General features: G+C 45.2%; 1 protein-coding gene across 5 annotated transcripts; it reads right to left on the bottom strand.

Annotated features, from left to right (window-relative positions):
- Positions 1–6,292: 6,292 nt before the first annotated feature.
- LOC138786003 (hematopoietic SH2 domain-containing protein-like) lies at positions 6,293–63,929 on the bottom strand. 5 transcript variants are annotated; one of them, XM_069962594.1, is made up of 8 exons: positions 63,827–63,925; positions 45,344–45,486; positions 28,684–28,769; positions 26,104–26,231; positions 9,927–10,016; positions 9,665–9,830; positions 8,197–8,463; positions 6,293–7,534 (listed from the first exon to the last, which is right to left on the bottom strand). In XM_069962594.1, exons 4-8 carry the CDS (start codon positions 26,217–26,219, stop codon positions 7,154–7,156), a joined length of 1,020 nt encoding a protein of 339 aa, XP_069818695.1. In that variant the 5' UTR covers positions 26,220–26,231; positions 28,684–28,769; positions 45,344–45,486; positions 63,827–63,925; the 3' UTR covers positions 6,293–7,153. The 5 variants fall into 5 exon arrangements, with proteins under 5 accessions (XP_069818695.1, XP_069818694.1, XP_069818693.1 ...); XM_069962593.1 differs by having other exon boundaries at positions 45,222–45,486; XM_069962592.1 differs by lacking the exon at positions 45,344–45,486.
- Between the last annotated feature and the right edge of the window lie 80,250 nt (positions 63,930–144,179).

Below are 144,179 nucleotides of genomic sequence, written 5' to 3' on the forward strand. Positions count from 1 at the left end.
TCTTTTGTTGGGGGAAAATGAAAGAAGCTACTGGCCGCAAGGCACAAACTTTCAGTGACAATCTTAAGGGTTGGCGTCACCCAGCAAAGTAGCAATGTACAGGTAATCACAAACGAACAAACAAACAACCTTTTTTCTTTTGTTTTTTAGGGGGTTTTTTTAACAACTTTGTGGGTTGCAGCTATACGGGGTTGACAGCACCCAACAAAGCAGCAATGTACAGGTTATCACAAACAAACAAACAACCTTTTTTTAAAAAAGTTTTTTAGGTTTTTTTTTAACAACTTTGTGGGTTGCAGCTATACGGGGTTGAAAGCACCCAACAAAGCAGCAATGTACAGGTTATCACAAACGAACAAACAAACAACCTTTTTTTTTAAAGTTTTTTAGTTTTTTTTAAACAACTTTGTGGGTTGCAGCTATACGGGGTTGAAAGCACCCAACAAAGCAGCAATGTACAGGTTATCACAAACGAACAAACAAACAACCTTTTTTTTAAGTTTTTTAGGGTTTTTTTTAACAACTTTGTGGGTTGCAGCTATACAGGGTTGACAGCACCCAACAAAGCAGCAATGTACAGGGTATCACAAACAAACAAACAAACTTTTTTTTTTTTTTTTTTTTTTTACTTATTTATTTTTTATGAAGTTTTTTGGTTGCAGCTATACGGGGGTTGACAGCACCCACCACAGCAGCAACAACTAGCGTCTCCTCTCAGTCACAGAACGGTAGCTGGTTCTGACTCTTCTCAATTTTCTCTGTCTTTTTTTTTATATCCCTATCTCTGCCTGGATATCACAAGTTTTTTACTTCCTGTCTCTGCCTATCTCTCCCTCTCTCTACCTCCCTGTAGCTATTTACTTGTTTGCCTATCTATGTATGTGCTTTCCCTCCCTAACTGGCACAGAGCTCCTCTCTTTCTACAGTCTAGACACTGGCCGCAAGGCACAAACTTTCAGTGACAATCTTAAGGGTTGGCGGCACCCAGCAAAGTAGCAATGTACAGGTAATCACAAACGAACAAACAAACAACCCTTTTTTTTTTGTTTTTTAGGGGTTTTTTTAACAACCTTTGTGGGTTGCAGCTATACGGGGTTGAAAGCACCCAACAAAGCAGCAATGTACAGGTTATCACAAATGAACAAACAAACAACCTTTTTTTTTTTTTAGTTTTTTAGGTTTTTTTTAACAACTTTGTGGGTTGCAGCTATACGGGGTTGACAGCACCCAACAAAGCAGCAATGTACAGGTTATCACAAACGAACAAACAAACAACCCTTTTTTTTGTTTTTTAGGGGTTTTTTTTTACAACTTTGTGGGTTGCAGCTATATGGGGTTGACAGCACCCAACAAAGCAGCAATGTACAGGTTATATCAAACCAAAAGAGATTCACAAACGAACAAACAAACAACCTTTTTTTTTTTAAAGTTTTTTAGTTTTTTTTTAAACAACTTTGTGGGTTGCAGCTATACGGGGTTGAAAGCACCCAACAAAGCAGCAATGTACAGGTTATCACAAACGAACAAACAAACAACCTTTTTTTTTTTAGTTTTTTAGGGTTTTTTTTAACAACTTTGTGGGTTGCAGCTATACGGGGTTGACAGCACCCAACAAAGCAGCAATGTACAAGTTATCACAAACAAACAAACAACTTTTTTTTTTGTTTTTAGGGCTTTTTTAACAACTTTGTGGGTTGCAGCTATACGGGGTTGACAGCACCCAACAAAGCAGCAATGTACAGGGTATCACAAACAAACAAACAAACTTTTTTTTTCTTTTTTTTTTTTTGAGTTTTTTTTAGTTTTTTTATTTATTTATTTATTTTTTTTATGAAGTTTTTTGGTTGCAGCTATACGGGGGTTGACGGCACCCACCACAGCAGCAACAACTAGAGTCTCCTCTCAGTCACAGAACGGTAGCTGGTTCTGACTCTTCTCACTTTTCTCTGTCTTTTTTTTTATATCCCTATCTCTGCCTGGATATCACAAGTTTTTTACTTCCTGTCTCTGCCTATCTCTCCCTCTCTCTACCTCCCTGTAGCTATTTACTTGTTTGCCTATCTATGTATGTGCTTTCCCTCCCTAACTAGCACAGAGCTCCTCTCTCTCTGCAGTCTAGACACACAATGAGAAAGAGCATGGACGCTCAGGCATTTCCTGTTCCTGCAGTGACGTCACACACCTTGATATTCACATAATAACAGGATAAAAGGGATTATAGGAGTAATAATTCCTTATATCCTCTTCCATTCTGTGAAAACAATACAGTTTTGCAACGCCGTTGCGGTTTTAACGAACTTCGTAACAAACTTTTTGAAAGTTCGGTACCAAACTTTTTGCAAAGTTTGTAACGAATCTGGTTCGTAACGGTTCGGTTCGCTCATCCCTAGTTACAGCTATAAAAAGATTACCTCCACAGTCCTGTCCCCTGATGTAAGCCCCAGCCTGAAGTGGATCTGCTATGATTTGGAAGGTGAGTGAGACTTCCTGGGTCAGAGTACGGTGCTGTAGACCCCGCTATGCAGACCATGCCCCTCCTCCACTCGCGCTCCCACCAAGTACAGGGAGCTCTTAAACCAAAGCAATGCTCTTAAACCAAGTCACAATTTTGAAAAACTGTGAGCTCTTAAACCAAAACGCTCTTAAACCAAGTTACTCTTAAACCAAGGTACCACTGTACATGTATTTTATTATTGTTGATTTTAAAAAAATAATTTTCTTATATTTGGTCTTGCATCTGTCTTTTGGATGGGGGATTCTTTTTATCATCTTTCCCCCCCATACCATTTTTGGTTTCGTTTAAAAAGTGAAGTGTGCATATAGACCTTGCACATTGGAGCCCTTTATAGGACTAAAAAAATAAATAAATCAACAGATCTACCCACTCTCAATAAATCCGCGTACACAAATCAGATGTACAATTAATTACTGGGTATAACAGATGTGAAGTATTCCGTATTTTTCCTGACTGATAAAGAACGTATGTCAGCTGATAGGAATACAGCTGTAATAACTAAACAAATGCACGTACACAAACTAGGTGTACAACTGTATAACTGTATAACAGATGGCTACTATTTTGTTTTTTTCCTGATGGACAGAGGACGTTTTTCAGCTTATAGGAATACAGCTGTAATAACTCAAGAAATGCACATACACAAACGAGATGTACGTTTAATCACTGTATAACAGAGGTTTACTATTTAGTATTTTTCCTGGCGAACAGAGGTCGTTCTTTAGCTTATAGAAATACAGCTGTAATAACTCAAGAAATACATGTAAACAAACGAGATGTACGTTTAATCACTGTATAACAGATGTCTACTATTTCGTATTTTTCCTGAGGGACTGAGGAAGTTTTTTAGTTTATAGGAATACAGCTGTAATAACTAATCAAATGCACGTACACAAATATAGGGTCTAATCGAAATGGCTGCATGCAGGAAAATGATACACTGCGATAGCAGTCTGTACAGCACAGTGAGTGAGTGAGTGAGGCAGTAAGTGAGGAGACAATGGCGTCCAGAAAACAGCATAGGGACTAATCGAAATGGCTGCATGCAGGAAAATGATACACTGCGATAGCAGTCTGTACAGCACAGTGAGTGAGTGAGTGAGGCAGTAAGTGAGGAGACAATGGCGTCCAGAAAACAGCATAGGGACTAATCGAAATGGCTGCGTGTAGGGAAATGATACACTGCGATAGCAGTCTGTACAGTACAGTGAGTGAGTGAGGAGACAATGGCATCCAGAACACAGCACAGCAACTAATTGAACTGGCAGCATGAAGGCAGACGATGGTACACTGAGATTGCCATCCATACACCACGCTGAATGAGGAGAAAATGGCGCCCAGAACGCGGCACAGTGACTTTTATGTGACATGGTCATGTGATGTTAGCAGCCAATGATACCCCTACACCTCAGCAATGATGTTTCTGCTCTGCACTGATTGGCTGGCAAAAAAGGCGCTCAAACGCTAACTTAAACTCGAACGCTAACTCGAACGCTAAACAGTAAAATGTTCGGTTCGAGTTCAAGAAAATCGAGATGTTCAACTCCAACGTAACTTTTCTCAAACAGTTCGACCAACACTAGCAATGACTTGATGGTAAGGAAATACCTATACTCAAGGAATAGATGAGAGAGTCCAACAATGCTGGAAGAGAATGCAGAGTGGAACATTCTAGGAGTACAGATCCCAGGGTTGGACGACTGGGTGCAGCTAGCCCTTCAACTTATTCCAAAGAAGTCAAGCAACTGCAGCAGGGCACACAGATGAAAAGCATTTTTTTCAATCTGCTGGCTAGAAAGATTACTTGAATAACCCCCTCAGCATGGACAGATCTTAGTCCCTCATTAGTAATAGTCACACACTTTGTGGTTTAGCCAGCCATGGCTAGGAATACAGGAACTCAGGATACTCAGTGGACATTTAGCAGAAAGTGATCTGTACTGAGAGCTAAAACTAATCTGAGCATATGGCTCCCTCAACCTTAAAGGGGTAGTGTGGTCTAAAACATTTTTTCACTAACACACATTACAAAGTTATACAACATTGTAATGTTTGTTATTTAAGTGAATGGCCTCCTTCCCCATGTTTCCCCCCCAGACCATGGACCCGGAAGTGTGATACAGTATACTTACGGAATCACTATCGACCCTGGCCGGCACGCCATCTTGGGACGATCAGCTGAGCAGCTGATGACGCGCTGGAGTGGGGCTGGCATGAGGGAGGCCTGGAGCAGTCAGGCTGGCCTCCTGAAGATGATGTGATCGGCCCAAGATGGCGGCCAGGTTCGACAGTGATTTCGTAAGTATACTGCATCACACTTCCGGGTACGCGGTCGGGGAGGGTGGGGGAAATGGGGCATTGACTTAAATAACACACATTACAATGTTGTATAACACTTTGTAATGTGTCTTATTTAGTGAAAAAATGTTTTAGAATGCACTACTGCACTACCCCTTTAATTCATAGACCTTTTGGTAGCTCCCCAATGGTGAGGGAAAAAACATCAAGCATTAAAAAAGAATAAAAAAATGGCCATTGCACTCTGGCGCTGCTCACATGCAATAAAAAAAAACTTATTATAACCAGCACAGTACAACAAAAAAAAATTGTTTCAAAGTCAGAATGACTTCATTCTAAGGTGAGTACTAATCAGGTTTTGTGTATAGCCTCCCTGGAACTAGGATAGAGATGACATCAGCAATGGGCATTCACATAGCTTTGTATATACCTTATTTAAAACATTATTTAAAACTCACAATAACTTATAGAAAATACAATACAATGCATACACCACTATCAATATAGACCAGTACACCATATTAATATTGACAACATACGGCCAGCATTATGGTTAGCAAATGATAGTGTCAGATATCTCAGTGTCAGAGTCCCTCAGGCACAAGAGTATACAGGCGATACATCCAGTATACCTCCCTCTTCTTAAGAAGTTCAAACCTATTGAAGGTCCCTTCTGGAATGAAATCTGTCATAATTATCAGGGAACTGGGATCTTTATTATGTTGGACACTGAATGATCTGATAATCCCTAGTTCACAACATCCTTTTTGATGTTATATCTATGGCCATTAGGCCGATTATGAAGGGGTTGGATAGTACGCCCTACATATTGCATTGGGTAAATATTTACCATGATGGCATTGGCATGTTAAATGAAAATGCATGGTAAATACTTACTGTGTGAATTGTAACTGATTAGCCCCTTGATTTATCTTCTTGTGTTACAATGAAATTAACCTGGAGAGTGCAACTTCTGATTTAATTGTATGCAGTTTTTTTTGGCTAGGGCCCAAAATATTTTTTTTTGTAGGGGCTCAACGGTTTTGAAATATGTTGTAGAAATAAACATATTCTCAGTATGACTGACATTTCTGGATTTCATTGTGAGTCACAATGAGAATAAAGTGTTATCTGGCACTTTTATTTGCTAACAATCGGAAACTGGAGGCTTTGTAGATCACTCTAAACACAAGTAATAACAACAGAGGAGGATAATATTACAGAAGGATTTGTGGAGGCTGAAGGCTTGGGCACAGTAATGGTAATTGAAGTTTTGTGTGGATAAATGTCAAGTTATGCACCTAGGTCATATAAATATTATGTATATATAAAAATAAGAACATAGGGGGAGATTTATCAAACATAGTGTTAAGTGAAACTGGCTCAGTTGCCCCCTAGCAACCAATCAGATTCCACCTTTCATTTCTCACAGACTCTTTGAAAAATGAAAGGTAGAATCTGATTGGTTGCTAGGGGCAACTAAGTCTGTTTCATTTTACACCATGTTTGACAAATCTCCCCCATAGTTTTTTGCACAAATCGTTAGTCAGACCAAACATGGAATATTATGTACAGCTTTGGGCATGGCTGAAGAAGGACATGAGACAGCAGAACTGAAGTGGGTGCAGAGGAGGACAACCAAGGTCATTAGGGTAAAGGTGTGGACGACAATTAGGGTAGACATCTTAGAGGCGATCTGATCACATTTTACAAATATTTCAGAGATTTTTCTAGTGATCATTTTACACCTAGGCCGATTACCATGTCAAGTGGGCATCCTCTAAGTCTAGAGGAAATAGGGTTTCACCATCATCACAGATGGAGATTCTTTACTGTAAGAGCAGTGAGGCTTTCAAAGTCTCTGCAACATGATGCTGTGCTGTAATGGCTGTAATAGGTTCAAGGGAAGCCTGGATGCTTTTACTGAAAAATATAAATTATGGGCTATAGATTTCATGTTATAAGACTTTGATCTAGAGATTTACTCTGATTGCCACTTTTGAAAAATTGTTTTCCTTCCTGTAAAGGGCCAATTGCTGGATCTACACAGTAGGGTTATAGGTTCAACTCTTGTCTTTTTTCAAATTTATTAACTTTGTAAATATATAACTATGAATTATTACAGAGATTTTACCTTATGGGTGCTTTTATATAAAGTTTAATGATAAAGTGCCTAGACTTCTATAATATGGAAATGTAATGACTTCTCATGTTGCAGAAAAGGGTTAAACATAAGGTGTTTTCTGTGTGCATGAGGGCTTATTTTAAGATTATTAATACCCACATGTATATAGCATTACAGTACAGAGTAGGCTTTTCAGCTTTAGTCCATGTTCTTATTTAGGAAAATCCTGGTGCAAACGGGGGAGGTGCTCTATATTCTTCTGGGACACTTGGATGGTGGTATTTCTGCTCTGCTGTTGGAGATGATTTTTTCTGTCCTGTGTGTCCAAAACGTCCAAAACTATCTCTGACATTTTTCACATGTGCTGCCATTGTGTTTTCCATTTTCTTCAAATCCTGAACTAATTCTCCTTCTTTCATGTAAGACACTGTTTTATTCATTGCAGATTTACAAGCTTTTAATGGTTTCTTTGCTGAATTGCCCAGTTTTTCTCCATTCTTATTGGGCCAGTTTGTGTTGTGAACAGTGTTTGGATGCGATAAATCTAGGCTTTGTGACTTTTTTATAGATGTATGCTCACTTAGAACCACAGGTACCTGCAACCAGAGAGTGTAAGTTGATTAAATATTTAAATAGACCTTTCATTATATATTTCAGAAACTGAACTTTCAATTATTTCTAGTGAATGGGAACTGAGCTACAGTAATTAGGCCTGACCACTACACAACAAACAGAGCCAACTGCTTCAGGCTCCATTTACCACATAGCTCTGTCAATGGCAGCCCCACTATACAGCTGATTGGCAGGGGTGCTGGGTATTGACACCCTGCGAATCATAAATTGATTGTTTATACCGAGGATAGGTATCAATCATTTTAGCTCAGAAAACCACTTAGGGGTTATCCAGTGTTAAAAAACCATGGTCACTTACTTCCAGAGACAACACGAGTGAGCTGCAAAACCCCACCCAAACTGGAAACTATTGTCTCTGCAGAAAGCGGCCATTTTTTTCTAATGCTGGATAACCACTTTAATACCAATGTTCTCCATTTCCCCTCTGTCCACTTAAAGCAGGGATGGGGAACCTTCCAGCTGTTGCCAAACTACAATTCCCATCATGCCTGGACAGCCAAAGCTTTAGCTTTGGCTGCTAATGGGAGGCAAGCTGATTGAAATTGTAGTTTTGCAACAGCTGGAGGGCCGATGGTTCCCTATCCCAGTCTTAATGACACGAACATGCTACGATATATTTACTTACCGTGTTTCTTTCCACCTGCGGTTCTGAAGGTAGTAATGGATAGAGCTTGTTTACTGTAGTTTCATTGCATGTTTGTGTCATTTTTTGGGAACTGAAAGATTTAGAAGTCTGCAGTCTCCTTGGTGGAACAGGTGGGATGCATATTTCCCCAGGTATTGGGGGAGGCAAGCCAATGCCTATAGAACCGTGCTTTAGACTGTGAAATGGTGTTTCCATTGTTAATCTTTTTTCAAAAAGTTCTTCATAATCAGCACTGCATGTTGTTTTCTTAAAAACAAACAAACAGATATTACCTTGATCACTGTGTTACTGGGCTATTCTTTCCTTATTTTCAATAAAACAAATATTACAGTTTAAAAATAAAAAAGTAAATTGTTTTGCTGTTATGTTAACAAATTTGCATTTTATTTTGCGTTAAAGCTGGGTTCACACTGCTTTAAAATCTGAGAAAATGGCAGCAACTGGTCCAGCAACTATGTCACATGATGGCAAAGGAAATGGAAGTTCAGCCATCTTGGTGCCCACAAAAACACCTAAACCACAAAAAAGAACAAAAATGCAAAAAAAACAAAACAAAAACACAAACTCTGTATTATTTTGAGGCCAGAAAATCACCCTAAGATCACCCTAAGGCTATGTTCACACTACGTTTTTCAGCTCAGTTTAAAATTATGTCCATCATTTTGAGGCTAAAATAACAGACGTAATTTTGCTTTCTTGCCTCCCCTTAGTGCAATAACGGCTGTTGGTACAATATTTTAGTTTGTGTTACTAATAGGGCTTTGGGTGTGGCTTAATTGAAAAGTCTAAATCTTATTTGATGCACTAAACTTCTTTAGGCTATGTTCACACAACGTTCTTACATAGTGCTGCCTTCTGAGGGAATCCCGGCCGGAGTGTATACACATAGTATACACTCCGGTCGGGATCCCTAGCAGCTCCGTAAAAAACGGACATGTCAGTTTTCTGCAGGTACTATTCAGTGAATAGTGGTCGCAGAAAACCTTGTCAGTGCACAATATGGAGCGAGCGGCTCTGGCCGAATGCTCCATAGTGTGCTGTGGGGAGTTCTGATGCGGGGGGCGCACGCATGCGCCCGCATTAGGACTAAGCAGCACTAAAGATCATCCGGCCGAAAAGATCTTTTCAGAGACCAGCTGGTCTCTTACAGCTGATGATCCCCTTTACTGGGGTGGGGGGGGGGGGGATTTAACAGGATTCCATTTTTTCGAATAGCTTAAAGTGTCACTGTCATTATAACTTTCAAAATCAATAGCTAAGAGTCCCACAGGTCAAAGAAACATTTACAAGTCTAAAATGGATAGACATAAATATTACATAGATACTGTATTTTATTATGGAATCTATGCAATATATGGTATATAACATCAGCAAATTGTACAGTACTTGTAAAATGAGTTTTATATTTTTATATTGAACTATAGAACAAGTTTGAAGTTCCACACACCTGTCCACATGGCTGAGTTAAAATTTCATTGTAGGGGTTTAGAGGGTGCCGTGAGTGAAAGTTCACTAGATCTTCTAATGTATTGTGGATTCTTGTATCTCCAGCAATAATGCATTGTTGGTCTTTTAAAACATCAATCATGAAATGTCTGAAGCGGTCCAGAGTCCTATAAATATGGTAAAAACATAAAATTATTGGTCTTATCTGTCTTATTATATATTTTAAAGACTTTTACAACTTTACATTTAAAATGCAACATTACCTGTAGGATAAGCTGTACCCAATTCTGCTTTCACTAACTCTGATGAGAAAACATCCTGTACTCTGGTCCTTTAGTAAATCTTCTGCATCTCTATAATTGAATGAGGACAAGATTTTCATGTAATCAAGTAGAACTAAAATCTCAATACATTTTTGGTCTTATTTGTAAGGGCTTGCAGTATTTCCTTAAAGGGAAACTATCAGACAAATCTAACCTGCTGATAGCTCCCTATTGTGCAGAGGGTGCTGAGGATGACCTTCATCCTCTGTGCCATTCCCATGCAGTTAGTAATCCAGCAGGGGACGGGACCACCACCCGAAAAACACAATCCCAGCCTGCCCCCTTCAGGCCCATTACATTGATTTTTATTATGAGAGGTAGGCCAAAAAGTGGCAGATTTGATGCTTTTGGAGTAGTAGCCCCGTCCATAGTGCTCTAAACCGCCCAATTGGCAAAAGGATTGAACTACTAACTGCATAGGAATGGCACAGAGGATGAAGGTAAGATATTTACCTTCATCCTCAACACCCTGTGCACAATAAGGAGCTATCAGCTATGTGCACACTGCGTAAGAGATCGGTCTCTGAAAAGATCATTCCGGCTTGTACTGCAGTACAGGCCGCATGATCTTTTGGGCCACAGAGTTCTGATACGGGCGCATCCGTGCGCGCCTGCATCAGAACTCACCACTGAACACTATGGAGCATGCAGCTGCTCGCTCCATAGTGTGCACTGACAGGGTTTTCTGCGGCCGCTATTCAATAAATAGCGGCTGCAGAAAACTGACATGCCAGTTGTTTGCAGCGCCGCTAGGAATCCCGGCCGGAGCGTATACTATGTGTATATGCTCCAGACAGGATCCCATAGGCTGCAAAGGTACGCATATTTTTGTAATAACCACGGCCGTTGTACAACAACCATGGTTTTACGAAAATATAGATTGTGTGAACATAGCCTAAATTAGTTACTAATACACCACTCAATAGTATGTTAATAAAAATGAATTTAAAAGGCATGTGTAACCTACATTTTATTTTACGGATTAGAGTTTTAGATTAAAGTTAAAGTTTTTTCACTTTTTGTACATTGTTATGGGGGCTGCCATACTGCCTGGGTTGTTTTTACAGAAAGACTCATAGACATAGATGACAATAGACAGTCGGTCTTCTTGAGATAAATGTTTACCATCACTGAGTGTGCTGCTATTGTCCCCTCTATCTACTGGTGTTACATGTCGCTGCAATGCTGTACAGATCACTTTACAGCAGCCCCCTCTGATCACCACAGACAGAACAGGAAGTCTCAGCTTAGTTTTAGCCCCCGTGTGGTGAGAATAAAAACTGCAAGATTTCAGGATTATTTTCGAATATACATAACAAAAGAAAAAAGTAATCAAAAACAATAAGTCATTTTCTGATGACATATTCCTTTTAAGTATTATGAATAGAGATGAATGAACTGAGATTCGTTACAGACTTTGAAAAAAATTAGGTTAATTAACAAACCAAATTTTTTGCAAAGTTCATGACCAGTTCATAAAGATATAGTCAAAAGAGAAGGAGACAGCGCTCCATGGCGGGGATCAACCAGATAAAATGAAGGGGAGGAAAAACAAGGTAACCCTCACCTGGTAAGGTTGTGCTAGCTAGGAGGCACAACACTCAGAAGCACATGTGAGACAGACCGCAGCCACTCCCAATATCCTCCAGGGATCAATAGAGCAACGATTCCTCCAACCACAAACACACGGGTGTGAGGGCGCAGGTCCAACAAAAAAATAATAAAACTAAAAAATATATGTATAAAATTTATTAAAAGACTCTCTTGTTGGACCTGTGCCCTCACACCTGTGTGTTTGTGGTTGGAGGAATTGTTGCTCAGTTCATAAAGATGGCAGTCACACAATTTAATACATATAAAAAGCAAAAAAAGCCTATACTTACCTGTCAGCAGTCCCTGTGTCCTCCTGTGAGTCTCTGGTGTCCCTCGCCAGCTTGATTTGTTTATATTTAATTATCAGAGCATGTTTTCATTCCTTAGTTGCTATTGAAAATGAAAAACAGCAACATTGGAACGAAAAGTAAGTATACACAAAACAAGCTCAACATTCAACATTCCAGAACAGGAGATGCGCATTCGCCCTCAATGTCTCTGGCGCTGAACTACAAGGTTGAACATGTGGGCCAGGCATGGCATCTGTGCTGAGCTGAAGACCCCCCCCCCCCCACACACACACACCAGGTTACACCTATTATCACACACGATTATGCCTGGTCTGAGAGAGCCACAGATAAGTCTGCTGCTTAATACCACTCTAACAGCTCTGTGGCAGTGTGCTGTTTGTCACCTAAGCTGAGCAGTTTGAGCACAGCCTGTCGGTCCTTCCCCACTGCAGCACTTCCAGTTAGAGGCCTTCAATCCTCTGCATTGGTGGCATCTGTGTTGACCCAGGGTCCGATTTGTTCCTGGCCTCCACCACGTTCACCCAGTGTGTCGTCAGGGAAATGTAGCGTTTCTGGCAACACCACTTATCCATGTGTTGATGGCTTAGTGTACTTTTCCATGGTAAGGGCACGAGTCATGTTCTGTGAAACGTTCTGGTGTAAGGCCAGGAAAGCAAAGCGGGAAAAATAGGGGGCTGAGTACCAAGGGACGGCTGTCACCAAGAGGTTGTTCTTGCCTTTGTTGTATGTAATGACTAGATTATAAACACTCAATTTGAAAGAGACAGTGTCAGCAGGTTGAAGGTTTCCAGGAAGGCAGGTGATTGCAGTGTTCCAGTCTTGCCATCATGGCGGACATGGAGCACAATAAGGAATACCCAATGGTATAGTATGTTTCTTGTTTGCAGAATGTAAAGCAGCAGTCTGAGGGCTGCTTGTAGTCGCAGGGTGCATCTTGAGAGGTCAGGAAACAATTTCAACTTTTCTTCATCAAAGACAATGTCAGTTGCAAGGTGGGATTTTTATTAATTATTTGCTCCTTCACTGAGTAGTAGTGAACACACCACTTCCCGTCTCTCAGGGTCTGTGCTTGGAGGCCTTAGCACACAGTGGATGTGATCAATTTCAATGTGTATTTGTGGAATGTATGGCAAAGGGAAACTTCAGCTCACCCTATTGGCAATTGGTGGTCGTAGTATAGTGCAGATCCCCGGGAAGCAGGAGCACAGGAAAAAAGTTGCGGGCCGTCACCCGTGTGAATTGTATCAAAAACAAGGGGTATCCACAGCTCCTTAAAAAGTATATGCGTTTTTATTGGTACAACTTAAAAAGTAACAAAAAACATTAGAACCGCGCCTACGCGTTGCGGAGGCAACCCTCCTTAATCATGGCTGGTGTGTGTTTGAACATTCAATACCTTTATACATGACAGAAGTGTACCTCCTCCATCCGGGCCCCACGGGAGAAAAAGAGCAAAGGGGCCAAAATGGAGGAACCACGTGTTACACATTAAGAATAAACAAATAATACTGAACCAGACAAAAAACAAGGCAAGTAAATAAGTAAATTAGTAAATAAACATTAGGTCTGTTTTGTGGTTCATACCCTTCGGAAAACGGGTTGCAAGATGTAAGATCCAATATGCCTCCCTCTTGCGTAGCATTTGGACCCAATCTCCACCCCTTTTGGGTTTGTCCACCCTTTCAATGGCCTGTATAGTAAGTGAACTAGTGTCTCCCTCATGACACTGATGAAAATGTCTGGACAACCCTGACATGGCTCTGGAACCTCCAAAGGGAGGATCGGCAGAGCGAATGTCACGTAGGTGTTCAGAAAATCGGATTTTAAGTTTCCTTTTGGACGAGCCTACATACTGTAATCTACAGGTAGTACAGTGTGCTAAATACACAGTGTATGTAGTATCACAATTCCGTATCTTGAAGCCACATCCCGTGGTGTAGGAAGTAAAAGTGGATTGTTTTGTTGTGAAAAAACACATTGGACACCTCGTAGCGGCACACTTACGGAATCCTATGGTTCTCAACCACGCTGAACCGCTATGTGTGGCCAGTGTCTGGGGTAATGCAGAGGGGGACAGAATGTTGCCTAGGGTTAATCCCCTCTTAGCAACATATCTGACGCCTTGTGACAGGATTTTATCGCATAAGTCATCCTGAAATAGTATGGGTAGATATTTGCATATTGTTGCCGTGATAGTCTCAAACTGTGGACTGTATGCAGTTGAAAAAGTCAGGTGACTAATATGTTCTTTAGGATCAGTGTGGAAATCACTAGAGCTACCAGTACGTAAGTGCCGATCAGTTAAATGGTACTGCCTATTATGGCTCTCAGCAATTTTTCGAGCCCTAGCAATGCAGTGTTTGCTATATCCTCGTGTAAGCAGTCTGTTAGTCAGGTCTAGTGCGGTTTTAGAGTAACCCTGTTCAGACGAACAATTGCGTCGGGCACGTATAAATTCCCCTATTGGCAAATTTCTAACTACATGTGGTGGGTGGCTACTGTCAGCATGGAGGATACCATTGCCAGCTGATGATTTTCTGTATAAAGTACTAGTCACTTTACCTTCAGAGAAGGATAGAGTGACGTCCAGGAAAGAAATGGAAAAAAGTTCGTACTGAGATGTGAATTTTAAGTTTAAAGTGTTCCCATTAATGTAGTTAACAAAATTTTGGGCTATGTCATTGTCACCCGCCCATATTAGGAGGAGGTCGTCTATAAACCTACCGTACCACAATATATAACCCCGGTACGGATTGTGGACGGTGTACAAGACGACCTCCTCCCAATAAGCCATGTAGATGGGGGCCCGGATGGAGGAGGTACACTTCTGTCATGTATAAAGGTATTGAATGTTCAAACACACACCAGCCATGATTAAGGAGGGTTGCCTCCGCAACGCGTCGGCGCGGTTTTAATGTTTTTTGTTACTTTTTAAGTTGTACCAATAAAAACGCATATACTTTTTAAGGAGCTGTGGATACCCCTTGTTTTTGTATTTGTGGAATGTTAGCCAATAAAGACCTGAATATGCTCGTCAGAATGGCTGCAGGAAGGCCTCTAATTCTGATGTTGTTCCACCTGTTGAGTTTTTTTATATATTGCCATCTGAGATTGCAAAAAGAGGGTTTGGTTTTCCTGATTGGTTAGTTAAGTCTTTCCACTAAGGCAATTGAGGTAGATGCTTTGAAAAACTAGGTCTGAGACAAGTTGCTAATAAACTCACTGTGATGAAGCCTCCCAGCATTACAGAACTGCTACAAAGTTGCATATAGGGACTTGTTTACATCAGCCATCTCAGAAGGTGGGAGGAGGGGGTTGAGAGCAGAGATTGAGTAAACATCTCAGATACTGTTTTCTATGTCTTTAGCAGAAAGCAGCATGCTCAAAAGTGAAGGAAGGAGACAGAAAGGCTATGTTCACACAACGCCAAAAATAGAGAAAAGGCGGCCACTTTTGCAATTTAAAATAACGTCCGTTTTTATCGTGATTTAACCCTGGCAGGGCATACACCACTCAGGCCCTGTGACAAGAGCTGAAGAGGTACACCACCTAGCTACCTTGGGTTAGCTAGCACAGACAAGGCCTGAGGACACCGAGGAAGGTGATGAGGTAAGTAATACAGTGGTTTTCAATAAATTAGAATATCAACATAAAGTTGTTTTTTTTTTCAGTAATTAAATTCAGAAAGTGACTTCATATATTCTATAGAGTCATTACATACAGAGTGAACTTTTTGAAGCGTTTTTTTTCTGTTAAAGTTTATGATTATGGATTACAGCCAAGAAAAACCCAAAAGTCAGTATTTCATAAAATTTGAATAATTAACCCAAAACACCTGCAGTGGCTTCCTAAGTGTTATAAAAGGTCCCTTAGTCTGGTTCAGTATGCAACACAATCATGGCAAAGACTGCTGACAGATGTCCAGAAGGCAGTCATTCACACACTCCACAAGGAGGGTAAGCCACAAAAGTTCATTACTAAAGAAGCTGGCTGTTCTCAGAGTGCTGTATCAAAGCATATTAATGGAAAGTTAAGTAGAAGGAAAAAGTGTGGTAGAAAAAGGTGCATAAGCAACCGGGAGAACCGCAGTCTTAACAGGATTGTAAAGAAAATGCTATTCAAAAATTTGGAAGAGATTCACAAAGAGTGAACTGCTGCCGGAGTCAGTGCTTCAAAAGCCAGCACATACAGACATCTGCAGGACATGGGCTACAAGTGTAGCATTCCATGTGTCAAGCCACTCCTGACCAATAAACAACGCCAGAAGCGTCTTATCTGGGCCAAGGAGAAGAAGAACTGGACTGTTGATCAGTGGTCCAAGGTGCTAATTTTAGATGAAAGTAAATTTTCCATTTCATTTGAAAATCAAGGTCCCAGAGTCTGGAGGAAGAGTGGGGAGGCACACAATCCAAGCTGCTTGAGGTCTAGTGTGAAGTTTCCTTAATCAGTGATTGTTTGGGGAGCCAGGTCATCTGCTGGTGTAGGTTCACTGTGTTTCATCAACACCAAAGTCAACGCTGCCATCTACCAGGAAATTTTAGAGCACTTCATGCTTCCCTGTAGTGAAAAGCTTTTTGGAGATGGAATTTTCATCTTCCAGCAGGATTTGGCACCTGTCCACACTGCCAAAAGTACCAATACCTGGTTTACTAACCACAGCATCACTGTGCTTCATTGGCCAGCAAATTCGCCAGACCTTAACTTCATAGAGAATTTATGGGGTATTGTCAAGAGGAAGATGAAAGACACCAGACCCAACAATGCAGACGAGCTGAAGGCCGCTATCAAAGCGACCTAGGCTTCAAGTACACCTCTGCAGTGCCATCAGCTGATCGCCTCCATGCCACATTGCCGCATTGATGCCGTCATTCATGCAAAAGGTGCCCCGACCAAGTATTGAGGGCATTTACTGTACAGACTTTTCATTTGGTCGACATTTCTGTGTTAAAAACTTTTTTTTTTCAGTTGGTTTTATATAATATTCTAATTTTCTGAAATACTGACTGTTTCTTGGCTGTAATCCATAATCATTAACTTTAACAGAAATAAACACTTGAAAAAGTTTACTCTTTATGTAATGACTCTATAGAATATATTAGGTCACTTTTTGAATTGAACTACTGAAAAAAAAATAACTTTGTTGATATTCTATAATTTATTGCAAACCACTGTAGCTTTATTATTTACTATATGAATGCACAGACATAACCAAGCTGTCTAATAGGTTCTGTAAGCAAGATGGGCTAGATTGGCACTAACTTATCCAGAATATCTGGCCGTGTAATACTACCCGAACCCGCCACAAGCAGCAGGCACCGCTGACAAAAGTGTATGGGGACCTTAAATTGTTTCTAAAATATTTGAAGCATATGAGGCCCCATCTTTAGCTTTACCCAGGGCCACATTTAGTCTAGAACCGGCCCTGCTGGCAGGAGGCGGTATCTTTACTTGCCTTTTTATCAACATTATCTACAAACCCAAGTCACTCTAAGACTTCTGCTACTAATTAGGCAAGGCCCCTCAATATCCCCCATATCCTACAAGTCAAGATCAAACCGAACCCTAAGCTACAGTACCTATATACTGTGGGGATCTTTAGTAGGGGGTAGCGTGAAATGAAGCAGTCCTTATGCCAAGTTAACAAAAAACTCTAACTTGGCTTAATTGTGGCATATAAAAGTTTAGGCAAACACCAAACATGGCAACACTATGCAAAACAGAATACAAAATAAACACCAGCTGGACTGGGCTCTAACTATACACAGGTCTCACCTTACTAAACAAAACAGGAATAGATAACAGCAGTGTCTGAACAGGTCAGTGGTTTCCAGGCTCTCAGCAAACTCCAGCCTTCTTAGCTGGCTCTGCAAGGTGTGGACTGGCATGGGGGTCCCACTACCAAACCTACCTGCCATTCCAGTAAAATCCAGGCCCAGAAATACTAAACAACAGCTCAACAGCATAGCTCTGCTGAACTACACAGCTTTCGAAGAGCTTACCTTCTCAACCCAGCTTACAGCTTGGGTGAGATGTTCTCCTCCTCCAGTACCAGGCAATGCACCCTTGACAGTGCGTGCACATTTCCCTGTAATTTCCCTGGCCTATGTTCCAATGAGAAATTAAATTTTTGCAGGAATGTAAACCACCTGGTCACTCTCACATTTCTCTCCTTGTTTTACTTCATCCAGGTGAGAGGGGTATGGCCAGTGACTAGCCTAAATTTTCTGCCAAGTAAGTAATATTTTAGGGATTCTAGTGCCCACTTGAATGCTAAACACTTGTTTGAACCAACAAAACACAGTAATCACTGAACTCAAGGAGAACAGTGAAAAAAACACCAATGAAGTACTCAATCAAGAGTCTCCACTGATGCCCCCAAAAATTTAAATATGAAAAACAAGAGTCCGTGGAGTCTCGGTTGCGAGTCTCAAAACACGGGATAGGCAGATATCTCTAGCCTGTTGCCACGGGGTGCCTCCATGATGGGGAGAGCACCACACCACCCTGATAAATAGCCCCTTAAGTCCCACTCGGTTGCAAGTATAGGAACATAAATAATGAAATACTAGGGTGGCCCCTTTTTGTCAAAGTCTAACTCAAAATACGAGTATTGCGATCATGACAAGGGCTTGCCAGGGCAGGCATCCATCCACAGACAGCCGTTTCGGGGTATTTGCCCCTCGTCAGTGTGGAGTAGGATTCTGGCTAGTTGGGGCAATGACAAATCAACCAACAAAACACAGTAATCACTGAACTCAAGGAGAACAGTGAAAAAAAATATATATATCTGGCTATCCCGTGTTTTGAGACTCGCAACCGAGACTCCACGGACTCTTGTTTTGCATACTTAAACACTCGTTTGGCATAGTTTTTCTCGGCAGGAGTTAGTTTTCTGCTCAAATACATGACAGGATGTTACTCACCATTTACTATTTGTAACAGTACTGCCCCCAACCCTGAATCAGAAGCGCCTGTCTGCACCAGAAATTCACATTTAAAGTCAGGGGTAACCAACACAGGCTGTTGGCATAGAGCTGACTTTACCTCTGGGGCAGCTGACTCTGCTCTCTGGGGTTCATGTTACCATTGCTGACTTCTCCCCTTTTTTTAATGGGAATCTGTCAGCTCCTGGGCTCTACCAAAGGTGCTGACAGTGTGCTGTAGCTGGCATTCCCCTATTGTGCATGGTGCCTTTTGGTAATTTTCCGTGCAGTGGATTATGCACAATCTCACGTCTCCTACTGTACTGAAGAGGCAAAGAGGAGTTGTTTGTGCCACACTCTGGCACACTTCTCCACTCCTTCCTCCTCCCTTTTCTTCATAAATAATCAATGCTGCCCGGCCTCCTGCTCGCTCAGCTGTCAGCCAGTGTCTCTGATTGTAGATCAGTCCTCTGTAGGCAGGTTATGTCTAAAAGAAACACTCAGCTAAAGTTGAGTGTCTGAAGAGCAGAATGGTTATAGATTTAGCTCTGGGTCTCTTGCGACCTCTGCAGGTGTTCTCTCACTACAGGCATTACAGTAGCTATACGGTCCTGCATTTGTGCCACATGCAAAATCACACTCTTATATGGGGTCTTATATGGGATTCTGTTTCCAACGATTCCTTGGTGATATCTAATAAACCACTGCTAATGCAAATAGCAACCCCAGGTTACTGCACATGAATTGAATCAGGATGTCCTGAAAATCCCACTGATGCCTCAGTTCGTGTAGCACCTCTTGCAAAATCTATGGCTTAAACATACTGTAACAGGCAGAAGGAGTGAACCCAATGCACTACTAAACTGGTTTGATCACTCAATAGCCTATGTTTCAATATATCAGGCAATAAAATCTAAAATGAGGAAGAGGGGATTTAGGAAAATCACTTTAAGAACTCCTGAATGTAAGCACAGTCCCAGAGAAGATAATAATTATTGGCATTACTCATTTTACATTTAGGACATTTATTATGTGTGCAAATTCCCATCTTACATATTAAGGCCATGTTCATACATGGCAAAACAGTGGCCGTTCCGTGGCACTGTTTTGTAACACAACGGCCGCTGTCTGAGATGTTCAACCTGGCCAATACTACAGTATCGGTAGGGTGAACATCACCTCAACATAATTGGAATGCAAGCATGTTAGGGTGTGCCCGCACTCCAATTAGCCATAGTACACAATGTAAAGTATGTCTGGGAGCTGTACTTTACATTGTGTGCACAGTCTATTTTGTACGGCCGCTGTTCACTAAATAGCAGCCGCACAAAATAAACATGGCAGTTTTCTGTGCGGTCGCATGGAATCTTGGCCATAGTGTATACAGTGTGTATACAATGCAGTGGGGATTCCATAGGGGTTAATGCGATCTGCCATTGTGAATAAACAACAGTCGTTTTTGCAAACCTGCAAATGGCCGTTGCTTAATAAAAAAAAAAACATTGTGTGAGGTTGACCTAAATATGGTGTACATAGTAAATATGGTAAATATAGCCTGTAAATTATTTTGAACTGCTTTATCCTGTGATTCATGATAAATGTTGTGGATTTAATTGTTTGTAGAATACTTCTCCAGTCATTATCATCAATAATACCAAACATTTTTGTGTCAAAAATAGAAATTCTACCAAACTGCAACTACGAAACACTACCTCCAAAGCACTAATTAAAACCTTTTTGACCCTTACCATAATACCAGGGGCGTAGCTAGGGGTTCAGCCTAGGGGGGCGAGTGAGTCTAAGTGGGCCCCCAACTGACATGACCCAGCAGGTGACAAGGATTTCTGAATAATAAACGGTATATTCTTCAACATTATTCATAGTGAATAAGGATAAAGAGCAGTGTAAGAGGCTTCTACATTTCACACATAGAACCACAAAAAAATTAAAAGTGCTTAAGATTAGAAAAATATAGCTGCCTTCTTCCACAGACAGTACCACTTTTGTCCTCAGTTTGTGTGTGGTATTCGACTGAAGTGAATGGAGTCAAGTTGTAATACCACACACAACCTAAGAGCAGGGTGGCACTGTTTTAGAAGAAAGCAACTATGTTTTTTGTTCTTAATCATCGTACTGAGTACAAGATGCTGCAAAGCTGGGTAACCTTCATTATACTTAGTACTAGATTCTGGGAAAGCTGGGTGACCTCCATCATACTGAGTATAAGATGCTGGGAAAGGTAGGTGACCTCCATCATACTGACTACAGGATGCCAGAAAGCTGGGTGACCTCCATCATACTGACTACAGGATGCCAGAAAGCTGGGTGACCTCCATCATACTGACTACTGGATGCCAGAAAGCTGGATGACCTCCGTCATACTGACTACAGCATGCCAGAAAGCTGGGTGACCTCCGTCATACTGACTACAAGATGCCAGAAAGCTGGGTGACCTCCATCATACTGACTACTGGATGCCAGAAAGCTGGGTGACCTCCATCATACTGACTACAGGATGCCAGAAAGCTGGGTGACCTCCATCATACTGACTACAGGATGCCAGAAAGCTGGGTGACCTCCGTCATACTGACTACAGGATGCCAGAAAGCTGGGTGACCTCTGTCATACTGACTACAGGATGCCAGAAAGCTGGGTGACCTCCGTCATACTGACTACAGGATGCCAGAAAGCTGGGTGTCCTCCATCATACTGACTACAGGATGCCAGAAAGCTGGGTGACCTCCATCATACTGACTACAGGATGCCAGAAAGCTGGGTTACCTCCATCATACTGACTACAGGATGCCAGAAAGCTGGGTTACCTCCATCATACTGACTACAGGATGCCAGAAAGCTGGGTGTCCTCCATCATACTGACTACAGGATGCCTGAAAGCTGGGTGACCTCCATTATACTGACTACAGGATGCCAGAAAGCTGGGTGACCTCCATCATACTGACTACAGCAAGGGTGTCACACTGAGGCCCTCCAGCAGAGCTGTATATATATATATATATATATATATATATATATATATATATATGGCTCCTGCAGGTCAATGCTGTATATATCTTCAAAAAGGCTGCGGCACTCCAATGATATTGATAAACTGTGCAAAAATTTATTTACATCCCAAACACAAAAGCAGCGGCGTTTCTGACCGGAACTGTGGTCTTTTTTTCAAGCTATTTCAAGCAGTTGCGATCAGAAACATCGCTGCTTTTGTATTTGGGATGTAAATACATTTTTGCACAGTTTATCACTATCATTGGAGTGCTGCAGCCTTTTTGAAGATATATACGGACAGCCTGGTGGACCCCTGGCTTGCTAGATGGCACACAGTTGCTCTCCTCTTTTCCTGAGTGCCGCATAAATTTTTTGTGTTTATATATATATATATATATATATATATATATATAGCTACTCCTGGTCATTTGGCCACTGCTATATCTATAAATGGCTGCTGTGTGTGTGTGTGTGTGTGTGCTGTGTGGTGTGTGTCCTCTCACACAGTCCTCACTCTGTACCTGACAACTTCCAGCACCACAGACACTGATAATGATCACTTACAACTGCTGCTGCACTTCTTCTCAGTCCCTGGCAGCCATAGACGACAGGATCCCTCCAGCTCTCTCCTCCTCATACCATGCTCTGTCGGACAGTGGGGGAGGGGCCAGCAGCAGAGCAGGAAGCAGCGTGGAGGAGGAAGTGAAGAGAACACGGAGAAGATCCAGCCCTGGCCGGGCACTGCATCCGATGGCTGAGTGGGCCCCTGATGAGCAGGGGGCCCGCTATTACCAGGTGCTTTTGCCGTGTTAGGGGCCCACTACACAGGTGCTAAGGCTGTCTGCAAAAGAAATAGCTTTTGCAGACAGCATTAAGCGTCTGAGACCTCAGTGGGCCCCTGCCTGAGTGGGCCCGGGAGCGACCGCCCCCTTTGCACCCCTCTATTTTCGCCACTGCATAATACCAATAGGTGTAGACTGGTTCCTTTGAATATTTTGTACCTGTAAAGAGTAAAAATAGTATCTAAAATCTGGGGTGCAAAATCCCCATCTCTATCCTGTAATGTAAATACCATAAAGGCAGGGTAGGCAGTTGCTATGGGGCCCAAGCAGGAGGGGGGCCCGGGGGAGAAGGTAAGAGCGTGTCTCCTTCTGTTTAACCCCTTATGTACTGCAGTGTGTAAGTGACCCAGTGTTTAATTACATGCTGCAACACAAAAAAAGGGTTAACAAGCAGAAGACAAAGATCTCTGCTTCACTGCATTGATAACCTCTGATCTCTGTTCTCCAGCTGGCAATCACATAGGAAAGGAAAATGTGCAGAGCTGCTTGCAGAGGTCAGGGGTTATCAGTGCACCAGCAGTAAAGCAGATATATACATACAGCAGTGCTTGGTGTTGTGCTTAGTGGAGGGGGCCCCTTAAAATTTTTTGCTATGGGGCCCCGTGAATCCTTGCTATGCCCCTGGCTCCATATACTTTCCTGCATCCAATGTAAGCTCTATCCTGAGATACCTACAACTGTGATCCTCCTTCTGAATTGTTACCCCGTAATCATGGGGAGTCTCTTCCTGGTCTATAAGCATAAAAAAATGATATTTTTTTCTCGTTTACCTGCAGCCCAAAGAGCCTCCCAAATTGTCTGAGAATATCTATAACTATAGGTGTGGCATTGTTGGGGTCCTGTACCAACAATAGCATGTCATCCGCATAAAGGATCAATTTCTCTTAGTCCTCTTTTAGTTTGAAGCCTTTTATCTCCTGATTCTGCTTAACCCCTTTCCGCACAAGGGTGTAACTGTACATCCTCGCGCGGGTGGGGGAGTTCAAAGCGGGACCGCGGCTATTATCGGGCATGGTCCGATCGCCGTGCCCGCTAATAAAGTCTTCAGATGCAGCTGACAAAGTTGACAGCTGCATCTGAAGACTTACTGCAGCCCATACCTGGTGGTCTAGTGGGCAGCAGCCAAAAGCAATAGAACACTCATCTCATGGATCTATGCTGTATAACTATACAGCATAGATCTCAATGAGAGATCAGTGTGCATATACTACAAGTACCCCAGGGGGACTTCTAGTATATGTGTAAAAAATAAAAAAAATAAAAAAAAAGAGAGAGAGAGAGTTGTATTATTAATAAATAATCCCCTCCCCTAATAAAAGTTTGAATCCCCCCTTTTCCCATTTTATAAATAAAAATAAATAAATAAACATGTTTGTTATCGCCCAAAATATAAATTTATCACATTCTTGATCTTCCAAAGTGCAAAATTGCGCATTTTTGGTCGCATTAAATCCAGAAAAATTGTAAGAAAAAGCAATCAAAAAGTCGCATATGCGCAATCAAGGTACTGAGAGAAAGAACACATCATGGCACCAAAAATGACACATCACACAGCCCTATGGACCAAAGGATAAAAGTGCTATAAGCCTGGGAATGGAGCGATTTTAAGGAACATATAATTGTTAACAATGGTTTGTATTTTTTACAAGCCATCAGATAAAATAAGTTATACATGTTACATATCATTGTAATCGTAACGACTTGAGGAACATATATAACATGTCAGTTTTTCCATAGGACACATGGCATAAAAATTCAGTCTGTCATTGCAAAGTACAATTAGTGACGCAAAAAATAAGGGCTCATGTGGGTCTGTAGGTGTAAAATTGCAACTGCTATGGCCTTTTAAGCACAAGGGAAAAGGGGAAAAAACAAAAACGTAAAAACGAAAATTAGCCCGGTCCAGAAGGAGTTAAGGAGTGTTTCCAAAGGCTCCACACATAAAGCGTACCATAATGAAGGCAGAGGGCATCCCTACTTGGTCTAACGGGTCAAAGCAAACCAGTTTGTCATACATTAATTGATCCCAATCCTTGCCCTGGGAGCTGCGTACATCTGTTGAATCCGATTAATCATTTACTTTATGATGCAAAAAAATGTTTTTACTTATGGTGCAAAAAAGTTAAACCTCATACAGCCCCATAGATGGGGAAATTTAAAAAGTTATAAGGGTCAAAATAGAGTGATAGTAAATAAATTCAGTTTTGAGGAAGGTTTTAACTTTTTAAAAGTAGTAAAATAAAACAAATGGAAACAAGGATAGGTGTGAGATCTACTGAACTGGAGTCTAACGAGGTGAACCTGTAAGGCTCCTATACCCTAGGATGTGAAAAATGAATGAAAGACAGGGGTAACCGGTCCTCAAGAAAGACTAATGGTAGGAGTGGTGTATAGATAAAGATATATGATGAATAGGCTATTGGTACTCAACTAACACCAACGCGAGCGCCCGGAACCAAGCAACATCACCTGTCGGAAGACTCCACCAAACGGCCTGACCACACAGAGTATCCAATACGACTGGACTGGTGAGCGGTGCTACCAGCACCTTTCATGCACTAACGATTGGCCAAAGCCCTACCAAGCCATAACTTATGGGCTACTCACACAGACACGCCAGTTTGTGACTTATCTGCACAACATAGCTACTCTTGTCTTGCTGCAACAACGGGCCATCCACATATTTATGTATACAAAACTTAACAGCGCACGTCAGTCCCCACCCACGGCTATACTCATATACAAGGTTATAGTAACCTTTTATATTTTTATTCATATTTTACTTTTTTCATGTTTTATATTTTTTATCTGTGATTATTCTTTCTTCTGACCTTCCCCTGGGGCTGATCACCCCGTACCGGTAGATTCAGAGACTTTATTATACCATTTCAGAGACTATCATCCAGTAGCCATCAGAGACATTCCTTACACACGCACATTGTGTGCTTATCGTTTTTTAACCCTGTGTATTTACTGTTCTTCACCTTGGCATCTTTATATTTATTTGTATGTTTGTTTGATATTCTCTTAGCTAGAAAATTAATTTGTAACTCACTTATATTATTATTACTACTCGATTCCAATCACGGTTTACATGTTCAATAAATGTCTGTATTTTAAATCGTACCAATACCCTATTCATCATATATCTTTATCTATACACCACTCCTACCATTAGTCTTTCTTGAGGACCTGTTACCCCTATCTTTCATGCAGTAAAATAAAACAGAAGTTATATAAATTGGGCATCGTTGTCATCATACTGATTGCAGAATACAGATAACCTGTCATTTTTACCATACAGTGCACTTCATAAAAATTATAGGGTACAAAATTATTTTTTTCAATTTTAACTATATTTTTTCTGCAAAAGAAAACCTCATGTTGGTCTGTAGATGAAAAATGAAAAGAGTTAATGCTTGGATAGAGTTTAGCCACTTACAGTCTTGTGATAATGCCATGAAACCATTCTGGGATGCCATGCTGTAGAAACCATTCTGATTGTGTTTCAATAAACCATTTTACAGATTTTTTGTTTTCTTCCATTTCTTTTTCCATTTCTAGTGCCAGCTGGAAATAAATCATTGTCATTGTCGTTATTAAAATGATTTTATATAGGTTTTTTTTTTTTTTTTTTTTACAATATCCATATATTTTTCTCATAAATGTATCCCTATTATATCTATTGATATAATACTGCAAAATGGGTCTCAACTTTCGACAACTTTTCTTATTTCATGACCACATTTAAAGAGAATTTTTTTCTTAGCAGGTATAGTGCTTCATATAAGGGTAGAGCAGCTAAAAAGCAATTGTATACTATATAAAGATTTGTGTGGTTTTATCAATTAAATAATTAGCACAGTGAATCTCTATTTATAGTGTAGCATATAGTGAAGTGTAGTATATAGGAACTTGAGACAGTCATCCTGGATTAAGTGTGAATTCATTCAATTCACTATTGTTCTTGGCCTAATGTTTATGGAGACTCCTTATCTGAGCTCCCTGTCAGCTGAATGTTTTATAACTGTGTTTGTGAGTGTCTTCACATTCTCCCCCAAATGAAAACATGCCCAAAGTACAGGGGGTTAAGGCTTTGCTGGAGTGTTGGTCATCCTTGTGTATAGATGCATGACACTCAGGGGATTATATAAGCTGATGCACACAAGCAGAGGGGGGGGGGGGGGCAATTTGGTGGAACAGCAGAAGAAGATGGTGTCTAAGGTCATCTCTCCCGGGTGCCCAGAACGGGCCGGGGCCCTCACCTGGGATAGCTAAGTATATTGTGCTGTATTTGACTTAGCTTTGTATTTGTATCTCCTGTATCTGACTTAGCTTTGTGTTTGTATCTTTAGCTTTGTATCTTCTGTATCTGACTTAGCTTTGTATCTTGTATTATATTTTTCTTGCTTTTATCACTTAAGTAAACTTTTTGGCACTTCCTATTGTGTGTGGACATATTTATTCCTGCATCTTAGAACCTACTATAAAACAGCAAAATAGTAGAGGAGCCAAAAACATTTCTTTTAGTTTCATTATACTTAAAGGGCAACTTCGGTTAAGCAAGGTTTAAACCTGCTCAATTTTCCTAGAGATCAGCACACCAAACTCCCTGAACCGAGATTTTTTGTGAACTGCAAAAATAAAATTGTATTGGGAACAAACCAATTTCTTTCGAAAGTCTGAATTAAAGTTTGTCAGAAATGGCAGTTGCACATAGTACATTACAGCAAAAGCACAAGTGCAAGGGGCTATCCATAATCCCTTGCAGCCAGGCAATGGGCTGCAAGTCACAACCTCTGTGACGTCACACTTTTTCCTTTATTATATATATAGTAGCAAGTCAGCTCCTGTGCAGTGAACTGAATACTGAACTGAATTTATACTAGCAAAAGACAGATATGTAGAGGCAGGCTTATATAGGGTCATAGAAGGTTGATTAGGTATCACGAATAGATGGAGAAAAAAAGTGTGAGGGTAGTGTAAGTGGTGTAGCTGTAAAATGGCTCCTGTACTGTCAATTTTTGTGCCAGAACATATCTCTCCTGTGTGTAGTTAATCCAGTGAGTATCCTTACAGGTTACCTCAGGTGGTCTGTTCCAAAACCGTGTCTGACAGCAGAATAACTGTCACTGACAATGACACTTATCCTGCCAGATACGGGTTTACAACAGGCGACATGAAATAACCAATCAGGTGGCTGGCAAATTTAACTTCACCAAGGAGTGCTGTGGACGTTGGTGGATCACTGGCATACAATGAGTTATTGTACGCCAGTAATCCACCACCATCCACAGCTCTTCTGGCTGAAGTTAGCTCAGTTATCACCCTGTTGGTGTTGCTGTTGCTGTTGGTGAGGTGCAGTAGATATCAGCCAACAGAGAGAGGAGGTATTACTGTTCAACAGTAACTTTACTCAAACATCAAGTATACTGAGTATAGGTCTTTTATCTGTTGAGTACCTTCATACTCGCCGATCACAGAAAAGTCAATAAGTCCAAATTTCTCTCTCAAATACAATACATATATCTCATATATAAGATAATAGCAACTTAGGTGAATATTCACAAATATGGTGCAATAGGCATAAGTATCACAATAAATAGTAACTTAAGTTATAATATGGGATTTCCTCTGCCCAATGGGAAAAACTCAAATTCATTAATAAGGTACTTGTAAACAGCACTTGTAATCAGCGATCATTATGGAAAAGAGTACCCTTCAACTTTTAAGAGTCACTTGACACAGTGTCCATTTTAAAGTTATCCTATAAACACCTGAAAACAAGAGAGTTTGGTGACTGTTGTGGTGGTGACGAGATTACATAAGATTTCTGGCACTGTGAATCTGTATAGTGTACTTTGTAAGCCCCTTTTTGTAGATAAAGGTCCTCTAGCAGACAGAAAGTAGTGCCTATTAGAGTCTTTGCATAAAACAGGGATTTTTCAATAAACTAGCATTGCATTGACCTCTGTGGGTGCATATTCTACATACACTTCTATTTTTTATTTAGAGCGCTTACTGTGTTCTCAGGCTCAGTCACATGACCACTCTGCCTGTGTTTTCTTTACTTCCTGTGAAATTCTGTTCCCTTTCTGTTTCCTTTTCCTGCCAGTGAAGGAACAGTGAGTTATCAGGTGGGTGGGGTTATGCATATATTTCTTTAGCCACACCCCTAACATGTAACTGCGCTGGGCACTCCGCTGAGAGTAGTGGTAGATGGTAGTACCGGGTAGGATCCCGGGCAGCTGCCTGCCAGATGTTAGGTCACGGTTATGGCACGAGGGGATGCAGCTAACCAGCAGGAACCTGACCATGCGGAGCCCTAGCAATTCTTCGTTGTCCTTAGTCAGGGCACCAATAATTACACCAATGCCAAGGTTCAGAAAGAATGGTAGCTTTGTATTTATTATAACGGTGGTAACTAGTAGCAACAGTCTCTCCGGATGCAACCGGTATAAGGCAGACTTGATTAAGGCAGAGTAATGGGTGATGCTGCAATAGGCTGTGATGATAGTGTACTGAATGATGGGAGTAGTAGTGATACTGAGAATAAGATGCTGGGCGGAATGGAACTGAGATGAATACTTGCTGTTGATGATTAGAGAAGATGATGAGAGGAATGACTGAAGAACGGCACCCGGATCTTGTGGTTAGGATGGGAATCTTGAGGACTTGAGAATAGAACACAGCCAGGAACACTTCTTGTGGAACTGGAGCAGCAGAGCACACATACCTTTCTCTTGACAGGGGAGAGAGGACACACACAACTTGTCCCCCTGAAGGTGGAAGACAGGACTGAGGCAGACAGGAAGTCACATGGTATCCTCAGCCAAAGCTCGATGGCCATTGGGGTTACCATGGAAGCAGGGGCATTCACGTGACATCAAGCCATTGCATCATCACACCATTAGGACATATAGGACCAAATATACATGAGAAGTACCATACTTGAACACTGGGGGGCGACATATTACCCTTAGGCACTGATAACTGAATATGCATACAAGAAATAAATGGAATAGCAGACCTGAATACTGAGAGGGGTGACACAATACACACAGTTTGCAGTAGACCATAGCTTTCCAGAACAGAACTGGCTATAATAAAGGTGTAGAGATAAAGTGACAAATAAATACTTTGTTCTGGGACACTGCATAACTAAAATCTGAGCCCAGAAGAAATTGCATCAGTAAGGACAGCATGACAGACTACAATCTCTGTACAGCACTGCAGCATAGGTTGGAGCTATAAACAGTAAATAATGGAACTATGTCGGTGATTTATCAAAACTTGTGCAGAGGAACAGGGAAGCAGTTGCCCAGAGCAACCAGTCAGATTCTAGGTTTCATTTTCCAAGGCCTCTTTCAAAAATAAAAGAAGCAATCTGATTGGTTTCTATTGGTAACTGCTCCCCTGCACAGGCTTTGCTAAATCTTCCCCTATATTGTTACTATTGTAGTGTAAAGATGTACAGTGTTAGGGCAGTGCTGCTGCTGTGTGTAATATGGAGAGGAGAGAGGCTGCTGCTGTGTGTAATATGGAGAGGAGAGAGGAGACTTCACCTCATGGTAGTCACCATGTCATCTATTAATCTATTGCTGAGCTAAACTTGTAACAGAATCCTGCCTCATTGAGACCCCGCCCACCAGTAGGATGGCTACTGTAGTGTATATGTAATCCAGGACTACAACTCTTATCATGTACATGTGTGCTGGGGTTTGTAGTCCTACAACAGATAAAAGTGTGAAAAAACTAGTTGATTTGATAACATAACTAATTGGCAGACACTGAGCCACCATGCTGCTCAAAAGGACACTTTTAATACACTTAGTAATACAGACATTACCTGCCTATGGGTAGAGTGGGTGGAGCTACAGGCTTGCAGAGATGTGATGTCACTGCTGACCTGGAAGTTCTTCATGTAAACAAACACAAATACAAAAAGTAGCAACAGAGGAGGAGGCCCAGGGACACAGAGGAGAAAAAAGGTGAGAGAAAACCACTCAGGGAAAGGGACAGATTACAAATTATTCACATTTCCAATAAGAAAAAAATGTTGGACAACCTCTTTAACCCTTTGAGGACCAGGCCCAAAATGACCCAGTGGACCGCGCAAATTTTAATCTTAGTGCTTTCGTTTTTCCCTCCTCCCCTTCTAAGAGCTCTAGCACTCTCAGTTTTCTATCTACAAGCCATGTAAGTGCTTGTTTTTTACAGGAATAGTTGTACTTTGTAATGGCGTCTTTCATTTTACCATAACATGTATGATGGAATTCCAAATATATTATTTATGAAGATATAAATAGGTGAAATCGTAAATAAGAATGCAATATGGTAACGTTTGGGGGGTTCCTGTGTCTACGTAATGCACTATATGGTAACAGCGACATGACACTATTATTCTATAGGTCAGTCCGAACACAACCATATGCAGGTTACACAGATTCTCTAATGTTATATATGTATTTTTTTTATGAAATCCTTTTTTTTGGCAATTAAATATTAATAAAATGGGCCTATTGTGACGCTTATAACGGTTTTATTTTTTCACCTACGGGGCTGTATGGGGTGTCATTTTTTTCCGCCATGATCCCTAGTTTTTATTAATACCATATTTGTGAAAATCGGATGTTTTGATCACTTTTTATTGATTTTTTTTAATATATAATGTAACATAAAATCGGTAATCCGCGCACTTTTTTCCCTCTTTTTGTGTACGCCGTTCGCCGTTCGCAATGACGCTTGTTATATTTTAATAGATCGGACAATTACGCACGCTACGGTATATTATATGTTTATCTATTTATTTATTTTTATATGTTTTATTTATATAATGGGAAAGGGGGGTGATTTAGACTTTTATTGGGGGAGGGGTTTTGGGGTAGTGTGTTAGTGTTTTGAACTTTTTTTTTTTTTTACACTTTTGAAGTCCCTTTGGGGGACTTCTACATACAGTACTTTGATTTCTACACTGATGAATGCTATGCCATAGGCATAGCATTGATCAGTGTTATCGGCGATCTGCTCATTGAGCCTGCCTGTGCAGGCTCAGTGTAGCAGATCGCCGATCGGACCGCACGGAGGCAGGTAAGAGACCTCCGGCGGCCCGTTTTACCGATCGGGACCCCCGCAGTCACACTGCAGGGGTCCCGATCGGTAAGTGACAGGGGACTCCCCCTGTCACTTACACTTAAACGCCGCGGTCGCGGCGTTTAAGGGGTTAATGACACGCGGCAGTGCGATCGCTGCAGCGTGTCATTACCGGTGAGGTCCCGGCTGCTGATTGCAGCCGGCCCCCACCTGCTATGAAGCGCGCTCCGCTCCAGAGCACGCTTCATAGCGGGAGAAACACCCAGGACGTAAGGTTACGTCATGGGTCGTCTGGGGACAGACTTCCATGACGTAACCCTACGTCCAGGGTCGTCTAGGGGTTAATAAAAGACGTCAGTAGCAATCACTGTAGTAGGGTGTTTTTAGAACACACTAAATCCTATCAAAACTAACCCCCCGCCATAACAATAAGCAGTTTTCCTGCCATATACATTGCTCAAACGCAGTGGAGAGCTGCCTGCAACATCCTTCAGCATGACCGGTTTGGCACTGGGTCAGTAATGGTCTAGGGTGGCATTTCTTTGGAAGGCCGCACAGCCCTCCATGTGCTCGCCAGAGGTAGCCTGACTGCAGGACAATGCTGGCCCTCATGTGGCTGGAGTGTGTCAGCAGTTCCTGCAAGATCAAGGCATTGAAGCTATGGACTGGCTTGTTTTAAGGACATTACATCAAAGTTGGATCAGCCTGTAGTGTGTTTTTCCACTTTTATTTTGTGTGTGACTCCAAATCCAGGCCTCCAATTGTTAATAAATCTAATTTTTATTGATGATTTTTGTGTCATTTTGTTGTCAGCACATTCAACTTTGCACCGAACAAAGTATTCAGTGAGAATATTTCATTCATTTCCTTCATTCATTCATTAAGATCTAGGATATGTTATTTAAGTGTTCCCTTTAATTTTTGAGAAATGTACATGGTGGAATGACCAGGCACTTTTCTTAAACGTTACAGGTGGCCAACATGACACAACTTAAACACTGTCCAATGGGATATAGATAATCCAAACCATAACTGTCAAAAGGGTGCAAATTATATGAGACTCTATAACTGTCCCTACTTGCCAAGATACTCTTGCAGGGCCAAGAGATAACCTCAACCTGTGGCCCATAAGACATGTGGGCAACCTGTGGCCCTCCCTTAGGGGTGTACTTTACCTCCTCGCCAGGTTATGTATAGAGTCCAGAAGGTAGTCCCTTTTAACAGAGGTTCTGTAAACAAACAGACTACAGCCCTCTACTAGGTCTTTTACAAAGTCATACCTTTGCAGTTTGTTGAACTCCTGCACGATTGACTTGTGGGAGCGACATGTATATCTTCATGCGTTTTCCATGTGTTTTTGGTGTTTTTAAGTGTTTGTCTATTTTGCTGTTTTTTTTATGTATTTGTGACAATAAAGATGTTATTGAGAACTTACTTAATATACTTGTTATAGGTTTGTGGGTGCTCCATTTATTGTTTCTCTGTTTCTATTCATGGTATGTTCTGTGGTTAGAACATGGGCAGCATCCCGTATGTACTTATATAGCAGCTCCCACCGGGTCTTGACAGTTGACAGTTGGTGGTCTGGCTTGGCCAGAGTAACATCTAACCTCCCTGCATCACCTCAGTAATCCTGTCAGGCTTGAGGTTCAGTCTCCTAACCTGTTTCCAGGCAGCTATAAGTACTACTACGTGTCCTCAAAGTCTCAGTAGGACATTCTCTGTATTTATTAGTGCTAGCTGTCAGATTGGTGAAGTGTTAGAGACTCCCCCCCCCCCCCCCCCCCCTGAAGCTAAGGACTCTGGTCAAGCCAGCAGATATTCATCATCAAATGCTGCTGTATTGGATTGTACAAAGTTATTCTTCAAGTAAAGTTTCCATACACTTGCACCGCTACTGTGTAAAGACTTTTACTAAAGACATTCCCCTGTGTATATGCTGAGAGGCAGGGGCGTAGCTAGGGGTTCAGTCTAGGGGGGCGAGTGAGTCTGAGTGGGCCCCCAACCATAGTTACCCATAGGAAACCCCAGCAGGTGACAACGATTTCTGAATAATAAAGGGTCATTTCTACTACATTTCTTATAGTGAATAAGGATAAAGAGCAGTGTAAGAGGCTTTTACATCTGGAATATAGAACCACAAAAAAAGGAAAAAGGGCTTAACATTAGAAAACTATAGCTGCCTTCTTCCACAGACAGCACCACTCTTGTCCTCAGTTTGTGTGTGGTATTCGACTAAAGTGAATAGAGCCAAGTTGTAATACCACACACAACCTAAGAGCAGGGGTGGCGCTGTTTTTGGAAGAAAACAATTATTATTTTTTTAATTCTGTAAAACCCTTTTAACCAGATTATCTTTGCCTAAAAATCTGTAATAACCTGTAACATGCAGTACATAAACATGCCTAGAGATCAGTAATAACCAGTAACAGGATGTATATTGTAATAACACCCTGTATATTGTAAACTGTACACATCAAGGGCATTGTAATAACCAATAATACACTGTATATTGTATACACCTAGAGATCAGTAATAATAATCAGCTGCTGCCATAGGACTAGTGCATTGGCATCTTTGTAGAGTAGTGGCACAGCACAGGTTAGGGTTACTGTATATTATACTGCACATACTGAGCAGTTACACTACAGTGCGGAGTGACAGAGGATGGCGGCTTTACTACAGTGCAGAGTGACAGAGGATGGCAGTTATACTACAGTGCAGAGTGACAGTGGATGGCGGTTACAGTACAGTGTGGAGTGACAGGATGGCGGTTACACTACAGTGCGGAGTGACAGTGGATGGCGGTTACACTACAGTGCACAGTGATAGTGGATGGCGGTTACACTACAGTGCAGAGAGACAGTGGATGGCGGTTACACTACAGTGCGGAGTGACAGTGGATGGCAGTTACACTACAGTGCGGAGTGACAGTGGATGGCGGTTACACTACAGTGCGGAGTGACAGTGGATGGCGGTTACACTACAGTGCGGAGTGACAGTGGAAGGCGGTTACACTACAGTGCGGAGAGACAGTGGATGGCGGTTACACTACAGTGCTTATTGACAGTGGATGGCGGTTACACTACAGTGCTGAGTGACAGTGGATGGCGGTTACACTACAGTGTGGAGTGACAGTGGATGGCGGTTACACTACAGTGTGGAGTGACAGTGGATGGCGGTTACACTACAGTGTGGAGTGACAGTGGATGGTGGTTACACTACAGTGTGGAGTGACAGAGGATGGCGGTTACACTACAGTGCGGAGAGACAGTGGATGGCGGTTACATTACAGTGCTTATTGACAGTGGATGGCGGTTACACTACAGTGCTGAGTGACAGTGGATGGCGGTTACACTACAGTGCGGAGTGACAGTGGATGGCGGTTACACTACAGTGCGGAGTGACAGTGGATGGCGGTTACACTACAGTGTGGAGTGACAGTGGATGGCGGTTACACTACAGTGTGGAGTGACAGTGGATGGCGGTTACACTACAGTGTGGAGTGACAGTGGATGGCGGTTACACTACAGTGCGGAGTGACAGTGGATGGCGGTTACACTACAGTGTGGAGTGACAGAGGATGGCGGTTACACTACAGTGTAGAGTGACAGTGGATGGCGGTTACACTACAGTGCGGAGTGACAGTGGATGGTGGTTACACTACAGTGCGGAGTGACCGAGGATGGCGGTTACACTACAGTGCGGAGTGACAGAGGATGGCGGTTACACTACAGTGTGGAGTGACAGTGGATGGTGGTTACACTACAGTGCGGAGTGACTTTTTACATAAGGAGGAAAGAAAGGATGTCTACAGTGCTGGGGGTGTATATAATGCAACAGGGAGGGGGTTTATACAGCATATAAAGTACTGGGGGAGAGGGAGATCTCTGATGTGCTGGGGGGGGGGGGCATCCCTACAGTGTTTGTTAAAGGGATTCTCTAATATACCCTGGGAGGGAGAGCATTGCTGTGTTGATACAAACAGCTGGGCAGCATGAGATGACAGCAAGCAGAGATACTGAGTTTGGTCCTCACCTACTCAGTGTGCTTGCTGTCACCTCATGAGCTCAGCCATCCTGTGCAGCTTCAGAGGTCTGTGCAGATAAGGTAGTCACTGCTTGGGGGAGGGGGTCTCTGAAATGCGGGGGATGAGGGGATCTCTGATATACTTGGGGAGTTTTTTCTTTACAGCACTGGGGGATGGGGGTCTCTGATATGCTTGTGGAGGTTATTGTGGTACTAGTGTTAGAGGGAGAATCACTGTGCTTACATACAAACAGCTGGGCAGCATGAGATGACAGCAAGCAGAGATACAGAGTTTGGTCCTCACCTGCTCAGTGTTCCTGCTGTCACCTCATGAGCCTGGCCATCCTGTGCAGCTTCAGAGGTCTCTGCTGGGGGGAAGGGAGATCTCTGAGGTGCTGGAGAGCCCTATTACACACTGCTGGGGGGAGGGGGAGGGGGAGGGGGAGGATTGCTGTACCCACAGCTGAGCAGTATGAGACCACAGCTAACTGAGTTTGCTGCTCACCTGCTTAGTCTGCCTGCTGTCACCTCATGCCGCTGCCAAGCCATCCTGTGGGGTTGCAGGGAGCTTGTGTAGATAACGGTCCTCCTAGCTCCTGCTCCCACACTTGCACTGGGCACTTCCTCTCCCCTGCCATCGGGGGGCGGGGCTTCCCAACACATACCCACATGGCTTTGCCGGGGCTGTCTCCTCAGAATCAGGACAGTCCCGGCAGCTATGCATTAACATCTGAGACCTTAGTAGGCCCCTGCCTGAGTGGGCCCGGGAGCGACGGCCCCCCCTGCCCTACCCTAATTTCGCTTCTGCTGAGAGGAGAAGGGCCCTGGCACCCCCGGACCCCACTGTGACAGGAAGGTTACAGAAGGTGAGCCCTAAGGTTGCACTACACCACCCAGCAACAACCCCTCAGTATATTAAAGTACACCGCATATATATACCGTATTTTCCAGCGTATAAGACGACTTTTTAACCCTGAAAAATTGGGGTTAAAGTTGGGGGTCGTCTTATAAACCGGTTACAGTCATCACATATGGTGGGGATGGGGCCATTTTTGAGCCACCACTACTATATTGAGCTACCCGGCTACCACTAAAAAAGAAAAAAAACATTTAACTCACCTAGGGCCCGTTCCCGGCCTCCCGTATCATTCCAGGCGCAGGCACTGTGACGTACACCTGCGCCGGAGACGGAGATCGCCTAACCTCTCTCCGGCACAGCTTGTGTACACCAGGACACGCCAGGAACAGTACATGAGGCGCGTGCGTGAGTTAAATGTGTTTTTTTTTATTTAGCTGTAGTTAACCCCTGCCTGACCACAGCAGGGCTGCGGTCAGGAAGGGTTGAACAGTTTCCGGTATATCAGACGAACCCCTGACAATCTGCTTAAAAGTCAGGGGTCGTCTTATACGCCCAGTCGCCTTATATGCTGGAAAATACGGTATATTTATATATATATATATATATATATATTGAGGGCCGTCTTAACAGCTGCAGCTGCCCTAGGCACTAAACCTGAAGATGCTCCATCTTCACTCACCCATTAGCATCATGATTTTCTAGTATCTGAACATCATATTGATATCTGAGTATTAGGCCGTGCAGTGTCCCAGAACAGGCCCTTTGGTCTGCTGTTCTATCCTCACACTTTTATTATAACCATTCCTGTTCTGGAAAGCTATGGTTCACTGCAAACTGTGTGTGTTGTGTCACCCCTCTCAGTGTTCAGGTCTGCTATTCCATTCATTTCTTGTATGCATATTTAGTTATCAGTGCCTAAGGGTATTATGTCACCCTCCAGTGTTCAAGTATGGTACTTCTCATGTATATTTCACTGTATTACACTGTAGATTTGGGGAGTTTTAGAGGAAAACAAATTGTTTATTTACTTTTGAACACATTGTTTGCTTTTGTTGCTTGTTTGTTTTTTCTTTCTTTATACATAATATCCCCATATAAATGAGCGCCATGTTTGACAATGCGGCCCAATGTACATCTTGTGCGATGTATGCAATCCTTGATCAACCGATCGAGGGTGCATACCATTGTGGGAGATGTGTGCATGTTGCTGATTTGGAAGCCCAGATCCTGGATCTAAATGAGCGGCTGCAACGATTGAGATGCATTAGCAAACTGGAAAGGGGTCTGGTGCTCACTGAGCAAGCACTCCAAGGGGTAGATGGGGGAGAGAGTGATAGCATGGAGGTACAGGAGGAAGAGGCAGCTAGTTGGGTCACAGTTAGAAAAAGGGGTAGAGGGAAGAGTGTGAGGGAGGCCAGTCCTGATCTGGCACACCCCAACAAGTTTGCCAAATTGGCGGATGAGGGGGATGTTGATTCAGGGGTGGCATTGCTGCAGCAGGACACTGCCTCTGAAAGCCAGGGGGGTGTCTGCTCCTGTGGGAAACAGGAGTTCAGGGCAGGACAGGCAGGTACTGGTAGTGGGGGACTCAATTATTAGGGGGACAGACAGGGCAATCTATCACAAAGACCGGGATCGTCGAACAGTGTGTTGCCTTCCTGGCGCTCGAGTTCGTCACATCGCGGATTGGGCTGACAGATTACTGGGAGGGGCTGGCGATGACCCAGCAGTCATGGTGCACATTGGCACCAATGATAAAGTTAGAGGTAGGTGGCGGGTCCTTAAAAACGATTTCAGGGACTTAGGCAGGAAGCTAAAAACTAGGACCTCCAAGGTGATATTTTCCGAAATATTACCTGTACCACGAGCCACACCTGAGAGACAGTGGGAGATTAGGGAGGTAAATAAGTGGCTCAAGAGCTGGTGTAGGATAGAGGGGTTTGGGTTCATGGGGAACTGGGCCGACTTCTCGGTCGGTTACAGGCTGTACAGTAGGGATGGGCTGCATCTCAATGGGGAGGGTGCAGCCGTGCTGGGGGAGAAGATGGCTAAGAGGTTGGAGGAGTGTTTAAACTAGGGACCGGGGGGGAGGGCAACTACAATATAGTAAGTGAAGACAGAGTAGATGGAGAGCTGGGCCTAGATTATGGAACTGGGGGTGGAGCGGCGGGAGGGGTTAGAATAGTCACTAGTGATAAAAGGAAAGGGAATATGGACAAATATATTAAATGTATGTATACTAATGCTCGAAGCCTCACTAATAAAGCTGAGGAATTAGAACTCATAATGGTGGAAGAGAAATATGATATAGTGGGGATAAGCGAGACATGGCTGGATGAGACCTATGACTGGGCCGTTAATATCCAGGGTTATAGTCTATTCAGAAATGACCGTAAAAATAAGAAAGGGGGAGGGGTCTGTCTATATGTTAAATCATGCCTTAAGCCTATTCTGCGGGAGGATATAAGTGATGATAATGTGGAGTCTCTTTGGGTAGAAATAAGGGGAGGGACGAAGAATAATAAAATTCTTATAGGAGTGAGTTATAAACCTCCAAGTATAGTGGAAGAATCAGAAAATCTTCTTATAAGACAAATAGATGTGGCAGCGAAGCAGGGGGAAGTCATTATTATGGGGGACTTTAACTACCCAAATATAAACTGGAAAGCAGAAACCTGCAGCTCCAGGAAGGGAAGCGTGTTTTTGGAAATAGTAAAAGATAATTACCTTTCCCAACTAGTAGAGGAACCAACAAGAGGGGGGGCCCTTCTGGACCTGATCTTAACCAATAGGCCCGACAGAATATCAAAAATAGAGGTGGGGGGTCACCTAGGTAATAGTGACCATAACATAGTAAGTTTTCAATTATCCTTCAATAAAATTATTAGTAGAGGGGCTACAAAAACATTACATTTCAGGAAGGCTAATTTCCAAAAACTAAGAGAGGACCTTGGGAACATAGACTGGGACAATGCCTTCAGAAATAAAAGTACACAAGAGAAATGGGACATATTTAAGAGCATCCTGGGTAAATCGTGTGAACGACACATACCATATGGGAATAAACGTAGTAGAAATAAGAGAAATCCAATGTGGTTAACTTCAGCTGTAAGGGGTGCAATAAATGATAAGAAACAAGCATTCAGAGAACTAAAACAAGAAGGTAGTGGGGAAGCATTGAGCAACTATAGACAGAAGAATAGAATGTGTAAAACGCAAATAAAAGAAGCAAAAATAGCAACAGAAAGAAGGATAGCCACAGAAAGTAAAACAAATCCCAAAATGTTCTTCACCTATATAAATAACAAAAGACTTAAAACCGAAAATGTTGGTCCCCTCAAAAATAATCTGGGTGAAATGGTGGAGGGGGAAGAGGAAAAGGCCAATCTACTAAATACATTCTTCTCTACTGTATTCACAGAGGAGAATCCCATAACAGACGACATGACTAGGGATAATGTTAATCCTCCCATAAATCTCACCTGCCTAACACAACAAGAAGTGGGGAAACGCCTTAAAAACATTAAAATCCATAAGTCACCGGGCCCAGAAGGTATCCATCCTAGAGTTTTGCAAGAATTAAATACTGTGTTGGACAGACCGTTATTCCTAATATTTAAAGATTCTATTACGACAGGGATTGTTCCACAGGACTGGCGCATAGCTAATGTGGTACCAATATTCAAGAAGGGGTCAAGGAGTGATCCTGGAAACTACAGGCCCGTAAGTCTAACATCTATAGTAGGTAAAGTATTTGAGGGGATTGTAAGAGATGCTATACTGGAGTATCTTAATGAAAATAATCTTATGACGCAGCACCAGCATGGATTTATGAGGGATCGGTCCTGTCAGACTAATCTGATCGGCTTCTATGAAGAGGTAAGTTATAGAGTGGACCTGGGGGAGGCTGTGGATGTTGTGTATCTGGACTTTTCAAAGGCATTTGATACTGTGCCGCATGAAAGGTTGGTCTACAAAATGAGGATGCTGGGACTGGGGGAAAACGTATGCAAATGGGTAAGTAACTGGTTGTGTGATAGAAAACAGAGGGTGGTCATTGATGGAAAATATTCAGATTGGGTATAGGGTAAAACTACTTCCGAAAAGGACCTGGGGGTATTGGTGGACAGTAAACTCAACTTTAGTGATCAGTGCCAGGCAGCAGCTGCCAAGGCTAATAAAATAATGGGGTGCATCAAAAGAGGTATAGATGCTAAAGATGAGAACATAGTTTTGCCTCTTTATAAATCACTAGTCAGACCACATATGGAATATTGTGTACAGTTTTGGGCACCGGTATATAAGAAGGACATAGGTGAACTGGAGCGGGTGCAGAGGAGGGCAACAAAGGTCATTAAGGGAATGGGTGGGTTACAGTACCAAGACAGGTTATCAAGCTTGGGGTTATTTACGCTAGAAAAAAGACGTCTTAGGGGCGATCTGATCACAATGTACAAATATATGAATGGACAGTACAGAGATCTTTGTAGTGGTCTTTTTACTCCTAGGTCTGTAACAATGACAAGGGGGCATCCTCTACGTCTAGAGGAAAGAAGATTTCATCATCAGCATCGACGCGGGTTCTTTACTGTACGAGCGGTAAGACTGTGGAACTCTCTGCCACATGAGGTTGTCATGGCCGATTCATTAAATAAGTTCAAGGGAGGCCTTGATACTTTTCTTGAACAATAAAATATTACAAGTTATGGGCATTAGATTTCTGGTGATACGCTGATCCGGGGATTGTTCTGGTTGCCATTGCAGTCGGGGGGGGGGGGGGGGGGGGAGTTTCTCCAGGTGGTGGGGCGGTTGTCTTCTGCCCCATAGGGGTTTTTTGCCTCCCTAGATCAACACAGTAGGATTCTCCTAGGTTGAACCTGATGGACTCTTGTCTTCTTTCAACCTTATTTACTATGTTACTATGTTACTATGTATATGCCTAATGGTGTGATGATGCAATGGCTGGATGTCACGTGACTGCCCCTGCTTCCATGGTAACTCCAATGGCCATCGAGCTTTGGCTGGGGAATACCATGTGACTTCCTGCTGTACCTCAGTCTTGTCCTCCACCATCAGGGGGATAGGTTCTGTGTGTGTCCTCTCTCCCCTGTCAGGAGAGAGACGTGTGCTCTGCTGCTCCAGTTTCACAAGAAGTATTTCTGGCTGTGTTCTATTCTCAAGTTCTCAAGATTCGCATCTATTCTCAAGATCTGGGTGCCGTTCTTCAGTCATTCCTTTCATCGTCTTCTCTAATCATCAACAGCAAGTATTCATCTCAGTTTCATTCCGCCCAGGATCTCAACTTCAGTACCAGTACTACTCCCATCATTCAGTACGCTATCACCACAGCCTATTGCAGTCTCACCCATTACTCTGCTTTATTTAAGATTGCCTTATTCCCGGTTGCATCCGGAGAGACTGTTGCTACTAGTTACCACCGTTACAATAAATATACAACTACCATTGTTTCTGAACCTTGGCATTGGTGTGATAATTGGTGCCCTGACTAAGGACAACGAAGAATTGCATGCCCAGCCTCCGCATGGTCAGGAGCCCGGTTCTCAACTGTGGCCAAAACCGTGACAATCCTCTGCTCAGCAGCTGCCCCGGTTCCTGCCAGTAACTACACCTATTAGCGGAGTGGCCCCTAGGGGCCCGGGCATCGCAGCCGCATTTCCATATTTACTGTACGTCACCACATGCTGCCAAAACCAGACCCTCATGCATTAACCAATAGGCGTATGGCCACTAATCCTGGTAACAGCATATGACTACAGAGGAAGAAATGGGAGCGTGGTTTCAGCCACATGCATTTCTCTACATGTTGAAACATTGTCTGAATCACATTTTTTATGGTTTTTAACTGCTTAAAACATAAACAAATTTCCACATTGAATCAATGATTAGAGCAGTCTGCATATTATCTGAAGGAATTCCCAGCACACGATTGGTAGCTTGGTAGGTAATAGCTCGAGGCCTCACATTTAACACAGCCACACCAGACCTGACCAATACCTCAATACTGTGACTGGATAACACCGCCATAACAGACTTGAACAATACCACCATCCCCCCTCCCCCCTCGAAAAGACACCAGATTTAGGCTGTGTTCACACTACGTATATTTCAGTCAATATTGTGGTCCGCATATTGAAACCAAAACCAGGAGTGGATTGAAAACACAGAAAAGCTCTGTTCATACAATGTTGAAATTGAGTGGATGGCCGCCATATAACAGTAATAACGGCCATTTCAATACAACAGCCGTTGTTTCAAAATACCAGCAAATATTTGCCATTAAATGACGGCCATCCACTCAATTTCAACATTGTATGAACAGAGCCTTTCTGTGTATTCAATCCACTCCTGGTTTTGGTTGCAATATGAGGACCACAATACTGACTGAAATATACGTAGTGTGAACGCAGCCTAACTGGATGGGAGGTGAGAGACAACGTTTTTTTTCTGCAGTTGCATGGTGTATCCATGGGCTCATCAGTAGCACCTAGTCTTGTAAATATTTTTATGCATGATTTGAGGAAAAATTAATTGGTGAATGTGGCATGCCCATGTCGTCCACATGGGTTTGCTATGTGGACGACATGTGCTTGTTTTGGACAGAAAGTGAAGAAACCTTGTTGGAATTTGTTTCTAGATTGAATTCATGTCATTCGTCTATCCAGTTCACATTGGAGTACCATCCTAGCGTTATTAATTTTTTTGATGCCACTCTGTACTCGAAGCCCATGGATAGGAGTAACACATTATTATGGAGCAGTCACCATGCCCCACATGTGTTTAAAAGTTTACTAAAATCCCAATTTATTAGAGCAAAGAGGATCTCGAGTACAGAGGTGGAGTATCAAAAAAACGGAAAGAAAATCCTGACTAAATTTGTACAAAGGGGATATAAAGATCATGATTTAAGGAGAGTAGAGAAGGAAGTTAGGAGGATGAAAAGAAGTGAAGTGAGGAGATACAAAAAGAAAGAAAAAAGAAAAGAAAATAGATTACTATTTAGTATGACATATCATAGACATGCAAATTTGATCAAAAAGGCATATTAAAACATTGGGGTTTGCTGGCTAGCAATCCTCAATATGGAAAAAATGTTTAAAGAACATCCAATTTTGGAATATAGGAAAAACAAAGCAGTGGGAAACACGCTAGCAAAAAGTGACATACAAAAAAAGAAAAAAAGCAGGCAGACTTTCCTTGCGACAATATCATTAAAGGTAATGTGATGTGATCACCCAATGGAAGGAACTAAAGTTAAAGTACGAGGGTTTCACACATGTAATGGCAAAAATCTCATTTATCTTCTGAAGTGCCCGTGCGGGCTAGGTTATGTGGGCCAGACCAGCAGACAAATTAAAATACGTCAGCAATCAGGAACTATAACAATAAGGATAATAAGGATAAAAAAGAATTTGGGAAGACCATAGCAGCGTATAATTTTTTTGAAAACCAACATAGTGTTTGTGATCTTAGGTGGCAAGTGTTGGAGCAGCTTGAGTTAAGAAAAGATATGGAGGAGAATCGCAAGCGCTTGCTCCATACAGAAAAATGGTGGATTATCAAGTACAAATGGGCTGAACGAAATATGCAGCTTCAAAGCCTTTTTGTATGTATATATGTATGATATAAGGGTTACATTCTCTTCCGTTCTAGATCATGTGTCTGATCTTTTTTGCTATATAACTATGTAAATATGTTTGGTGTGTTTAACCACTGATAATCCGGGTCATGAACTACAGCAGATATTTAAGACGTTCCTTACCTGTACGTTCTCGCGCATGAGGAAGGAGGAGTTTATCCTCCGAAACGTCCACCGTGGGGGTGGATGGTTTGGACTGAGGGGAGAGCACACATCAGTCTGTGAGCATGTCTTTGTGTCCTGTATGAGAAGCCTAATAAACAGCTAATTTTTCATTCAAGGTCTACACCTTCCTGAGTATTAATTCTTGTTGCGACAAGAGTTCAAGCGTCACAGTACAAGGTATTTCTCATACATTATACACATCTTATTGCATGAATTTATATGCTATCGACTGCATGATAGACAGTAAGATTATTAAAATAACTTAGGTGTTTGGGGATTATAAATTTATAATAAAAATTTTTTCCTTAGCAAATATATACATATAGTTGGTCAGCAATAAATATTCAGGGGGAAAAAAACACAAGAGCAAGAAAAGATGGATAGAATATATAGTAATAGAATTAATTTCAACCATCAAATGATCCAGTTTAATTGTGTATATCAACTGCATTATACACCTGAATTTTTAAATAAAATTTGTCCAAATGGCAGACAAACGTAAAAAATGTGGAGAACAGAATGCGAACTATCTGCATTTACTCTGGGTATTTCCAAGACTCACAGAGTAATGGAAAATGTCTTCAAGGTGATCTCCTTTCAATATAAATTAAAAATAGCTGTTACACGACAGCTAGTATTTATGGGAGACAACACAAATATCACATGACCAAAGAATAATGTGTTTAGGGTTAAAGAGGAACTCCAGGTAGAGGTTAAAAAAAATGAAACTTCTGCAGAAGCATAAGGCATTACTTACCTGTCTATCCCAGTTTTGAAACTACCAAAAATCAATTTGTTTGGGGGTTTTTTGCTCTGTATTGTGTTTGTCTTTTCTGGTTTAGCCCCCACCCATCACAACCAGTAAAATTAGTGCTACACCTGCTTCTGGCTGGTCTGAGATGGTGAATCAGTCAGGGGATTGGATTATCCAGCCAAGCCTCCAGTGACATCACGCTCTGCCACCTGTCTGTATCATCAGCAAACACACACTATGTGAGACAGAGGCATGTAAGATTTGTCTCCTAAGGGGGGAAAGCAGAAGGAGCAGGAGACAATGTGAGTTGGCACAGGGGCCATTTTTCTTCACTTCCTGCATTTCTATCAGCTACCTGTGTGGCAGAACCGTACAGGTAAAGTAATTCATTGTATAGACACATCTATATAACTGGTGCGTTCACACCTACAGGATCTGCAGCAGATCTGCAGCAGATTTGATGCTGTGTTCAGTTATTTAAATGAAATCTGCTGCAGAAAATCAGCTGCAGATCCTGTAGGTGTGAACGCACCATTAATGTACTTTTAATAGAAAACAAGTTTTTCTTATCCGGAATTCCCCTTTAATTAAAACATTGTGCCAAAATATCACATATGGTTATTGGAGTTTTTAACAGAGATGAGCAAACCGGGTTCGGGTTCGAGTCAATCCGAACCCGAACGTTCAGTATTTGATTAGCTGGGGATGCTGAACTTGGATAAAGCTCTAAGGTTGTCTGGAAAACATGGATACAGCCAATGACTATATCCATGTTTTCCACATATATATCCTAGTTCACCAGCCACTGCTAATCAAATGCCGAAAGTTCGGGTTCTGATGGACTCGAGCATGCTTGAGCTTCGCTCATCTCTAGTGTTTAAGTGGAGGACACAGATCAAGACTAATGGAGTATGAGAAGACACATTATAATATAATGAATTTTAAGGGAATGACACATTGGGGTAAATGGAGTTAGGAGATAGGATACGTTTGAATATCACTGAAAATATTTTTGTTCAGTAATTTGGATATACAGTGGTACCTTGGTTTAAGAGTAACTTAAATTAAGAGCATTTTGCAAGAAGAGCTCACAGGTTTTAAAAATTGTAACTTTGTTTAGGAGCATTGATTTGGTTTAAGAGCTCCCTGTACTGGGTGGGAGGGCTAGTGGGAGAGGGGCAAGGTCTGCATAGCGTGGTCTACAGCAGTGACCCAGGAAGTCTCCCTCACCTTACGAACCATGGCAGATCCACTTCAGGCTGGGGCTTGCATCAGGGGGCAGGACTGTGAAGGTAATCTCTCCATAGCTGTAACCCCTCTCTCCCCGGACAGAGAGTGCTGCTATACTGTGCCCACATCTGCCCTACTCATTCCTTCATACTACCTGCAGTCTCTGTCAGCCCTTGTTTCATATCCTCTCCATTCCTGCTATAATGTGCCTGCACTCACACTCGGCTATACACACTGCTGCTATAATGTAACTGCACTCACACTCAACCTTTCACACTGCTGTAAATAAAGTTTTTGTCTCTGTCCCCCTGCACAGCTCTGTGATTCTTAATTCCTTGTCCATGCTGAACACACACCCCTTCCCAGGGGCGTAGCTAGGGGTTCAGCCTAGGGGGGGCGAGTGAGTCTGAGTGGGCCCCCAACCATTGTTACCCATAGGGAACATCAGCAGGTGACAAGGATTTCTGAATAATAATAATATAATAATAATAATAATATAGGGAATATTCTTTTACATTTCTTATAGTGAATAAGGATACAGAGCCGTGTAAGAGGTTTCTACATCTGGAATATAGAACCACAAAAAAAGTAAAAGGGCTTAACATTAGAAAAATATAGCTGCCTTCTTCCACAGACAGCACCACTCTTGTCCTCAGTTTGTGTGTGGTATTCGACTAAAGTGAATAGAGCCAAGTTGTGATACCACACACAACCTAAGAGCAGGGGTGGCGCTGTTTTTGGAACAAAACAATTATGTTTTTTTTTAATTCTGGAGAACCCTTTTAACCAGATTATCTTTGCCTAAAAATAATAGTGGTATAGGTAATAGGCTTTTAGACATTAAAAGGGGTGAGCTGGTATGTACAATCCAAGATATGTGATGAGCTGCTAGATATCCATCTCCTATCTATCTATCTCCTATCTATCTATCTCCTATCTATCTCCTATCTATCTATCTATCTATCTATCTATCTATCTATCTATTTTTTATATCTATATAGACTACCTCTTCATAGATGACCACCACTCTATACAGACCATTCCTCTATATATATATGGATATATATATCTGGCTGCTGTGTCTGGTCAGTGGTGTGGGTGGTTGTGTGTGTGTGTGTGTGTGTTGTCACTCCTCTCACAGTCCTCACTGTCCTCACCCCTCTCACTCCTCACTCCTCACTCCCCTCACTCCTCTCACAGTCCTCACTCCCCTCACTGTCCTCACCCCTCTCACTCCTCACTCCCCTCACTCCCCTCACAGTCCTCACCCCTCTCACAGTCCTCACCCCTCTCACAGTCCTCACCCCTCTCACAGTCCTCACTCCCCTCACTGTCCTCACCCCTCTCACTCCTCTCACTGTCCTCACCCCTCTCACTCCTCACTCCCCTCACTCCTCTCACAGTCCTCACTCCTCTCTCACAGTCCTCACTCCTCTCTCACACAGTCCTCACTCCTCTCTCACACAGTCCTCACTCCTCTCACAGTCCTCACTCCTCTCACAGTCCTCACTCCCCTCAGTCCTCACTCCTCTCACAGTCCTCACTCCCCTCAGTCCTCACTCCTCTCACAGTCCTCACTCCTCTCACAGTCCTCACAGTCCTCACTCCTCTCACAGTCCTCACTCTCACAGTCCTCACTCCTCTCACAGTCCTTACTCCTCTCACAGTCCTCACTCCTCTCACAGTCCTCACTCCTCTCACAGTCCTCACTCCCCTCAGTCCTCACTCCCCTCACAGTCCTCACTCCTCTCACAGTCCTCACTCCTCTCACAGTCCTCACAGTCCTCACTTCTCTCACAGTCCTCACTCCTCTCACAGTCCTCACTCCTCTCACAGTCCTCACTCCTCTCACAGTCCTCACAGTCCTCACTCCTCTCACAGTCCTCACTCCTCTCACAGTCCTCACTCCCCTCACAGTCCTCACTCCCCTCACAGTCCTCACTCCTCTCACAGTCCTCACTCCTCTCACAGTCCTCACTCCCCTCAGTCCTCACTCCCTTCACAGTCCTCACTCCTCTCACAGTCCTCACAGTCCTCACTCCTCTCACAGTCCTCACTCCTCTCACAGTCCTCACTCCTCTCACAGTCCTCACTCCTCTCACAGTCCTCACTCCTCTCACAGTCCTCACTCCTCTCACAGTCCTCACTCCCCTAACAGTCCTCACTCCCCTAACAGTCCTCACTCCCCTCACAGTCCTCACTCCCCTCACAGTCCTCACTCCTCTCACAGTCCTCACTCCCCTCAGTCCTCACTCCCTTCACAGTCCTCACTCCTCTCACAGTCCTCACAGTCCTCACTCCTCTCACAGTCCTCACTCCTCTCACAGTCCTCACTCCTCTCACAGTCCTCACTCCTCTCACAGTCCTCACTCCTCTCACAGTCCTCACTCCCCTCACAGTCCTCACTCCCCTCACAGTCCTCACTCCTCTCACAGTCCTCACTCCTCTCACAGTCCTCACTCCTCTTACAGTCCTCACTCCTCTTACAGTCCTCACTCCTCTTACAGTCCTCACTCCCCTCTCACAGTCCCCACTCCCCTCTCACAGTCCTCACTCCTCTCAGTCCTCTCACAGTCCTCACTCCTCTCACAGTCCTCACTCCTCTCACAGTCCTCACTCCCCTCTCACAGTCCTCACTCCCCTCTCACAGTCCTCACTCCCCTCTCACAGTCCTCGCTCCCCTCTCACAGTCCTCACTCCCCTCTCACAGTCCTCACTCCCCTCTCACAGACCTCACTCAGGGCCGTCTTAACAGCATTATGGGCCCCTGGGCAGAGGTGCGAATTGGGCCCCCCACGGCCGCCGCCATCAAACCCCCCCCCCATCTTTGCAACCCCTCCCCTAGCCAGTACAATTACTTCTGACCCCCCCTACACACACACTACCCCCAGCTGCCCCCCCTACACACACACTACCCCCATCTGCCCCCCCTACACACACACTACCCCCATCTGCCCCCCCTACACACACACTACCCCCATCTGCCCCCCCTACACACACACTACCCCCATCTGCCCCCCTACACACACACTACACTCATTTGCCCCCCCTACACACACACTACACTCATCTGCCCCCCTCTACACACACCCTACCCCCATCTTACCCCCCCCCCTGCACACACACACACTACCCCATCTGACCCCCCCTACACACACACACTACCCCATCTGACCCCCCCCCCCTACACACACACACACACTACCCCCATCTGCCCCCCCTAAAAACACACTACCCCCATCTTCCCCCCCTCCTCCCCCTAAACACACACTACCCCATCCTCCTCCCCCTACACACACACACACAACCCCCACCTGACCCATACACACACACACTACCCCCATCCTACTCCTCCTTCACACACTACCCCCATCATCCTCCTCCTCCACACACTACCCCCATCCTCCTCCACACAATACCCCCATCCTCCTCCACACACTACCCCATCCTCCTCCTCACACTACCCCCATCCTCCTCCTCCTCCTCACACTACCCCAATCCTCCTCCTCCTCCTACACACACTACCCCCATCCTCCTCCTCCTCCTCACACTACCCCCATCCTCCTCCACACACTACCCCCATCCTCCTCCTCACACTACCCCCATCCTCCTCCTCCTCCTCCTACACACACTACCCCCATCCTCCTCCTCCTCCTACACACACTACCCCCATCCTCCTCCTCCTCCTACACACACTACCCCCATCCTTCTCCTCCTCCTACACACACTACCCCCATCCTCCTCCCACACACACTACCCCCATCCTCCTCCTCCTACACACACTACCCCCATCCTCCTCCTCCTACACACACTACCCCCATCCTCCTCCTACACACACTACCCACATCCTCCTCCTACACACACTACCCCCATCCTCCTCATACACACACTACCCCCATCCTCCTCATACACACACTACCCCATCCTCCTCCTCACACTACCCCCATCCTCCTCCTCCTCCTCACACTACCCCAATCCTCCTCCTCCTCCTACACACACTACCCCCATCCTCCTCCTCCTCCTCACACTACCCCCATCCTCCTCCACACACTACCCCCATCCTCCTCCTCACACTACCCCCATCCTCCTCCTCCTACACACACTACCCCCATCCTCCTCCTCCTCCTACACACACTACCCCCATCCTCCTCCTCCTCCTACACACACTACCCCCATCCTTCTCCTCCTCCTACACACACTACCCCCATCCTCCTCCCACACACACTACCCCCATCCTCCTCCTCCTACACACACTACCCCCATCCTCCTCCTCCTACACACACTACCCCCATCCTCCTCCTACACACACTACCCACATCCTCCTCCTACACACACTACCCCCATCCTCCTCATACACACACTACCCCCATCCTCCTCATACACACACTACCCCATCCTCCTCATACACACACTTCCCCCATCCTCCTCCTCCTCATACACACACTACCCCCATCCTCCTACACACACTACCCCCATCCTCCTCCTCCTACACACACTACCCCCATCCTCCTCCTCCTACACACACACTACTACCCCCATCCTCCTACACACACACACACACACACACACATTACCCCCATCCTCCTACACACACATTGCCCCCATCCTCCTCCTACACACACTACTACCCCCATCCTCCTCCTCCTACACATACTACTACCCCCATCCTCCTCCTCCTACACACACTACCCCCATCCTCCTCCTCCTACACACACTACTACCCCCATCCTCCTCCTACACACACACACACACACATTACCCCTATCCTCCTCCTACACACACTACCCCATCCTCCTCATACACACACTTCCCCCATCCTCCTCCTCATACACACACTACCCCCATCCTCCTACACACACTACCCCCATCCTCCTCCTCCTACACACACTACCCCCATCCTCCTCCTCCTACACACACACTACTACCCCCATCCTCCTCCTCCTACACACACACACACACACACATTACCCCCATCCTCCTACACACACATTGCCCCCATCCTCCTCCTACACACACTACTACCCCCATCCTCCTCCTCCTACACATACTACTACCCCATCCTCCTCCTCCTACACACACTACCCCCATCCTCCTCCTCCTACACACACACTACTACCCCCATCCTCCTCCTACACACACACACACACACACACATTACCCCTATCCTCCTCCTACACACACTACTACCCCCATCCTCCTCCTACACACACACACACACACACATTACCCCTATCCTCCTCCTCCTCCTACACACACACACATTACCCCTATCCTCCTCCTACACACACTACTACCCCCATCCTCCTCCACACACATTACCCCCATCCTCCTCCTCCACACACTACTACCCCCATCATCCTCCTCCACACACACACACACTGCCACCCCCCGGCCGCCAACACTATTCCCCACACACTATCCCTGCAGACCGCCATCCCCCCGCCCCAAACACACACAGTAATCCTCCGGGGGTTACAATACTCACCCCCGTGGCCGTGCAGCAGTCTGAGGTAAAGGAGCGCGGCGGGGGAGAAGCCTCACGCCGCTACAGCTACTTGTGGACAAGAGAGAGGCGGGGCCGGAGCGTGCGGCCGTCCACTGCGGCCCTCCGTCCAATGAAGAGTGGGGTGATGACGTCACGATGGTGTCCGGACGTACGACAGCACTAAGTGATGCCGGCTGATCCCGCTCCCGCGGCCCGCTAGCGCCGAAGTAACAGCAGCATGGGGCCTCCGATCTCTCACAGGCCCCGGCTGCTGTTATTTCGGCGCTGGCGGGATCAAAAAGACCTTCGGGGCCCCCTCGGACGCAAGGGCCCCCGGGCAGCCGCCTACCTTGCCCAATGGGTAAGACGGCCCTGACCTCACTCCCCTCACACAGTCATCACTCCCCTCTCACAGTCCTCTCAGTCCTCACACAGTCATCACTCCTCTCACAGTCCTCACTCCCCTCACACAGTCCTCATTCTGTACCTGACAACTTCCAGAGCTGCTGCTGGACGTCTTCACAGTCCCCCCTGGCAGCCATAGACGGTGAGGATCCCTCCAGCTGCCGTCTTCCCTCCTCATACGTTTTGCAGCCAGTGAGGGAGAGGAGGGGGAGGGGCCAGCAGCAGCAGCGTGTAGGAGGAAGAAGCAGGAAGAAGATCCAGCCCTGGCCGGGCTCGGCATCCGACAGCTGAGCGGGCCCCTCAGGAGCAGGGGCCCGCTATTCCCAGGTGCAGTTGCCCTCTTGGGGGCCACTACAGACATGTGTTAAGGCTGTCTGCAAAAGCAATAGCTTTTGCAGACAGCGTTAACTGGCTGAGACCTCAGTGGGCCCCTGCCTGAGTGGGCTCGGGGGCGACCGCCCCCTTTGCCCCCGCCTATTTTTGCTACTGCCCCTTCCCCATTGCTGTCATGTTACCACACAGACCTCTGACAGCAGCCCTGCTTCTCTATTCTAGGCTGTTGTACTACACTACTGCATTATGGGGATCTACATCTCGATCCTGTATCTTTTTTTATTTTAAAAATATTTATTATTTTCTAATACAAAACAATATCACATCCTCATTACATCAGAATATCCAACTAAAAAATATTTTTAATCCCCCCCTCCCTCCATCCCAGAAGTTATGTCTTTATCCTAGTTCCCAAAACCAACTAAACTTACATCACCTCTTGTGGTAATATCACCTTGTGTGGACAAAACCTGCAGGGCTCCCATCCTTACCTATCCATATCTTATATCTATACCTCCTCCACCCCCACTATAACTACTTACAAGAGTTATCATTCACACCTTTAAGTGGCGACTCAACCGCATCCCCACCGCTGTAGGGGACCGGAGCAGGCCAAGAGGGGACAAGCCAAACCCAACACATTCTTATTCACTAAATATTTCATCCTCTTAGCCTCATAGTAGTCACACCATACTTCCCTGCTTCCTCCTCTACCCAACACACCCCTTATTGGGCATCCCGGGCAGACGAGGTTTACACACACACACTCATATTGGTAACCATGACTCCGTCTCACCAGAGGGACTAGTCCCCAACCCCGACCCATCCAGATGAACCCACTATCCATATATCATGGACAGCCAGGTACCACCGTACAGGTGGGATTTACATATATTCTTCCACTCACCCTACAATCATCCTTTGTGAATATTACAGCAACAGAGGCGCCCTGAGAGTATCACACAAGTTACAATCTTAAAATCCCTCTATTTATTACTTCCACTTCGGATTATTATGCGACTACAAACACTAATTTATTTTATTCTACCATAACTTCTCTACCCACCCCCTCCCACCCCTCTCAGCTGGCAGAGAAAAAAATAAAAAACTTAATCAAACTTATCACTCCAATATTTTTCCCATTGTTCAACATGTTCTTTTAGCTTTACAGTGGTGCCTTGGATTACAAGCATAATTCGTTCCGGGGCCGTGCTTGTAATCCAAATCCACTCTTAAACCAAAGCAAATTTTCCCATAAGAAATCACTGATATGCAGACAATTGGTTCCACACCCCAAAAATAATGATTTATTATTCTGAATAACATGTAAAACAGATGAAATAAACATTCAGAAAAAGCTGAATATGTGATATTATAAGTTACTGTACAGTATTGGAGAGGATTGGAAACACAAGGGCGGACAGAGACTGCAGGGAGCATTAAAGAATGAGCAGAGCAGATGTGGGCACTGTATAGCAGCACTCTCTGTCCGGGGAGAGAAGGGTTACAGCTATGGAGAAATTACCTCCTCAGTCCTGTCCCCTGATGTAAGCCCCAGCCTGAAGTGGATCTACCATGATTTGGAAGGTGAGGTAAGACTTCCTGGGTCAGAGTACAGAGCTGTAGACCCCGCTATGCAGACCATGCCCCTCCTCCACTCGCGCTCCAACCCAGTACAGGGAGCTCTTAAACCAAAGCAATGCTCTTCAACCAAGTCACAATTTTGAAAAACTGTGAGCTCTTAAACCAAAACGCTCTTAAACCAAGTTACTCTTAAACCAAGGTACCACTATATATCCTTACTTTTCTTTATATAGGTGTTATGCCAGAGTTCATTCCTTAGGATTGTGGTACCTAGTTTTTTCCATTCCCTCACCCTTGGAACATTGGGCGAAATCCAATTCCGCAGTATAATTGTCCGAGCTGCTAGGAGTAACTTATAAATTACTGGTTTTGTACTTTTCAGCATATGCCGTTCGTCAAACACCCCCAGGATTGCACAAATATATTCATCTACTGCTACCAAATTGACAAAAGTAAAAAAAACCTCCCTCCAGAATGTATTCACCCCCACACATATCCACCAATAGTGCTCTAAGGTACAAACACACACACCGTATACGCTGCATATTTACCGCTGCGATACGCAGCAGATATGCAGCAGATTAGATCTATATAACTGAACACAGCATCCAATCTGCTGCAGATCTGCTGCGTATCTGCTGCGTATACGGTGTGTGTGTGTTTATACCCTGACAAGTTGCATTATCAGTCCCACACTTATAGCAACTGACTGGATTTCCCTTCCTCCATTTATTAATGTCTTTTGCCAAGTAATACAATCTGTGTGTACAAAAATATTGTGTCATCATATGTTTTTTATCTGTGATATAATTCCTTGCGTTTACATATACCTTTGTCCAAAAATCCTGATCTCTATCCCTAATTATAATCTCCCATTTCTTCTGTGAATTTATTTTTACCTATTTGTTATATAACAATCCCAGAGTTTTATACAACTTAGTGATTTTACCTTTAGTTTTTCCCGACATACCTACAATTTGTGTAATACCTTCTGAAACTCTAACATCCCAACACACTCCAACTTTTGTGCTTCTAATAGCATCCTTCACCTGCAAAAATCTTATGCTGCGTTTACACTGAACGATTATTGTGTGAATTCGCACGATAACGATCGAATTCGAACGATAATCGTATGTAAATGCTGCGAACGATCAAACGACGAACGAGAAATCGTTCATTTTGATCTTACAACATGTTCTTAAATCGTTGTTTGCAAAAAATTTGCATATCGTTCAGTGTAAACAGTCGTTCGCCGATAGGCTTAAGCGATCGCAAAACGATCGCACAACGAATTTCTGTACGATATATCGTACCATCTAAACGCTGACCGTTATGAAAAAAAAATCGTTACTCCGACATCGTTAATCATACGATCGGGCCAATTATCATTTCGTGTAAACGCAGCATAAGATGACATAGTGAGGTCTCTAAACTATTATTTAAATCATCACCCCATTAGTGAAAAAACTAATACACATATTTTAGTCCCCTTTTCATCCAGTACTCTGGCTCGTGAATTTTAACAATTTCTTGGAGTTGACTATTACCCCACATCGGGGTGAAAGAGTACATTCCATCTTTTTTGTCACCATTTCTGACTACTTCCCATACCTTAATCACCAACTTATATAATGAGTCCCTGGGATAATTTACTCTTAACTTTATCTCCAATAGCTCAAAGATGTCTACCACCCACCCATTTTGTACCCCTAACCAGTTTTCCATAAATTTTATGCATTATGCATTATGGGGATCTGCATCTCCATCCTGTATCTACAAATTACTATACATTATAAACCACATGCTGATTGCTATACTGTGTAGTAACTTTTATTCAGAATAAAAGATTATTTTGGGGGTGTGGAACCAATTGTCTGCATATCGGTGATGTCTTATGGGAAAATCTGCTTTGGTTTAAGAGTAGATTTGGATTACAAGCACGGTCCCAATAAGAATTATGCTTGTAATCCAAGGCACCACAGTATATGTTTGTTGTATAATTGTATTTATTTATTCTCTCTTTTGGATTCTTACCTCCATTTCTCCCCTATTCCCCTTCTCCCTCTGCCCGGCTGAAGGCTCCTATGAATATAGTAGTTATATACTCTGTATCAGTATGAAGTAAGAGAATGAAAGAAAAGTTAGAGGGGTTGTCCTGCAGTTTTCAGTTTGTCACAGTGCTTTCTGCTGACATCTCTGGCTGAGACAGCAACTGTCCAGAGCAGGAGGTTTTCTATGGGGATTCCATAGAAAAAGTATAGCAGTGAACTGCTATTTGGTCACAAAATTGGCTTTTGAAGCTGATTTTGCTAAAATAGTTTTTGTTAGTGTTAAGCAAACTTCATAAAACTGTTTGGGTTTGTCAATTTCTCCGAACCCCAACACTCGGCATTTAACTCCCCAGGAATCATGCCTGGCTACAGGGAGAATTATATCGGGCTGCAGGGGGAATACCTGGCGACAGGGGGCAGATGTGACTTTTGGGGGTAGGCCTAGCTGCAGGGGGCATATCTTGCTGCAGGGCTGGGCCTTAGAGGTGTATCAAAAATATGTCTAATGTCTAATTAGACAATGTATCACCAGTAAGCTTAACATCTGAAGTAGTGAAAATGATGGAAACTCTTCTAAAGAAGATAAAGGATCACCTAAGAATCAACAATTTGATGGATCCACACCAGCATGGCTTTACTAAGGGCCGATCATGTCAGACTAATCTCATTGATTTCTTTGATTATGCCACAAAAGTGTTGGATGAAGGTGGTGCTGTGGATATCGCCTATCTGGACTTCAGCAAAGCTTTTGATACAGTTCCACATAAAGAGCTGATAGAGAAGTTGGAGAAAATTGGACTCAATCCCTGGATAGTTCAGTGGATTTGTGGTTGGCTGAAGGATAGATATCAGAGGGTTGTTGTTAATGGTGTATATTCCGAGCAGAGACTGGTTACAAGTGGTGTGCCACAAGGGTCTGTTCTGGGTCCTATTCTTTTTAATATGTTTGTAAGTGACATAGGAGAAGGGTTGGTAGGTAAAGTTTGTCTGTTTGCTGCCGAAACAAAAGTGTGCAATAGGGTTGATATTCCTGGAGGTGTCAGTATTATGGAAAATGATTTCGCTTTGCTAGATAAGAGGTCCAAACATTGGAAATTGAAGTTCAACATTTTACCAGTGCAACCAGGCGGTGGGGAAAGCAAATATATGCTGGGGTGTATAGCTAGAGGTATAACCAGTAGGAAGAGGTAGATTGTGATCCCGCTGTATAGAGCTCTGGTGAGGCCATATCTGGAATACTGTGTCCAGTTCTGGAGACCTCACCTAAAAAAGGACATTGATAAAAGAGACACAGAGGACACAGTGAGAGGTTAGTTGGGGGAAAGATCAGAAGCAATGTGAGAAAATATTATTTTACTGAAAAAGTAGTAGATACCTGGAGCAAACTTCCAGCAGAGGTGGTTGGTAAATCTACAATAACAGAATTTAAACACGCCTGGGATAAACATACATCTATCCTAAGATAATAAGAAAGAAAATACTAAAAGAGCAGACTAGATGGACCCAGTGGTCTTTTTCTGCCGACAATCTTCTATGTTTCTATGTTACCAGTTGGAACATCTTATCACATGGGGGTACATGGCTTAAAAAGGTTGAAAAAAACTGGTATAGACCCCTGGGCAGCAGCCCCCATATAGTATATGTTCTTTTGTGCCGCAGCCCCTATATAGTATTGCCTCCTCTGTGCAGCAGCCCCCATATAGTACATTATATGCCAAATCCTTAGTCCTTTCCTGGTTATTCCAAAAATAGAAGTTCTTTCCTGTCCTCTCCAACTGCAGGATGTCCACCTTCTGGTCTCATAGAGGGAGACTCAGGTCCCCTTCTTGAGATCACATGGGGTCCCAGTTGTCAGAACAATCATTTATCCCCCAGTGAATGAAAATGCCTCGTTAAAGCTATTTTTAGACAAATACAGTTTTACAGCTGTTTATTTTATGCCAAGAAAGAGATCAAATTTAAAGGGCTAGTGCGGCGCTCAGCAATTATTCACAGAATAACACACATTACAAAGTTCTACAACTTTGTAATGTATGTTATGTCTGTGAATCGCTCCCTTCTCGTGTCCCCCCATCCCGGCACATGTACCCGGAAGTGTGGTGCGATATACATACCTGACGCGTGTCGACCTCTGTTTTCTGTCGATGCAATCTTCGGGAGGCCGGCCGACTCGCTGCAGTCGTCCCGCACCCCGGACCCCCTCTGCAGCGTCATCAGCTGCTCAGCCGCGATTGGCTGAGCATAACTGTGCTCAGCCAATCGCGGCTGAGCAGCTGATGACGCGTGTCGCGTCATCAGCTGCTCAGCCACGATTGGCTGAGCATAACTGTGCAGAGGGGGGCCGGCAGGAGCGGGTCGGCCGGCCTCCCGAAGATGACGTCTTTGAAGAAGATGGCGGACAGGGTCGGTCGACATGGATCAGGTATGTATAGCGCACCACACTTCGGGGTACACGTGCGGGGGTGGGGGGACACAGGAAGGGGGCGATTCACAGACATAACATACATTACAAAGTTGTATAACTTTGTAATGTGTGTTATTCTGTGAATAATTGCACTACCCCGCACTACCCTGTCTGTTCACAGCGATGGAAATGTAAAAATCAATCAAAGCCAGGGCCGGCGTCAGCACCCGGCATACTCGGGCAAGTGCCGGGGCCCACGGCAGCCCAAGGGGCCCCCGACACTTGCCTGAGCAGTGAGCCAGGCGCCCGCCACATCACCGACCCCGGGGGGGCGGGTGCTGCCGGCCCCAAGTCCGGGGGAGGGCTGGAGGGGCTGGGGAAGGACCTGCTGTGTTTGCTGCACTGGGGAAGGACCTGCGGTGACGTCATAAGGGGGCGGGACTGAGAACGGGAGAGGATGCAGGTGGATGAAGGAACTGTGATCATTGTCATCTGTCAGGAGGAGGCGGGGCTCACTTATACCTTCTTTCTGTGAGTTTTAGTCCTACCCTTATATCTCCTTTTGTAATATCCTCTGATCTCCCATAATAACAGGCTGTCCATGATGGGAGTTGTAGTACTCCTCTTATACCTCCTCCTGTGATGTCCTCTGATCTCCCATAATAACAGGCTGTGCATGCTGGGAGTTGTAGTCCTATTATAGCTCCTCCTGTGATGTCCTCTGATCTCCCATAATAACAGACTGTCCATGCTGGGAGTTGTAGTCCTCTTATATCTCCTTCTGTAATATCCTCTGATCTCCCATAATAACAGGCTGTCCATGCTGGGAGTTGTAGTACTCCTCTTATATCTCCTCCTGTGATGTCCTCTGATCTCCCATAATAACAGGCTGGATATGCTGGGAGTTGTAGTCCTATTTTATCTCCTCCTGTAATGTCCTCTGATCTCCCATAACAGGCTGGACATGCTGGGAGTTGTAGTTCCCCCTGGTATACCTCATGTAATGCCTACTGATTGTAACTCCATTCTGGCCTGCTCTATGGTGAAGAAGCTAAAATGCAGACTCCAGGGGGACGACCTCCTTCTAGCACCTCCATTCTAGTCCATTCTAGCATGGATCCAATCTCACCAACAGGCGCAGAGCGATGACGCCATCACGCCTGCTGGTCGATCCACAAGGCGCACACAAGGGAGAAGAGGACCCGTCCCCCGCCCGGATTAGTGAGTATGATTTTATTTTTTTATTTTCTTGTGCTGAGGGAGAGCAGGGGGCATTTCTATGGGGGCAGGGGACATTCCCCGAGGTGTGCTACGTGTGCCCCGAGGTGTGCTATACAAAGGGGCCCGCTGAGGCTTTCTCGCCCAAGGGCCCACAAAAACCTGGAGCCGGCCCTGATCAAAGCCCCATGCTCTCCGCCACCGGAGGTAGCAGAGAGCATGGGGCAGTGATCAGGGACCCCCCTGTGGGGTCCCAGTACAAGCGATCAGCAGTATATACTATATACCGCTGATCGCTTGTGCCATGTGCTGATCAGCACTTTTTATCCCCTGTCACCATAAATGATTGGTGACAGGGGATAAAAAGTGAAGTGTCCGTCCCCCCCAAAGTCGCCCCCCCCCCCAGTCACCCCCCTTCCCCAGTCACCCCCTTCCCCATATACTCACCTGATCCTGGGAGGTCCTTCCTCCTCGGCGTCCTGGCTGGTTATGAAGTGCGCATGCGCTCCAGAACCAGCCAACTCTGAAAATTTAAAGTGACAGAGACCAATTTGGTCTCTGTCACTGAACTATGATTACTGTGATAGAAAATATCATAGTAATCATAGAAATACAGTGAAAATTAATGTGTAAAAGTGCAAAAAGTGAAAAACATACAAAAAAATAAAACACACACTTTTTAAAATAGTAATAATTGCAGTTTACTCCCAAATTACCCCTAACCCCCCCCCCCCCCCCAGATTACCCGCAACCACCGCACATTGCCCGCAACCGCCCCAGGTTGTCTGTAATCACACCAGATTGCACGTAACCCCCCAGATTACACATTAATACCGCAAGTTACCCGTAATCACTGCACGTTGCCCGTAACAACCGCACGTTGCCTGTAACCACCGCACGTTACCCGTAACCACCGCACGTTACCCATAACCACCACACGTTGCCCATAACCACCACACGTTGCCCGTAACCACCGCACGTTGCCAGTGACCCCTCCAGATTGTCTGTAATCACCCCATATTACATGTACCCACCCCAGATTACCTATAAGCACTTCAGTTTATCCGTAACAATCTAAGATTGTCTGTAAACCCCCCAGGTTGCCCGTAACCACTGCAGGTTGCGCATAACCATCCCAGGTTGCCCGTAATCATGCCAGATTACATGTAACCCCCCAGATTGCACGCAACCACCGCAGGTTGCCTCTGACCACCGCACGCTGCCTCTAACCACCGCACGTTGCCACTGACCACCACACGTTGCCTCTGACCACCGCACGTTGCTTCTAACCACCCCAAATTGCCAATGACCCCCTCCCGATTGCCCATAACCATGCCAGATTACAGGTACCCACCTCAGATTACCTATAAGCACTTCAGTTTATCCGTAACCACCCCAGATTGTACGTAACCACCCCAGACTGTCCGTAACCACCCCAGATTGTCCGTAACCACCCCACGTTGCCCGTAACCACCCCATGTTTCCCGTAACCACTGCAGGTTGCCTGTAACCACCCTAGATTGCCTGTAACCACCCCAGGTTGTCTGTAACCACCCCATGTTTCCCGTAACCACCCCACGTTGCCCCTAACCACCCCATGTTTCCCGTAACCAAAGCAGGTTGCCTGTAACCACCCTAGATTGCCTGTAACCACCCCAGGTTGTCTGTAACCACCCTAGATTGCCTGTAACCACCCCAGGTTGTCTGTAACCACAGCAGGTTGTCCGTATCCACCCTACGTTGCCCTTAACCACCCAACGTTGCCTGTAACCACCCCAGGTTGCCCATGACCACCCCATGTTGACCGTATCCACCCCAGATTACCTGTATCCCCCCCAGATTACCCGTAACCACCCCAGATTACCCGTAACCACCTACAGATTACCCATAACCACCCCAGACTGTCTGTAACCACCCCCCATTATCTGTAATTTTATTTTTTTTTATTTTGTTTTAGTAACTGCGCTATTCTAATAACTATTACTAGCTGTGGTTTTGCTCCAGCAAATTGCGCTCCTTCCCTTCTGAGCCCCGCTGTGTGCCCATACAGTGGTTAATGCCCAAATATGGGGTACCGTTGTACTCAGGAGAACCTGCGTTACAGATTTTGAGGTAAACTTTTTCTCCTGTTCCTCGACAAATTGAGAAATTTCAAACTAAAGGAATATATTATTGGAAAAATTCGCATTTTTCATTTTTACTGTCTACTTTTGAATACTTTCCTCCAATACCTCTGGGGTCAAAATGGTCACCATGCCCCAAGATGAATTCTTTGAGGGGTGTACTTTTCAAAATGGAGTGACTTATGTGGAGATTTTACTCCGCTGACACTACAGGGGCACTGCAAACGCACCTGGCGCTCGGAAACTTCTTCAGCAAAATCTGCATTGAAAAGGCTAATTGGCGCCCCTTTCCTTCTGAGCCCTCCTGTGTGCCCATACAGTGGTTTATGCCCACATATGGGGTACCGTTGTACTCCGGAGAACCTGCGTTACAAATTTTGGGGTACTTTTTTTTCTTGTTCCTTGTGAAATTGAGATATTTCAAACTAAATGAACATATTATTGGAAAAAATTGAGTTTTTCATTTTTACTGTCTACTTTTGAATACTTTCCTCTAATACCTGTGGGGTCAAAATGCTCACCACACCCCAAGATGAATTCTTTGAGGGGCGCACTTTCCAAAATGGGGTGACTTATGGCGGGATTTTACTCCGCTGGCACTACAGGGCCTCTGCAAACGTACCTGGCGCTCAGAAACTTTTTCAGCAAAATCTGCATTGGAAAAGCTAATTGGCGCTTCTTCCTTTCTGAGCCCTGCTGTGTGCCCATACAGTGGTTTATGCCCACATATGGGGTACCGTTGTACTCATGAGAACCTGCATTACAAATTTTGCGGTGCTTTTTCTCTCATGTTCCTTTTGAAAATGAGAAAATTTAATATAAACGTATATATTATTGGAAAATTTTAATTTTCCATTTTTTTACGGCCTAATGGTGAATACTTTGCTCCAGCCCCTGTAGGGTTAAAATGCTCAATATACCCCTTAGAACTGGTCCCTAAAAAAATCAGTTCTGGAAACTTTCACGAAAATGTGGTAATTTGCTGATAAATTTCTAAGCCTTGTAACACCCTAAAAAAGTAAAATATGTTTATGAAATAAAGCCAGAATAAAGAAGACATATTGGTAATGTGACTTAGTAACTAATTTATGTGATACGACTTTCTTTTTTTTAGAAGCAGAGAATTTCAAAGTTCATAAAATGCTAATTTTTTTTATTTTTCATGATATTTTGATGTTTTTCACAAAAAATACACAAAGTAGTAACCAAATTTTGACACTAATATAAAGTGCCATATGTGACGAAAAAACTGTCTCAGAACTGCTAGCATACATTAAAGCATCACTGAGCTATAAGCGCATAAAGTGAGACAGGTCAGATTTTGAAAAATGAGCCTGGTCATTAAGGCCCAAATAGGCTTAGTCTTGAAGGGGTTAAGAACAATTGCTTTGTTATGCTATGTTCTAATTTGTTTTGAAATAAGAGAAAAAGGAAAAGCCACGTCTTACAAAGAACTCCTTATTAACTTACATTATAGTTGTTATAAAACATAAACAAACACATCAAATATATGTCCCACTATTTTCACATGTCTAGGCTTTGTACTTGTTTAGAGATTTGATCAATCGAGATTTGTATCACACACAATATTCCGGCTATACATTTATTAGCTAACATTAGAGTTGCTAATCTTCACCATAGTTCTTTAACAATGATACAGATTCTAGAAATAATTGTACAAACAGGAAATGTGGCATGAGCGCTATTCTATACACAGCTCCGTATTAATGAATTTATATCCACCTTTCCCTCTACATAAAATTGTTATATCTTACCTTGGAAGAAGTATAAAGTGTTAATCCTCTCAAGGTCTCTGCTAGGTGAACGAGCAGGTTTCTATTCTCATACTTGAATTAAGAGAAGTAACCACCTCCTTGCGTGATAATGCACTGAACTAACAGGCGTGGCTGGGAGAAAGGTGAAAGGTGTTGTAGTTGAATCTTTGGAGGAGGGTTATGACTAAGAGGAAGTTGGTATATCTTTCATGTCTAAAATGCCAATGGTCTGATTATGAGTGCTTGTCGTAATGTGCCAATGATGCCAGCTCCCTGTATTACACAATTTCATTAGTTCATCACTGTATTTCTGTACATTCAGTACAAAAGCACTATGTACACTCATCTATCATGCTCTACCAACATGTGTATGGATTCTTTGAGCAGAGGTGAATGACATCAATCTGCTGCCTGAGGCGAACAACAGAAGGATTTCTCTCTAAGGTTTTCATATAGGCTAGTATTTGAAACCTGTTGAAATCCTGTACTATACACATATAATGTTGATCGCCACTCTCAGGCCACATCACTGGGGGGATTTAAACGATTTCGCCTATAAATCTACTAGAGATGAGTGAACTTTTCAAAAGATCGGTCAAACCGAACTTTCGGATTTTTTCGGATTTCATAGTTTAACCTCTTAAGGACCCATGACGTACTGGTACGTCATGGATCACTGTCACTTAAGGACCCATGACGTACCGGTACACGGGTCCTTTAAGAGGGCGCCGCGGACCGGCCGCATGCGATCGGGAGAGATGGCCTGCAGAAATACACTGCAGGCCATCTCTCCCTGTCGGCATGGGGGGTTGTTAACCCCCCCCCCCATGCCGACGATCGCTGCTATTGGCTGATCAGTGGAACCTTTCCGGGCCATCGGTGACCGGGTTCACGGCGATCAAAGTCCCCAAAAGTAATAAATACCTGCTCTGGACCCCTCAGCTAGGTAGCTGAGGGGTCCAGAGCAGGTATTTGTACATTACTCACCTGTCCCGGGGTCCTGATCGGCGTCTTCCGGGTTCGCGGCGTCCTCGTCTTCTCTTCGGGTCTTCGGCTTCTTCCGTGCGGTCCCGTTCGGCTTTTTTTTTTTGCTCCAGCGTCGTCGTCTTCCGGATTTTGCGCTCTGCTGCACTCTAGCGGCTGAAAAGTGTAATACACTTATCAGCAGCTATAGGGATGTTCAGTATGTAGTAAAAGATTTTTTTTTTCTATTTTCCGCACCCTATCGCTGCTGAGTGTTGATCAGCATCGCACGAAAGTGCGCTGCTAATCAGCAACTCCTCCTTTTTGGCGTAGGGTGTTTTTTTTCTATATCCTACTGCCACATAAGTGCGGCATTTATCAGCCACACCATTTTTGGCGTAGGTTTTTTTTTTTATACTTACTGTAAAAAAAACACGTAAAAAATACTTCATTACACCACACTACACTACATTGAATAAAGTTTGACACTACACCACTACATACCCCATATACCAATCCCCATATAAAAGTGGCCCCCTGGTGTGTTTTCGGTATCAGACGCATACGTTATTATTATTATTGCCTCGGACACCGAAACAGCCAGTGAGGATGAATGGGGGATCCTTTTTTCCTCCATTCATCCTCATCCTCATCATCCATTGACGTGTCTGGAGGTAGCATAGCGTACGCTGCCATCCAGACACGTCTTTTCCGCCAGTACCGTCCCAATAAGAGATAACGGTATGGCATGAAATTCTACAAACTCTGTGAGAGTACCTCAGGGTACACTTACAGATTTAGGGTACGTGCACACTGCGGAATGGCGAAGGATAACCCTTTGTGCATTCCGCAGCTGGCACCCGCCGGCGGACTGATGCAGGCGTGCGTCTCCGCCCGTGTCATAGACTCCATGTTATGCATGGGTGGATTCCATAGTCCATCCAAAGAATGAACACATTGGACGGAGAGCGGAATCCGCCCGTGCATAGAATGGAGTCTATGACATGGACGGAGACGCGCGCCCGCATCAGTCCGCCGGTGGGTGCCAGCTGCTGAATGCACAAAGGGTTATCCTTCGCCATTCCGCAGTGTGCACGTACCCTTGTATGAAGGAAGGGACACTTGAATCCAGCCCCCAAATGCCCGCCCCCCATCCTCCGAGTTAGTGGGGAGATCGTTCGGGAACTGATCTTCCCACTGCTGGATAAAGGTTGTCAAGGTGTTCATTCTATTTCTAGCCACCTTGCATCAATTAACTGTCTCTGTTCTAATTAGCTAACAGGTGGTACAGTGGATAGCCCGCATCAGAAGCTTAGACGCAGAACAACCAGAAACCACAGATGTGTGCACACACCAACTTCCTCTTTATTAAAAAACTGTTTCATTTTATAATCGCGGAATACAGGAGTGGTTACATAGTCACATGTATATATTAGGTATAGCATGATTGGATAACTTGATTTTCAGATATAAATAGTATATAAAAGTGCGCAACGAATGGTTATATTATTGCATTTATATGGTATATAGCAAGTTCTGGCTTGTCTGCTCAGCAATTGGCAAGCTGTCAAGATTCTCCTTTAGTCATCCAGAAAGAGGAAGTTCTGGAGGTCCGGTCTTGCAGTTTTAGCATAAGCTGGCTGTCTGGAGCTGAAACATATCTTAATTAAAGGAGAAGTCCGGCCAAAATTATTTTTTTATGTGTTATTACTGATGGAAAGTTATACAATTTTCTAATGTACATTAATTATGGGAAATGCTCCTATACTGCTATTTCCCTTAATTTAGTGTACCAGGAAGTGTTAGAATTCTCTCAGAAGCAGTGACGTCACGACGAAAGGTGTAATTCCTATGGAGTGTCCAGCAGGGGGCGCACCATATATAGAAGTCAAAGAGTACCATTGACTTCTATATATAGTGCGCCCCTGCTGGACACTCCATTGGAATTACAATGGATGTGTATGTAATGTAATATACAGTGTTTTTGATTGAATACATTTATGAAATACTTTGGGGAGCAAGTGTCCTTGCTCCCCAAAGTATTCCATAAATGTAAGCAATCAGTACATCACAGTAAGCCTGCCGCCCGCCGCTGCCGCCACTACCGCCGCTACCGAACGCCCGCCGCTGTGGACTACTCTCAACTACTACTCTCCCCACCTGCTCATAGCATGTGCAGGTGATGGGAGAGTAGTAGCCGGTTTATATGGCTGAGATCGCTGCCGCGATGCCACGCAGGGGGAGCCGCTCATCACTGCAGCTATCATCCCCCTCCGCTCCCCCCTCCTGCTGCTTCCTTACTCTATGTGATAGCTGACTTCCTGCCCGGCCGCCGACACGTGTGAACGGAGAGCCTTGAAAAAATCAAGGCTAGACCAACATTTAGTGTAATTTTTTAAAATTTTTACTCCAAATCATTGATCATGTCATGATTTTTTCATTTTCACAAGGGGCTAAAAGATAAAAAAAAAAACACAAAATTTGTAGAGAAATTTCCCCTGAGTACAGAAATACCCCACATGTGGACATAAAGCGCCATGCGGTGGCAGGGTAAGCCTCCAAAGGGAAGGAGCGCCATTTGGTTTTTTGAGGCTGGATTTGGCTGTAATGGATTTCGAGGGGCCATGTTGCATTTAAAAGGCCCCTGTGTTGCAAAGACAGTTGAAACCCCCCACACGTGACCCCATTATGGAAACTACACCCCTCAAGGAATGTAACAAGGGGTGTAGTGAGCATATGGACCCCACTGGTGACGGGCACAAATGTGGAACAATGTGGCGTGAAAATGAAATATTACATTTTTTACACTATAATGTTGGTCTAGCCTTGAATTTGTCATTTTCACAAGGGGTTAAAAGAAAAAAATAAATACAAAATGTGTAGAGCAATTTCCCCCGAGTCCGTAAATACCCCACATGTAGACATAAAGCGCCACGTGGGTGTAGGGAAAGCCTCCGAAGGTAAGGAGCGCCATTTGGATTTTGAAGGTTGGATTTGGCTAGAATGGATGATGAACGCCATGTCGCATTTACAGAGCCCTCGTGCTGGAGGATATGGACCCCTTGATGATGGGCACATTTGTGACGTGAAAGTGAAAAAATGAAAATTTTCACTTTCACGTCACATTTTTCCACATTTGTGCCCGTCACCAGTGGGGTCCATATGCTTACTGAACACCTTGTTAGATTCCTTAAGGGGTGTAGTTTCCAGAATGGGGTCACTTGTGGGGGGTTTCCAATGTTTTGGCAGCACGAGGGCTCTGTAAATGCGACGTGGCCCTTGAAATCCAGCTTCCAAAAGCCAATTGGCGCTCCTTCCCTTTGGAGGCTCGTACTGCGCCCGCTTGGCACTTTATGTCCACATGTGGGGTATTTCCGTACTCGGGAGAAACTGTGCTACACGCTTTGTGTTTTTTTTTTTCTTTTATCCCATTGTGAAAATGAAAAATTGAAGGCTAGAACAACGTTTTAGTGTAAAAAATACTTTTGCCTTTTTTCACGCCATATTGTTCGGAAAATCTGTGAAGCACCTGTGGGGTCCAGATGCTCACCGCACCCCTTGTTACATTCCTTGAGGGGTGTAGTTTTCTAAATGGTGTCCCTTTAGGGGTGTTTTTTAGGTTTTGGCACCCCAGAGCCTCTGCCAACCTGAAGTGGTACAGTCAGAAATGACCAACTATAACGGAGCCATTGAAATTCACTAGGCGCTCCTTTATATCTGAGACTTGTGGTTGCGTCAAATAGCGCAATAGGGCCACATATGGGGTATTTCTATAAACTGCAGAAACAGGGCAATAAATATTGGGGTGCATTTCTCTGGTAATAGGTTTATAATTATGAAAAATATTGGATTACAATAAAATCTCTGCACAGAAAATTAAAATTTTCTAATTTCTTACACACTTAGCTTTTATTTCTGTGACTCCCCTAAAGGGTTAAAAAACTTTCTGGATGTGCTTTTGCAGAGTTTGGGGGGTGCAGTTTCTGAAATGGGGTGCTTTGTGGGGCTTTCTAACATACAGTCCCCTCAAATACACTTTAAAACCTGAACAGGTCCCTAAAAATATCTGATTTTGAAATTTTACTGAAAATTTGGAAATTTGCTGCTAATGTTTTACGCTTTCTATTGTCTAAAAAAAATGAAATATAGTTTAACCCCTTGCCTCTAAAGCCTGTTTTGGCCTTAATGACCAGGCTCATTTTTCAAAATCTGACCTGTCTCACTTTATGCGCTTATAGCTCAGTGATGCTTTAACGTATGCTAGCGATTCTGAGATTGTTTTTTCATCACATATGACACTTTATATTAGTAGCAAAATTTGGTCACTACTTTGTGTATTTTTTGTGAAAAACATCAAAGTATCATGAAAAATTTGTAAATTTTGCATTTTATGAACTTCTGAAATTCTCTGCTTTCAAAAAAGGAAGTCATAGCACATAAATTAGTTACTAAATCACATTACCAATATGTCCTCTTTATTCTGGCATAATTTGGGAAACATATTTTACTTTTTTAGGGTGTTAGGGGGCTTAGAAATTTATTAGCAAATTATCACATTTTGTGAAAATTTCCAAAACTGATTTTTTTTTAGGGACCAGTTCTTTTTTTAAATGGATTTAGAAGGCTTGTATACTGGAAACCCCCATAAGTGACCCCATTTTGGAAACTAGACAACTTAAAGAATTAATCTAGGGGTATAATGAGCATTTTAACCCTACAAGGGCTGGAGGAAAGTATTCACAATAGGCCGTAAAAAAATCGAAAATTAAAATTTTCAAATAATATATACGTTTAGATTAAAGTTTCTCATTTTCAAAAGGAACATGAGAAAAAAGCATGCCAAAATTTGTAACGCAGGTTCTCCTAATTACAACGGTACCCCATATGTGGGCGTAAACCACTGTATGGGCACACAGCCGGGCTCAGAAGGGAAGGAGCGCCAATTAGCTTTTTTAATGCAGATTTTGCTGAAGAAGTTTCTGAGCGCCAGGTGTGTTTGCAGAGCCCCTGTAGTGTCCGCATAATAGAATCCCCCCAACAGTCACCCCATTTTCGAAAGTACACCCCTCAAAGAATTCATTTTTGGGTAGAATGAGCATTTTGACCCCACATGCATTAGAGTAAAGTATTCAAAATTAGATAGTAAAAATGAAAAACACGAATTTTTCCAATAATATGTTTGTTTAGTTTGAAATTTCTCAATTTCACGAGGAACAAGAGAAAATAAGTACCCCAAAATTGTAACGCAGGTTCTCCTGAATACAACAGTACCCCATATGTGGGCATAAACCACTGTATGGGCACACAGCAGGGCTCAGAAGAAAATGAAGTAGTTTCTGAGCGCCAGGTGCGTTTGTAGTGCCCCTGTAGTGACCGCAGAAGAGAACCCCCCCAAAAGTCACCCCATTTTTGAAAGTACACCCCTCAAAGAATTCATCTTGGGGTGTGGTGACCATTTTGACCCCACAGGTATTAGAGGAAAGTATTCAAAATAAGACAGTAAAATTGAAAAACTAGAATTTTTTCAGTAATATGTTCGTTTAATTTGAAATTTCTCAATTTCACTAGGAACAGGGGAGAAGCTGCATGCCAAAATCTGTAACGCAGGTTCTCCTGAGTAGAACGGTACCCCATATGTGGGCATAAACCACTGTATGGGCACCCAGCCGGGCTCAGAAGGGAAGGAGCGCCAATTAGAAACTTCTTCGGAAAAATCTGAACTGGAAATGCTGAGCGCCCCTGTAGTGTCAGCAGAATAGAAACCCACCAAAAGTCACCCCATTTAGGAAAGTGCACCCCTCAAAGAACTCATCTTGGGGTTCAGTGAGCGGTTTGACCCCACAGGTATTAGAGGAAAGTATTCAAAATAAGACAGTAAAAATTAAAAACTCGAATTTTTCCAATAATATGTTTGTTTAGTTTAAAATTTCTTAATTTCACGAAGAATGGGAGAAAAAACGTACCCCAAAATCTGTAACGCAGCTTCTTCTGAGTAAAACAGTACCCCATATGTGGGCATAAACCACTGTATGGGCACACTTGGGCGCCAATTGGGCGCCAATTTGCTGGAGCAAAACCGCAGCTAGTAATAGTTATTAGAATAGTGCAGTTACTAAAATACAATAAAAAATTAGATTACAGGTAATGTGGGGTGGTCACGGTCAACCTGGGGTGGTTATGGGCAACCTGCGGTGGTTACAGACAATCTGGGGTGGTTACGGGCAACATAGGGTGGTTACGGGCAACGTGGGGTGGTTACGGACAACGTGGGGTGGTTACGGATAAACTGAAGTGCTTATAGGTAATCTGGGATGGGTACCTGTAATTTGGGGTCCTTACAGGCAATCTGGCGTGGTTACAGGCAATCTGGAGAGGGTCACTGGCAATTTGGGGTGGTTAGAGGCAACGTGCGGTGGTTATAGGCAACGTGCGGTGGTCAGAGGCAACGTGCGGTGGTCAGAGGCAACGTGCGGGGGTCAGGGGCAACGTGCGGTGGTCAGGGGCAACGTGCGGTGGTCAGGGGCAACGTGCGGTGGTTAGGGGCAACGTGCGGTGGTTAGGGGCAACGTGCGGTGGTTAGGGGCAACGTGCGGTGGTTAGGGGCAACGTGCGGTGGTTAGAGGCAACGTGCGGTGGTTAGGGGCAACGTGCGGTGATTACTTGCAATCTGCAATCCCCAAACGTCATTTTGCGGCAAGGGGTTAATAAATGCCGCCAACATAATATAGACATGTTGCTAATGCTATTTAATATGTAATTTATGTGGTATAACCATTTTCTGTATAAGCAGAAAAGTTTTAAAGTTGGAAAAATTAATTTTTTCACAATTTTTCACGCTATTTTTTTTTTTGATAAAGATTCCTTATACGTATCGACTCCAGTTTACAAGAAATGTGAAGTACAATATGTCACGAGAAAACAATCTCAGAATAAGCCGGATAGGTAAAAGCATCCCAAAGTTATTAATGAAAAAAGTGACACAGGTCATATTCATAAAATTTGCCTTAAGGCCATTTCAGGCCCGGTCCTTAAGGGGTTAAAGCATCTATATGATACGGGGGTAGTGTATTTGGTTGAATTTAGGGCTCTACATGTCAGTAACATCATTATCTTTTTGATACCTCAAAGTAAATTTTTTTTTTTAGACTTCAATATTCACCATTACTGGGTCTATGCAGAAAACTCACTATTACAGGGTCTATGCAGGAAAAAGGTCACAAATGCAGTGAAGGAGCAGCAGTAGTCATTGGAGGCCAGTGGAGGTCCAGCAATAGTCATTTGAGGCCAGTACAGGAGCAGCAGTAGTCAACATGGAGGCCAGGCAGGAGGTGCAGTAGCCAACATGGAGGACAGGCAGGAGCAACAGTAGCCAACATGGAGGCCAGGCAGGAGCAGCAGTAGCCAACATGGAGGCCAGGCAGGAGCAGCAGTAGCCAACATGGAGGCCAGGCAGTAGCAACAGTAGTCAACATGGAGGGCAGGCAGGAGCAGCAGTAGCCAATATGGAGGCCAGGCAGGAGCAGCAATAGCCATCATGGAGGACAGGCAGGAGCAACAGTAGCCAACATGGAGGCCAGGCAGGAGCAGCAGTAGCCAACATGGAGGCCAGGCAGGAGCAACAGTAGTCAACATGGAGGGCAGGCAGGATCAGCAGTAGCCAACATGGACGACAGGCAGGAGCAGAAGTAGCCAACATAAAGGCCAGGCAGGAGCAGCAGTAGTCAACATGGATGCCAGTTAAGTCCCAGCAGTAGTCAACCTGGATGTCAGTTAAGGCCCAGCAGTATTCAACATGGAGGCAAGGGCAGGCACAGCAGTAGTCAACCTGGATGTCAGTTAAGGCCCAGCAGTAGCCAACAAGGAGGCCAGGCAGGAGCAGCAGTAGCCAACATGGAGGCCAGGCAGGAGCAACAGTAGTCAACATGGAGGGCACGCAGGATCAGCAGTAGCCAACATGGAGGCAAGGCAGGAGCAACAGTAGTCAACATGGAGGGCAGACAGGAGCAGCAGTAGCTAACATGGAGGCCACGCAGGAGCAACAGTAGTCAACATGGAGGGCAGGTAGGATCAGCAGTAGCCAACATGAAGGCCAGGCAGGAGCATCAGTAGCCAACAGGGAGGCCAAGCAGGAGCAGCAGGAGCCAACATGGAGGCCAGGCAGGAGCAGCAGTAGTCAACATGGATGCCAGTTAAGTCCCAGCAGTAGTCAACATGGAGGCAAGGGCAGGCACAACAGTAGTCAATCTGGATGCCAGTTAAGGCCCAGCAGTAGCCAACAAGGAGGCAAGGGCAGGTACAGCAGTAGTCAACATGGATGCCAGTTAAGGCCCAGCAGTAGAAAACAAGGAGGCAAGGGCAGGCACAGCAGTAGTCAACATGGATGCCAGTTAAGGCCCAGCAGTAGCCAACAAGGAGGCAAGGGCAGGCACAGCAGTAGTCAACATGGATGCCAGTTAAGGCCCAGCAATAGCCAACAAGGAGGCAAGGGCAGGCACAGCAGTAGTCAACATGGATGCCAGTTAAGGCCCAGCAGTAGCCAACAAGGAGGCAAGGGCAGGTACAGCAGTAGTGAAAATGGATGCCAGTTAAGGCCCAGCAGTAGAAAACAAGGAGGCAAGGGCAGGCACAGCAGTAGTCAACATGGATGCCAGTTAAGGCCCAGCAGTAGCCAACAAGGAGGCAAGGGCAGGCACAGCAGTAGACAACATGGATGCCAGTTAAGGCCCAGCAGTAGCCAACAAGGAGGCAAGGGCAGGCACAGCAGTAGTCAACATGGATGCCAGTTAAGGCCCAGCAGTAGCCAACAAGGAGGCAAGGGCAGGCACAGCAGTAGTCAACATGGATACCAGTTAAGGCCCAGCAGTAGCCAAATATGAGGCCAGTGAAGGCCCAGCAGTAGCCAAGATGGAGGCCAGGGCAGGAGTAGCAGTTGAAATGGGGTGACATGAGCAGCAGAAGCAGAATAATGAGGTCCATGGACAGGCGAGAGGTAGCAGGGCAGCAGGAATGGTGGAATGACCAGTAAGGTCTAGTTCACATATAGGCCATAATAGATGCAGAAAAGGTCCTACATCTTGGTGACAACAGGACCAAATCCTACTCTGTGGTATCAGGAGCAGTTGTCACAAAGTCCTTATCTATCCATGTGGCGTTCATTTTGATGAAAGTCAGACGTTCCACACTATCACAGGACAATCTGGTTCTCCTGGGACTGACAATATGACCTGCTGCGCTGAAAACTCGCTCTGGAAAAAAAAAAAACTCCCTCGATGACACACTGCTGGCCGGACAGGAGAGTATGTCCAAAGCAAATTCAGCGAGTTGTGGCCAGACATCTAATTTTCCCACCCAGTAGTCCAGGGCTTCGGGGACGTTAGGTGGCAACGTAGAGTGCAAAAACACCTGGACTTGCTGTTTGAGCTGTGCCGCCATGTCCTGCTGCTGTGCGGGTGCTCCTGTTACCCTGGCCTGTGGCTGCATGAAAGCGTGCATCATGGAGATCAGGCTCAGACTGGTGCCGCTGCTCATGCCACCCAAGCTGCTGGAGGAGGATGTGGAGGAGGCAGCGCTGCTGGTGTGGCCCTGGTGGGAATGGCGTGAATGAGAGCGCCGTGTTCCAAAGGCTGTCATTAACTGTGCACCCAGTTCCTCTCTATAATAATTCATTTTTTCCTCCCGTTGGGAAGGGTAAATGAATTCACACAGCTTGTTGCGATACCGTGGGTCCAGTAGTGTGGCCAGCCAGAAGTTGTCCCGTTGATGAATCCTTTGCAAGTGTGGGTCAGCCCGAAAGCATATCAACATGCGCTTAGCCACTTCCACCAGGAAGTGGGAAGGAGTCTCCGCCTCCGTCTCCATAGCATACTGCCAATCAGGGGCGTAGCTAAAGGCTGATGGGCCCTGGTGCAAAATTTTAGCTTGGGGCCCTCCATCTCACCCGATCAGGCAAAGTCATATCTAACGTTTTATCCAATTACTCTAATGTCTAATGTCCAATTACACTGCCTCCACCTCATGTACTGCACTACTGCCCCCTATAATTAATGGACTGTACTGTGTCATTGTCTAATCATTGTATTCCAATCTTTGACTCTCCAGCTGAAAAACTACAACTCTCATCATAAACTGCCAGTTGGATATGATGGGGGTTGTAGTGCTGCAACCTGAAAAGCCACATGCTGCAAAACTCCCATAATAAACTGTCAGCAGGGCACAATGAAGTTTGAACTTCTGCAACCTGGAGAAGTCACCTGATGTCACCTGCAGTCCTATGTAACACCACAGATAACACAGTGATATCCCTCTGAGTACAGATAATGTAGTAGTCACCTGCAGTCCTATGTAACACCACAGATAACACAGTAATATCTGAGTACAGATAATGTAGTAGTCACCTGCAGTCCTATGTAACACCACAGATAACACAGTGATATATCTGAGTACAAATAATGCAGTAGATGTCACCTGCAGTCCTAGTAACACCACAGATAACACAGTGATATCCCTCTGAGTACAGATAATGTAGTAGTCACCTGCAGTCCTATGTAACACCACAGATAACACAGTGATATATCTGAGTACAAATAATGCAGTAGATGTCACATGCAGTCCTATGTAACACCACAGATAACACAGTGATATCTCTGAGTACAGATAATGTAGTAGATGTCACCTGCAGTCCGATGTAACACCACAGATAACACAGTGATATATCTGAGTACAAATAATGCAGTAGATGTCACATGCAGTCCTATGTAACACCACAGATAACACAGTGATATCCCTCTGAGTACAGATAATGTAGTAGTCACCTGCAGTCCTATGTAACACCACAGATAACACAGTGATATATCTGAGTACAAATAATGCAGTAGATGTCACATGCAGTCCTATGTAACACCACAGATAACACAGTGATATCTCTGAGTACAGATAATGTAGTAGATGTCACCTGCAGTCCGATGTAACACCACAGATAACACAGTGATATCTCTGAGTACAGATAATGTAGATATAGACCCCTGTGTAGCCCCCCCATAGTAAAGACCCCCTGTGTAGCCCCCCCACAGTATAGACCCCCTGTGTAGCCCCCCACAGTATAGACCCCCTGTGTAGCCCCCCACAGTATAGACCCCCTTTGTAGCGCCCCACAGTATAGACCCCCTGTGTAGATCCCCCACAGTACAGACCCACTGTGTAACCCTCTCAAAGTATAGACCCCCTGTGTAACCCTCTCATAGTATAGACCCCCTGTGTAGCCCCCCTCCCATAGTATAGATCCCTTGTGCAGCCCCCCTCATAGTATAGATCCCCTGTGCAGCCCCCCTCATAGTATAGACCCCCTGTGTTCCCCCCATAGTATAGACCCCTGCGCAGCCCCCCTCATAGTATAGACCTCCTGTGTAGCCGCCTCCAATAGTATAGACCCCCTGTGCAGCCCCCCTTTTAGCATAGACCCCCTGTGCAGCCCCCCTCATAGTATAAACCCCCTGTGCAGCCCCTCTCATAGTATAAACCCCCTGTGCAGCCCCCCTCAAAGTATACACCCCCTGTGCAGCCCCCCTCATAGTATACACCCCCTGTGCAGCCCCCCCATTGTATAGACCCCCTGTGCAGCCCCCCCTCATAGTAAAAACCCATTGTGCAGCCCCCCCCTCATAGTAAAAACCCCTTGTGCAGCCCCCCTCATAGTAAAAACCCCTTGTGCAGCCCCCCTCATAGTAAAAACCCCTTGTGCAGCCCCCCTCATAGAAAAAAAAACCCTTGTGCAGCCCCCCCCCCAGTATAGACCCCTTGTGCAGCCCCCCCCCCCCCAGAATAAACTCACCTCACCTGGATCCTTCATCTCCCTCAGGCCTGGCAGCTTCTCTTCAGTTCAGTGAGCTTCCGGGATGCCGGCCCTCGCCGGAAGCTCACTGATGCAGGACCGCGGCGCCTGGATTTCTCCTCTTTACTGAACGGCGGTTGACATGTGACGTGATGACGTCACATGTCAGCTGCCGAGGAGGAGCGAGGAGAAGTCCGGGCGCCGCGGTCCAGCATCAGTGAGCTTCCGGCGAGGGCCGGCATCCCGGAAGCTCACTGAACTTAAAGAGGTCTGGCGGCCGTGGCCATTTAACTGCACGGGGGGGACCGGGCCGGGGGGCATATGCCCCACGGCCCAGCCCACCCCGGCCGCGCCCCCCCCCCCCGGTCGGGGGAGCACAGGAGGAAGTGGCAAGGGGGGCCGTGCAGGCCCCCCTAGCGTAGGGGCCCGGTCGCCATTGCGACCCCTGCGACCCCATTAGCTACGCCACTGCTGCCAATGGGTACTGCCTCCATCCTCCTCATCCTCCTAATAGACCTACATATCCTCCTCTGGCCCCCCTCTGGTGTGGCAGGAAGGCTCATCTCCTTCTCCTCCACCCGTCTCCCCTAAGAGTTCCTGTGCGTTCAGGTCCTCCTCCTCCTCCTTAACTTCCTCTCCCTCCTCCTCCGCCAAGCCTTTCTCCAGCAACCCAGGCTGCAACAGTGGCAACACCTCTTCCCCCTCGGCATCAGCGACAGTACATGAAGCATGGGTATGATGGCGCTCAGTCCTGTGTCTTGCCCACTGACCAGAAAGGTGGCCTCCTCAAAGGGTCGCAGCAAGCGGCAGGTGTCACGCATGAGCTGCCACTGCCCGAGCTCCAGGTTACACAGGGTAGTCACCGTGTCCGCCTGCATCAAGAGGAAATCAGTCAAGGCCTTCCTCTGCTCATAGAGCCGGTCCAGCATGTGGAGGGTGGAGTTCCACCGCGTAGCTACATCGCAAATGAGACGATGGTTGGGAAGACCATTCCTCCACTGCAGGTAGAGGAGGATGTGGTGAGAGCGACTTGAATGGCTGAAATGGTTACACAGCTTTCGAGCCATTGACAGCACAGTCTGTAAATGGGATGAAGACTTTAGAAAGTGTGTAACTTTTAGGTTTAAAACATGTGCCATACATGGGGCGTGCCTCATACCTCCTTGACGCAGCGCGGAGAGAATGTTGCTCCCATTGTCACTCACTACCGTCCCAACTTTAAGATGGCATGGAGTAAGCCACAAGAGGATTTCCATCTCAAGCAGATGGTGCAGCCCTTCCCCTCTGTGTCTTTTTTCACCCAAGCAGGCTAGATGCAGCACAGCGTGACACCTTCGTGCTACACCCAAGTGGTGCAAGGGAGGAACACTGGCGGTTGAGGAGGTTTGGACCTACTGGAGGAGGTGGAGGAGGACCGCAACACAGGAACCTTGCTGTGACAACGGGGTGGTTTCATCGCCCTTCCCTGGCCAAGTTGCTGGGGGTCCGCCGGCCATATTACATTTACCCACTGAGCAGTAATGGACATATACTGCCCTTGCCCGTAATTACAGCTCCAGATGTCTGTGGTTAAATGTACATGTCTGCTCACTGAATGGCGAACATAGCTGTACATGGCCAGTATAGCTGTGTTGGAAAAGTATTGTTGACTCGGCACCTTCCACCGTGGCTCCGCACACGACATCAGTTCACGGAAAGGTGCCAAGTCGACAACTTTAAATGACAGAGTCTGGAGCACCAGCAACTTGGCCAGGTGGGCGTTCAGCTTGACTGCTGCGGGATTGCTGGGTGCATATGTCTGCCTCTGGTATAGGGACTCGATGATGCCAGGCTGCCTACTGCTAGCAACACAGGGGCCACCAGCCGAAGAAGGGAGTGAAGCCACACTCCCTTCCACAGAGGAGGTCTGACTCTGTGAAAGGCCCACCTGACTACTGCTGCTTCCTGCTTCTGTTGACCGCGGGTCTTCCTGGGCCTTCTGTGACCCACTATCACCCCGTTTCTCCCAGGCGGAATGGTGGTGGTGCTTCATATGGACAGCCATGGCGCTGGTGCCAGGATGGAAAATCTTGCCTCTTTTAATGCGCCTGTCGCACAGGCGACAGATGACCAAATAGGCATCCTCCGGGCATTTTTTAAAAAACTGCCACACAGGCGAGGTGTAGAGTCTAGTACCGACAGGCTGCGGGGATGGGCGGGAGCTGACGATACTAGGACCTGCAGTGGAGGAGGGTTCCCCAATGGTCATCTGCTTGTCCCGGCTACGCTTCCGACTTGTTGGTTGACTACTGCTGCCTGTCTGCTTTTTAGTTGTGGCTGGCCTGCTGGCAGATGGATTCCCAGTTGACAAATCCGTTGAATAAGCCAAATCCTGCCATGGATCCCATGTAACATCCGATGTAGCATTATCCTGTTCCAGAATGATGCTATCATCCTCATCAGGCTCCTGCCCAGCCCTCTCTCGTCTACTGCCTACTGCTCTCCTGCCAGGCCTAACAAGGGCCTGCTCTGATATCGCCTCCGACACAGCTATGCCCTGCACTTGATTGTCCCCTGTCTCATCCCCCACGTGCTCATTGTCATTAAAGAGCAGTTCGCTGCTCATAGATGCCAACAGTTCTCTTGCAGGTGGCGGGTCAAAAGTTAGCGGGATGTTGCTGAGGATGTCAGATGGAGGACGTGGGGGAATTGCTGCGTGTCCGTGCCAAGTCAGGGTCGTGTCCGAGGTACCCACAGATACCTGGCTAGCTGTCTCACTATTCATCCTTGTGGACGTCGAAGTGTGAGCCAGCCACTCCAGGACTGTGGAATTAGATGTGTGGACACGACCCTGGTGTGACAAAGGAAGCTCAGGCCTGCCACTTGACCCTCTTCCTGCGCTACTTCCTCTTCTGCCCCTTGAGCCAGACTCTCTGCCCTGCCCTCTGCCTGAAACGCTTTGTGAGGTTTCCTGCTGCCGCTGTGCCATGACTTTATATTCAAATTATTTCTACACTTGGTAGATGAGAACAGTATTTTCTGTAATATAAATACAGGGCAAGTATAGAAACTGTCTATATATATATATATATATATATATATATATATATATATATATGCAAAAAAGGGGTCCGTGGAGCCTCAGTTACGAGTCTCAAAACACGGGAATAGCCAGATATCCCTCTCTCCAGAGAAGGAAGCCCATTGCCAAGGGGTGCCTCCTAGTGGGGAGAGCACCAAACCACCCTGATACGTAGTCCCTCAGGTCCTCACTCTGTTGCGAGCTTTAGGACCTAAATAGGGAAACACCAGGGTGGCCCCTGTGAGTCAAAGTCTAACTCTGTGGCGAGTATAACGACATAAGACAAGGGTTACCAAGGCTAGGCATCCATCCACAGACTGCAGTTTCGGGGTATTTGCCCCTCGTCAGTGTGGAGCAGGATTCTGGCTACTGGGGCAATGATAAATAGACCAACAAAACACAACAATCACTGAACTCAGGGAGAACAGTGAAAAATTCCAATGGAGTACTCATTTACGAGTCTCCATTGATTGTCCCATACAAAATTTAAATATGCAAAAAAAAATGAGTACTCCATTGGAATTTTTCACTGTTCTCACTGAGTTCAGTGATTTTTGTGTTTTGTTGGTCTATTTATCATTGCCCCAGTAGCCAGAATCCTGCTCCACACTGACGAGGGGCAAATACCCCGAAACTGCAGTCTGTGGATGGATGCCTAGCCTTGGTAACCCTTGTCTTATGTCGTTATACTCGCCACAGAGTTAGACTTTGACTCACAGGGGCCACCCTGGTGTTTCCCTATTTAGGTCCTAAAGCTCGCAACAGAGTGAGGACCTGAGGGACTACGTATCAGGGTGGTTTGGTGCTCTCCCCACTAGGAGGCACCCCTTGGCAACGGGCTTCCTTCTCTGGAGAGAGGGATATCTGGCTATTCCCGTGTTTTGAGACTCGTAACTGAGGCTCCACGGACCCCTTTTTTGCATATTTAAATTTTGTATGGGACAATCAATGGAGACTCGTAAATGAGTACTCCATTGGAATTTTTCACTGTTCTCCCTGAGTTCAGTGATTGTTGTGTTTTGTTGGTCTATTTATCATTGCCCCAGTAGCCAGAATCCTGCTCCACACTGACGAGGGGCAAATACCCCGAAACTGCAGTCTGTGGATGGATGCCTAGCCTTGGTAACCCTTGTCTTATGTCGTTATACTCGCCACAGAGTTAGACTTTGACTCACAGGGGCCACCCTGGTGTTTCCCTATTTAGGTCCTAAAGCTCGCAACAGAGTGAGGACCTGAGGAACTACGTATCAGGGTGGTTTGGTGCTCTCCCCACTAGGAGGCACCCCTTGGCAATGGGCTTCCTTCTCTGGAGAGAGGGATATCTGGCTATTCCCGTGTTTTGAGACTCGTAACTGAGGCTCCACGGACCCCTTTTTTGCATATTTAAATTTTGTATGGGATAATCAATGGAGACTCGTAAATGAGTACTCCATTGGAATTTTTCACTGTTCTCCCTGAGTTCAGTGATTGTTGTGCTTTGTTGGTCTATTTATCATTGCCCCAGTAGCCAGAATCCTGCTCCACACTGACGAGGGGCAAATACCCCGAAACTGCAGTCTGTGGATGGATGCCTAGCCTTGGTAACCCTTGTCTTATGTCGTTATACTCGCCATAGAGTTAGACTTTGACTCACAGGGGCCACCCTGGTGTTTCCCTATTTAGGTCCTAAAGCTCGCAACAGAGTGAGGACCTGAGGGACTACGTATCAGGGTGGTTTGGTGCTCTCCCCACTAGGAGGCACCCCTTGGCAATGGGTTTCCTTCTCTGGAGAGAGAGATATCTGGCTATTCCCGTGTTTTGAGACTCGTAACTGAGGCTCCACTGACCCCTTTTTTGCATATTTAAATTTTGTATGGGACAATCAATGGAGACTCGTAAATGAGTACTCCATTGGAATTTTTCACAGTTCTCCCTGAGTTCAGTGATTGTTGTGTTTTGTTGGTATATATATATATATATATATATAGCACTTTTTTAAGATATAATGCTATACACCTGAACCAGGTGTTTTTGTCTCTCAGGATAAGACAGATGTGATATACACACTTTCAATGAGAAGGGTCCAAGTATAGAAGTATAGAAATTGGGTATATATATATACATATACTGTGTGTATATATATATATATATATATATATATATATATAGCACTTTTTTAAAGATATAATGCTATACACCTGAACCAGGTATTTTTGTCTCTCAGGATAAGACAGATATTGTACCTAAAAGAAAAAAAGGAAACACAGTGGTGCTGCATGTGCATGCGGATTAACCCTTTGAGATGTGTATGTGCAAATTCACACAAATGCACACTCACCTAATTAGGTCGTACGTATTAGGCATGACTCTAATGTAGGCTTGTAGGTATATAAGGAGGGCTGCTGCCTTCCACCTTCCGATTTCCCTGGATCGGGTCCAAACTCTAAATAACCTTGCAACAATAAGGGATTCCTTGGCGCTCAAACCTCAAGGCACAGTCACTCCACTTCAATCAAGATGCAGAGATCACGAGTATTCTTGCCAATCAGATGTGTTCTTTATTGCTACGCGTTTCAATGGTTAACCACCCTCTTCATCAGGCATGATTAGGGAACATTCCACACTAGTTTTTATACATAAACTAAAATGATTGACCTGGAAGGATTTCCCTGTTCCCAGGTGTCCTCACGACATCACTTCCCATCTGCTAATCAGACTGAAGTCCTATTAAAACAACAACATTGAGGGGCGTGTCTGGCTGCTCTGCAAGATGGCCGCTTAGCAGAGGAGCTCCGCTCACTACCGCCAGCTACATCAGCTTTACCCACCTCACAACACCCGTTATCCACCAAGCGGAGGGGGAACTGATCTGGGAACACCGCAGCTATCTCCGGTGCCGGCTCTCGCTGCCCCCGGGCGATCGGAGACTCTGGAATCAGTGCCGGCTGAAGGCCTCCACAGCAGCAGCGCCCGCCATTTTGGACGCAGGGAGAGCGGGCACAGGATCCTCCGGCGCGGCTCTAAGCCGCCTACAGCAGACCCTCTGTCCCTCGGACCGCAGTGAGTACCGGCGGCCCCCCTCTGCCTACCCTGCGGCCCCTGGTCTACCTCACCTCGGCAGTCGCAGGTCAGCAGTCGCAGGCCCCCTGTCACGAGCTCCTGGGCGCCATCTTGATTCCGCCGGCATAACAGCGGCAGCTGAGCTCCCTCCTCACAGCACAAAGAAGCAGCGGCTCCAGTCAGGCTCTCCTCCAGCTACAGACTGAGCCTCCGAACCACCTCAGAGCACCGCATCCCTTGATCTCTGGGAGCACTCAGCTGCCATCATTAGCAGCCCGACGCCATCTTAAGTTTGATACAGGGGCCATTATAGAGGAGATCTCTCAGACACTGCTACAGCACCATAGGGGGTCTCTGTCCCCTCTCCCCCTGGCTCCTCACCCATATACTCATAAACACTGGCTACCTATCTCCTGCTCCCCTAAAATGGATAAGACAAGACACCATTGAACTGTACAAAGGTGGGACATACCACCATCATAGTCACCACAGTGCTGGAGAAAACGAGGCCCCAGACAACCCCTCTGCTGAGGGAAACAACCTTGCCAATCCCTCTTACTGGGGCTGCTATCCCTCTATCATTACCTCAGCAATCTTTACTACGATTTTTTGGCACTAAAAAAGTGGCTCTAACGCTCACTACCGGAGGCTTACGCACAAGTGCACGCTCACCTGACACCCTGTACGATAATAGAGCTGATCTAGACTGCGCTACTGATACAGCCATGCCCTTTAAAAATTCCAAAAATGCCAACTCTGCTAAAAAAGGGCCAGCGGCCCATACCCGCCACCATGGAGGTGGACACTCACAACATGAGGATGACTATGGCCTCACTCCTTCCATTCTAGCGCCCTCTAAGGGATGGCGCTCCTCCTCTGAATCATTCCAGGAGGAGGTCCTAGACCCACAAACATCCCCGGCACCACCTGAATGGAAGGCATTGCTTCAGGCCTTACCCACCAAAGCGGACTTTCAAGCTCTAGTCTCGGAAGTTAAAGAGACCTGCAGAGCCGAAATAGCACACATCCGCAAGGACTTAAATCATGTGGCGGCCAGGGTAGAGGGCATCGAGGAAGCCAATGACCACACTAGAAAATACATTTCTGCTCTTCAAAAGCACGTTGCCCTAACCACGAATCACCTGCAGGAGACGACACGCCATCTGGAGGATTTGGACAACAGGGGCAGGAGACACAATATCAGAGTCAGAGGGCTGCCTGAAATGACCCCAGAGGACTTAAACGTCATTTTGCAAACTATCTTTAATGATATCCTGGACCAACCGGCAGACGCCACTATCCATCTAGATAGAGCGCACAGGGCGCTTAGGCCTAAGACGGCATCCACACAACCCAGAGACGTTATATGCTGTGTTACAGACTATACTACCAAAGAAGCGATTATGGCCAGGGCACGACAGAAAGATGCCATTGTTTACCAAGGGACTACCCTACAACTCTTTCCAGATCTTTCCTGGCTGACCCTTCAAAAAAGACGCCATCTCAAGCCGCTTCTCTCTGTTCTCCGCGACAACAACATTCCTTATAGGTGGGGTTTTCCGTTTGCTCTTATTGCCCGGAAGAATGGGCAGACGGTGACCCTAGTCTCCTATGCTGACCTGGAGGATTTTTGTGGAACCCTGGACATCCGGTGCCCTGATATGGTAGACTGGGAGATTCCGATGCCACCTAGACCTCCACCACCAGAGTGGCAACGAGTAGAACAGCAGAAACGAAAATCTACGCCTGCCAAGCACACCCCTGTGCCCTCTCCTCGTTGATATTTGGCACCTCCCTAATGACGTATGCCTTCTCATGAGGTCCTGAGGGTCTCCTGGTTCTTGTAATGACTCTCACGCACAGGCTCTGATGGCCTGACCTTATTTGAAACAAATGGTTAATGCTGATTTGATAGCGTTTGGGTTTGATAATCTGTGGACAAGGATAACGGGTTTAAGTCATGTGCCTGGCATTAATACAATGCCATGATTGATGTTTAGGTTAAACTTGTTTGGCGGTTGAGAGACTGCACTATTGAAACCACTCCCTCAATTGTAGTACAGTGTAACGGACATAGTCCTTGTGGAGTTAGTTTAGAATCACATCCCCTGTTCCCGTGGGGTACTGTACTGGGCCCTTGGACTCCCCCCTTGCCTGGTCGGATTGGGGGGAGCCGATTGGCCTTCCTAGACTGCATGTAGATAACCTTTATTATCTTACCCCATACTGGGTTACCCAGGTAACACTCAGAGATTTCGAGTGGTCACTGGTATAATTGTTCATATATTTGGTTATTTTTTTCACACGGAATTTCAGTTTATTTTGTTTTGTCCTGTTCATACTTACCTTTGTTTCTTTTTCACACTCCTTTGTCTTAGTAACTGTGTGTCTGTGTCCCTTGTCCGCCTCTTCCCTGGTGTGGTCCCCCCGTTACCCTCTGCCCGGTCCTGTCCCCTGGAGCTTGGTGAGTACACTTTTAGTATTAACATTAACGAGATCTCACTGATCTGCTACTGATCTGTGTTGCTGGACAATGGTACGATTGCTATCCCTAAACGTACATGGGCTACATTCCAATACTAAACGTAGACTGACCTTAACTGAGATCTCTGCAGCTAAGGCAGACGTAGTCTTCCTACAGGAGACTCATTACGATGCAACAGGTAATTTTAATTTTGCCAAACACAAATTTCCTGTCTCTTACTCAGCTAGTTGTGACAGAAGACGTGCAGGTGTTGCGATTTTACTTTCAAGAAACTGCCCTATTCAAATCACGACCACCACCCCTGACCCTGGTGGACGATATATCATCCTGCAAGGCTCGTACAGAGGCTCACCTATAACTTTATGCAATGTATATGTCCCTAACTCCCATCAAATTAGATTCCTAAATAGACTCCTTCTCAAACTCTCTCGGTTACCTCCCTCCATGCTTCTTCTGGGAGGCGACTTTAACATGATCTTCTCAGAACAGATAGATCGGTTCTCCCTAGCTCATCCACGAGCTCCACCCGCATCCATCGCACTAGCAAGGGACTTCCGCAAATTGCTCCGTAAATACTCCTTATTTGATATGTGGCGGATCAATCACCCTAGAGATAAATCTTATTCATATTACTCATCCCCCACAGTACATTCACGAGAATAGACTATTTTTTTGGAAACGTCCTAGGGTTAAGGAACATGGCAGGCGCCTCTATGGGCCTCATCACGTGGTCTGATCATGCCCCCATTTTTTTGGAACTAAAAGACACTATCACCCCTGCTAGGTCCTGCCATTGGAGACTCAACGAGACCCTCCTGAAAACCCCACACCTAAAAGAATCTCTCTCCTCCCACCTGTCAGCTTTCTTTGCGGAAAACACTGGTTCTGTGGGATCTCCGGTGGTACTATGGGAGGCTCACAAGGCAGTGATGAGAGGTCATTGTATCTCCCTGAGCACCAAACTGAAAAAAGATAGAAACCTCATGTTGGAGCAGCTGTCTGCCCAATTGCAAAAGCAAGAAGCTACACTGCTGGCAACCCCTTCCCTGTCTCTTTTAAGGAAGGTTATTAGCCTTAGAGCGCGCATTAAGAGCCTCACTCTACATAAGATAGAGAAACTGCTTTTATATACGAGGCAGAAATATTATGAAAGAGGTAATAAAGCACATACACTTCTTGCTCAGCAATTGAGAGACCGCACTGCACAACAAACGCCTCATGTGATACGGGACAGTGACGGTACTATGATACATGACCCCTCGACCATTGCTGAGAAATTTCAGAATTATTTTGCCCGCCTATATCACCTGCCCTCCACGTTACCTGAGGACCACACAGAGCGTACACAACTCTTTGACTCCTTTCTTTCTGCATGTCGGCTACCCGCACTGCCCCCGGAGGCTCATGAGGACCTAAATGCAGATATATCGGGGGAAGAGTTAGGAGATATTTTGAAATCCTTGCCCACGGGCAAATCCCCGGGACCTGATGGGTTTACCTATATGTATTACCTTACCTTTGCCCACATCCTGACCCCCCACTTGCTTTCCATGTTCAATGCATTCTTGTCAGGTGTGCCACTCCCTACAACACTGACCCATGCTTATATCTCCCTAATCCCTAAACCAGGGAAAGACCCGGCTGACTGCGGAAGTTATCGTCCTATCGCTCTTTTAAATGCAGATCTGAAGTTATACGCCAAGGTGCTTGCCTCCCGCCTGTCGAGATGGTTGCCCCAAATTATAGATAAAGACCAAGTAGGCTTTGTTCCGTGTCGACAGGGGGGGGACAACACCAGAAGAGTAATAGATCTGATAGACGCAGTCAACCAGGAACACGGATCTGCACTACTACTAGGCCTTGATGCGGAGAAGGCCTTCGATCGTCTGGGATGGCCCTTTATGACGAGAGTCTTGGAGACGTTTGGCATCCGGGGGGCTTTTCTCAGGGCGGTCGGGGGCCTCTACTCTACTCCAAGTGCCTCCATCAAACTTCCTCACGCCATGTCACGTACGATTCCTATACATAATGGCACCCGCCAGGGGTGCCCCCTCTCGCCGCTAATCTTCGTAATGTGCATCGAGCCCCTGGCGGCTGCCATACGCAACCACCCCGACATACATGGGATCCGCGTCCGGGGGAGAGATTACAAGCTGTCCCTCTTTGCCGATGATATACTATTGACCATTACCCAGCCACATATCTCCCTCCCCAACCTCCATACACTTCTTTCTACCTTTAGCCGTATATCTGGCTACAAAATAAATGCCTCCAAAACTGAAGCCCTTCCCATAAATATACCTGAACCTCTCCTGTCTACCCTCCGCGTGAATTTCAATTATAATTGGAAGGATTCCTCTCTAAAATATTTGGGGGTACAAATTACAAACTCTTACCCATCCCTGTATGCACATAACTTCCCGAAATTATTTGCCGAAATCCGATCCTTGCTGGACAAATGGAACACATTACCCATCTCCTTGCTAGGGCGAATAGCGGCAACCAAAATGACGATCCTTCCTAAAATCCTCTACTACTTCGAGACCCTCCCAATTCCCGTGCCTATGAGTGCACTAAAGGCAATCCAGACCTCCGTCCTGCGCTTCGTGTGGGGACACAGGCGACATAGAATTGCCAAGAACATCTTACAGGCTCCTAAGTCTCTAGGAGGATTAGCCCTGCCTGATCTTACCTGTTACTACTGGGCGGCTCATTTGCGCCATATACAAGCTTGGGCAGCGCCTCTGGCCTACACGAAGTGGATGATGCTTGAGAAGCTCTGGATCGCCCCGATACACCCTAATTCCCTCCTGTGGACCAACCCGACTACGCCTTTGCAGGGTCCACTCCTGGGGCCCATAGTACACACTCGACGAATATGGCAAACGTGTATAAAAAAGTTCCCTCTAGCTTCTAAAAATTCCCCTATGACGTCCTTCCTATACCACCCAGACTTCCCGGCCAGTGTGACTAGCGGCTTGACTAGGGTCTGGCAAGCTAGCAAACTATTTAGATTTGCAGATATTGTAGACCCTAGAGATAGAACCCTCCTGCCATTCGCAACCTTAGCCGCCAATCATGAACTACCTCCAGCAGCACAATATCAGTACCTCCAAATTAAGCACTTTATGATTACACTTTTCTCTTCCACTAAGGTCTCCCTACCAACAGCGTTCGAGAGATTATGCAAATCGGGGGTTTCCACCAAAGGCTTAATTTCCGATATTTATAGCATCTTGAAGGGTCCTCCCCCTGATGACGAGATTAGATATCCATACATGTCGCGGTGGGAGGTTCTCTTTGGGAGGCGCTTGCCCCAACCTATTTGGCAGATGATATGGGACAGGGCTGCCAAGACGTCTATATGTACGACCTATAAAGAAAACCAATATAAGCTGATGTTGCTCTGGTACCACACACCCGAAGTTTTACATGCCATGAATCCGGCCCTACCCAAGACATGCTGGAGGTGCGGCGGGGGAGTGGGCACTATCCAACATATATATTGGACATGCCCTCTGATAGCTCCGTACTGGGTAATGGTGCAGAACTTAATTAAGGAACTCAGCAATCTAGAGATCCCCCTGGATCCGGTTTTCTATTTATTTAATGTGCCTCCCACAAAAATAGGCCGGAAAACCATGAAATTGTTGCTCCATATCCTCACGGCAGCAAGATGCTTGGTGGCCCGATTCTGGAAGAGAACAGTAGTACCCACCAGGAACGACCTGTATGCTCGCATCCTAGATGTTAGGAATATGGAACAGTTGACTGCTATGCTCAACAACAGGCTAGACTACCTTAAGCAAGTCTGGTCTCTATGGGATATATACTGGGCTGAAAGAGTCAGCACATGTCCGGATCCCGCGGGCTGGGCAGGTATAGAGGGTGCGACCCCCTGTTCCACTTCCCCTCCCCTATGTATCTCTGTCTTGTTGTTTTGTCTCCCCATCCCTTTTGCGACTTGTTTTACTTTGGTTGCGGATATTTGTTCACCCTACAATGTTTGAGGTTAATTTGTCACTTACTTTTCCACAAAGCACAATTTTATGGAGCCTTTGAGTTAACAATGCATTCCACTGTAAGTAACACTGCGCCACAGGCATTGTTCCCTCTGCCTTCTAAATGGTACTAGACTATAAATGTGTATACTGTATAAAATGTAAAATGTTTAATAAAAATACAATTTAAAAAAAAAAAAAAAAAAAAAACAACAACATTGGTAGTTTCTATGGTTAAAACTTATAAGGCGAGGTGGATATGACATTTTCTTGACAATAAGAAAAAAACTCCCCCTGTCAGTCTTAATACCACATGTTGCAATATTAAAGTATTTCTCTTCACATCAAGGACTTTGATTACATTAGATATTACAATAGTCAATAGATAAGATTATTTACTACACAACGCATATCAGAGAACATGTGAGTTGACCCAAGATGAATGTTTAAGGAAGAAAGAGGAAATACCTGATGATCAACAGAAGACTAGGATTAATTTCATTACTTGTTACAACAAGTCTCATAGAGATATCAAGAAGATCCTCCATAAGCACTGGTATCTATTGAAACTAGATCCATACATAGGTCCAACATTGCCCAAGGAACCACTGATCACCTACAGGAAGGCATCAACCATTAAAAATCTCATAGCCCCTAGCTGCCTGCGCAGACATAAGAAAGAAGAGACGACCAACAAAATAGAGGCAGGGGTTTCAAAATGTGGTCATCCGAGATGCCTATGTTGTTGTTGCATTGAGACGGGCACTACGGTATTCCAGAGTAAGAAAGCAGGGCAGGTCTTTTCCATCAAACAAAAATTGAACTGTAAGTCATGCTATGTGATCTACGTGCTGGAGTGCCCTTGTGGCCTCCAGTATGTAGGCCAAACAACAACCATTGCACTGCCGTCTCAATGGCCATAGACTGAACATCAAAAAGGGTTTCCTGAAACACAGGGTATCCAGGCATTACTTTGAACAGCACAATTCAGATCCAACATTTTTAAAGATCTGTCCTATTGATCAGATCAGTGCTGGAGCTAGCAATCGCTTCGATCAACTTATAAAACGCGAAATGTTTGGGGAACGTCATGTAAAGCAGGTAGTTCCTGCAACATGACGTTTCCCAAATGTCATGCTTTCCCCGCCTCCCCCCTCTGTCCCTGAGTGAGATCGGGCAGCGGGAGGAGGCAGTACCACACAGCATCCTCCCGCAGCCTCTGCCCGGAGGGGAGCCGCGCTCTCCCTGAGCAGTTAACCCCATAAACGCCGCTGTCGATGCGACCGCAGCGTCTATGGGGGAGATCTGATATCTGCCACTGATCGGGTGGCGGAAGGAGGCTGCTGCACGTTGCCCCTTCCCTGCCGCCCGTACCGGAGATCGCCACTATCAACATTATAGTGGGGTTCTCCGGTACCGGCCATTACCGGCGCCGCTGATAGCTTTCATCTCCCCCCACCATGAATCCACGATGGGGGGAGATGAAAATGTATCCCTCAGACCCCAGATCAGCCCCCCTAGTAGCCAGTAACTAACCATCTCCCTCCCCGGGCGGCCATCATTTCCAAGATGGCCGCCCCCATCCCTGTGAACAGACCACCGCACGTTGCCACTGACCACCGCTCGTTGCCACTGACCACCGCATGTTGCCACTGACCACCGCACGTTGCCACTGACCACCACGTTACCTCTGACATCGCACGCTGCCTCTGACCACCGCACGCTGCCTCTAACCATCGCACGTCACCTCTAACCAACGCACGTCGCCTCTGACCATTGCACGTCACCTCTGACCACCGCACGTTGCCTCTAACCACCCCAAATTGCCAATGACCCCCTCCAGATTGCCGTAACCAACCCAAATTACATATAAGCACTTCAGTTTATCCGTAACCAACCCAGATTGTCCGTAACCACAGCAGGTTGCTCGTATCCACCCCACGTTGCCCGTAACCAGAGCAGGTTGCCTGTAACCACCCCAGATTGTCTGTAACCACAGCAGGTTGCCCGTATCCACCCCACGTTGCCCGTAACCACCCCACATTGCCCGTAACCACAGCAGGTTGCCTGTATCCACAGCAAGTTGCCCCAGATTTTCCGTAACCACCCCAGGTTGTCGGTATCCGCCCCAGGTGTCCCGTAACCACCGCAGGTTGCCCGTAACCACATCCAGATTACCCATAACCACCCCAGGTTGCTCGTAACCACCGCAGGTTGCCCGTAACCACCTACAGATTACCCGTAACCACCCCAGATTGCCTGTAACCACCCCGCATTAACTGTAATCTCATTTTTTATTGTATTTTAGTAACTGCGCTATTCTAATAACCATTACTAGCTGCGGTTTTGCTCCAGCAAATTGGCACTCCCTTCCTTCTGAGGCCTGCTGTGTGCTCATACAATGGTTTATGCTCACCTATGGGGTACCGTTCTACTCAGGAGAACCTGCGTTACAGATTTTGGGGTGAATTTTTTTCTCCTCTTCCTCGTGAAATTTAGAAATTTCAAACTAAACGAACATATTTGCAGATGACACCAAGCTTTGTAGTACAGTACAGTCTATGGAGGATGTGCAGATATTACAGGATGACTTAGACACACTGAGTGTTTGGGCGTCCACTTGGCAAATGAGGTTCAATGTGGATAAATGTAAAGTTATGCACCTGGGTACTAATAACCCACATGCATCATATGTCCTGGGGGGAGTTACTCTGGGAGAGTCACTGATGGAGAAGGATCTGGGTGTACTTGTAGATAATAGACTACAGAACAGTACACAATGTCAGTCAGCTGCTTCTAAGGCCAGCAGGATATTGTCATGCATTAAAACAGGCATGGACTCTCGGGACAGGGATATAATATTACCGCTTTATAAAGCTTTGGTGCGGCCTCATCTGGAGTATGCCGTCCAGTTTTGGAACCTGATTCATAAAAAGGATGTTCTAGAGCTGGAGAGGGTACAAAGACGGGCAACTAAACTAATAAGGGGAATGGAGCATCTTAGTTATGAGGAGAGATTAAAAGAATTACATTTGTTTAGTTTGGAGAAGAGACGTTTAAGGGGAGATATGATTAACTTATTTAAATATATAAATGGCCCCTACAAGAGATATGGGGAAAAGATGTTCCAGGTAAAACCCCCTCAAAGGACAAGAGGGCACTGCCTCTGCCTGGAGAAAAAAAGGTTCAATCTCCGGAGGCGACAAGCCTTCTTTACCATGAGAACTGTGAATCTGTGGAACAGTCTACCACAGGATCTGGTCACAGCAAAAACAGTAGAGGGCTTCAAAACAGGCCTAGACAAGTTCTTAGACCAAAATAATATAGATGCATATGTATAGAACCCTATCACCCCTCCCCCTTCCCTGTATCCATCCCCTCCTTGGTTGAACTTGATGGACGTGTCTTTTTTCAACCGTATTAACTATGTAACTATATTCGAACATATTCGATTCGAGTTTTTCATTTTTAATGGCCAATTTTGAATACTTTCCTCTAATACCTGTGGGTTCAAAATGCTCACCACATCTCAAGATGAATGTTCCTTTATGGGGTAACATTGTACTCAGGAGAACCTGCGTTACAAATTTTGGTGTCCTTTTTTCATGTTCCTTTTGAAAATGAGGAACTTTAATCTAAAAGTATATATTATTGGAAAATTTTAATTTTCAATTTTTTACGGCCTAATGGTGAACACTTTCCTCCAGCCCCTGTAGGGTTAAAATGCTCATTATACCCCTAGATTAATTCTTTAAGGTGTCTAGTTTCCAAAATGGGGTCACTTATGGGGGTTTCCAGTATACAAGCCTCCTAAATCCATTTAACAAAAGAACTGGTCCCTAAAAAAAATCAGTTTTGGAAATTTCATGAAAATTTTATAATTTGCTGATACATTTCTATGCCCCATAATACCCTAAAAAAGTAAAATATGTTTACCAAATTATGCCAGAATAAAGAAGACATATTGATAATGTGATTTGGTAACTAATTTATGTGCTATGACTTCCTTTTGTTAAGAAGGAGAGAATTTCAAAGTTCATAAAATGCTAATTTTTCAAATTTTTCGTGATTTTTTATGTTTTTCACAAAAAACACAAAAAGTAGTGACCAAATTTTGCCACTAACATAAAGTGCCATATGTGATGAAAAAACATTCTCAGAATCGCTAGCATATGTTAAAGCATCACTGAGTTATAAGCGCATAAAGTGAGACAGGTCAGATTTTAAAAAATTAGCTTGGTCATTAAAGGGGTATTCCCCCCAAGAGCTTAAAAAATGAAATGCTCCCAAACCTAGCCGGCCTTACTCACCAAGTCCCCCTGAGTATTTTGAGATGTCTCCCATCTTTCTAGCTGCTGCCGTTCCTGAGTTACAACTTTTTCTAAAACATGGACTATATCCAAGATAGGAAACTACATTTCCCATCATGCAATGCTTCTGCCTGATGATGGTGAAGTAGCAGAGATGAGACAATGAAGGAGATGATGACAGTGTAGCAGAGCTCAGATGGCGGTGTCGGTGTAGCAAAGCTGAGTTGGAAGTGACGTCGTAACAGAGCTGCGTTGGCGGTGACGGTGTAGCAGAGCTGAGTTAGCGGGGACGCCGGTGCAGCAGAGCTGAGTTGGCGGGGACGCCGATGCAGCAGAGCTGAGTTGGCGGGGACGCCGGTGTAGCAGAGCTGAGTTGGGGACGCCGGTGTAGCAGAGCTGAGTTGGCGATGATGCGGGCGATTGTGAGGGGCGGAGCTTGTCGCGCGGGGGCGGAGCTTGCCACGGGTGATCGCGGGGGCGGAGTTAGTCGCAGGCGATTGCGGGGGGCGGAGCTAGTCGCGGGCGATTGCGGGAGGCGGAGCTTGCCGTGGGCGATCGCGGGGGGGCGGAGCTTGCCGCGGGGGGGGGGGTGCGGAGGCTATGCTGCCAGTGAGTGAGGGATGCCATGGGCGATGGGGGGGGGGGCTGTGTGCTGCGGGTGAGTGCTGGACGGTGTGCCCGGGAGGCTCTGGACACAGGGGGTGAGCTCTGGGCTGGGGTGACTGGGTGGCTGCTGTTAGAGAGTGAGACAGTGACATCTGCGCTGATCACTGTCTCCCTCTGTAACAGCAGCCACTGCATCAGTGTTCTCAGTCACTTTACTGTGCTGGGACTGAGGACACGTGATGCCAACACGGAGGGTGGGGGCCAGGAGCAGGGAGCGTGTCGGTGTGGACTGAGGTCTGATGATTCTATGCAATCCATGGAGGTGAATGCAGCTGGATAACAGCAAAACTGTGCAGAATCCATAATAACTTTATATTGGAAAGATGGAAAGCTACGGATGGGCAGCGTATTAATGCAAAAATAATTTTGGGGGGAATACCCCTTTAAGGCCAAAGCAAGAAAGAAAGAAAGAAAGAAAGAATTACATGGAGAATAAAATAGATAATAATAAGAAAAAAAGATATAATTGTAACATGTCATATAATAACATCAGGCACATTTATAAGACAACATATGTATTCCTGTGAAGGCTTTCTATCTCATCTATATTCGATTATGATATCCAACTGAAGTCTTGACCTTCGTTATAGAGATGGTTCTTTGTTTTGCTGTTATAGTAACACAACTTCATAATGAGCCCAATAATCTTATCTATTGACTATTGTAACATCTAATGTAATCAAAGTCCTTGATGTGAAGAGAAATACTTTAATATTGCAACATGTGGTATTGAGACTGACATGGGGAGTTTTTTTCTTATTGTCAAGAAAATGTCACATCCAGGGGGAAATGTCCCTATTGGTAAGAAGAGGTCATGTCCATAGCTGGAATTGAACACGTGTACCTGGCTCCCCAACAGTGTCCTCCTATGTGAGGAGCCATAGCCTCACACTGGTCAGTGGGGAAGATTTCTATAAACCTATCCCTACAGTTATAGTCAGCCTAGAACTCCAGCAGAGTTCATATACTAATATGTTGCAGTAATGGTGTTGGTACCTTATAGTAATAACAACCCAATCATAAGAATAATTTTAACTTCTTTTACAACTATAAGTATATCTTAATTATATTCAGTATTTGTATCTTCTCTTACTAATATAAGCTTTTAGGAAGATTTTATTATAGAAATTAGAAAAACATTTTTTATGGAGTACAGTGGATGAGAACCCAGGGTGGTGACAGCCTTAACATGCCAGGGGTCAGCCACTTACCTCAAGACCACCTCACCTTTTAAGTTTTAACCATAGAAACTACCAATGTTGTTGTTTTAATAGAACTTCAGTCTGATTAGCAGATGGGAAGTGATGTCGTGAGGACACCTAGGAACAGGGAAATCCTTCCAGGTCAATCATTTTAGTTTATGTATAAATACTAGTGTGGAATGTTCCCTAATCATGCCTGATGAAGAGGGTGGTTAACCCTTGAAACGTGTAGCAATAAAGAACACATCTGATTGGCAAGAATACTGGTAATCTCTGCATCTTGATTGAAGTGGAGTGACTGTGCCTTGAGGTTTGAGCGCCAAGGAATCCACCATTGTTGCAAGGTTATTTGGAGGCTAAGACGGATGTGATATACACACTTTCAATCAGAAGGGTCCAAGTATAGAAATTGGGTGTGTGTGTGTATATATATGTATAGATAGATAGAATGGTTGGTTGCTGAACGGCACTGTGTGGCTCTAAGGCTCAGGTGGGTGCACAAGTCCCAGGTTGCCAGATCCAAGGCTCCCAAATTCACAAAAGAACTTCTAATGAGACGGCACTCCGGATTAAAGTGAAAAAGCAAAGTGTTTTATTCACCCATCAGTTGCGACGTTTCGATCTACTCCAAGAGATCTTTTTCAAGCTTGAAAAAGACCTCATGGAGTAGATCGAAATGTTGCAACTGATGGGTGAATAAAACACTTTGCTTTTTCACTTTAATCCGGAGTGCCGTCTCATTAGAAGTTCATATATGAGAGAGAGAGAGAGAGCACCTTTTGTTCAGAGCGGGGCTGTGCTCTGAACCGCCGTGGTCCCGGGTGCCGCATGTAGTCCGGGGCCGCGGCTATTAGCGGTCACGGTCCGATCGCTGTGCCCGCTAATTAGATAACCGGATGCAGCTGTCAAAGATGACAGCTGCATCCAATTACCTGATGCAGTCGTTCTCTCCTGTGCTTCTCTCCACCATGCTTCTCTCCTGTGCTTCTGTCCACCATACTTCTCTCCCCCCTGCTTCTCTCCACCAAACTTCTCTCCCCCCTGCTTCTCTCCGCTGTTTCTCTCCCCCATCTCCATGTTTCTCTCCACCCTGTTTCTCCCCCATCCCCAGGTTTCTCTCCCCCATTGTTTTCTCCTGTTTCACAGGGGCACCATAGTTTAGGGAACTTTCCCCGCGGCACACCCGACCATGTGCCACGGCACACTGGTTGAAAATCACTGTACTAGAGATTAGAGATGAGCAAAGACAGATTCTCTGCAAATCACAGTCAATTTGTATCGTTTTGCAATGTGAATTCACTGCGATTCATTCCTAATTTGCTAAACATGGCGGCCTAGATGGCGGCCTTACGTGTTAGCTTACAATACTATTATTTGGCAGTGTAGTGACCCGGTACAGGCCCCTAAGCCTTTATTGCACCTGAGTAAGGTAACTCCCTTGGGTTCACACAAGTGGGATGATGTATCCACTGCAGTTAGTGTTTTTCCCACTAGGTGTCACTACTGTGTTTGTAACTTATTTCTGTGGTGTCCCACCACAGGTGGTTTTGTATCTCTCCTGTGCACCGCTCAAAAAGCTCCTGCCTTCAATTTAAGTAGTGATAAGGGTACTTTACAGTTTCATCACTAGATGTCAGTATTTTGTATTCCTATGTATTGCAGTCAGTATATTGTATTCCTGAGTATACCCTTCAGTCCAGACTATACCCAGGTATATTTTGGCCTAGGCCAATTCATACCCCCTCAGGCCATTTTATACCCCCATGAAATCAGTAGTAATGGGTATCACAATGAGTAGCACAAGAATTACTGAATTTTTCACCATTTTATTGGGAATTCAGCTTTGTCTGCTAAGTTAAGTGAGACTCTGACTGATGTAAATTTTAAAAAATCTAAACACATACGGGGAAATTTATTAAAAGGCTAAAATGCTTTTTTAGGCGCAGATGGGCCCGATCGGCTTAAAAATATTTGCAAATGGTCTATTTGCGAATATTTTATTTGCATTGGGCCGATCTGCGCCTCTTGTGCCAGTGGGGTGGAGAGGGGACGTTACAGGGGGTGCAGCAGCAAGCAGAGGGGGCGCGAGTCTAAAATAACGAACGTCATTTAGCCTCCCTTTAGTCCAATGACAGCTGTTGGTACATTATTCTAGTTTGGGTTACTTATTGGCCTTTAGGTGTGCCTTTAATTGAAAAGTCCATTGAATTTAATAGTAAAAACAGAGAAAGAACGGTGACAAAAGAAAAACTGTGTGTGAACAACTAATAAAAAACGTCTGCTGTTTGCAAAAGATATCCAAAAATAATTGTCATTATCATTATTTTGATGTCCGCGGTGATAAAGTCTGTTATTCAATACATTGTGTGCATTGGACGTCAGTCTTTCCATTGACTTCTATGCATTGCATTGCAGTCAGTTAAACAGATGCAAAAACAGATGTAATTTTAAATATTTGTTTGTGTGCCTCCCTTTTGATCATTTTTTCCATTAACTTCCATAATTAAAAACGGATAAAAAAAAAAAAGCATCAAAATGCATCAGTTTTTTTAGCGTATACAAAAAAACATGATTGACTGCGTTTTTGTGTAGCTAGCAAAAAAGCAGGGGGGAAAAACTGACTGCAAAAAACGCAGTATGAACCCAGCCTTAGGGAAGCTTCACACATACCGGAATCGCAGGGAAATCAGCTGCAAATCCCTGTACTGTGATCTTCAATGGGGTTATATACCCACAACGGAATTTGAAGATCACAGTTTGCAGCAAAATCCACTGCAATTTTGGTACGTGTGAAGCTACCCTTAGGCATAAATTGTGCACTAATTTGTGCAAGATGTATCAATGCACTTGTGTCTAATGATGATTTTTGCGCACCAACCGTAAAATTTCACCCTTAGTGGGTCAGTTGCCACTCAGGACTACCGGAACAAGAGACTAAGGGACCCACTACAATCTGGAAGGTCACCAACCATTTGGGGATAACAGCTAGCCACAAACACAAAGCAGGTACCACCATCACACCTGTGTGCTAAACAAGCACTGGTGTCACGACAATACCATCTCTTGCTGAGCTGTCAGGCAAATACCATCTAGTGCCACAAGTAAAAAGAACCAACTAGCTTAAGCCTTACCACATTTCTATGCACAGCTGAAGTCTTCCAAGGGTTAACTATTGTGTGTCATATGTTGCCCACTCACAGGTGCAAGTGCTTTCCCTCCTTTCTACAGCCTCCGGGTCCTTCCCGGAGGGATATCTGGCTAGTCCTGTGTTTTGAGACTCTTCAATGAGGCTACACGGGCTCCTCTTTTGCATATTCATGTTTCCCAGGGGGCAATGCACCTAGGACTTCACTGCATTGAGCGCTTTCACTAGCAGCCGGCAGTGTTGTCGTTTGGCTGGTCTCCCTGAGTTTAGCAATCTGTTTCTCTTACAGCCTATTCCCGGCTTTCTTTCTCTCTGTACACACACCCCACCAATCACAGACAGGGTTAAACGGACCATTGTAGTTAGGACTTAGTTCCCTGTGGGAGGGTTCAGTTCAGTTGTAGTCTGGATTCAGTGTAAGAGGAAGCACGGCAGACAGGTATCTGCAGAAGCCAAGCCAGTGCCTCCTCTGAGAGGGAGGCAACAGAACCACATAACTGCAGTGCTAGAACTCTACAGGGGGAGAGAAGCCACACAGGGAACACCTTGTCCATGCCAGGAACCTCTCTAAAAGTGCAGGGCAGTTACCTCAGGAGTAATAGGAACTGACCCCAGTGGAACAAAGGTGCTGAAAGTCTAGTATTCGACAGCGCAATGCAGGACAACTGGGAAGTCTCGGAAGTCTGCTTAGCCCAGATAACAAGGCCTGGGGCTCGTATTACAGACCGAGGATGGGTAGCCCGCAACTAGGGGGCAGAAGGCAGTCAGACTGTAGGTCATCCGTGAGCAGGGCCGTATTAACAGCTGCTGCTGCCCTAGGCACTAAACCTTAAGACACCCCATCTTGGGGAGCGTGGTTTCGTAATCGTGTTTTTCATGGTTTTTAACTACTTAAAAACAAAAACAAATTTCCACATTGAATCAATGATTAGAGCGGTCTGCATATTGTCTGAGGGGATTCTCACACCCCAGGATTGGTACATTGGTAGGTAATAGCTCCAGGCATCACATTTACCAAAACACCAGACCTAAATAATTCTACCCCTGAAAGGTGCTGCTCTAGGCACCGGATCACGGGTGTCTAGTGGTAAATACAGCCCTAACCGTGAGTACAAGTATTCTCTATGTCTCTTCTATACACCTCAACTGTGTTGGGCAGAGTACACTTTTACATTGGACAAGGCAACCCCTCTCCTCTGCTCTCGTTACTGCAAAACACCTTGGGGGAGATTTATCAAAGGGTGTAAAATTTAGACTGGTGCAAACTGCCCACAGCAACCAATCACAGCTCTGGTTCCAGCTCTGGTGAAAGGAAAAATTAGCTGTGATTGGTTGCTGTGGGCAGTTTGCACCAGTCTAAATTTTACACCCTTTGATAAATCTCCCCCAAGGTGTTTTGCAGTATTTGATGCATTTGATGAATCTCCCCCCTTATCTCTACCTCAACTACAAGCAACAAAGTAACTTGCAAGATTGTATTGCACTGGACTGTCTTACTGTATTACCAAAGTACCTTCCTTGTATTGCACTCCTAAATAAATTTTCTTTTATCCTAAAGCATTGGACTCTGGCCTATTCCTTGTGCACCCGCACCCACACACACCTGTACACTTTGGTTAAACCTTTTGTGGTGTTGGTGAGGCTTCAACTGTCCAGGGTGGGTCCTACACCACTCCAGGCAACCGTGACAAGTGCCCAAGTTACCCTAGACTCATTCAGCTACCACACCACCATACCAGCTGACCCGAAAGGGAGACCACTAACCAGAACTCCCCCGCACCTCAGCCCAATAACCGTAGTGGGAACAAGGCATTATCCAGAATCGCTTGGGCCCTGCCTAGGCATGGTCCGAACCTGGTTTGGTACGAACCCGAACTCTCGGAAATGATTCCCGCTGTCTGCCCGCTCCATGGAGAGGAAGGATACAGTTGGAGGACTGCCTGGAAAACTGGGATACAGCCATAGCCATAGGCTGTATCCCAGTTTTCCAGGCGGTCCTCCCGCTGTATCCACCCGCTGCACGAAGCGGGCAGACAGTGGGAATCTGATGCCGAGCGTTCGGGTTCATACGAACCCGAACCTTGGCAGGTTCGGACCATCGCCAGCCCTGTCCAATCACCTGCAAGCCCCACATAGATAGATAGATAGATAGATAGATAGATAGATAGATAGATAGCAAATAGATAATCCACGGCACTCACAGGGTTAAACGGTGAAAAAAGTAAGTGATTTATTGCAGCATTCCAAAACAAGAAGTGTCTTGTTTTGGAATGCTGCAATAAATCACTTACTTTTTTCACCGTTTAACCCCGTGAGTGCCGTGGATTATCTATTTGCTATTTGAGTACGATCTGTGGTCAGGATCCAGGACCGCTGGCACCCGTATGCATTTGTGAGCGGTGCTGCTTATACTTTCTGTTACAGATAGATAGATAGATAGATAGATAGATAGATAGATAGATAGATAGAATAAATCAATTTCCAGCAGCACTTCATGTAGTGAAAAATCTTCAGTGTTTTATTTTTTCAAACGCAGTAAAACATAGGTGCAGGCACAGCAAAAATAAATGTAGATATGATGCGACGTTTCAGTGGCCTCCGCCACCTTTTTCAAGCATGCTTTGAGGCCACTGAAACATCGCATCATATCTACATTTATTTTTGCTGTGCCTGCACCTATGTTTTACTGTGTTTGAAAAAATAAAACACTGAAGATTTTTCACTACATGAAGTGCTGCTGGAAATTGATTTATTTTGGCTAAAAAGTATCGTTGGTCAGATACTATCCGGCTGGCACTCGGACTCTGCAACTAAAAGGTGATGCCGTAACTATTCTAGTGAACTAGATAGATTTATTTGTTTATATATATGATTTGTTTCCTGGAGGCGGGCAGCCGGATGTGTGTGTAGTGTGAGAGGAGAGTAGTGTGTAGTGTGAGAGGAGAGGAATTTCCCGCAGCACTTCTTTAGTGAAAAAATCTTCAGGTGTTTATTTCATTAACAGTAGAAAAACATTGGTGCAGCACAGCAAAATAATAAAGATATAATGCGACGTTTCGGCGATCTCCACTGCCTTTCTCAAGCATATCTTTCAGTGTACAACTTCTCTCTTAAATACAGGTGCAGGTAATTAGCAAAACAATCCTATTGGTGAAAGCAAGTGTCCATCAGTGCACACTAATTGTACATAGTCCACCATATGTGTAGGGAACGCCTCTTTATCTACGGCGCACAACAAATCCAATGGTTTTCTCATAAAAAGTCTATATTTACAGTGTCCCAAGTGTAACACGCAGTGGAAAAAAGTGCTTGTAGAGTTCGCTTGTCAACAAGAACAGAATTCATGAATTCATGCGTCTGAACTCACCAATCCGCTTGCAGTGAAGTCCCGGAGTAGATGCATCAACATGAATGGGGAAATCCCCTAATGACGTGTAAGGATTACCCTGTAAGCCGGACCGTCCAGGGGGCGTGTCAGATATGCAAAGAACAACCTGCCGCTGGCACAGGTAATATAGTGGAAACAATTAGCCGCGGACGTCCTCCATACAGCAAAGCTATTCTGGCAAATGTTCTAACGGCGTCTTTGTCCACATTACCAGGCCACTAAGCCTCTCCAGGCTGTATGTATACGACAAGACTATGAAAAACCGCACGTCCCTCGGGTCCATGTGAATACTGTCCTAGGATTCTGTATATTTATGTCCCTTCACTGTGGTGGTGAGTTCGTCGGCCGGAATTCAAGCAAATCTCCTTATCTTCTAATGTGGCATCAAGATGATGTAGCCTTTTGCCTCTGGAACCACGAGTTGTTCTTGGGACCTGAATCTGGCTTGGTGGAACAAACCTCGTACCATGTTCCAAAGATACATAAATGGGTTTTAAACCCCCCCCCCCCCCCCTATTGTTCCTGAAATTGGCTTGATTACGGAACCACTATCCAAATACTTGGACTTGTTGATGCGCCCCTTTAAAAAATTACCAGCGTTGTTGAAGGGGTTATCCATCGATACAAAAATATGGCCATTTTCTTCCAGAGACGGCCTAACTCTTGTCTCCAGCTTAGGCGGGGTTTTGCTGCTTTGTTCCATTGAAGTGAATGGAGCTTAATTGCAAACCACACCTGAACTGGAGACAAGAGTCGTGTTGGCCATGTGGCCATGTGGCCATGTGGCCATGTGGCCATGTTTTTGTAGCACTGGATAACCCCTTTAAAAGATACTGATGAGTTCTTGATATCCTTAGAAGACGTGGACTGTCACTCTAATTTAATCCTGTGTACTATCGACATAGAAAGTCTATACACAAGAATTCTGCAACAAACTGTTGTCAATGTACAGTAGTTAGACGTCTATTAAAACGTACAGGTCACAGCATAACGCTGAGTGACTTTATTTGTGAATCACTCACTTTTATCTTGCTTTTGTCTTTGATGGTCAGTGGTATGTGCAGTGCGAAGATACCGCGATGGGTATGCTCACTGTGTGTACCTTTGCTAACCTGCTAATCACTGAAGCGATCTACCACTTTCTAAGGAGTGTGGACAATATCCTTATCTAGAGCATCAAAGCACTGCACAAATGGAGTATTGTGAAGTAGGACCCACGCCGTGAACATCTCTAAAAGACCACCCCTCCCAACTACATGCAAGAATACAAGACCTCCTTTAACTATACACTAACAGGTACATAGGTCTCCCCATCTATAAAATCTGGGTATAAAGGACAACCCCCCCCCCCCCATGTACACAACAGATATAGAGGACCACTCACCATAACAGTACACTTCAGGTTTACAGGACACCACACACACACACACACACACTATACAGTGCAGGAATACAGGACCCTCAAACCCATCTATCCCAATAGTAACAGCGCTGCTGCCCTTTACAAAGTTAAAGGCTCAGCCTTCATCTGGTAGGGCAAATCCAACATACAGTAACAAACCAATACGACCCCTAAATAGTAGACTAATACAGCAAACTATTGTTGATTAAGTGAAAGCCTAATTGTGTAACTTACATGGACCATAAGCAAATCATATCATGTGTGCTTCCATAGATTATAAAAATAATGATACGCTAATGTCCTCTAGTGGAGTTGATGAATATAGAAGCTCTCTTCATAGTACATGCACATGAAATCTCAATAATGAGACGTTGCTACTATCTAGTGGATGTGGTGTGTATTGCATCATGATTAATTAAATAATTAAAATTGTGATACGCTGCTGCCATCTAGTGGAACCATTGTATATTGCACAATAAGCCAATTCACATCACATGCATCCTTGTTGCGCATTGATATAAGCACCACATACTATATATCAATAAGTTTGACAGCCTGCAAAAAAAAAACTTTAAACAATGGATATTATATAAATAGGATAAAGCATATAGTATAAATCCTCATAAAAAATATGCCATATAATCGGTTGTAATACAGGTGCAGACCTTATCTGATGTGGTAGGTATATATTACAGTAATAAAATGCTCACACCAGTGTGAATAAACTAGCTACAGATGTTGTATAGTTATACCCATCTATCCCAATGGTAACAGCGCTGCTGCCCTCTACAAAGTTAAAGGCTCAGCCTTCATCTGGTTGGGCAAATCCAACATACCGTAACAAACCAATATAAGCAGCCCTAAATAGAAAAATAGAAACATAGAAGATAGATGTATGTCTATCCCAGGCGTGTTTAAATTCTGTTATTGTAGATTTACCAACCACCTCTGCTGGAAGTTTGTTCCAGATATCTACTACTCTTTCAGTAAAATTATATTTTCTCACATTGCTTCTGATCTTTCCCCCAACTAACCTCTCACTGTGTCCTCTTGTTTTTGAGCTCAGTTTTTTACTAAAAACACTTCCCTCCTGAACCTTATTTAGTCCTTTAACATACTTAAAGGTTTCAAACATGTCCCCCCTTTCCCTTCTTTCCTCCAGACTATACAAATAGACTATACAGATAGTAGACTAATAAAGCAAACTATTGTTGACAAAGTGAAAAGCAAATAGTGTAACGTACATGAACCATTAGCAAATAATGATACGCAATACCATCTAGTGGAGTTGATGAATATAGCAGCTCTCTCCGTAGTACATGCACATGAAATCTCAATAATGAGACGCTGCTACCATCTAGTGGATCTGGTGTGTATTGCATCATGATGAGGTGGGGAACCTTTTCCCTGTCGAGGGCAGGTCGGGCATTAATAAAATAATTCAAGGGCCGCATACTGTGCGCAGCAGTTAGTAGCATGGGTTGGCAGGACCCGGGGCAAGGCAAAGTATTGTTCCCCTAATGCCCCTGCTATTGTAGTAAACCCTTTGCAATGCCTCTAGTACCTGATGTAAAGCCTTAGTAATGCCGGTAGCCTTAGTAAGCCCCCTTCGATGCCCCTGGTAGTCCTATTTAACTCCTAGCGATGCCCCTGGTTGCCGATGTTAACCCTCAGTGATGCCCCTGGTAGCTAATGTTAACCCTCAATGATTCAGCAGCCAGGCTCATCTTCCTCTCCAGCCGCTATACCGACGTCTCCCCTCTGTGCCAGTCACTACACTGGTTACCCATCAAATCCAGAATCCACTTCAAACTCCTCACCCTCACCCATAAAGCTCCCCACAACTCTGCCCCTCCATACATCTCCTCCCTCATCTCCACCTATCAATCTTCCCGTGCTCTATGCTCCTCAAATGATCTAACCATAACATCTTCCATAATCAGAACCTCTCATTCCCGCCTCCAAGACTTCTCTCGTGCTGCACCAGTTCTCTGGAATGCCCTACCCAAAGACATCAGACTCATACCCAATATTCAGTTTCAAGCATGCCCTGAAGACTCATCTCTTCAGGCTCGCTTATAACATTCCCTAAACCTGTTTCCCCCTTCTGTTTCCCTCGCTCTATGTCTGACGGTTCCTGCACTTTATATGTTTACTTGCAATCAGATATTGGCGTTGTTACTGGCTCATCCTGTATTTCCAACTATGTACAATGGCTGGAACATGGACAAATAAAGCACTTATGCCTGGTGTATTTTTTATGTTTTTATTTATTTTAATTATTTAACTATGTATTATGTACCTCTGTACTGGCGCTATACAAATAAAATTATTTATTATTATTATTATGCCCCTGGTAGCTGATATTAACCCCCAGTGATGCCCCTAGTAGCTGATGTTAGCCCCCAGTGATGCCCCTGGTAGCTCATGTTAACCCCCAGTGATGCCCCTGGTAGCTCATGTTAACCCTGAGTGATGCCCTTGGTAGCTGATGTTAACCCCCAGTGACTATACCAAGTGAAAAAACAAACATCCCACTCACCTTTCCTCCGCTCCAACACTGCCCAGGTCCTTTTCTCTCTCTTCTCTAGTCTGTGGAAGGAAGACGTGCGTTGCTCTGGTAGGGAAGGAGTCGGCACGCATAGCATCCTCCTGTGTCTGGCGGCGGTCGCATTCACAGACACAGGAGGATGCTCTGTGTGCCGGCTCCTTCCTCACCAGAGTGGTGCACATCGCAGGAGAGCCGCGGGCTGCGTCGGGGTGTCTCCTGATTGTCCAACAATGGAAATTGTAAAAATAGGATAAAGCATATAGTATAAATGATCATCTAATAATTTGCCTTATAAATGGTTGTAATACAGATGGAAAAAGCATCCCTCTATAGTACATGCACATAAAATCTCAATAATGAGACGTTGCTACCATCTAGTGGATCCGGTGTGTATTGCATCTTGATTATCTAAATCAGGGGTGGGGAACCTCCGGCCCGCGGGCCGCATCCGGCCCCTGACACCTCCGGATGTGGCCCGCGGCTCCCCTGTGACATGCGCCGCTCTGGAGGAGAAGGAGCCGACACACACGGCATCCTCCTGTGTCTGTGACAGCTGCCAGGAGGATGCTGTGAGCGCCGGCTCCTGCCCCTCAGAGCGGTGCACATCTTCTGACTCCTGCCCTCCTGTGACGTGCGCCGCGCTGGTGAGGCAGGAGCTGGCACAGACACAGGAAGATGTGTTGTATGCCGGCTCCTGCCTCACCAGCGCGGCGCACGTCTTCTGACTCCTGCGGGCCGCGCGCGATGACGTCATTTCATCGCGCGCCGCCTGCAGGAAAAGACCGGCACAGAAGAGAGGAGGGAGAAGAGGACCTGGACAGCGTGGGAGCGGAGGAAAGGTGAGTGGGATGTTTATTTTTTTTCATTTGGGGCAGACAATGGGGGTTAACTATGCTACCAGGGACATGACTGGGGGGTTAACTAGGCCACCAGGGACATGACTGGGGGGTTAACTAGGCCACCAGGGACATGACTGGGGGGTTAACTAGGCCACAAGGGACATGACTGGGGGGTTAACTAGGCCACCAGGGACATGACTGGGGGGTTAACTAGGCTACCAGGGACATGACTGGGGGGTTAACTAGGCTACCAGGGACATGACTGGGGGGTTAACTAGGCCACAAGGGACATGACTGGGGGGTTAACTAGGCCACCAGGGACATGACTGGGGGGTTAACTAGGCCACAAGGGACATGACTGGGGGGTTAACTAGGCCACCAGGGACATGACTGGGGGGTTAACTAGGCCACAAGGGACATGACTGGGGGGTTAACTAGGCCACCAGGGACATGACTGAGGAGTTAACTAGGCTACCAGGGACATGACTGGGGGGTTAACTAGGCCACCAGGGACATGACTGAGGAGTTAACTAGGCTACCAGGGTCATGACTGAGGAGTTAACTAGGCTACCAGGGTCATGACTGAGGAGTTAACTAGGCTACCAGGGACATGACTGAGGAGTTAACTAGGCCACCAGGGACATGACTGAGGAGTTAACTAGGCCACCAGGGACATGACTGAGGAGTTAACTAGGCCACCAGGGACATGACTGAGGAGTTAACTAGGCTACCAGGGACATGACTGAGGGGTTAACTAGGCCACCAGGGACATGACTGAGGAGTTAACTAGGCCACCAGGGACATGACTGAGGAGTTAACTAGGCTACCAGGGACATGACTGGGGGGTTAACTAGGCCACCAGGGACATGACTGAGGAGTTAACTAGGCTACCAGAGACATGACTGGGGGGGTTAACTAGGCCACCAGGGACATGGCTGGGGGATTAACTAGGCTACCAGGGGCATCACTAAGGATTCAAATCAGGTACAAGGGGCATCACAGAGGGTTAACTACAATAGCAGGGGCATTAGGGGAACAATACTTTGCCTTGTTCGGGTGCTGCAAACCCCCGCTACTAACTGCCGCGCACGGTATAACATTGAGTGCGGCCCTCGAATGATTTTATTAAGGCCCGACCGGCCCTCGACATGGAAAAGGTTCCCCACCCCTGATCTAAATAATCAAAATTGTGATAGGCTATCTAGTGGAACCATTGTATATTGCATAATAAGCCAATTACATGCATCCTTGATGTGCATTGATATCAGCACCACATACTATATATAAATATGTTTGACAGCCTGCAAAAAAACTTTAAACAATGGGTGTTATAAAAATAGGATAAACATCAACAAAAAATTGGATCAACACCCGTATAAAAATTTGATATCTTTATTAATAACCTTAAACATACACTTAAAAAACAAGAGGCAATTCTAAACATGAAATATTCCAGACCATATAATTAGGGAAAGGTTAAATGAGGCTATGAGCAACAAACAACATTCAAAAGTGCAAGTAACAGTGCCAATGAGAGGCTTTATATAGGGGGACACAGTGTCCTAGGACAGTCTCTACTCCACACCTAAATAGTGTCTATCTACTGTATCTCATCGGTATCTCCCCTTTAGCAACACTCATTATGAGCTATTTCTAGTACATACCATCCACCCGATGATCAAATGTAAACAGCCTTGAAGTTATTGCACAAATCCCATGTAACATCTTTACATTTTACCCATAAGGGTACAAACCCACTTGACGTATTTGCTGCGTGAATCAGTCTTAAAAATAAGCAGGCAAAACGCAGGTTGGCTTTATACAATTGTTCTGTGTTAAAATACGCAATTGCGTATTTTTGAAGCATGAAGCTACATGCGTTTTTCGCACAGGTTGTTAACAACTGATGCTTTGCTAACAACAAGCTTCATGCTTCAAAAATACGCAATTGCGTATTTTAACACAGAACAATTGTATAAAGCCAACCTGCGTTTTGCCTGCTTATTTTTAAGACTGATTCACGCAGCAAATACGTCAAGTGGGTTTGTACCCTAATCTCACACATCTGGTCAATTCCCCAACGCACGTTTCGCGATCGTTTTGCTTCCTCAGAGGGCGTGCCTATTCAATCATGTGGTCTCTCTTTTATACGCTGATTCGCTGATGTCATCACTACTTCCGGATCTATCGGCGCATGCGTAGATGATTCCAGGAAATCACACCTCTTCACCCACGGCGTCCATTGATGCGCGTCGATGCCCATGACCAAAATGGCCGAAAGACATGAGCGCGCCACCTACGTTCGCCCAGATGAGCAGCATCCAGGTATTCGATCTGCACATGCGCACATCCGTACTATACGTGGTTTAATAAAAAGAATTGGAGCTACAGTGTCTAACACTTAACAGAAAGGGTTATGAACCAATACTGACCTATGTTGGGTAGAAAGAAAGGGGCAAATACTAAAACTATACTTTGCCATTCCGTGCATAAAAAAGTGCTAATATATTCTATATTAAATATAATTTGTCAGTTTGCCCATCAGTAGAGATTTTTACGAGACCGGTAACTGAGGAATTTAAAACACTGGCTTTAATGGTTAGAGTGTGGAACAAGGCCAAGGCATTACTAAATATTACTGGGTTCACAACTTATACCCCAATATGGCGGAATCCACACTTACCTGAGTTTTTTTAAATTAGAGGGATTCTCCCCATGGGAAAGACGAGGTATAGTATATCTGCATCAACTAAGACAAGAGGATAACTGTATCCTTTGACTATATCAAGGAGAATTATAATATCCCTAAAATGCAGTTCTACCAATATCTCCAGATACGCCATAAATACACAGCCCAAGAACGTACTGGACGAATGGCCACCCCCTCACATACCACCCTAGCTTACGTCTCCACTGACAACTCGGCCAAGGGTCTTATATCAACGATATATGCTGACTTATTATGTGAACACCTCTAAAAGCACCCGCTCTCTATTGAAGATAAATAGGAGGCAGATGTGGGAGACATCTCAGATGATCAATGGACTGATGTGCTTGAACTTACTACTAAGGTATCCCTAAGTGAGGCACAGCGACTCTCACAGCTGTATCTCCTTCACAGGGTATATAAGACTCCAATCCTCCTACATAGGATAGGCTCTTGGCCGGAACCTAATTGCCCCCGTTGTGGTGCTGAAGAGGCAAACTTATTGCATATGATGTGGGGATGTGTACAGTTGGAGAATTTCTGTTTCAATATGTTTATTGAGATTTTTCACACAAAATTTTCACATAACATCAGTTGCCAAAAGCATGGTCGCAGAAAAACGCAATAATCAAAAGGGACGGGGAAGGGGATGAGGGGGGAAAGGGGGGAGTGGGTGTAAGGAAAGCAGGAGGCTAAAGGTAAGGGGGGGGAGGAAAGGGAAATAAAGCAACAAAATGAAAATGCCGTAGGTAACGTTGCTTAAGGGGGGAGGAATGCGGAAACCCACATGCTAATAATATAACAAAAGGAACAATGTTGAACAGTAATAATGTTGAACAATAATGTGTAGAACAGCCACAAACAAGAGCGTTCGTTACTACGCGTGTTCAAGGAAGATATAATCACTTTAAGTCGTCTGTAAAAAAAAAAGTTATAAAGGGCATAAAAGCATACATGTATAGCAAATGCGGCACAGGACACTGATAAAAGCACATACAAGGGAGGTAACGCAAACCAAAGGAAAAAGAAGGGGGGGGGGGGGAAGGAAACATCAAGTAGGACATACAGGACAAACAGACAAGTGTACAACAGTAACAAATTGTAGATATTAAAGAGAGAGCAGACAAATGCGTATAAAAGAGTCAAAACATCTACAAATAACAAACAGGAAACATCTACAACTAACAGACAGACACACAATCGCCTAGAGTGGTACTAGGCAATGTGAGATAGCTCAAGATGGAAAGAGCTAATAGGACGTGGGGGGCACAGAGTCCAGCGAAAGCCAAGGAGAGGAAGGACATGTAGGTTAACAAAAGTCTCTAAGACCACATCTGCTGGGCCTAACGGTTAACCGCCAGGGAAATATATCGTAGCCAAATGTAACAGGGGGGTGCTGAGAACATAGGCTTATGAGGCCAAGACACTAGAGAAGCGAAATGTAGAGTTCTCGGGTAGCAGGCTCATCCCCTCCAGGATCTGAAGGAAAACTAGCTCCACAAGTGTCCGGTAGTACATTCCAATCTCTCAGAAGATGTAGCCCTTCATCCAAGTCTTTAACTGCGAAAATCTCAGCTTTCTTAAACACGGTCAGAATCGACGGGGAGCTCCACTTATAAGGAATGGCATGTTTCCTCAGCTCAGAAGTAAATGGGGTCATGGATCTGCGAAAGTTCAAGGTAGTGGACGAGAGGTCCGAGTATACAGAGATCGCTACATTTCTATGTACAAGTCCCTTGCTCTTCTTAGTTGCGGCAAGAAAGGCGGATTTTGTGCGGAGATGTTGAATGCGGACAATGGTATCGCGGGGGACCTCAGTGGGCAGGTTTTTGGGCCTAGGTACCCGTCGCACCCAATCAATACTAGAATCCTTGGAGGCGTATTGAGGAGTATGTTCATCAACGAGGCTTTGGACAAATTGCGAGAGGTCCGGGGCCAAAATAGCTTCGGGGATGCCCCTTATTTTCACGTTATGTGCTCGAGAACGGTCGTCAACAGTTGCTAATACATTGCGTAGATGATTCACTTCCTCATGCAGAGTCCAATGCGACTCAATCAAAGTGTTATAATTAGAGACAAACTCAGCCATTGCCCCTTCTAGCCTTTGCACTCTCTTTTCCATAACATGAACAGAGTCCTTGATGGCTGCAATAGTGTGTTTAAAGCCATCCTGCATAAAACGCTGCATTTTCAGCAAAATGGATTTTAGAGAATGGATGGTCAATGGCGTTGAAGAGTCCAGCAAATCATCCAGGCCGTTCATGCCAACAAAATCAGGGGCATCGGCACCACATAGCATATCAGTATGCAGAGCTTGTTGATTACCTCCAAGGTTAACAGCTTCAATCATGGTGAGATGCGGTGGAGAAGAAGCCGCAGGGATTCGGGTTACAGCTGTCACAGGAGAACGTGGAGTCTGCAGCTGCTGTCCCTGTCGCTGAACAAAATCCGGAGCCGTGGGGGATAATCTAGTGTCTTGCCGACTAGAAGTGGAGCCGTCCCCTCTAGAGCCTCTTTCACCGGAATGCTGAGATGTCGGACCCCGGGAGGGAACCTCCAGGGTCCCTCCCCGACGCCCCTCTATTGAAACATTGCGTACCGGAGGAGTCTGCCACCCTTCTCCGGCAGCTGCTAGCAAACAGTCCAGGATAGGGTCCGTGCGGGAGGCGGCGCCATGTTGTGGAGGTGGGGCAGTCTGTCGGGAGGCTTGTTGTCGCCTCCGGGCGGCCGCTGTCGCTTTCCGTGATGTCTGTCTTTGTCGTGGCAGGGAGGTATGGGGTAATTAGGGTAATTTATTCTGCCACGCTTCAACCAACTGTCTATGTCTCAATTGTAAAATAGGGAAGTGTCGGCCGTAAGGAAATCACACCAACAACCAGTTTGGTCCAAGTTCCATATACACTCCTCTTTATTACTTCCTTGATCCATACATTTATAGGGTAGAATATAGGGGTGGTTACAATATAACATTATTACATTCCTCTTTGATCTAATTGGATTACACCAAATCTCTATTAATTTATGCATTTTCTACTGCGTAGCTTTGGCCTTTAGACTCTTGTAGTAGTAACGTTTTCTATCTTCACATATCTTCTGGACGTGACTTCCTCTATCTTCCTCTGCAAACCACCAGCATACCATTCTTTGTCCAGGACAGGAACCATTAATCTTCCATGTGAAGGCTTTGCTTTGCAGAAGCAGTTACAAGCTACTAGTGTATATATATATGTCTGAAGCAGTTTGTTAAGAATTATATATTGTAATGAGAATCACGTGTTAGTATACATTGTAGATTTAAATGTTTCTCTTATGAGGGTCATCCCCTGACCCCATACTTGACAGTCCCCCCTAGAAACATTGAAATCACTTAATCACCCATTAGAATAACCTTTCCCTTGTTTTCCCTAAAAACTAGTAGTCTTGAGCCTTTGTAGCTGTCTCATGGTGAGGGATGGGGAGTAGGGGTATTTCACCCAGCTACTGGAGTTTGTGTTCCTAACAAACACCACCTCCTTCCACTGGGACTTAGTCACCATGAGAGTCTACCCTTCCCTTATCTATCCCTAATCAAGTTGCAAGTCTAGGTTATTCTTTATCATATAAGTGATTCAAAGGGAACCTGTCAGGCCCTGGGTTGCTCAGTAATAACTCTCATTGGGAGAACCATGGGTTGCTCGGTAATAACTCCCTTTGGGGGAGCTCCTTCTGTACTATCCTCCTCCATACAGGTGAAATTATCTTCCCCCAGATAAGGAAAGACTGGAGTAACCTCATCCAAACCCTTAGACAACATCTTCTTGACACAAGGGATTACACAGATCACCATGATTAACGAGGCCAGTAAAACTACTCCTAGCACCGTGCCCACCTGTGCTAGCCACTTCTGCCACCCGCTCATCCAAGAGAAGTACTGGTCCCATGGGTCTGTTATGCCAGCATTCCTCTTTAGCTCTTCAGATATGTTGTCTAGTTTTTTAATGGCTAGGGTTACTTTACCGTTTGGACCAGTATTGTCAGGTATATAGGTGCAACAAACATCCTTGATCATTTTACATACTCCACCATTCTCTGCCAACACCATATCTAGGGCCATTCTGTTCTGGAAAGTCATAATAGATGTGGGGCCTAGTTGGTCTACCAATCCATGTAGGGCATCCCGAGTGTAATTGACAAATCTCTGTTGATTGTAATAAATATAGTTTATCCAATCCACATTCTTGTTTATGGTTATCTGAGGGAAAATTGATTCAAATCCTGCTTTCACCTGGTCCCTAGCTTTAAACTCATCTGGCACCCCCCTTGGGACTCCTATGGCATCTATGTATATGTGTGGGTCAAAGCTTCCCTTTGGGGTCAGATCAACAGTTCTCTTGTGTCTGATGGAAGAGTCAAGGGACCTTGCAATTCTAGAATGAGAAAACCTCTTCCATCTTACCATCTTCAAGGGGTATTACATGAAGTGGCATTAGGGCCTTGGCTAGTGCACATTCCCCTGTCCAATTACCTTCAAGTTTGGGTCTTATTTTCATATCCCCACAAATCCAGAACACATCAGCTACTGATTGGACCTGGTTCAGGAGTTGGTCTCTGGTTGCGTTACTGTAACTTCCACAATAGCCTGGTTCAAACTTACCCAGGTTTCTACCCTCCCCTTCGCTCACGAAGCATGTGTAATTACCAGGGTATATTGTGATTCCCTGGCTTCGGGTGGGTGCTTGTGTGATTATGGGATATTTTACTTTCCAAGTCTCACAAATCGGGTTGTTAGTAGTACTGTTGGTGAACAGGCTGAGGAAACATCGTTCTGAAGCTGGGTCTAGGTGTAGGGGAACTGACCCAAGGTGTGGGCGGGCACTAGAGCATACATAACAGTTTGATTGGTTGTATTGTGCTGCAGTGTATTTCATCCATTCTAACCAATAGTTGGTATCACTGTATCCTGTCTCAACTGCATATACCTCTTCTACCGTGGGGTCTGAGATAGCTACCATCTCATTATACATTTGCATGTGGGATTTGGCCAAATGTATTATATCTATTGCTTGTTTCTCCTCTGTTCTCCACTCTGGAGAATGGAACATGTCCTTCAGCTTGATCCCTGCCTTATAACCAGATGCCATTCCCCCATATCCACCTATAACATATGTTCCTGCATCATTAGCACTGGGGTTTTCTACGGTTATAACTAGTTTCACCTTCTTCTTCTTAACACACAGTGGTTTGAGTAAGGTCAGTCTATCGAGTAAGGGTTTCCCATTCTTGTCTTTCCTCTGTAGTATAGCCTCTGGTCTATATCCCCAATCAGTGTCTCCAGTGTTCCATCCCACTGCCCCCCAGGAATCGCAATGTGAACCCCAATAGTTATCATCAGTAACACACATATACCACACAGTCCCCTCATCGCATGTCATTCCCCTGGGTAGATTAAAATTGACCTTAAAAGTTGCTATATGGGTGTTGGATGAATTATACCAGAGAGTAATGAACTCCTCATCTTGTGTAATGGCTACCTCTGTTGTCCCCCAACCCACCCAGGCAGAACACATTATAAAAAGGATAAAGACGTCTTTCATGGTGAAGGACTGGTGGGTGACACCTTCTTGCAGTGAGAGGCGTGTATCCAGGTGGTTTTCCCTTCAAGTTTCACAGAAGTTGGAGACACCAAAAGCACTTGGTATGGGCCTTCAAATCTAGGTTCCAGAGCGTCTCTGACGTGCTTTTTCACAACCACAAAGTCACCTGGTTGGAGGGAGTGAGTGCTCTGGTCAGATTCTGGATCTGGAATAGAGGAGAAAACTGCAGCATGTGTTACTTTCAATTCATTGCACAGGTTTACAACATACTTCGCAAGATTATCATTCCCCGCCTTTAACTGTTGTGGGTAATATGCCCCAAGCCTAGCGGGACCCCCAAATAGAATTTCATACGGGGTTAGACCGGTGGGCTGCCTATGGGTGTTCCTGACAGAGTAGAGGGCAATAGGTAGGATCTCAGGCCATGGGAGGGATAACTCTCTGCTTGCTTTCAGAATTTTATTTTTCAGTGTGGCATTCATTCTTTCTACCTTCCCACTACTTTGAGGGTGGTAGGGGGTATGTAAGCCTAAGTCTGCCCCTACCATCTTCCAGATCTCCCTAGTCACATCTGCAATAAAGGCTGGGCCTTGGTCGCTTTCAATAACTTCTGGAACTCCAAACCTACAGACTAGGTCGGTCAAAAGTCTTTTCACAGTAAGTTTGGCTGTCATGTTAACAACTGGGTAGGCCTCCGTCCATCCTGAGAACATGTCCACCACCACTAGGACATACTTGTATCTTCCACTCTTTGGTAGTTCCATGTGGTCAATCTGGATCCTCTGGAAAGGATATAGCGGTTTAGCCAAGTGTTTCTTGGGAGTATGCACTGTCCCCCCTGGATTGCAAGTCTTGCAGATGTCACAACTCTTAGCGTAGGTAGCTGCTGTGATAGAGATTCCAGGTGCCAGGTAAAACTTAGTGATGGTGGAAATCATCTGGTTCTTCCCTCTGTGGGTGACTCCATGGGCCCACTGCACCACTGCTGGGAACAATGCTCTTGGTAGGCAGAGTCTCTTGTCCTTTCTCCAGAATCCATCTTCTTGCATCTTAGCTCCTTGTTTTTCCCACTCCTTCTTTTCTTCTGGACCTATCTGGGACTGGAATTGCTTCAACAGGGTAATTCCTGGATTGGGTATATCTTCTTCTTCTCCAGCTTCATCTTCTTTTTTCCTCCCTGCCCTTGTTAGCACGTGTATAGCAACTTCTGCTTCCTCTCGAACTTCTGGGAGAAGTGCTGCGGCCTTTGCTGCTAGATCTGCTCTGTAGTTGCCCTTGGCTTCTTCTGTCTCTGTTCTTCCATGGGCTTTAACCTTCAGGATGGCTACTTGAGCCGGTAGATGGAGAACTTCCATCAAAGTCTTCACGGCTCTGTGGTTCTTGATGGGTGTTCCACTAGCTGTCTGGAAACCTCGCAAGGCCCATTTCAGGCCAAAGTCATGCGCTATTCCATGCGCGTAAGCTGAGTCTGTGTAGATATTGGCAGTCTTCCCTTCCACTAGCTTGCAGGCTTCGGTCAGGGCCCTAAGTTCAGCTTCCTGGGCCGACATGTGGGAAGGAAGGGAGTTTGCCATCACAGTTTCTGATAAGGTGACCACAGCAAATCCTGTATGGAACTGTCCTCTTTCATCCGCGTACCTTGAGCCATCCGTGAAGAGAATATAGTCAGGATTGTCCAGTGGTGAAGTAGAAACATTTGATAGACGTGAAGTCTTATCTTCTATCTGCTCGACACAATCATGTTCTGGATAATAATCTTCCTCTGCAGGGTAGTCTTCATCCCTGTGAGATGCAGCACTATTGCCTTCAATAGGATCACATTCCCCCCTTGAGAGAGGAAGCAGAGTTGCAGGGTTCAGAATTGTACATCTTTGCAGTGTGACGTTTTCAGGCAAGAGGAGAGAACTTTGCAGGCGTGTCTTGCGCTGCATAGACAAATGAGGTTGTTGGGACAATTTCAGAATGGCTTGTAAATTATGTGGTGCCAAGATAGTAACAGGATGTCCTAAGATGAGATCAGCCGTTTTGTCTAGAAGTGCTTGTGCTGCAAGAACTGCCCTGAGGCAGGTGGGAGCCGCTCTAGCCACTGGGTCCAATCTGCAAGAGTAATATCCAAGCGGCCGTGTTCTTCCACCATGTTTCTGGGCCAATACTCCTGAAGCATGACCATTGTTCTCAGAGATGAAAAGGAAGAATGGTTGAGTATAGTCTGGTATCCCCAAGGCAGGGGCTTGTAAAATAAGATTCTTAAGTTCATAGAAACAGTTCATAGCCTCTATGGGAAGACCATGCGAGTCCTTGATGTCAGCAAAGGAGTCATAAAGTGGTTGCATCAAAGCTGAAGCGTTGGGAATCCATTGGCGGCAGTAGGTAATCATTCCAAGAAATGCTTGCAGTTGGGTTAGAGTCTGGGGTGGCTTGATCTCTGCCACTGCCTTCTTGCGGTCTTCCGTAAGGTGTTTGGTTCCACTTGAGATACAATGTCCTAGGAAAACAACTTTTTCACTGCACCACTGCAGTTTTGACTGTGACACCTTGCAGTTAATGGAGGCCAGGTGCTGAAGTAAGCTGATAGAATGATCTTCACAAACAAAGGCGTTTGGGGCACACAAGAGCAGGTCATCAACATACTGAAGGAGAACCACATCCGGGTGTGCCAAGATCCATGGTTGTAAGCATGTCTGCAGTGCTTGAGTGAATTGGTTTGGAGAGTTCTGTGCTCCCTGGGGCATTCTTGTCCAGGTATACTGTTTCCCACGATAAGTAAACGCAAAAAGGTATCTTGAAGATTCTTCTAGAGGAACGCTGAAGAAAGCGTTTGCAAGATCGATTACTGTGAAACAAGCAGCAAAAGGAGGTATTTGGGAGAGGAGAGTGTTGGGGTTCGGAACCACTGGGGTTTCCAGGACAGTAGCAGCATTCACAGCTCTGAGATCTTGAACCAAACGGTATTTTTCAGGTTCACCTTGTGCAGTCCTCTTCTTGACAGGAAATAAGGGTGTATTGGCAGGTGACATGCACGGGATAAGCACGCCGTTCTTTAGGAAGGCGGAAATCTGTCCTTCCAGAGCCTGTTCTTGACCAGCTTTCAAGGGGTATTGAGGTAGGTGGGGTGGTAATGCACCTTCTTTCAGGAAGATACGTACTGGGGTGACAGGAAGTAGGCCAATATCATCAGGGCCTGTGGCCCATAATCCATCTGGGATTAGGGGTAGCACTCTTGGGGGGATACGTTTCTGGCAAGAAAGCACTAGGAGTGTATGTATGGCTTGCAGAGCACATACTTTTTCAGTGGTAGGAGTATTTTCGAGGTCTAGATACATTCCAGATGAATCAAATCGGATAGTTGCTCCCATCTTCTGTAAAAGGTCAGCTCCCAGTAAGTTGGTTGGGCATGAAGGAGAAACAAGAAGTCTTGACAGTATACTCTGGTGTCCAACAGGCACTGGATAGGTAAGGCGAGTCTTGGTAGGTTGTCCGTCAACTCCGACACATGAGATATAGTCAGGAGAGAGGGTGACACCTGGTGGGATATCCGAGGTTCTTAAGACTGATCTGGCTGCACCCGTGTCCACTAGAAAAGGGATTTCATGACCATTTACTGGAAGTTTGACTGTTAAAACAGGGCCAGATTGATAAGAAAGGTCTTTGTCCGCCAGGTTAGTGAAAACAGTAGACACAGGCTTGCCAAGTTCCTATGCATCAGGGTAAAACCAGTCCTGAGGAGGAGGAGGAAATGATTGTTGATCAAGTTGGTTCTGTTGTGATCTCTGAGGTTGACGCCCCTGGCCTGGGGGTCGATTATATCCTTGGTGGCGGTCATGCTGGGCCATATTCTGTTGTCCCATGTTCAAATTGGAGAATCCTCGGGTTGGTGGGTAACCTTGCTGGGTTTGAAGATTCTGTCCTAAAAAGAGACGGCATTGCTTCCTAATATGGCCTAGTTTGCCACAAAAATAGCAAGCAGGTTTAGGCTTTTGGGGCCTATTGTTGTTGTTGGGCATCTGTTGGTGTCTGCCAGGGAAAGGACTTCCTGGATAGAGTTGAGCTGGCTGATTATACATAATCTCCTCCACTCTTGAGGCATTGTTAGCATGAGGGTTTTGTGTTTGTTGGAAAACAGCCACATTATTATCAGTCAGTCTTTGAGGCGCATGATTAATCTGTTGCTTCTCAATAGCTTTCGAAATGAGCAAGACTTGGCTGTGGGGTAGTTCTATATATTCAGGGCGAGTTTCCACCAATTTTCTCTTAATGGGGTCAAGAAGGCCTTTGACAAAAGATTCGACAAAAAGGGTGCGCTGGTGTTTTATCTTCATATCAAATCCATGGTCTTGGAAGAGTGCCAACATTCTAGCATAGTACTTTTCCACCGTCTCAGTGGGTTCCTGAGATGTGTCGGCCACACTGACAGAGGAGTCAGCCAGTCTATCTTTGGCCCATTTCTGAAGTCTTCGGCAAAACTCTTCACCCGAGGGATAGCTGAGGGTATCTACCATCCCATCCTCCAATAATGCTGACCTGATAATAGGCCAAAAGGAATCTCCTGCCTTGATACCAGTAATATTAGCTAGATCCTGCCAGTTAGCGGAGTAGGTTTTCTGCACTTCATTGAGCCTACGGTAAAAAGGCATTGGTTGTTTCTCAGGATCAGGCAACTGGCTCAGTAGATTATTGATTTCAGCAGGGTTGAAAGGAACATACTTAGGTTTCTCTTGATTAGTCAAAACATGTTGAACTGGGGAAAATGGTGTTGGTGGTGGTGTATCGGCAATTGGTGGTGGTGGTGGTGGTGGAAGCGGTAAGGAGTCAAATGAAATCAACGGTGGAGGAGGAGGAGGTGGAGGTTCGAGACCTGGAAGGAGGTCATTACTAAATGGATTATGTCTCGATAGGGGTATCATCTCGGTTGAGTTTTTCTGCGCAGTGGAGAGAGAATAATCTGTACACATGTACTGCCAAGTTTCTGCAAGTAAGTCAGCTATGTATGAGTCTTGAACTACGATCTTGATAAGCCGTACTGTGTGGATGGGGCCAAAGTCTCGTATTGCAGATAATATTGTCTCACAACAAGGCTTCTCGGGAAACCCAAATAGTCCAGCACAGATAAGTGGCAATGAGAGTGAGGTTAATTCTTTAACTTTGACATTCTGGAGTACATTGTGTACTGTCTGTCTCAGTAAGCGGGCAGCTTCTTCATGAACATAATCTCTGTATATGGGGCCTACTGCATGTAGGATGACCCTACATTTCAGGTTGTAACCTGGAGTTGTCACTACTCCTGTCACTGGTAGGTGAGCACCCTGTCGGTATGCCAGGATGTCATCACAGTCTAACTGTATCTCCTTACCACCGTGCTTCACTATCTGTCTAGCCACACCTCCATTGTGCTTGAGGGCAGCGTTAGCTGGATTCACTAAAGCCTCTGTATCCTGATGTACCACATCACCTACGCCTATGACCAAGGTGGTCGAGAGATCCCATATCTTGGTAGAAAATACTGGAGTGAAAGGTATCGGGTTAAATGTCACTCTATTAGGTCCCTCAGACCTTCTAGTGGTAGTGTGGCGTGGGGTTATCGGATGATATGAGTCAACTGATACTCGTTCATCCTCGAAACCAAAACCTGGGGAAGGCAGTTGTCTAGTTCTAAGTGACCCACGTTCAACTGTCCCGGGGGCAGATTCCCCCTTCTCCATCACTCGGGTATGGAGGTTCCTGCTTAAGTTTGATAGGGGTCTTAGGTATAGGAAGGGTGGGTAAATTGAATTGCTGACGTGCAGTTGCAAGTAGTTCATCAAACTCATGAAAGTGTGGACTGAATGGGGTATTCAATGCTTGCTGTGGAGATAGGATCATAATGGGAGCGGCACCTGGGGTGGGTACATAGTATGCTCCAGAGGCAGTCAATAAGGGATATAGATTAAGAGCGCTGCTGTCCGGAAGGGTGGGTTTGGGTATAGCAATATGGCTGCCGGAAGTAGGCTGTTCCCCTTGGGTGGTTGGGGAGGAGCTGGGAGTCCCAATATGGCCGTCCGCACGTACAGCAGTGTCACTAGGTGGGGCAGACTGGGCGGTTCTACATTCAGGGGCTGGATTTGGGCGTCCCCTCCCACAACTACTGCAATATTCAGCAGAGGGTGGATTCTGCTGATGGCAATGTGGACACTCCCAGCATCGTGGTCCACCGTCGCCATCATGGGATGTGTCACCCCCCCTATGGTACATATATGCAGTCACTTCCTCTTTTGCATTGACATATTCCACCTCTACATAATTATCTTTTGCAATTGAACATGCGGTGCGATGCCATGCCTGGGCAGACAAAAGCAAGTCATTATCCTCCAAGGTCCCTCTGTTCTCCCTAAGGGCCTTGTCCCACAGCGTAGCCTGCAGCCTCCCCTTTTTAGGCATCTGACAGACATCCATTAGTTTTTTCATATTAGCCACATGTTTCTTTCCTTCTCTTTTGGTTACCAGCTCGACTGGGCTTTCATAGGTATTATCGGGAGGCTTCGATGCAAACAAGGATCGCAAGCTTTCCATCGCGTTGCGAGTTTTTTCAGGACTCAGAGATCACGGGTGTTCCTACTCTACACTAATACCTAGTTCGTGCAATTCAAGCACGCGACCGTAAACCCAGCAAGTGAAACACTTATTTAAAATATCTGACAAAAACTAATCCTTCACGATATGGTCATTGGAGGCCCCCTGGAGGGGAATATGAATGTACAACAAGCTACAGAAACAAGTGTTTCCTGTCTGTTTGACTTCACCGGAAAATAGGGAAGTGAAAGTCAAACTTGAGGAAGTGTCTGGAAAGAACAGAACAGCTAACCGCAGCTGCGTAGACAAACTACTAGACTACTACTCCTATCATACGTTCTTTACAGTGTCTGCGCTCAGAAAGAAAAAAGGAAAAAAAAAAAAAAAGGAAGTAGAAGTTTCACTTGCATTAAACTTTAACTGACAAATATTAACATACGGCCGCTCTAAATCAGAACTGGTCTTGCCCAGCACCACAGCCAAGGCTAATTCACTGACTTGAAACGGACAGGTTCTCTCACAAACCCCAAACTATCTAACAGATTCTCTTTCAAACCCCAAATTGTATCAGGTTCTCTGCCAAACCTCAAAATTGTAACAGGTTCTCTGCCAAACCTCAAATTCTATCAGGTTCTCTCCCAAACCTCAAATATGTATATCTCTGTAACACAGGTTCTCTGTCAAACCCAAAATTATCTCTATACTGACACCAGTTCTGACAAGTTAAACCACCACGTGTCTCAGAGCCCCAGTAAGAAACCCATAGACAGTTAGTTGGTTACGACAAGCTGTACGTACACAATGATACACGTACATTTACGGGTTCTCTGGACGGCACAGCGGGAGGAACACCTCGTCGCTAAGGTCACCACGGGGATCGAACAGGCTAACCACAGACTCACACAGGACCGCCTGACACAACAGGTAAGCTACAGATTTATAAAATCAGCAGACTTACCGTTGTGGTGGAGTTGATCAGGCTCGTTCAGTCGGTCCGGGATCGTCTAGCAGACAGCCAGGTGTCGGTCCCACGGGGTAGGCCCCCCCCTGCAGGTGCCGGCCTATTGTTCGGGCGCCAGTGTCGTGGCAGGGAGGTATGGGGTAATTAGGGTAATTTATTCTGCCACGCTTCAACCAACTGTCTATGTCTCAATTGTAAAATAGGGAAGTGTCGGCCGTAAGGAAATCACACCAACAACCAGTTTGGTCCAAGTTCCATATACACTCCTCTTTATTACTTCCTTGATCCATACATTTATAGGGTAGAATATAGGGGTGGTTACAATATAACATTATTACATTCCTCTTTGATCTAATTGGATTACACCAAATCTCTATTAATTTATGCATTTTCTACTGCGTAGCTTTGGCCTTTAGACTCTTGTAGTAGTAACGTTTTCTATCTTCACATATCTTCTGGACGTGACTTCCTCTATCTTCCTCTGCAAACCACCAGCATACCATTCTTTGTCCAGGACAGGAACCATTAATCTTCCATGTGAAGGCTTTGCTTTGCAGAAGCAGTTACAAGCTACTAGTGTATATATATATGTCTGAAGCAGTTTGTTAAGAATTATATATTGTAATGAGAATCACGTGTTAGTATACATTGTAGATTTAAATGTTTCTCTTATGAGGGTCATCCCCTGACCCCATACTTGACATCTTGACATCGGGGATGATACCGGGAGTCAGGCTTACCCGGGCAGTAATCAAAGTTGACCAAATAGCAGAATAACCGTCGCTTGGAGGCCGATACAGCAGGAGCTCATGGCAAACACGTCTTCTCTCCTCAGCGGCTAGCCACGCCCCCCACAGTTGGAGAATTTCTGGAAGGGGGTTGTGGAGATTGTGAGGAGGGCTTACTCGCAGGGCCGTCTTACCCATTGGGCATGGTAGGCGGCTGCCCGGGGGCCCTTGCGTCCTAGGGGGCCCCTGCCCCAGTGGCAGACCTATCACATGTGCAGCCGGGGCCCCGAGGAGGAGAGGGGCCAGCTGCCGCCGCTGCTCCCTGCCAGGCAAGGTTTTTAAATAGGGGCCTGGGGCTGCTTATAAAGATCTCTGCAGCCAAACGTGCCCTAATCAATTTAAGCAAGCAGGCTGCGGCTGGCTACATTGAGGTACGCACGCACGCTCTGCAATTTCCTCGGTGCCTAAGTGAGCAGCTGGAGTTTGGTGGCCTCACAGCCGCCTCCCAACCTCCTAGCCCTGGCACACAGGACCTGTGCAGTGCAGAGAAGAGCAGCACCGTGCACGTGCACAGCTGCTGGAGTCTGCTCTCCCCCACCCGGGCAGTAGAGTGGCCTGCACCCCCCCCTCGGAGGACGCAGTAGAACAACTCCTCCCCCCAAGCCCTCACCCGGGATAGAGTATCAGAGTGGGAGTGTTCTTGAGTATGCGATGGAGTAAGTGTTCTCTGCTGAGTGTGCTGTGCTATGAAGTAAGGAGTGTGTGCTGTGTGTAATGGGGTATGTGTGCTGTGCTATGTGTAATGGGGTATGTGTGCTGTGTGTAATGGGGTATGTGTGCTGTGCTATGTGTAATGGGGTATGTGTGCATACCTCCCAACTTTTGCAAAGAGCAAAGAGGGACATGTGGTCCCCATAGCCACGCCCCCATAGCGACCCTCCATAGCCACGCCCCCATAGCAACCCTCCATAGCCACGCCCCCATAGCAACCCTCCATAGCCACTCCCCTACAATCACAATATAGTGCCCCACATAGAATCCAATCCCCCACATAGTGCCCCACATAGTATCCAATGCCCCCATATAGAGCCCCACATAGTAGCCTATGCCCCCATATAGTGCCCCACATAGTAGCCAATGCCCCCATATAGTGCCCCACATAGTAGCCAATCCCCATATAGTACCCCACATAGTAGCCAATCCCCCCATATAGTGCCCACATAGTAGCCAATCCCCATATAGTGCCCCACATAGTAGCCAATCCCCCATATAGTGCCCCACATAGTAGCCAATCCCCTCATATAGTGCCCCACATAGTAGCCAATCCCCATATAGTGCCCCACATAGTAGCCAATGCCCCCATATAGTGCCCCACATATTATCCAATCCCCCATATAGTGCCCAACATAGTAGCCAATGCCCCCATATAGTGCCCCACATAGTAGCCAATCCCCCATATATGCCCACATAGTAGCCAATCCCCCCTTATAGTGCCCCACATAGTAGCCAATCCCCCCATATATGCCCCACATAGTATCCAATCCCCCATATAGTAGCCAATCCCCATATAGTGCCCCACATAGTAGCCAATCCCCATATAGTGCCCCACATAGTAGCCACTTCCTCCATATATGCCCCACATAGTAGCCAAACCCCCATAGAGTGCCCACATAGTAGCCAATGCCCCCATATATGCCCCATATAGTAGCCAATCCCCCATATAGTGTCCACATAGTAGCCAATCCCCCATATATGCCCCACATAGTAGCCAATCCTCCATATATGCCCCACATAGTAGCCAATGCCCCCATATATGCCCCACATAGTAGCCAATCCCCCATATAGTGCCCCACAGAGTAGCCAATACCCCCCATTTGTGTGGCCCCAGCGGAAAAAACAATAAACAGTAACTCACCTGTCCTCCGGTCCCAGCAGCTCCTCTCCCGGCAGAGCGTGCACTCCCATCATCCTCCAGGGCGGGCAGCGGGGTACTGATTTATTGTTTTTTTCGCTGGGGCCACATATAATGCGGGACACTGGGGGCCGTTCCGGGACCGCGGGACAGCACCCCGAAAACGGGACTGTGTGTAATGGGGTATGTGTGCTGTGCTATGAAGTAAGGAGTGTGTGCTGTGTAATGGGGTATGTGTGCTGTGCTATGTGTAATAGGGTATGTGTGCTGTGTGTAATGGGGTATGTGTGCTGTGTGTAATGGGGTATGTGTGCTGTGTGTAATGGGGTATGTGCACTGGGGTATGTGCGCTGTGCTATGCTATGTGTAATGGGGTATGTGTGCTGTGTGTAATGGGGTATGTGTGCTGTGTGTAATGGGGTATGTGTGCTGTGCTATGTGTAATAGGGTATCTGTGCTATGTGTAACGGGGTATCTGTGCTATGTGTAATGGGGTATGTATGCTGTGTGTAATGGGGTATGTGTGCTGTGTGTAATGGGGTATGTGTGCTGTGTGTAATGGGGTATGTGTGCTGTGTGTAATGGGGCATGTGTGCTGTGTGTAATGGGGCATGTGTGATGTGTGTAATGGGGTATGTGTGCTGTGTGTAATGGGGTATGTGTGCTGTGTGTAATGGGGTATGTGTGCTGTGCTATGTGTAATGGGGTATGTGTGCTGTGCTATGTGTAATGGGGTATGTGTGCTGTGCTATGTGTAATGGGGTATGTGTGCTGTGTGTAATGGGGTATGTGTGCTGTGTGTAATGGGGTATGTGCACTGGGGTATTAGCGCTGTGCTATGCTATGTGTAATGGGGTATGTGTACTGTGCTATGTGTGCTGTGCTGGGGGTCAAATTGCACCTCTGCCCAGGGGCCCATAATGCTGTTAAGACGGCCCTGCTTACTCGGTGAGCCTCTCTTTTGATCCCAGGGTGTGTATACTGGGGATCCTGGAATTCCCAGATGCGGATGAGCACACTCTCATTGCAGTGCAGAGAATGCTTTATCAAGCCCGTAAAGTTATAGCGGCCCATTGGATACAGCGTGTCCCACCCACCAAACAGGAATACATACGGAAAATGAATAACACCCTGAGGCTAGAGTGTGCTGTGTATATTAAAAGGAAGTGCTCTCAAAAATTTTAAAAAATATAGGGAAGATGGGTGGACACCCCAGGCCTCCCGTCTAGGGCGCTGTTGCAGAGTTGTAGAGTGCCACCACTCCCTCCCAGTAATGTCATAAATTAATATGTATGTACAGTCGTAGGTGTGAAATGCATATATATGGAGTCTCTCCACGAAGGCCCCGGACGAAGTGGTGAGACAGAGCTGTTTTGTTTCCAATTTAATTATTAAAATGGTTGTCATTTATTATATACACGTAAGGTTTAGATTCAGCATATTATTATATAGGCAAGAAAGAAGAAATGGATTCCTCCAGCTCATATAAAAATTCCACTTTATTGTAACAAACGTCTAAAATGATAGCCGACGCGTTTCGAGCCTTTATGGCTCTTAATCATGGCATCTGCATCTGTACAAAATTGCAGATGCCATGATTAAGAGCCATAAAGGCTCGAAACGCGTCGGCTATCATTTTAGACGTTTGTTACAATAAAGTGGAATTTTTATATGAGCTGGAGGAATCCATTTCTTCTTTCTTGCCTTTGACACCCCGAAATCCAGGGGTTTCATCCCCCGTGCTCTACATCTTCCACGTGATATTTGAGAAGCTTGATGATTATTGGGAGCTGACCACACCTACCGTCTTTTTCCTTTTCTATATTATTATATATACCGTCGTATGTATACCAACTCTTTCTATTACTGTTGCCTCCTGTGTGGGGAACTACATAATATTGGTTTGTTTCTTTTTCTCCCATGCTTGGTAATGTTTTTTAAGTGTTTTGTTGCTTGTTTTTTGTGCTTAATTGTTTATAACAGAAAAAACTTTTAATAAAAAAATATCTGATTAAAAAAAAACATCTCAGGATCCAGATGTAATGATAATTTAACTGCGGCACAACGCAGAGCATTAAAAGAACTTCAGTCCTTATCCGATGTAGTATACAAAGCAGCCGACAAGGGGGGAAATGTGGTGATTTGGCCTAGAGACAAATATAAAAAAGAAGCCTTTAGACAGCTAAGGGACAAGGAGACATATAAGAAATTGACACATAACCCCTTAGATAGATTTGCTGCAGAATTACTAAAAATTCTTCAAGCGCTCTGACATCAACAGAGACTGGCACCTTCCCTTGCAACAACAGAAAATGCAGCACATGTCCCCACATACTACAAACAAACACAATCTGCATCCCCAATACAGAGCGGAACTATACAATCACCAGTGCTTTCTCATGTACATCCTCTAATGTGGTCTACATGATAAAGTGTACAAGATGCCCCACAGGGATTTACATTGGGGAAACAAAACAGAAACTACAAACTAGAATGAACTTACATAGACATACAATAAAAAAAAGTCTCAACACCCCTGTAGGTCAGCATTTTTCAGGACTGGACTATAGAATAACAGATTTAAAGGTTATGGTCACTTCCAGAGTGACAGAGAGAAGAAAGTGTGGGGATTCAAATTGATAAAAACATTCCAGTCATTAACACATGGACTAAACCTGGCACCTGGATTTATGACCCACTACATTCACAGATAAGACTGAACTGACCAAGAATCTTGGGCTTTCATTTATTGCCCTGGCTTATCTATGTGATGTATATACCCCTCCCCCCCTCCCTAATTCACAGATGTCTCTCCCTTCTTGTTTGTAACATCCCTAAAATGTTGTGCTGTTCCTGTAAGTCATTCATTTGTGAACTTGTCTGACAAAGAGATCTTGTGAATCCCGAAAGCTCACAGCTCTAACAATTTTTTGTTGGCCAATAAAGGTATCACTCCTAAAATACTTTGATTACAAGTATTTACCACAATAAAAATTCTTTAGAAAGCCCTCGACATAGGAATTTTGCCCAAGAAGGTATTTGATGGTCTAGTTCCAAAATTTCCACAGATTCCAACATTTTATTTACTACCAAAGGTCCATAAAGATCCCCTCAATCCGCGGGGTCGTCCAAACGTACCCAGCATAGATGGATTATGTGACCCTATTTGTAAGTTTATCGATTTTTACTTAAAACCACTGGTTAAAAATTTACCATCTTATGTTTGTGACACAACGGTTGCCCTGGCGCGACTTGATGGGATCTTTATGGAACCTGACATACTCATGGTGGCAGCGGATGTAGAATCCCTGTACACCTGTATTGGGCATGAGGACGGACTGAAAGCTGTAGAATTCTACTTAGGAACTAGCAACTGGGATGGCGACACCAGTAGATTGATTTTGGAACTTCTGCAATTTATTTTAAAAGACAATTTTTTTACTCTTTTTTTTACCTCCAGAAACACGGCACTGCCATGGGGGCGGCGTGTGCACCCTTGTACGCCAACCTCTTCCTGGGATTCAGGTGTGCACGCTGTCGACCGTGTGCAGTGCTGGCTGAGGTATATTGATGGCGTTTTGTTTATTTGGCAGGGATCGCTGTCCCAGTTGGAAAAATTCATGATGGGGTTAAATAACAACACTAAGAATATAAAATTGACATTTAAGTGGAGCCCGAATAAGATTGAGTTTTTGGACATAGAGATCGAGAGGGATGAACAGGAACAATTGCAGACAGACGTATATAGGAAGGCGACACCCACAAAGTCATTACTGCATGCATCATGTTAGGTCAACCATTGAGGCGATTCCAATTGGGCAGTTCCAAAGAATAAAAAGGATCTGTACATCAGATGAGAGATTTGAGAAACAGGCGATAGACCTAACAGATCGATTCTTAGAAAGAGGGTATAGCAAGCGTTGCATTAAGAAGGGCTACAAGTGTACTAAAGAGATTCAGAGAAAGGAGCTTCTGCAGCGAGCCGGGGTAATGGGAAGAGAGTGAGGGGAATGAGGAGTGGATGATGGTGATGGTAGTCTCTCCTGAGTGTGGCGCTGAGCTCCTCTGTGAGGGGATGCACTGAGGGCTGCAGGGGGAGAGTGTGCTATACCTGCAGGATGGCTGGAACTTGTCACGGTCACAGGTGGGCACGAGGGCTTCTGCAGGTACAGGGGGACTCTCTGGCGCTTCCCAGGTATCACTCTCTCTTCTGTGGCTGCTGCAGCGGTTTCTGTAGGGGGGCTGCACCCGTGTGTAAGGTGGTCGGTGGTGTGGACTTGTAGTTCTCCCGGGGCCAACCCCAAAATACTGCTGCCTGGTAATATGGCCCTTGATGGTGGTGTGGTGCAGGTGGACCAGACAACAGGGAGACAAGGAGGGAGGCAGTGTAACAACAACTCCTTTACTGTAAGACTTGCAGGTGTTATACAGTCCTTTAGCATACAGTGGTGAATACTGGTGGCTTTGACTGGGTTATTGTACTTGTGAGAGCCTGGTGGTGTGTGGAATGCTGATGGGCACCGTGACCCTGTGGATCTCTCCCCAATGGCGCTTGAGTCTGTAATCCCTCTCAGTCGGCTAGGGAGCTTCCTGCTTCCGTTACTGGGCCGGGCCTTAGGCCACAACTTTCGGGTCCCAGAGGTATCCAGGGGTCCTAGTCAATCTTACCCCCCGAATTTCAGGAAGATGGGTACAGAGGCCTCAGTTATCTCTGCTACCCAGTATGCTCAAGTCCTTTTGCTTAGGGGTTTCTGCCCTTAGGATGCCCACTAGAGAAATACCTTGTATCTCTGTAAATACTTCTGAAGAACTCTCCTCTGGTTCAGTCTCTCCTCCTTTATCTCCTTCCCCTTCTTTAGTAACAAGCAGGCTTGACTGGCCTGCTTGCAGAACAACCACTAGCTGCACTGTATAGTGGCTGTACACACTGACTAGCCAGTGACTGCACACTGACTGGACTGAACTCGACTGAACACCACTTCCTGTCACAGCTAGGTCTCGTGAGGAGACTGCTCCTCCCCCTTCTAGCAACTTCCTATGGGATTAATACACTATCTCTACACTACCTAGAGCAGTTCCCACTAGGGACAGTAGGTGTCGCTGTTGTGTGGTGTGCAGTGTAAAGCATGTAACCCATTCTCTGCCTGCCAGTTACTGGTACAGAGAAATACACAGAATAGTTGCACATAAAACATGTTAACTCCTAAAATATATAATAACACTTGTTGACAGGTGCCATCCTCAGCCCAGCCACAGGAACCATGCTCTGGTATACTACATAATTCCCCCTCTAAAAATAAGCCGGCCTCGGCGACGGGCTGGGGCGAGGATGAAAGCTGGAAACACAAATAAAAGGCACCATACCTGTATAAAAGTGTAAAAGTTTGGTTAGGCACATAGGCAAATATAGTGCAAACAATTTTGTAAACATAGTGCCCAACAGGGAACTCTTAACCCCTTAGTGACCGCCGATACGGCTTTCTACGGCGGTCACTAATGGTCCTTATTCTGCTGCCATCAGCTTTTTACGGCGATGGCAGAGAATAAGGCTGCAGGGCCGGGACGGCCCCCACCCCATCCCCCCGGCTACCGGAGGTAGCTGAGGGGTTGGGGCAGTGTGTGGGGTCCGTCCCGGGCCCCCCCCCCCTTACCGACGATCGCCGCTATTAACGTTATAGCGGCGACCGTCGGTAAAGGAGATTACCGGTGCCGCCGCCGCCTTTCATCTCCCCCCGCCGTGAATCTACGGCGGGGGGAGATGAAATAAGTGTCCCCCAGACCTCAGATCAGCCCCCCCTAGTGCCCCAATAACTAACCCCCCTCCCCCGGCGGCCATCATTTCCAAGATGGCCGCCGCCATTGCTGTGAACCGACTAATGTCGGTTCACAGCGATGTAAAAGTTAAAATGAATGAAAGCCCCACGCTCTCCGCCACCGGAGGTAGCGGAGAGCATGGGGCAGTCATCGGGGACCCCCCTGTTTGGTCCCGGTACAAGCGATCAGCGGTATATACTATATACCGCTGATCGCTTGTGCCATGTGCATCCAGGCACTTTTTATCCCCTGTCACCATGAATGATTGGTGACAGGGGATAAAAAGTGATGTCCCCCCAACCCCCAAGTCGCCCCCCCACCCCCCCTGTCACCCCCGTCCCCCAGTCACCCCCCCCTTCCCCATATACTCACCGGATCCACGGAGCTCCTTCCTCCTCGACGTCCTGGCTGGTTATGAAGTGCGCATGCGCTTCACAACCAGCCAACTCTGAAAATTTAAAGTGACAGAGACCAATTTGGTCTCTGTCACTGAACTATGATTACTGAGATAGAAAATATCACAGTAATCATAGTAATACAGTGAAAATGAATATGTAAAGTACAAAAAGTGACAAACATACAAAAAAATAAAACACACACTTTTTATTATAGTAATAATTGCAGTTTACTCCCAAATTACCCCTAACCCCTCCCCAGATTACCCGTAACCACCGCACGTTGCCCGTAACCACCGCACGTTGCCCGTAACCACCGCACGTTGCCCGTAACCACCACACGTTGCCCGTAACCACCACAAATTGCCAGTGACCCCCTCCCGATTGCCCGTAACCACCCCAAATTAAATGTACCCACCCCAGATTACCTATAAGCACTTCAGTTTATCAGTAACAATCCCAGATTGTCTGTAACCCTTCCAGGTTGCACATAACCCCCCAGGTTCCCCGTAATCATGCCAGATTACATGTAACCCCCCCAGATTGCACGTAACCACCGCGCGTTGCCTCTGACCACGCCACAATGCCTCTGACCACCGCACGTTGCCTCTGACCACCGCACGTTGCCTCTGACCACCGCACGTTGCCTCTGACCACCACACGTCGCCTCTGACCACGCCACGGCGCCTCTGACCACCCCAAATTGCCAATGACCCCCTCCAGATTGCGGTGCCCATGCCAGATAACAGGTATCCATCCCAGATTGCCTATAAGAACTTCAGTTTATCCGTAACCACCCCACATTGCCCGTAACCACCCCACGTTGCCCGTAACCACCCCAGATTGTCAGTAAGCACTGCAGGTTGCCCGTAACCACCCCACGTTGCCCGTAACCACCCCAGATTGTCTGTAAGCACTGCAGGTTGCCCGTAACCACCCAACGTTGCCCGTATCCACCCCAGATTGTCTGTAAGCACTGCAGGTTGCCCGTAACCACCCCACGTTTCCTGTAACCATCCCAGATTGTCTGTAAGCACAGCAGATTGCCCGTAACCAGCCCACGTTGCCTGTAACCAGCCCACGTTGCCTGTAACCAGCCCACGTTGCCTGTAACCAGCCCACGTTGCCTGTAACCACCCCACGTTGCCGTAACCACAGCAGGTTGCCCGTGACCACCACACGTTGCCCATAACCACCCCTCGTTGCCCGTAACCACCCCACGTTGCCTGTAACCACCCCAGGTTGCCGTAACCACAGCAGGTTGCCCGTGACCACCCCATGTTGTCCGTAACCACCCCAGATTACCTGTAACCACCTCAGGTTGCCCATAACCACCCCTGGTTGCCTGTAACCACCCCACATTACCTGTAATCTCATTTTTTTTATTCTATTTTAGTAACTGCGCTATTCTAATAACCATTACTAGCTGCAATTTTGCTCCTGTAAATTGGCGCTCCTTCCCTTTTGAGCCCTGCTGTGTGCCCATACAGTGGTTTATGCCCACATATGGGGTACCATTGTACTCAGGAGAACCTGCGTTACAGATTTTGGGGTACGTTTTCTCTCCTGTTCCTCGTGAAATTGAGAAATTTCAAACTAAACCAACATATTATTGGAAAAATTAGAGTTTTCATTTTTACTGGCCAATTTTGAATACTTTCCTCTAATACCTGTGGGGTAAAAATGGTCACCACACCCCAAGATGAATTCTTTGAGGGGTGCACTTTCCAAAATGGGGTGACTTTTGGGGGGAATCTATTCTGCTGACACTACAGGGGCTCTGCAAACGCACCTGGTGCTCAGTAACTTCTTCAGAAAAATCTGCACTGAAAATGCCATTTGCGCTCCCTTCTTTCTGAGCCCGGCTGTGTGCCCATGCAGTGGTTTGCGCCCACATATGGGGTACCGTTCTACTCAGGAGAACCTGCGTTACAAATTTTGGGGTACTTTTTTCCTCTTGTTCCTCGTGAAATTTAAAAATTTCAAACTAAACGAACATATTATTGGAAGAATTCGAGTTTTTCATTTTTACTGTCTTCTTTTGAATACTTTCCTGTAATACCTGTGGGGTCAAAATGGTCACCACACACCAAGATGAATTCTTTGAGGGATGTACTTTCCAAAATGGGGTGACTTATGGGGGGTTTTCTCTCTGCTGACACTACAGGGGCACTGCAAACGCACCTGGCGCTCAGAAACTTCTTCAGCAAAATTTGCATTGGAAAAGCTAATTGGCGCTCCCTTCCTTCTGAGCCCTGCTGTGTGCCCATACAGTGGTTTACGCCCACATATGGGGTACCGTTGTACTCAAGAGAACCTGCATTACAAATTTTGGGGTGCTTTTTGTCTCATATTCCTTTTGAAAATGAGAAACTTTAATCTAAACGTATATATTATTGGAAAATTAAAATTTTCAATTTTTTTACTGCCTAATTGTGAATACTTTCCTCCAGCCCCTGTAGGGTTAAAATGCTCATTATACCCCTAGATTAATTCTTTAAGGTGTGTAGTTTCCAAAATGGGGTCACTTATGGGGGTTTTCAGGATACCAGACTTCTAAATCCATTTAAAAAAAGAACTGGTCCCTAAAAAAATCAGTTTCACGAAAATGTGATAATTTGCTGATACATTTCTAAGCCCCATAACACCCTAAAAAAGTAAAATATGTTTACCAAATTATGCCAGAATAAAGAAGACATATTGGTAATGTGACTTAGTAACTAATTTATGTGCTACGACTTTCTTTTTTTAGAAGCAGAGAATTTCAAAGTTCATAAAATGCAAATTTTTTCAATTTTTCATGATATTTTGATGTTTTTCACAAAAAACACACAAAATAGTGACCAAATTTTGCCACTAACATAAAGTGCCATATGTCACGAAAAAACAATCTCAGAATCGCTAGCATACGTTAAAGCATCACTGAGCTATAAGAGCATAAAGTGAGACAGGTCAGATTTTGAAAAATTAGCCTGGTCATTAAGGCCCAAACTAGCTGCAGCACGAAGGGGTTAAAGTCTCTCTATTGGCACTTAGCACAGCGTCCATATTAGAGTGCTTCTTTGGACAAGCAATACACATGGCTGCAATAACAGTGTAGTAGTATAGGGCTTCTGGCACAGCTCAATATATATAGAGTCCTGGTAGTGTCCATGAATACGAAGTCCCTTTTTGGCAGAACAAACATCGCTCTGTGGCACATGACAAAGATAGTGTCCATGAGAGTCTCTGGGTTAGTAAGGTCACTGAATAGGCAGTCCATGGCAGATTATAACTAACATAAACAGTTCTGGGAATCTTGGCTATATAACCAGGCACATATCTTAAACGTTACTCTTGACTTTAAGTCAGGCACTAAAGCTTGAACATTACATTGCTATAACATTTACTCATAAATAACATTATAATGCAATCAACAATATGGCCAACAAGGCCGGAACTTAGACTCTGTATCTGAGTGGAGGCATTCCTCTGGTGGTTCTCTCAGATCTCCTCAATGGAGGTGGCTGCTCCACTACTACTGATAGTAGTTCGGATTCTGGTTCAGCTCTTGAGGTAGCCAGTTCTCTGGTAGGAACTCTTGAGGTAGGCACAGTTAGAATAGGTCCCAGAAACATGTACAGTGGGTCAAAGAATGCACTTGGTACATGAACAGGTAGCTCTGAGCTTTCTTCTGTCTGTGAACTAGGTTCTGTATCATTGAACTCTGCTGGATGATCTTCCTTTAGGCAAAGTTTAAATCGGTTGCGGTGTACGGTTTGAGGTTCTCTTCCTTCTTTCTCAATCTTGTAGACCTCTCCGTCTGAATAGGGTACAGCCACAATTGTGAAGGGTTCGGCTTCCCACTTTGGATCAAGTTTACTTGTTCGATGATGGTTTTTTAGCCAAACTCTGTCTCCCATTTGTAATGGTTCCAATCGAGCATGTAGATTAAAATCTGCTTCTTGCTTACGTCTGGCTTCTTCCATCTTAGTGGCAACAATCTCCTTAGCTTCTTCCAGGCGTCTTTGGTGGTCTTTCACCCAGGTGATTTCTGGTAAAGGGTTCACTGAATCTGGTACTTGTACTCCAAGGGCCAAGTCGGATGGTACCTGTCCTTGACGACCAAACATCAGGAAGTATGGAGTATATCCAGTGGAACAATGGACTGTATTGTTGTAGGTGTACACCAACTCAGGTAGTGATTTTGGCCAATCAGCCCTTTGAGAGGTTGAGGCTGTTCTCAACATGCTGATGAGGATCTGATTGATCTTCTCACAAAGACCGTTACCCTGAGGATGGTAAGCGGTGGTTCTCAACTTCTTACAGTTGTGCTGCTGGCAGAGTTGGTGGATTAACTGTGACTCAAATGCAGCTCCTCTGTCTGTTAGAATGTGATCAGGACAGCCGTATGGTAGAATGAAATTCTTCCAAAGCTTTTCAGCAGTTGTCTGAGCAGTCAAATCCTTCATGGTACTGCTACAGCGAACTTTGTGAAGTGGTCGACTATGGTCAAGGCATAGGTATACCCAGACCTACTTGACTCCAGTTTTACATGGTCCATAGCAACAATTTGAAGAGGACGTTGAGTCTTGATAGGATGCAAAGGAGCTCTTTGGTCATGTCTTTCTCCTTTGGTCCTTGTACAGGAAGGACATTCTCTACACCACTTCTCAATGTCCTGGCGCATGCCAATCCAGTAAAACCTTCCCTGAATGGTTGATTCGGTCTTCTGTACACCAAAGTGTCCAGATTTGTCATGGTACGCCTCAAGTACAATGTGAGCATCCCTATGTGGGATCAGCAACTGATGAAGTCGCTCACCTGAGGTTGGGTCAAGAGTACTCCTCTGTAGTAGACCTTGGTAGAAAAACAGGCGTTTTCTCTGTCTCCAGAGACGTAGCAGCTCAGGGTCAGGATAGTCTTGACGCAGTCTGCGTGGTATCCTACCACTTTGCAGGTAGTCCTGGATCTCTCCCAACACTCTACTTTCTTCTTGGAGGGTCTTCCAGGAAACATTTTTAAGGTGCTGGTTAGATTTGGTAGGCCTGGCATTTTGACTCTGTGCAACCACAGTTGTTTTCTGATGAGCAAAACGGGTGTAGAATGCGGGCATTTCGACTTCTTCCCTATCATCTTCCAGTGTACTGGGTGGTTCCTCACCTGTTGGTAGGGGGGATAAGGCATCGGCATTGATGTTGACCTTGCCAGAGCGGTACTTCACAGTAAATTGATAGTTTGCCAACCTTGATGCCCAGCGTTGCTCCAACGCTCCAAGTCTTGCCGTGTTGAGATGTGCCAATGGATTATTGTCAGTGAAGACAGTGAAGGGTGTCACTGCTAAGTAATCCTTAAACTTCTCGGTCACTGCCCAATACGAGTGCTAAGAACTCCAGTTTGAAAGAACTGTAATTCTGGTCGTTCTTCTCTGCACCTCGCAGACCTCTACTTGCGTAGGCAATGACTCTTTCTTTCCCATCTTGCACTTGGGACAAGACTGCTCCGAGGCCTAGGTAACTGGCATCGGTGTACAAGCGGAATGGAAGCTGGTAGTCAGGGTAAGCTAAGATAGGAGGCTGGGTCAGAAGTCTCTTAAGAGTCTGGAAGGCAGTCTCCTGCCGGTCAGTCCAGATGATGGGCAACTTCTTTTTACGAACTTCAGGCGGATGCCCTCTCAGTAGTTCTTGCAACGGTTCGGAAATGTGGGCAAACTGTGGTATGAATCTTCTGTAGTACCCTGCGAATCCGAGAAAACTCCTCACTTCCTTAACAGTGGTTGGTGTAGGCCAGTCTTGAACTGCTGAGATCTTTTCTGGATCAGGTTTCACTCCTTCTGCGCTCACTATGTGGCCCAAGTACTTCACCTGTGGTTTGAGGAGGTGGCATTTTGATGGCTTAATCTTCAGCCCATGCTGGATTAGAACTTGGAAAACTTCTGTGAGATGTTCGAGATGTTCCTTATAAGTCTTGGAATAGACTATCACGTCATCCAAATAAAGTAGAACGCTCTCAAAGTTCTTATGTCCAAGGCATCGCTCCATCAGCCTCTGGAACATAGCTGGGGCATTACACAGTCCAAAAGGCATGCTGGTAAACTCGTAGAGACCCATTGGAGTGGTAAAAGCGGTCTTCTCCTGATCCTCTGGTGCCACTGGTACCTGCCAGTATCCACTGGTGAGGTCCAGGGTAGAAAAGTAAACGGCTTTCCCTAGAGCTGTGAGGGACTCCTCGATGCGCGGAAGTGGGTAGGCATCCTTGTGGGTCACACTATTGAGTTTGCGGTAATCCACGCAAAAACGGATGGTTCCATCTTTTTTCCTTACCAACACAAGGGGTGCTGCCCAAGGACTCTGGCTATCTTTGACAACGTTTGAATCCTTCATGTCTTGCAGAAGCTTCTTGACTGACTGGTGCATAGCAGGTGGTAGAGGTCTATGCTGCTCCTTGATTGGCGGATGGTCTCCAGTTTGAATGGTGTGTTGCAGCAAAGTGGTTTTGCCGAAGTCCAGTGGATGTTGATTCAAAGCTTGTTGATACTGGCATGCAATGTTCAGTACGCCTTTTAGTTGCGCAGCTGGCGTAGCAGGATCACCAATATCAAGTTGGGTCCACCAGGGTTCCTGGGGCCTCTGCTCTGCACTGTCCATGACTCGAGCAGTTTGGCAGCAGGTTGCTGCTTTACTACTTACAATGTCTTCAAATGTGACTTGGGAGCAGAGCCGGACTGGGGCTGAAAAGCAGCCCGGGCACAAAACCCCCACCAGCCCCCATATATATCGTTGCCCCCCCCACACACACACACACCCATTTTGCCAACTATTTCCAACAGAAGAATTTTTAGCTCTACTTAGTCACATTACTTTCTTACATATGTGAAGCCCAGAATTATCACAGAAGAAAAATAAGTGTACACTACCAATATAATTAATAATACCGCCATACACTGACCATATAGTCACCAGATACAAGGTGTACACAGATGCAGCAGACTATTACACCCTCAAGACTACAGAATAGAATACAGCAGTGATATTACATACCAGGTGTACACAGATGCAGCAGACTATTACACCCTCAAGACTACAGAATAGAATATAGCAGTGATATCAGCTACCAGGTGTACACAGATGTTGCAGAGTATTACACCCTGCAGACTATAGAAGAGTATACAGCAGTTATCAAACGCAGTCACAGGTAGAATACAGAACAGTTACAGAGGCTCTGTCCGCTCTCCTGTCATTGTGCTGTTCCCCTATCAGACTCCCAAATATATTATCCCTCGCACAGTAAACACTTGCTGTTATTATTACTATGTCACACACTATTAGTACTATTATATAGTGTGTGAGCAGCAGGACTGTCCTCAGAAGATGCAATATTAGCTGTCAGCAGGGGTGGACACAGACAGCAGAGGATCACTGTGCAAGGATGTGCCTGAGCCCCCCATAACCTAAGTATCCCCCCACTCTTGCCCCTACATAAGTGATTACACTGGACTCACAGGTGGCGTCTTCTGTGATCAGAGTCGCTCACTTTCTTTTTTCTTTCCCATCAGGCCCGGCCATCATGACTATTCTCCCGAGCACAATTCATCTCCACAGAATCTGCCAGACAAAGAATTTAGGCTCCTGGCATTAGCACCATCCTCACTTCTATACACAGTCCCCATGAATTGCCACACACTGTAATAGTGCCCACTCTGTGCCCATATAATAGCCCTCTCTGCACCCCCATATAGTATACATAGCCCCCTTTGTGACCTCATATAGGGTATATATATCCCCACTGTGCCCCCATATAGTGTATATATATATCCCCACTGTGCCCCCATATAGTGTGTATATATATATATATATATATATATCCCCACTGTGCCCCCATATAGTGTATATATATATCCCCACTGTGCCCCCATATAGTGTGTATATATATATATATCCCCACTGTGCCCCCATATAGTGTATATATCCCCACTGTGCCCCCATATAGTGTATATATCCCCACTGTGCCCCCATATAGTGTGTGTATATATATATATATCCCCACTGTGCCCCCATATAGTGTATATATATATCCCCACTGTGCCCCCATATAGTGTGTATATATATATCCCCACTGTGCCCCCATATAGTGTGTATATACATATATATTATATATATATCCCCACTGTGCCCCCATATAGTGTGTGTAAATATATATATATCCCCACTGTGCCCATGATTAGTGTGTGTAAATAAATAAATATATATATATATATATATATATATATCCCCACTGTGCCCCCATATAGTATATATATATCCCCACTGTGCCCCCATATAGTGTATATATATCCCCACTGTGCCCCCATATAGTGTATATATATCCCCACTGTGCCCCCATATAGTGTATATATATCCCCACTGTGCCCCCATATAGTGTATATATATCCCCACTGTGCCCCCATATAGTATATATATATATCCCCACTGTGCCCCCATATAGTATATATATATATCCCCACTGTGCCCCCATATAGTATATATATATCCCCACTGTGCCCCCATATAGTGTATATATATATCCCCACTGTGCCCCCATATAGTATATATATATATCCCCACTGTGCCCCCATATAGTGTATATATATCCCCACTGTGCCCCATATAGTATATATATCCCCACTGTGCCCCCATATAGTATATATATATCCTCACTGTGCCCCCATATAGTATATATATATATCCCCACTGTGCCCCCATATAGTGTATATATATCCCCCCTGTGCCCCCATATAGTATATATATCCCCACTGTGCCCCCATATAGTATATATATATCCTCACTGTGCCCCCATATAGTATATATATATATATCCCCACTGTGCCCCCATATAGTGTATATATATCCCCACTGTGCCCCCATATAGTATATATATATCCCCACTGTGCCTCCATATAGTATATATATATCCTCACTGTGCCCCCATATAGTGTATATATATCCCCACTGTGCCCCCATATAGTGTATATATATCCCCACTGTGCCCCCATATAGTATATATATCCCCACTGTGCCCCCATATAGTATATATATATCCTCACTGTGCCCCCATATAGTATATATATATATATATCTTTGACCAAAAGGAAAATTTAAAACATACCTTTTATTTTTATTTTTCTAAAAAATATTAATCAGTACAAAGAAAAACAAAAAAACAACAAAAAAAACTAATTAACGCAGCCATCACCATCCTCCTGAGCACTCAGGAATAACAAAGTTCATATCTCTTTCTTTTCTTCCCAAGACACCGTGTGCATGTTCCTTTATTTGTATTGCACTTTCTTAGTCTTGTATTTTATACGTGTGTTTATTCCTTATTGTATTTATATAAACAGTCTTATTTGTGAGCAATTACTTTATGCATCTTCCGTGTTCATGTCCCTTTTGTTTGTAATATTTATGTAAACAGTCTTTTTTTGTGAGCAGTTACTTTATATATATTCATTTTAATTGTAATCAAGTGAAAGATTTCTTTTTTACTTCCCTTATTTCTCCTGTAGTAGGTATTGGAAGTCCTTCACTCTCTTGTTGCACTGGCCCGACGCGTTTCCTGAACCATTATCCTCCAGGGCCGTAGGGTAAGCTCACTTTTTTCTTTTTTCTTTGGGACTTTTTCAATCCATCTGCACGGCTCTGGTGATGGCCGCACTCTGATCAGCGCATCTTGGCTTTCTTTTATATCTCACGTAAGCCCGCCTTCCATTTGACAGACTGCTTTCCTCTCCAACTGAAACAGATCCCACCTGTGGTCCCTGTTTGGGAGATATACTAGTCCGGAGCGATCCTCACGTGATCCTGTTGGTTTACCTCTGTTGCCTGGATACCTGAGACGCAGCCGCGTCCCAAGCCTCGCTTTGGATCCCGTATCTAAATGGTAAGTGTTTTCAAGTTGTGGACTTTACAGTTTTTTACTTTCTTATGTGTTCATGTGGATCTTATTCACACTTTTTTCACTTGTAACTTATGTTTATGGATTCCTTTGTTCACCGAAAACACATGTATGATACGTAATCATTGAGGCCGTGCGGTCGTGCTGAGTTCATTCTGAAAATCCAGCGTGCCTCACATTGTAATAACCGCTTGTCATAGTCTCCTTTCAGTACATGTCTTTTTACTACTTCCAGCACCTGGCACTTGAGCACTTTGCAGTTACCGCCATGTTTCTCTATGAAGTGGATTGCTACAGGAGTAGTACGTTTGTTTTTTATGTCCCCTATGTGTTCACTTAAACGTTTTTTAAGTGGTCTGAACGTTTTTCCCACATAGTTTTGTGGACAGGGACACGTCAGCATGTATACAACTCCTGATGTTTCACAATTTGCAAAATCCCACATCATAAAGTTCTCTCCCGTGCTGCTACTCATGAAGGATTTTCCAGGGGTGATGTATCTGCACATTGTGCATTTTCCACACGGATATGTCCCTAGAATCCCCCTAGATTTTTTATTTCCATCTGTTGGGAGGTGGCTGTGAACTAGCCGATCCTTCAGGTTACGTCCCCTCCGATATGTAATTTGCGGTCTGTCCGGTAGAAACCCTGTGATGGTTTGGTCTAGTTTGAGGATGGGCCAATAGAGGGTCAGAACTTGTTTGACCTCTGCCGCCTTTACATCATACGTGCCGATGATCCGTGACACTTCTTCTTCCTCATTACTTTTAATTTTGGGTCTTAACAGTTCCGTACGATTCCTTTTTATTGCCTTCCAATAGGCGCTTCTGAGAACTTTCTTAGGGTAGCCCCTTCTCTGGAGTCTATCCCGTAGTTCAGCAGCCTTTTGTTTAAATTCATTCAGGGTAGAGCAGTTTCGACGCAGTCTTAAATACTGGCCGACCGGTATGCCAGACCGCACGGCCTCAATGATTACGTATCATACATGTGTTTTCGGTGAACAAAGGAATCCATAAACATAAGTTACAAGTGAAAAAAGTGTGAATAAGATCCACATGAACACATAAGAAAGTAAAAAACTGTAAAGTCCACAACTTGAAAACGCTTACCATTTAGATACGGGATCCAAAGCGAGGCTTGGGACGCGGCTGCGTCTCAGGTATCCAGGCAACAGAGGTAAACCAACAGGATCACGTGAGGATCGCTCCGGACTAGTATATCTCCCAAACAGGGACCACAGGTGGGATCTGTTTCAGTTGGAGAGGAAAGCAGTCTGTCAAATGGAAGGCGGGCTTACGTGAGATATAAAAGAAAGCCAAGATGCGCTGATCAGAGTGCGGCCATCACCAGAGCCGTGCAGATGGATTGAAAAAGTCCCAAAGAAAAAAGAAAAAAGTGAGCTTACCCTACGGCCCTGGAGGATAATGGTTCAGGAAACGCGTCGGGCCAGTGCAACAAGAGAGTGAAGGACTTCCAATACCTACTACAGGAGAAATAAGGGAAGTAAAAAAGAAATCTTTCACTTGATTACAATTAAAATGAATATATATAAAGTAACTGCTCACAAAAAAAGACTGTTTACATAAATATTACAAACAAAAGGGACATGAACACGGAAGATGCATAAAGTAATTGCTCACAAATAAGACTGTTTATATAAATACAATAAGGAATAAACACACGTATAAAATACAAGACTAAGAAAGTGCAATACAAATAAAGGAACATGCACACGGTGTCTTGGGAAGAAAAGAAAGAGATATGAACTTTGTTATTCCTGAGTGCTCAGGAGGATGGTGATGGCTGCGTTAATTAGTTTTTTTGTTGTTTTTTTGTTTTTCTTTGTACTGATTAATATTTTTTAGAAAAATAAAAATAAAAGGTATGTTTTAAATTTTCCTTTTGGTCAAATCTATATTATAATTAAGGAAAATAAATTACTAATATATCAGTGTAAGTACACATATATATATATATATATCCCCACTGTGCCCCCATATAGTGTATATATATCCCCACTGTGCCCCCATATAGTATATATATATCCCCACTGTGCCCCCATATAGTATATATATATCCTCACTGTGCCCCCATATAGTGTATATATATCCCCACTGTGCCCCCATATAGTATATATATATCCCCACTGTGCCCCCATATAGTATATATATATCCTCACTGTGCCCCCATATAGTGTATATATATCCCCACTGTGCCCCCATATAGTATATATATCCCCACTGTGCCCCCATATAGTATATATATATCCCCACTGTGCCCCCATATAGTATATATATATATCCCCACTGTGCCCCCATATAGTATATATATATCCCCACTGTGCTCCCATATAGTATATATATATATATATATATCCCCACTGTGCCCCCATATAGTGTATATATATCCCCACTGTGCCCCCATGTTCGTATGCCCCCTCTATGCCCCATACAGTTTTTAAATGCCCCCTTTGTGCCCCATAGTGTTCTATGCCCCCTCTTGCCCCCTACAATGTATAAAGTACTTCTGTGTGCCCCCTTAGTTTTATATGCCCCATATGGTTTTTAAATATCCCCTCTGTGCCCATATATAGCTTTTTCCATGCCCCCTCTTTGCCCCAAATACTTTTCTATGTCCTCTGTGTGCCCTTGTTATGCTATGCCTCCTCTGTGCCCCGTATTTTGCCACCACCCACAGTGCCCCACCAGCAGTGACCCATCCATAGTGCCCTACCCCCGAAAAAAAAAAAAAACATCATCTTACCTGTCACCCGTTCCTGCCGCTCCTCCCCCGGCAGCGCGCGTCTTCTCGCTCATCTTCCGGCGCAGGCAGCATAGTACAGGAGACTCTGCCTGGGCCGGACGTCGCAGCCCCTATCAGACGTCAGCGTGTGCGTGTGTCTTTAAGACGCACACGCTGACGTCAC

Source organism: Dendropsophus ebraccatus, chromosome 3, assembly GCF_027789765.1.
Source record: "Dendropsophus ebraccatus isolate aDenEbr1 chromosome 3, aDenEbr1.pat, whole genome shotgun sequence".
Taxonomy (NCBI): Eukaryota; Metazoa; Chordata; class Amphibia; order Anura; family Hylidae; genus Dendropsophus; species Dendropsophus ebraccatus.

What these genes read in the sequence shown, in the direction of transcription:
- LOC138786003 (XM_069962590.1), bottom strand. Translation starts at nt 26,219, where the DNA reads ATGGAAAAAGAAATGGAAGAAAACAAAAAATCTGTAAAATGGTTTATT. An exon ending in GGGTACAGCTTATCCTACAG is followed by an intron (nt 9,831 to 9,926) that starts GTAATGTTGCAT and finishes CCATATTTATAG; the next exon opens with GACTCTGGACCGCTTCAGAC. An exon ending in CGCAGGTGGAAAGAAACACG is followed by an intron (nt 7,535 to 8,196) that starts GTAAGTAAATAT and finishes CTCTGGTTGCAG; the next exon opens with GTACCTGTGGTTCTAAGTGA.